This window comes from Aotus nancymaae, unplaced genomic scaffold (genome assembly GCF_030222135.1).
Source record: "Aotus nancymaae isolate 86718 unplaced genomic scaffold, 86718_ANA_hifiasm-v0.15.2.pri h1tg000098l, whole genome shotgun sequence".
NCBI lineage: Eukaryota > Metazoa > Chordata > Mammalia > Primates > Aotidae > Aotus > Aotus nancymaae.
Genome location: NW_026988513.1, coordinates 2167330 through 2282500, shown reverse-complemented (window position 1 = coordinate 2282500; position 115171 = coordinate 2167330). Strand labels below are relative to the sequence as shown.

At 43.8% G+C, this 115171-nt stretch overlaps 1 protein-coding gene and 1 long non-coding RNA gene across 15 annotated transcripts; one reads left to right on the top strand and one right to left on the bottom strand.

The window, feature by feature from the left end:
* Nucleotides 1-41052: 41052 nt before the first annotated feature.
* Nucleotides 41053-55700, bottom strand: LOC135271922 (uncharacterized). 7 transcript variants are annotated; one of them, XR_010340045.1, is made up of 4 exons: nucleotides 55624-55700; nucleotides 52854-52996; nucleotides 44963-52083; nucleotides 41053-44186 (listed from the first exon to the last, which is right to left on the bottom strand). It is a non-coding gene; the product is annotated as an uncharacterized LOC135271922 (long non-coding RNA). The 7 variants fall into 7 exon arrangements; XR_010340044.1 differs by having other exon boundaries at nucleotides 41053-45188; nucleotides 45321-52083; XR_010340048.1 differs by having other exon boundaries at nucleotides 41053-46188; nucleotides 46544-52083.
* Nucleotides 55549-114095, top strand: DUSP22 (dual specificity phosphatase 22). 8 transcript variants are annotated; one of them, XM_021676168.2, is made up of 9 exons: nucleotides 55550-55655; nucleotides 68726-68759; nucleotides 76129-76211; nucleotides 98369-98418; nucleotides 108692-108766; nucleotides 110931-111102; nucleotides 111596-111668; nucleotides 113188-113328; nucleotides 113628-114095. In XM_021676168.2, exons 1-8 carry the CDS (start codon nucleotides 55635-55637, stop codon nucleotides 113286-113288), a joined length of 609 nt encoding a protein of 202 aa, XP_021531843.1. In that variant the 5' UTR covers nucleotides 55550-55634; the 3' UTR covers nucleotides 113289-113328; nucleotides 113628-114095. The 8 variants fall into 8 exon arrangements, with proteins under 8 accessions (XP_021531841.1, XP_021531843.1, XP_021531844.1 ...); XM_021676169.2 differs by lacking the exon at nucleotides 113188-113328; XM_021676167.2 differs by having other exon boundaries at nucleotides 113188-114095.
* Nucleotides 114096-115171: the final 1076 nt, after the last annotated feature.

The window sequence follows — 115171 nt, the reverse complement described above, 5'->3', positions numbered from 1 at the left end:
GGCAGAGATGCAGTGATGCCTCTGCAAGGCGGGAGCACTGAGGATGGCCAGCCAGCATCACAAGCGAGGTGAGAGGATGACTCTGCCAGCGCCGTGGTCCGGGACTGCTGGCCTCCAGGACGTGGAACAATACCTGTCTGTCGCTTTAAGCACCCAGTGTGGCAGTTTGTTGAGGACAATCATGGGAAACAGATTCAGACACTGAAGCTCATGAAGCCACTCTGCCAATGGGCGGTTCAGCCAGGGCTCAAATGCAGGTCTTCCTGGTTCCAAAAGAATTGCGGGGCCCATCTCATCCCAGAGGACCAGGGAAGACACTTGATGGCAACACCGGCCCTTGCTATCCCAGCGAAGAGAACACAGAGGGGCGGAGGGAGGAGAGAGCCTAGGAGAGCACCCTTCCTTTTCCAAGCTTTGCAGCTGTGCAGGCTGCCTGGCCCAAAGCAATCATTATCACATAGCATAACCACAGCTCCATTGTACAGCCAAGAAACATGCATCTTAGGAATACAGAGTAAGCGAGACAAGGCTTAATAATAATACTAGTGATAATAGTAAGATCAGAATAACCCTTCCATGTGTGCTTTGCAAACATCTTTTTTTTTTTTTTTTGAGACAGAGTCTCACTCTATTGCCCAGGCTGGAGTGCAGTGGGGCAATCTTGGCTCACTGCAACCTCCGCCTCCCAGGTTCAAGCAATTCTCTGCCTCAGCCTCCTGAGTAGCTAGGATTACAGTCGGCCGCCACCATGCCTGGATAATTCTTTTGTACTTTTAGTAGAAACGGGGTTTCACCATTTTGGCCAGGCTGGTCCTTGAACTCCTGACCTCGTGATCCACCTGCCTTGGGCTCCCAAAGTGCTGGGATTACAGGTGTGAGCCACAGCACCTGGGCGTTTTTTTTTTTTTTTTTTTTTTTTTAGGAAGAGGCTTGCTCTGTCACCCAGGCTGGAGTGAAGTGGCGTGATCTCAGCTCACTGCAACCTCCGCCTTCTGGGTTCAAGCAGTTCTTCTGCCTCAGCTTCCCAACTAGCTGGGATTACAGGCACACACCACCATGCCTGGCTAATTTTGGTATTTTTTGGAGAGATAGTATTTCACCATATTGGCCAGGCTGGTCTTGAACTCCTGACCTTGTGATCTGCCCACCTCGGCCTTCCAAAGTGCTGGGGTTACAGGAGTGAGCCACCATGCCCGGCCTCCAACATTATCTTGATTTAAGAGTTGTTGCTTTGGCTGGGTGTGGTGGCTCACGCCTGTAATCCCAGAATTTTGGGAGGCTGAGGTGGGAGGATCACAAGGTCAGGAGTTCAAGACCACCCTGGCCAATATGGTGAAACCCCATCTCTACAAAAAATACAAAAATTAGCCAGGTGTGGTGGTGGGTGCCTATAATAGTCCCAGCTACTCGGGAGGCTGAGGCAGGAGAATTGCTTGAACCCAGGAGGCAGAGGTTGCCGTAAACCAAGATTGTGCCACTGCACTCCAGCCTGGGCCACAGAGCAAGACTCCGTCTCAGAGTTGTCACTTTTTGAGACAGTCACAGCGAATGTCACTGAGCCTGAGCAAATTCTGCTCCTTGCCAGGCTTTCTCATATGCAGAGCCTGAGGCTTAAGGCTAAGGGACTTTCCAAAAGACGCACAGCAGAGGAGTGGGGATCTGGATGCTGACCTATAGGACTGACTCCATACCTCGTGCTGTCTTAACAGAAAGTCTTGGGAAGGGCTGAGCTCGGGATATGAGCTTTACCGTGTGCAATAAATAGGTCACTGCTGGGCCGGTTCGGCTGAGGTCTCACCATCACCTTTGGAGAAGATGCTTTTATTCTTTCTGACTTTTGACCGAGGAATCTTTATTAACTACTGTGATCAGGAGAAAGAGCCTGTGACAAATTCGAGGGTTGCCTAGGGGGCTTCTAGGTTGCAGGGGCAGAGAGATGCGTAGAGACTGAGGGAAGCAAAGGAGCATGGGGGTGAAGATGGCGCCTCCGCCTCTGCTGGTAAACAAGAGCAGCCCCTCCACAACAGCCTCCCTTCCAGATGCCTGGGGTTTGCTGCTTGGAACCAAGTGCCCTAGTCATCTCCTCTCCCCTGCCCTTCCTGTTTCTCTGAAGCTGAAGCCACATCCCTAGATGATGCCTGGATGGAAGCAGGTGAGAGGGGAAGGCGCCTTGGGTGAAGGAAGCTTGTGAGATGAAAGACGCCTCCTGAGGGGCTGGCAATCCTGAGGGCGATCTTTAGCCTTTGCCAAGGTCAGTGAGCTGTACTCAAACCCCTCCTCAGAAACCCGTGACCTCTTCATAAGAAGGCTCTATTTCATTCCCATGCCCCCAATCCCTTCCTCAGTGAGCCCAGATAGACCTAGAATTGTGAGTCAGGATTTCTTCCAGAAGGATAAAAGTTTTGATGAGTCAAGTACCTATTTTCCCAATCAAAATGAAAAGAGAGAAAGGAAGGGAAGGGAAGGGGAAGTGGGAAGGAAGGAGGAATGAAGGAGGAGAGAAGGAAGGAAGGAGGGAGGGAGGGAGAGGGGAGGAAGAAAAAGGAAAGCAGGGAGGGGAGGGAGGGAAAGGAAAAAGTTGTGGAAACTTCCTAGGATGAGCCGACTTTCCGCTAGCTGTCCTGCCCCTTCTCCCTCTCCCTCTCCCGTCCGTGATCTCTCTCTCTCTCTCTCTCTCTCTGTCACTCTGGATTTTCTTCTTGTGCTCTTCCCCCCTCTCTCTTTCATGCTCTTTCTCTCTCTCTTGTTCTTGCTCTCTCTCCCTCTTTTTCTCTCTCCACCTCATTTTCCACTGTTTCATATACCGTGAAGCAGAACAGAAACTTATCTTGAAAAGACTCATCCAGGACCAGGTGTCGCCCACACACTGATGACTGTGGGGAGTGGGTGGTTAATCCTTTCACAGAGAGAAACGTCTCTCTGGGGACAGCAGAGAGAGAAGAGGTGGAATTCTTTACTCACAGAGACTGACAAGATAACATTAGAGAATTGCAGTCTAGAAGGCCAAGCAGGAAAAAGAAACATGGGAAGAACATCCCCATAGCATATTCCACAGCCTGTGTCCTTCCCAACTCTACTCTCTTCTCTCCATTACCCCGGAACCTCATGTCTAGGAGGAGTTTTATCTGGGCCAGTAATGGAGAAAAAGAGGTTCTAAAAACAACTTACAATCAAGTAGGAGTTTCGTATTTCTGACCTCAAATCTGTATGGACAGTAACTGGAACCTTCTTGATATTCACTAAGTGAAATTGATTTCTTCCCGAGTGCCCATTTCACCTGTTGGCAGAAGCTTGTTTTCAGCCACATCAGGGCCTCCAGCTCTCCCAACACAGGACTGTGCTGACTCACAGGCCAGATTGCTGTGTCCATAGCCTCCACCACATGGCCATGGCCATGTGTCCATGGCCTCCCTCTCTTGCTGGAGCCATGCTGGGTACCCAGAAACCTCATGCTCTGTCTTGGCCCATCTTCCCAAATATACTATGTCCATTTTTTATCTCCTGGGAATTTCTTTACCCTGTGGCCATCCCCGCATTACTACTGTACCTCGAGCCCCCTGGGGCTTCAGGGAAAGTCTGCTAACAACAGAAAACACGGCAGCCCTGAGCCCGTGTCGCTCTGTTGTATTTATTTATTTATTTTGTTGCATTTTAGGTTTCGGGGTACATGTGACCGTGTCGCTTTCTGATCCTGACGGAGAAGGAATGCTCCTTAGTTGCTGCAGCCTATTTGACTCTTGTCTGGTTTCACGTGACTTCAGGACCCTGAAAAATCAAGCAAAAGCCACGCTCTTGGCCCAGAACAAAAGTGAAATGCCATTTTTGCCCGTAATAGTAATGAACACAACGTACACCCCTGTGGCCCCTGTTGGGCATGCTGTGGGACCGTGGATTTTCTCAGTCACTGACGGGAGAAAGGGGACTGGTAAATCAGCCGTTGTTGTAGGTGACTTGGTGATAGGTATCAAAAATATCAAAACTTTTGAACACTTATTACTTCTGCTTGGAAGAACTATAATCCTGTGCAAAAAATGGCATATGCACCTAAAATGTATGTAGATAATATTTATTTAAGTATTGCTTAAATATTAGTTAATAATTCAACACAATCTGAAAGTCCCTAAATAGGGGATTGGCTAAATATATTAGGGTACTTCATGCGGTGGAGGAACCACGCAGCCATGAAAGTTTGCTGTACATGATATTTAACCCTATTTTAAAAATCAGTGATATATTGTTAAATGCAGAATACAATTTCTTTTTTGAGATCAAGTCTCAATCTATTGCCAGGTCAGAGTGCAGTAGAGCAATCTCAGTTCACTGCAACCTCTGCCTCCCGGTTCAAGTGATTCCCCTGTCTCAGCCTCCCAAGTAGCTGGGACTACAGGCATGTGCCACAGCTCCTGGCTAATTTTTTTTTATTTAATTTTAGTAGAGATGGGTTTTCACCATATTGGCCAGGATGGTCTTGAACTCCTGACCTTGTGATCCACCCACCTCGGCCTCCTAAAGTGCTGGGATTACAGGCGTGAGCCACCATGCCCAGCCTATTCTCTTGTTTTCATCAAGCCCAGTAGAAAACAGCACAGTGTTAAGCCTTCATGACTAATGCAAACTCAAAGAATAATACTTCACAGAAATGAAAAACCACTTGTGTTCCACACCTGCCCAGGCTGGTAATGAGACAGATGTTTTGTTTGTAAACTGAAACTTAAAGATTATACCTCCTGCTGAATTCAAAACGAGTTCACAAAAAAAAAAAAAACCTTCCAAAACAAACAAAAAATTCCACCGTGTCACGTGTGTTGTAAATTCACTTCCTTGCTGACTGTCCCACCCCTCCCCTTTGTTCTTCCTATAAAATATATCACTGGGCCCACAACCACATGAGCCAAACAGATCTCCATGATCACTGGCAACATTGAAATCCAAGAACACAGAAACTGTTGAAGCCTGAGACCAAATCTGGGAAGGGAGAAATGAAAAGAACAAGAAAATCATCCTGCAAAGACTTGAGCATATGCAGAAGTGGGATGTTAAAACAATATCCATACGATGAAGAATCTTGAAGAGAAAATTGTAGTTAGGCAGCTTCTTAGTAAGGGGAGAGGGAGTTCTTATATACATATATATATATTTTTTTTTTTTTCTTTTTTCTTTTTTTTTTTGAGACGGAGTCTTGCTCTGTCACCAGGCTGGAGTGCAGTGGTGCAATCTCGGCTCACTGCAACCTCTGCCTCCTGGGTTCAAGCAACTCTTCCGCCTCAGCCCCCCGAGTAGCTGGGACCACAGGTGTGTGCCACCAAGCCTGGCTAATTTTTATATATATATATATTTTTTAGTAGAGACGGGGTTTCACTGCATTGGCCAGGATGGTCTCGATCTCTTGACCTCGTGATCTGCTCACCTTGGCCTCCCAAAGTGCTGGGATTACAGGCGTGAGCCACCCCACCGGGCCAGGAGTTCTTGTATATTGTATTAACCCTCTCATTTTATAATGAGAAAACGGAAACTCAGAGAAATGAAGTAGTCCAGGCTGAAAGATGAAACAACTAGTTTAAATATTTTACTACTGCACTGATAAAATGACAAATGTAATTGAGATGGGATTAATTATTATATAGTCATGATTGCTATATATATTTTTCTTCTGATTGTAAAAGAAAGAAAGATTAAGCATTTCTGAGGCTTCTAAATGCAGCCTGGGCCTCAGGTACCATGCCTCCTGTGCCGGACGGCAAAGTCAGCTCACATCAGAACCAGACAAGCTGTAGGCAGATCCTGCCTCTTCATGGCATCCTGAGTCTCCAGAACCTCTGTTTCCTTCTCTCTAGAATGAGGATTGCCCAAGGCTGCTGTGAGAACATGCAGAGATCACGTATTTAAAAGAGAGCATCCCCTCATCCCTCCCTCACCTCCCTCCTTTTCCTGGGAGACTGATCTGCAGCATTTCTTGTCTACACAAACTCCTGGATTTGCTCCTTCTGAAATTAGAGACAAGCCACTGGTTAAGGGCACAGCCATCAGCAAGATCAGTTTTCCTCCTCCTCGGCTAACTTCTCTCTGTCTCTGTACAGCAGTCCCTCTGCTCTGGTCAACATGTGCACAGCAGCACTGAAATGCTCTCTGGTGACCGCCACTCCACTCCAAATAACCTGACAGTGTCTCCACTGCTGCACACACACAAGCTACTGCCCAGCTGGAATGACTCACCTTGGGCATCTTTTAAAATACGCACTAAAGAAAAGTGCTCTTCCATCCCTGAGAGATGCAGGAGGACTGTATATTTCAGCTAATGGTAACTCAACCAAGACTGATGCATCCTGTAGTATCTGGGACCTGCTTACTCATTTGTCAGGAAAAATTGTGAAGGATTTTGAAATGTGAAAGAAAATGTGAGTGATGTCTGTAAATCTATATATCTACAGTTGACTCTTGAACACATCGTTTTGAACTATGCAGTTCCACTTATATATGGATTTTTTTCAGTGCAAGTTACCCTGACTGTGCCCGCCTCTCTTGCCTTCTCTTTCACCTCCTAGACCTCTTGCGCCTCTGCTACTCCTGAGACAGCAAGACCAACTCCTCCTCTTCCTTCTTCTCTTCAGCCTACTCAATGTGAAGATGATGAGGATGAAGACCTTTAGGATAATCCACTTCCACTGAATGAATAGTAAATGTATTTTTTCTCTTCCTTATGATTTTCTTAATAATATTTTCTCTTCTCCAGCTTACTTTTTAGTAAGAATATAGTGTATAATACATATAGCATAAAAAATATTTTTAATCAACTGTTTGTGTTGTTGGTAAGGTTTCCAGTCAACAGTAGGGTATTAGCAAAGTTTTGAGGGATGCTGGATTTTACCAAACATTTAAAGAAAAAGTAATACTGGCCGGGCATGGTGGCTCACACCTGTAATCCCAGCACTTTGGGAGGCCAAGCCAGGCAGATCACAAGGTCAAGAGACGGAGACCACCCTGGCCAACATGGTGAAACCCCATCTCTATTAAAAATATAAAAATTAGTTGAGTGTGGTGTCACACGCCTGTAGTTCCAGCTACTTGGGAGGCTGAGGCAGGAGAATCACGTGAATCCGGGAGGAGGAGGTTGCAGTGAGCCGAGATTGTGCCACTGCACTCCAGCTTGGCAACAGAGTGAGACTGTCTCAAAAAAACAAAAAAAGAAAGAAAATAAAAAAGAAAAAGTAATACCAATCCTACCCAAACTATTTTGAAAAATACAAGAGGAGGGAATGCTTCCAAAATCATTCTACGAGGTCAATATTACCCTGATAACAAAACCAAAGACACCTCAAAAAAAAAAAAAGAAAGAAAACTGCAGGCCAATATCCCTGATAAGCATCGATGCAAAAACCCTTAACAAAATATTAGCAAACTGAATTGAACAACACATTGAGAGGATCATTTGTCATGATCATATGGGGTTTACTCCAGGGATGCAAAGATTATTCAACATACACAAATCAATCAATATGATCCCTCATATCAACAGAAAGGAGGACAAAAATCATTTGATCATTTTGTCTGATGCTGACAGAGTATTTGATAAAATTCAACATCCTTTCTCAGACAAAAAGCCCTCAAAAAAATGGGTACAGGAGGAACATATCTCAACACAATAAAAGCCATATATGACAGATACATGGCTAGTATCATGCCAAATGGGGGAAAACTGAAAGCCTTTCCTCTAAGATCTGGAACATGACAAGGATGCCCACTTTCATCACTGTTATTCAACACAGTACTGGACATCTTAGTTAGAACAATCAGACAAGAGAATGAAATAAAGGGCATCCAGATTGGAAAGGAAGAAGTCAAATTATCCTTGCTTGCAGATGATAGTATCTTATATTTGGAAAAACCTGAAACCTTCACCATAAAACTATTAGAATTAAGCAAATTCAGTAAAGTTGCAGGATACAAAATCAACATACAAAAATTAGTAGCATCTCTCTATGCCAACAGTGAACAATCTGGAAAATAAATCAAGATAGTAATCTCATTTACAATAGCTACAAATAAAATAAAATACAAAGAAATGAACTTAACCAAAGAGGTAAAAGATTACTGCAATGAAAACTATCACACGTTGATGAAGTAAACTGATGAGGCCACAAAACAATGGAAATATATTCCATGTTCATGGATTGGATGAATTAAATTGTTAAAATGTCCATATTGCCTAAAGAAATCTACAGATTTGATGTAATACCTATCAAAATACCAATTACATTCTTCACAAAAATAGAAAAACCAATTATAAAATTTACATGGAATCACAAAAGACCCAGAGTAGCCAAAGCTATCCTAAGCAAAAAGAACAAAACTGGAGGAACCACATTAACTAACTTCAAATTACACTACAAAGCTATAGGAACCAAAACAGCATGGTACTGGCATAAAAACAGACATATAGACCAACAGAGCAGAATAGAAAACACAGAAACAAATCCACACATCTACAGTGAACTCATTTTCAACAAAGTTGCCAAGAACATACATTGGGGAGAGGATAGTCTCTTCAATAAATGGTGCTGGGAAAACTGGATATCCATATGCAGAAGAGTGAATCTATACCCCATCTCTTGCCATATGGAAAAACCAAACTGAATTAAAGACTTAAATCTAAGGTTTCAAACTATGAAACTACTAAAAGAAAACACTGAGGAAACTCTCCAGGGCATGGGTCTGGACAAAGATTTCTTGAGTAATACCCCCCAAGCCCAGGCCATCAAAGCAAAAATGGACAAAGAAGATCACATCAAGTTAAAAAGCTTTTGCACAGCAAAGGAAACAATCAACAAAGTGAAGAGACAACCCACAGAATGGGAGAAAATATTTGAATCTATCCATCTGAGAAGGGATTAATAACCAGAATATATAAGGAGCTCAAACAACTCTACAGGAAAAAAATCTAATAATCTAATTTTTAAAATGGGCAAAAATCCGAATAGACGCGTTTCAAAAGAAGACATTGAAATGGCAAACAGGTATACAAAAAGGTCCTCAGCGTCACTGATCGTCAGATAAATGCAGATCAAAACTACAAGGAGATATTATCTCACCCCAGTTAGAATAGCTTATATCCAAAAGACAGGTAAAAATGAATGTTGTTGAGGATGTGGAGAAAAAAGAACCCTCATACACTGTTGGTAGGAATGTAAATTAGAACAAGCCCTATTGAGAACCATCCAAAGGTTCCTCAAAAAACTAATCATAGAGCTACCACAGGATCCAGCAATCCAATCCCACTGCTAGATATATGCCCAAAAGAAAGGAAATCACTATACTGAGGAGATGTCTGTACTCCCATGTTTATTTCAGCATTATTCACAATAGCCAAGATTTGGAAGCAACACAAAATCAAACACTGCATGTTCTTACTCATAGACGGGTGTTGAACAATGGGAACACATGGACACAGGGAGGGGAGTACTATACACTGGGGTCTGTTGGGGGGAGTGGGGGAGGACAGTGGGGGGTGGGGAGTTGGGGAGAGATAGCATGGGGAGAAATGCCACATATAGTGAAGGGGAGGAAGGCAGCAAATCACACTGCCATGTATGCACCTATGCAACAATCTTGCATGTTTTTCACATGTACCCCAAAACCTAAAATGCAATAAAAAAAAAAAAAAGAAAATGTGGTGCATATACACAGTGGAGTACTATTCAGCCGTAAAAAAGAATGAGATCCTGCAATTTGCAACAATGTGGATAATACTGGAGGTCAAAGGTTAAGTGAAATAAGCCAGGCACAGAAAGACAAAGTTTGTATATTCTCACTTATTTGTGACAACCAAAACAATTGAACTCACGGAGATAGAGAGTAGAAGGATGGTTCCCAGAGGCTGGGAAGGGTAGTGGGGGTGAGGGGAGTAGGAGGGATGGTTAATGGGCACAAAAATATAGTTAGAATAAATAAGATCTAGTTATTGGTAGCACAACAGGATGACTATAGTCAACAATAACTTATTGTACATTTTAAAATAATGAAAAGATTATAATTGGATTGTTTGTAACACAAAGATATGATACATGCTTGAGGAGATAGATGCCCTATTTACCCTGACGTTATACATTGTATGTTTGTATCAAAATATCTCATGCACTCCATAAATACAGACACCTATTATGTACCCAGAAAAATTAAACATTATACAAACAAAACAAAATATTTCAAGGGAGTCAGAAGGTATAGGCAGATTTTTCACTGCACAGGGATCTGCACCCTGACACTTGCATTACCCCAGGATCAACTGTACGTCCATATCGGTACATCTTGTCCCCTGACTCTATCCCCACTACTCTTCTACAATTCCATACGTTGTAAAAAATGGATAATGATGCAAGTTACTCTTGTTCATATAAATGCAAATTAATTATGTCCTTATTTGGATGAGCTTGACCATTGCTCTCTGGGAGAGCAGTTTTATGGCTTTATAAATTCATTTCATGATTCCTAATTCCATGCCTATAAACGTCTGGTTCTCAGAATTCTCCATTGAACCCATTGGAACATTTTAGAGGTTCCTTCATTTAATTAATAAGTGAAATAACATCTTTGACATGTATTCATTTTATATTTGCATGAGAGTCCGCAAATCACCCTTTAACACATTTCATCACTATTCTTGAGTTCATGCTTCCCTCCTTCATAAAGTTACATCACCTTCTGACATGAAGCAAAGTCTGAAACGAGGTCTGCAAATCACAGGCTCATGATGGGCCCAGACTCTCTGGCAAAAAAGAAAGGACATCAAATAAGATAGATGTCATAAAGTGAATACCTTCATTATGAGCAGTCTGGAAACCCAGTCTTGGTCATGGTTTGAATATACATCAGATGTATATACTCCCCTTACATAAATTTTACAGCTGTGTAGGTGTGTTAGGTTGAACCATATGAAATTGCTCTTCTATAGGTTAAAGTGTTCAATATCAGCAAATCCACATGGTTTGACCTAATAGATATGTGTGCGTTTATGACACTCACATGCATGTGTATGTACAGATACACACAGCGCACATTCACGCAGAATAAACCTACATGATGAGTGAAAGTTCTGGGGTAATTTAGAGGTAAGTAGAAACTCATGTTTCTTGGTGTATGTGTTTCTGTTCCTTTAAATTCTAATTTCTGGAATTTTATGTGAAATGAGGAGAGGAGTCTGTGCTGTATTGTGGGAAGCTTATGAGGCCAAGAATTAGGGCCCTACAGTCTAAGTTGCTCTAAGGCGTACTCATCCCTTTAGTGGACATTCCCTTAGTACATTTTTTAAATTATTATTATTATGAAGGGTTTTACAGTGTCTCATCTGTTTTTTCCTGAGGATCCAGAATGGATGGAGATTAGGTCGAGCTGAAGCTTAAAATTATCTGTTTTCCTTTTGTTTGGTTTCTTTAAGTTTTGAAGAAAAACATTTCCTGATACACCCTTTTTTTCCTAATTGGCCTCTTTCTACCAAACTAAGAGAGCAGAAAACACAAAATGTGACTGGGATTCCATTTGGCAGGAATCCGGAGATGCTGAGTTTGGCACTCCACATTTTGCAGAACACATCATCCTGACTCACAAACCTACACTCTCCCATGTCCATCATGGTGAAGGTGTCACCATGATGCTAATGACTCACACGTACCAGCGGAGGGTGACACTACATGTGCTCATGGAACCACTCGTGCTTGGTTTTCTAATTATGGGAAAGACTGGTGTTGAGTCATCTTCAGGTTCTCACCTTCTCCTCTGCAATGTGCGTGACCTTCAAGCACAGACCCCAGCCATCAGAAATATGTCAGCCCGCCTGGCCAATATCGTGAAACCCCGACTCTACTAAAAACACAAAAATTAGCTGGGCATGGTGGCGGCTGCCTAGAGTCCCAGCTACTCAGGAGACTGAGGCAGAAGAATTGCTTGAACCTGGGAGGCGGAGGTTGCAGTGAGCTGAGATCACACCACGGCACTCCAACCTGGGCGACAGAGCAAGACTCTGTCACAAAAAAAAAAAAAAAAGAAAAAGAAAAAGAAAGAAGGAAATAGGTCAGCCCATAAAATCTGTCTGCTGCGGAGAAAGGGATGAGCAGGAATTACCATGTCTTGGCATGGGTTGTAGTTGGTGAAGTTTACTGCTGGGTACAGAGGAACCTGAATTTTCTCCACTCGTTAGTAGTAAGTAAAACATGCTTCTTAATGGAGAGTGACTGCTGTGGAGACATAGAGAAATACAGAAAATATATGGAACAGGGTGAGGGAGAGACAAAAAAGAAATGAAACTCACTTTTTTACACAATAGCTTTCTAGGGGTATAATTCATACCATAAAATCACTCTTTTAAAGTGCGAAATTCAGTGGTTTTTAATACACTTGAAGTGTTGTGTAACCATTATGACTATGTGATTTAGAACATCATCACCCCTCAAAAAGAAAAATCCCACACCAATTAGCAGTTACTCCCTATTTTGTCTTCCTCCCAGCCCCTGGCAATCACTAGTTTAGTTTCTGGCTCTGTGGATTTTCCTGTTTCAGACGTTTCACATCCATGATCCGACACAGCATGTGGCCTTTTGTGCCTGGCTTCTGTCACGTCACATTTTCGAGGTCTTTGGGGGTCATCAGGGTTGTGCCATGGATAAGAGCGCCATTTGCTTTTGTGGCTAATATTCTCTTGCATGGATAGGCCCGCATTTTGTTTAGTCATTCATCAGTTGATAGACATTTGGTTGGTTTCTAATCTTTGGCTATTAGAAAAGTTTGCTGCTCCTATGAACATTCATGTACAAGGGCATTGTAGATTTATGGTTTGATTTTTCTAGGGTGTACACCCAGGAGTAGAATTTTTAGGTCATGTGAGAACTCTGCTTAATATGGTGACTAACTGACAAACTTTTCCAAAGTGGATACACCATTTTACATTCCCATGGTAAACTAAGAGGGTTCCAGTTTTTCTGCATCCTTGCCAATACTTACTTTTATTTTTTTGAGATGGAGTCTCACTCTATTGCCCAAGCTGGAGTGCAGTGGCATGATCTCGGCTCACTGCAACCTCTGCATCCCAGGTTCAAGAGATTTTCCTGCCTCAGCCTCCTACAGGCACACAACACCATGCCTGGCTAATTTTTGTATTTTAGTCGAGACGGGGTTTCATGATATTGGCCGGGCTGGTCTCCAACTCCTGATCTCAGGTGATCTGCCTGCCTTGGCCTCCCAAAGTACTGAGATTACAGGCGTGAGCCACCGCACCCGGCCAATACTTACTATTATTTCTCTAATTATAACCCACCTCATGGGTGTGAAGTGATATCTCATTGTGGTTTTGATTTTCATTTCCCTAATGGCGGATAATTTTTAAGCATCTTTTCATATTCTTATTGTCCATTTATGTATCTTCCTTACAGAAATGTCCATTCAGAGCTTTTGTGCATTTTTTTAAAAAATAGATTTTCTTTTTATTATTGAGTTGTAGAGGTTCTGTACTTATTCTAGAAGCAAGTTCCTTCTATTCTAAATATATCAAATTTGCAAATTTTTTCCCATTTTGTCGGTTGTTTTTTTCACTTAATGGCGTCTTGGGCAGAAAACCTTTCAAATTTTGATCAAGTCCAGTTGATCTAATTTTTTCTTTTGCCACTTGTGCTTTGTTATTTTATCTAGGAAGACTTTACCTAACTCAAGGATATTAAAAGGTACTCTTATTCCTTCTTCTAAGAGTGTACAGTTACCATTTTTTTGCTTTTATATTTTTAGACGGAGTCTTACTCTGTCACCAGGCTGGAGTGCAGTGGTACAATCGCACTCACTGCAACCTCCGCCTCCCAAGTTCAAGTGCTTCTCCTGCCTCAGCCTCCCGAGTAGCTGGGACTACAGGCACACGCCACCACTCCCGGCTAATTTTTTGTATTTTAGTAGAGACGGGGTTTCACCATGGCCAGGATGATCTTGATCTTTTGACCTCGGATCCGCCCGCATAGGCCTCCCGTGAGCCGCCACGCCCAGCCCACATTAAGGTTTATGACTCATATGGGTTTAATTTTTGTGTATGTAAGAAAGGAGTCCGACTTTATTTTTTTGCATGTTGATATTCAGTTTTCCCAGCACCATTTATTAAAAAGATCTAAAGAGAGGAGGGTGATACTGGACCCTCTCATAAAACCACCCCACTTGATTTTCTAATTTAAAATTAAATCTATGAGTCTAATAATTTCCTAATTTAATTTTTAAAAATATTTTAATTTTTAATTTTGTGGGTACATAGTAGGTGTACGTATTTATGGAGTACATGAGACATTTTGATACAGGCATGCAATGTATAACAAACCCATCAGGGTAAATAGGGCATCCATCTCCTAACAAGTATTTGTCATAGCTTTGTGTTACAAACAATCCAACTACAATCTGTTAGTTATTTTAAAATGTACAATAAATTACTGTTGTAGTCACCCTGTTGTGATGACAAATACTAGAACTTATTCACTCTAACACACACACACACAAACACACACACACACATATTATATATATATATATATATATATATATATATTTTTTTTTTTTTTTTTTTCTAGATGGAGTTTCGCTGTGTCACCCAGGCTGGAGTGCAGTGGTTTGATCTTGGCTCACTGCAACCTCACCTCCTGGGTTCAAGCAATTCTCCTGCCTCAGACTCCCAAGTAGCTAGGACTACAGACACACACCACCATGCCTGGCTAATTTTTGTATTTTTAGCAGAGACGGGGTTTCACCATGTTGGTCCGGTTGGTTTCAAACTCCTGACCTCAAGTGATCCACCTGCCTTGGCCTCCCAAAGTGCTGGGATTGCAGGCATGAGCCACCGCACCCGGCCATTCTAAGTATATTTTTGTACCCATTAATGATCCTTCTACCCTTCCCACCCCAACCGCTACTACCTTCTAGGGACCATCGTTCTATTCTGAGTCTCCATGAATTCAATTGTTTTAATTTTTAACTTTCACAAATGAGTGAGAACGTGCATAGTTTGTCAGTCAGTTCCTGGCTAATTTCAGTTAACATAATGACCTCCAGTCCCATCCACATTGTAGGATCTAATTCTTTTCTACGGCTGAATAGTACTTTATTGTGCATGTGTACCACATACTCTTCATCCATTCATCCAGTGATGGACACTGCGGTTGCTTCCAGATCTCAGCTATTGTGAAGAGCGCTGCAGTAAACACGGGAGTGCTGTCATCTCTTCAGCGTAGTGATTTCTTTTCTTTTGCGTATATACCTAGCAGTGGGATTGCTGGATTCTGAGGTAGCTCTATTTGTCAAAATCGATTGGCCACGAACATAAGGATTTATTTCTGGACTCTCAATTCTGTGCTGCTGATGTACACGTCTGGCTAGTACCACACTGTCCTGCTCACTGTCACTTTGTAGGAAGCTTTAAAATCAGGAAGCGTGAGCTTTCCAACTTCGTTTTTATTTTTTGAGATTGTTCTGGTTATTCTTGGTGGCTTGCGTTTCCATATGAGTTGTATAATAAGCTTGCCAGTTTCTGCCCAAAAAGTCAGCTGGGCTAATGATAGGGATTATAATGAATCTGTAGATCAATTCGGGGAGTGGTACCATCTTAAGTAGCGAGTATTCCAATCTACGCTCGTGAGATGTCTTTCCATTAATTTAGGTCCTCTGTAATTCTTCCAATGGAGTTTTGTACTGTAGTTTTCATTGTAGAAGTCTTGAATTTTTTTGGTAAAATATATCCTTAAGATATTTTATTCTCTTTGATACTATTATAAATGGAACTATTTTCTTACTTTTATTTTCAAATTGTTCATTGCTAGTGTATAGAAACAGCTGACTTTTGTATATTGATCTTATACCCTGCAACCTTCATGAACTCACCTTGTAGTCCTAACAGTTTATTTTGTGGCTTGCTTAGAATTTTTAATATTAGATCATGTCACCTACAAAGAGAGAGAGTTTTACTTCTTTCTTTCCCATCTGATGTCTTTCACTTCTCTTTCTTGTCTAATTGTCCTGGCTTGACCCTCCACTACAATGCTGAGTAGAAGTGGTGAGAGTGGCCTTTCTTGCCTTGACCTTAGGGTGAAAACATTCCGTCTTTTACCACATACGTGATGTTAGGTGTAGATGGTTGTAGTTTCCCTTGATCAGGTGGAGGAAGTTCCCTTCTATTCTTGGTTTTTGTGTGTTTGTATTATGAAACATTGTTACATTTTGTAAAACGCTTTTTTCTCCATCTCTTCAGATGACCACTTGGTTTGATTGTTATGCTGTTAATACAGGGCATTACACTGATCGGTTTTTCAAAGTTAAAGCATCCGTATGTTCCTTGGATGAACCTCACTGGATTCAGCTTGTGTTTTGTTGAGGACGTTTGTATTTATATTTATAAGGGATATTGGTTTGTACTTTTCTCATGGTATCTTTGGTTTTGATATCTAGGTAATACTGGTGATGTAGAATAGGGTGAAAAGTGCTTCCTCCTCTTCTCTTTTTAAGAGTTTATGAGATATTGGTGCCAATTCTACATTTGAGAGAATTCACCAATAAAGCCATGTGAGTCTGAGCCTTTTGGTAGTTAGTTTTTTTAGTTACTAATTAAATCTCCTTACCTGGTACATGTCTATTCGAATTTTTTTTTACTCTTCTCTCAGTTTCAATAGTTTGTGTCTGGTACACACATGTTAAAAATGTTAATTTGAAATTTCTCTCCATCCCTGTCATCTACCTGCCCTCTTTATTACTTGGATTCATCTCCTTGACAGCAACTCGAGGAAAAGCAAGAAGGCAAAAATATCATCTGTTTACATGTGACAGATTCCTTTGGATTTCGCTCCCCCATGGGTTCCTTTGATATATTTGGTCTCCTAGCCCCTCCTCTTTAAAACTTCTCAACTCCAGAAAAACACAAAAGAAAAACACTAAGGGGGAGAAAGAGAAAGATTGCTCTAGTGAGATTTGAGTCCATTTTGCAATGTCACATGGATAAAAAGTAGGCCTATCTAATGTCACAAATGGGCTCGACCCTTACAGCACGTCACTGCTAGCAAAGGTGTGATGATTCATAACTTCAGCAGAATTGAGAACATGAAATTCTACAGTGCCTTCCTTCTTAGAACTGTTGAAAGGAAATGTTATTTCTTCCCTGAAAGTTAATTGCAAATTTCTTTCCTTTCTTTCTGAATCAAATGTCACATCTATTGATAGACAACCACTTTCACACAGAACTAGGTAAATAAGCTTATGATTCTTTTATGAATTCCAGAGCGATTTGATAAAGAGAGGAGACAATCCATCGTTTGGTCCTTACAGCAGAGGTCTCAATTTTGTTGTTGTTAGAAGGAGATGAATAATTTTTTCCCTCAACATACTTAAAAGACAAAAACTAACCACCTTCAACCACAAAAATACTCTCTGAACTTGTGTTTAAGCTGCAGTGGAAAGAAATATTTTAGGGAAGTTAGCATTTTCCTAGTATTACCTCACCTTAGGATTTGAGTTTCATGAATGTGGCAGTGCCTTGTTATTTTTAGGGATTTGACAGCCTTTTCTGCAAGCCATGCCCTTGAACTCTCCCCTCATCTACGCCTGCAGTGTGATATTTTATGCGTCAAAAAGTTTGTTTCTGTAAGATTAAGCTGGCTTATCTTTATTCAGTCTAGGAGAATTTATTGCAAAGAAATAATCTAATAGTTGCCCACTGAAGGATTTCACTGCACCTGAACTTGTTCAAAATGCGTCTTATCCTTGTACCACTACTGGGCTGTGAAAGGAAGTCTCTCCACAGACTGGACTCTAGCTTGTGATTTTGCAATTAACTCTCTGTGGAAACTTGAGGTAATAATTTGATCTCAATTCTAGACTTTTTCATATCTTCTCATAAAAGCTGATATTCTTTTTCTCTATAAAAACAACACTTGATTACAGATAGGAATGTTTTTGAATGAGACTGTCAAGCATGGCCAGTCTTGCTCCGCTGGCATTGTGATGCCTGTATTGATTCTTTGCTCTATTTATTTACTTACAAATTTGTTATTTTGAAATAATTTGAGACTTATAGAAAAGTTGTAGAAATAGTACATAGGATCCTTACATTTCCTGTGCCCAGAATCGCCAGGCGTTAATATTTTACCAGATTTGCCTTCGCTAGATTAAAGTTTTTAATAAAGCAGTGATCTCTAAGAGGGATTATAGAACACAGATTCCCAGTTCCATCAAGGGGCAGGCAGTCAGCCAACTGAAATATAAGCTCTAAGGACGCAGGCTTTGTAGCTATTCAAAACTCATCTGTAACTTTCTTAGTCAATTTGTTCTTGTTTTCCCTGTAAGTTTCACATGCTTTTTAAACCTTGTTTCAGAAAGTCAAAGAAACATACCTTCTCATTCATTTAAACAACACTGAAAGACCTGAAAAAGCCTGTCCTTAATTATTTCATAACTGAAACTAAAACAAATTTTAGCATGTGAGTCTGATACTGTAAGCCATACGCAGGAAGCCCAAGGTCAATGTGAAGCGTCTTATTCTAGAATGGTAAGCCAGGCATTGTTTCTATTATTCTATAAATTACAGCTGACACACGTGTATGACAGCTTAACACAGGCACTAAACAGACGAAAGAGACTTTCAATTTCTACCTGACAGTGACAGATTATTTATCTCAACAGGTAAAATCATAATAAATCAAAAATCTTTGGAGTGCTATGAAATGTTTACTCTCTCATTGGAGAGGATATTATGTTGACGCCACAATGAGGCTTTGTTTTCCTTTTTTATTCATGAACCTCAGTTGCACAGAATCGGATGATTCATAATTCTTGTTTCACCACAAACTTTCTCCACTGGTCCATGCATGGCCCTTTTCTACTAATTTACTCATTTACTTATTTCTAATAATGTACAAAACACCCATGAACCTACCACCTAACACCACTGATCCATAAGCCAGGACTATGAATTTTTTTTTTCTTTTGAGACGGAGTCTCACTCTGTTGGCCAGGCTGGAGTGTAGAGGCATGATAGCTCACTGCTACCTCCGCCTTCTGGGCTCAAGCAATTCTCCTGCCTCAGCCTCCTAAGTAGCTGGAATTACAGGCCCCTGCCACCACACCCGGCTAATTTTTGTATTTTTAGTAAAGACAGGGTTTCACCATGCTGGCCAGGCTGGTCTTGAACTCCTGACCTCACGTGATCCGCCCGCCTCAGCCTCCCAAAGTGCTGGGATTACAGGCATGAGTCACCGCGCCCGGCCTGACTGTGACAATTTAAATCAGGTTTTTTGCTCCTTTGAGATCTTTTATCCCTGCTTCGCCCCACCTGCCTCACAGGCTGGTAGCTGTGTACCCTAAATCCTTGTCTATCGTTCCTTGCCTCCCTTTTTAACGTGGGGTTTTCACTTTGTGTCTCCTGATTTAACAAGCTGATTTATTTTGTTTTATTTTTAAGTCCTTCCCAGGTCCCACTCAGATATGCCTTTTACATCATTGTATTTGAGGGAATGGCTTGGCTCATCCATTTGGGGGAACTTAGTTCTTCATTTATTCGTATGACCAGCAAAGGCAGAGCACAATCCCGTCTCAAGGGACAATAAAACCAGGAAGTCCGTTTGTGGGCTGTCTCGCTTGCCTCATGCTGGTCTCTTCATGACACGCCAGCACTGGGCGGCTCCTCCTCCACGGGCTGGATCATGTCTGTGGCTGGCCAACCTCACGGTGAACAACACCAGGAGTTTCCTTTCTGAGAACTTTTCTGCATGATGGCTGAATTATGAACCTATATCAGGGAGGTTTTAAAATGGGAGGTTGACTTTGGGGGCTTTTTGCTTTCTTGAGGTCAATGAAAGTTGGTTCAGCGGGAAGGGGGCATCCCAGTATAGTGGAGAGGACATTGGATTTAGAACTGGAGACGTGAATTGTAGTTTCAGTTCTGCTGCAAGTAGCTGTGTGACCTTGAGCAAATGGTTTCTACCTCTCAGGACTCAGCTTCCTCTTCTGTAGTATACACATTTGAACCAAATGACTTCTTTTTCTCTTTCTCTCTCTCTTTCTCTCTCTCTCTTTCGTTCTTTTCTTGCTCTGTTGCCCATGTTTGTCCTTCCACCATGAGAATGGGATGCGAGAGCCACGCCTGGGAAGGTTTTATGTCCTTCAGCTCTGGTAGGGCCTGTGATCAGTGCTGGTTGGCTCATCTCTCTGTGCCTGGTGCTAAACCCACAGTGGATATTCAGAACCTCCATTCTGAATGAATGAACGCGTGAATACAATCTACCGAGTGATATTATAAGTAAAGAAAAACATACTGAGTGACCCCCACTCTTGGCTTTAAAAGGAAATTAAAAGAATAGGCAGGAGCTGTGGCTCATACCTGTAATCCCAGCACTTTGGGAGACTGAGGCAGGCAGATCACGAGGACCGGAGATCGAGACCATCCTGGCTAACATGGTGAAACCCCATCTCTACTAAAAATACAAAAAATTAGCCGGGCATGGTGGTGCGTGCCTGTAATCCCAGCTACTTGGGAGGCTGAAGCAGGAGAATGGCTTGAACCTGGGAGGCGGAGGTTGCAGTGAGCTGAGATCACACCACTGCACACTGCACTCCAGCCTGGGTGACAGAGCAAGACCCCATCTCAAAAAAAAAAAAAAAGAAAAAAGAAAAGAAAGAATATTAGTAGAAGAGAATAAGCCACGCCATTTTGAAACAGAGCTTCCTGGAGGGCGTGAAACTTGACACGTGACACTGCACATTCACAGTTTACAGCCCTGTGTTAGTATCGTGCAATAGAACACATGTGTTTTCCTGTGAGGTGTCAAACAAGTAGGAAGTGGCAATGGAATGACAGCTCTTTTGTGTGTTTAGTGACTTAGAAGTCTTTCTTAGAACTTTTCATGTCTGTTTCAAGATAGTGATATCAATAAGGAGCGACCAATGTGGACAGAGAGGCCTATTTGCATTCTCATAGCCATGGCCCTAAAATCCAAAGAAAGTTTCTAATGGCGAGTCATGGCATTTTAGAGCTAAACTGAGCCTGTCCTAGCCTCTCATTCTTTGCCCTAATTTTACAAAAGAGGTTCAACTACTTGCTTCAGGTAGAGACAGAGGGGACCCTCAGCTCAGTGTTTTGATGAATCTTGAGCTTCAGTTGTCACCAAAGCCATGTGTGGATGGCATCGAAAGCTGCACGTTCCTTCCGAGCTGAAGAGGAGCCCTGAGCGCAGACTCAGAAATGCGGACCATCCGTGGTCGGATATCTGCTGAGCGTCCATAATCTGGACAAGCCCACAGCAGAGCTTTGTGTATTTGCTGTTTTGTGGCTTCTACTGTGATGGTATTCTGACCTGAATCGTGCTAGAACACCTCACTCTCCCAGGTCTGGCTAACAAGTGCTGTGTCAAAGCTAGGATGCATGGGTCTGAGCCTTGCCAGCCCAGGGCCAGGGCCTCAAAGAGGTCACAGGTTTATACTGACATTGTCTGCCAGGCAGGCAGCATATGGAGACATAGTGGTGGGAGAGCTGTCTTTTTTGTTTTGTTTTGTTTTTTCTTTTTGAGACACAGACTATCTCTGTTCCCCAGGCTAGAGTGCAATGGCGTGATCTCGGCTCACCGCAACCTCTGCCTCCTGGTTTCGAGTGATTCTCCTGCCTCAGCCGCCCAAGTAGCTGGGGTTACAGGCACCGACCACCACCATGCCCAGCTAATTTTTGTGTTTTAGTAGAGACGGGATCTGTTTTGTGTTTTAGCAGAGATGGGGACCATATTGGCCAGGCTGGTCTCGAACTCTTGACCTCAGGTGATCCTCCACCTCAATCTCTTAAAGTGCTAGGATTACAGGCGTGAGCCACCGCGCCTGGGCGAGAGCTGTTGTATTTTATGTCAAATTGTATTTATTTGATATATGCCTCTATAAATTTGTTACATATTAATTTTAATATTAAATTATATTTAACATACATCATACACACGTTTGTGATAGTGTTATCCTTTCCATAGTTTATCTATTTCATATCTCATGGGGCCTTTTTAAGAAAAGGAATCTTTGACATTAAAAAAAAGTGAGCTGATCATGATCTTAAATCAATAAAATCAACAATCTGTAAATTTTAACTTAGATCTAAAATTCCTTGAAGAATAAAGTTCATAAGAAATTTCTCAGCATAACAATTCCACTCGTGTTATTGAAGAACAACATATACATTTACAAAGTCAACACATTCTCCTCTAAAAGACTAAATGTGTGCTAGAAAAAAATACTTCCTGGAGAAGCTGTTTCCTTTTTGAAATAATTTGATCTTTCTCTGACTGTCTTTGGTTGACTAATCATGAGAAATCTCCCCTTGATGTGGTAATTCTGACACTGTCTCCGTGGGGAAAAGGAAACTTCCAACTTCTCTTTAAGAGAAAGTCAGTGCCTCAAACAGATAATCACTTCCCTGGAAGAACATCTCCTCAGAAGTGGATTTTTTTAAGTTTAAAAAGTTAACTTTGTAATATTTAAAAATGGAAATTGCTGCTAGATTTGATACACTTACGCGGGAAGCCCAGTTATACCTTCATCACCATTCATTGGGCTGATTTCTTAGTTCAAGCCTCAGGTGGGAACGGGAAGTGCTAATAATTTGGCCTCCAGGAAGACCCCCACGCTGACCAGCACACATCCAAGTCCTCCGCTTCTCCAAAACTAATCCTGGCATACCTTGATTTCAGCCTTGCCAAAGCCCTGCAGAACTATTATGTAAGGTTATTGGCTAATCTTTGTTTGCTCACTTTTAAATGTCTTTGATGCCTAAGAAAGATCAAACCCAGTGTTGTTGGGGGTTGAGAAGGTAAATTTACCACACCTCTGCCAGTTACGGCTTTAGGACCAGGTACAGAAAGCAGATACAAGTCAGTGTATTCGCTTTATTTCTGGTAAGGCTGGCTTAAAAAATCTCCAGCTGGACCCAAGGTCCCAGTGGTCTTCCACTGAACTTACACAGGCCCGCCCACCCCCAGGCAGGACAGCTGTGGGCCTCCCCCTTCCGCAAGGGCTGCACCTGGCTCCTTGGGCTTACCCCATGGAGGGGAGGAGGGCAGGAGGGCAGGTGCATCCTGTGACCCCGCTGTTCTGAAAAATGATGAGAGAGAGAAAAAGCACAACAAGGGGAGGGGAGTGGTGAACCTTTACAGGGTGACCCCAACCCTTCAGAGCAGCAGAATTAGTCATCTCTACTGAAGAGCTAGAAACGGGTAAGGAGAAGGAAAAAGTTACTTCCAATGTCTGAATGGTCAGGCATTTCGTCTTCCCTGGCCGAGGCAGGAGCAGGTGGGGACAAGGAGGCCAAGTCTCCCTTTGGGTGGTCACTCCAGTGGGTCACTGCGAATGCTGCTGTGCACACTAGACTTTGCCGAGTGTAGCTTTGCCCATAAGCCATCAAACTTTGAAAGCCCAGAAAAGGTTTTGTTTGATTTTATTTTATAACTTCAATATGTATTTTAGATTCAAGATGTACATGTGCATGTTTGTTACATGGGATTATTGCACGATGCTGAGGCTTGGGGGTGTGAATGATCCCATCACCCAGGTAGTGAGCATAGTACCCAACTTAGCTTTTCAGCCTTGCCCCCTCCCTCTCTCCTGCTTCTAGGAGTCCTCGGTGTCTGTCATTCCCATCTTTATGTCCATGTGTACCCAATGCCCAGTGCTTAGTTCCCACTTATAAGTGAGAACATGAGGTATTTGATTTTCTATTCGTGCGTTAATTAATTCACTTAGGATAATGACCTCCAAACGCAAAGAACTTTTTTTTTTTTTGGTGTGGGCGGGTTAGAGGTAGGGTTGTGCTCTGTCGCTCACTACAGCCTTGACCTCCTGGGCTCAAGCAACCCTCTTGCCTCAGCCTCTTGAGTAGCTGAGACTACAGGTGCATGCTGCCATGCCTGCTTAAGTTTTTATTTTTTACTTTTGTAGTGACAGGGTCTTGCTATGTTGTCCAGGCTGGTGTCAAACTCTTGGCTTCAAATGGTCCTCCTGCCTCAGCCTCCCAAAGTACTGGGATTACAGATGTGAGTCATTGCACTTGGCCAAGTTCATTCTTTTTAATGGCTGCATAATATTCCATGAAGTATATGTACCACATTTTAAAAATTTGCTTCACAGTTGATGGGCATCATTTAAAACTTCAGTGATGAAGTTTTAAATGATGATTTGAAAACTCTGTGAAAGCTGTTACATCTCACCTCTTCAATAAACACTCTGTTCCCAGTACTGCCAGCATGGTCTCACCAACAGAGGCAATGAGCTGAGCTCCAGCCTCAGAGCAGACTAGGCACCAGCAAAGACGAACAGGACTGGGGACCCAGTACCCCTCTGTGGGCATGAGGGCAGGCCGTCGCTTCTTCCTCTCCCCTTCCCTTTCCGTGCTGCTGACACTGGTGCCTGTTTTGTTTTGGGAGTTTTTCCATGTTGCTTGTCCCTAACATCAAAATTACAAGCTAAGAAGCTGAAGACAGAAGACTTTCTTTCAAATTGGTGTTAGAATTCTTTCAACAGTTATTTATTGAGCACTTACCATATGCTATTCTAGTAGCTAGACATGCAGCACTAAACAAAATAGAATTTACATTCTGGTGGAAGAAAACCGTGGTGACTGAGTAATTAATCTTTGGAGAGAATTTCACGTATGTATACATTGACCTTTTCTGTGCTTCCACATAAATCAAGCTTGTCCAACCCATGGCCTGTGGGCCAAGTGTGGCCCAGGATGGCTTTGAATACGGCCCAACACAAACTTGTAAACTTTCTTAAAACATTATGAGATTTTAAAATCTTTTTGCAATTTTTTTTTTTAGCTCGTCAGCTATAATTAGTATTAGTGTGTTTCATGTGTGGTCCATGACAATCCTTATTCCAGTGTGGCCTAGGGAAGCCTAAAAATTGGACACCACTGCATAAATGAATATGTTAACAAGGCACGTTACAGTTAATTTGAGGATTCTTCATTGAGACAGTTCTTCAAGGGACAATTACTATAAGAAGGCATAGGTGACAAGTCACAGACACCAACAAGAGTTACACAGTGGATTTATTGACCATCTAGGCTGTGCGACAGACACTTTCATTGTAAGGCTTACTACATTTCAGGAAAAATATTACAACCACAGACTGATTGCTCTTTAATGGTCAAAAATAAACTCCAAACTCACATCTTGGTTTTGTTTTAACCAGGTAGCTAAAAAGCAAAAATGAAAGTTTAGACAAATATTATTGAGGTGAAAGATACATAACAGAAAATACACCGTTTTAACAATAAGTGTACAGTTCAGCAGCATTAATCACATTCATATTGTTGTGCAACCATCACCACTTGCCATTGCCAGGACTTTTTTCATCTTTCTGAACTGAAACTCTAACAAACAATAACTCCTCCTTCCCTCCGCATTAGAGCCGCTAACAAGGACCATTCTGCTTTCCGTCTCCATGAATTTGCCTGATCCAGGCACCCCACATAAGCGGAATTGTGTATTTGTCTTTTTGTGACGAGTTTATTTCACTTAGCATAATGTCTTCAAAGTTCATCCATATGTAGCATGTATCAGAATTGTATTCCTTTTTAAGGCCGAATGATATTCCACTGTATGCATATACCACATTTTGTTTATCCATTCATATACTGATAGACATGGGGTGTTTCCATCTTTTGGCTATTGAGAATAAATCTGCAATAAACACTAGATACAAGTAGCTGGGTCCCTGCTTTCAATTCTTGGGTTACATATGTAACAGTGGAATTGCTGGGTAATGTGGCAATTTTACACTTAAACTTTGAAGGAACCACCAAACCGTTTTCCCTAATGACTGCACCATTTTAAATACCTGCCATCAATGTACAAGTGCTTCAATTTCTCTACATTTGTAAACATTTATTTTGTAATATTTGTAAACATTTATTTTGTGGTTTTAAAATTATAGTCGTCCTAGTAGCTGTAAAGTGGTGTCTCACTGTGGTTTTGATTGGCATTTTTATAATGACTAATAATATTGAGATTAACGTGCTATTTGCAAATCTTCTTGGAGAAATGCCTATTCAGGTCCTTTTTGTTGTTGAGTGCTAAGAGTTATTTATATATTCTGAATATTAATCCCGTTTCAGACATATGGTTTGAAAATATTCTCTCCCATTCTGTAGTTGTCTTTTACTTTATTGATAATGTCCTTTGATATACAAAAATTTTGATGAAGCCTAATTTATCTACTCTTTCATTTCTTGTGCTTCTGGTATCCGGAGAATCTACTATTGAACTTGAGATTACAACGGCTTATTCTGATGTTATCTTCTAAGAGTTTTTTCTTAAGACTTTATTATTTTAGAGGAATTTTAGGTTCACAGCAAAATTAGGTGGACGATACAAAAATTTCCCATGTGCCTTTTATCCAAAGTATGCACAGCCTCTCCCATTATATTAAAATCACTCATGAGAGTGGTACATACAATTGATGAACCTATCCTGTCACAGCATAATCACTCAAGGTTCATAGTTTACCTTAGCATTCACCCTTTGCGTTGTATATGCTCCAGGTTTGAACAAATGTATTCATCATTGCAGTGTTATACAGGATCTTTTCACTGTCCTAAAAAAATCTTCTGCGTCTTCAAAACAAAGGTAAGTGTTTACAGCTACAGATTGACCTTTGAGCGTTGCTTTTGTTACGTTCATAAGTTTGGGCATGTAAGAGTTTAGCTTTTAATCATCTCAGAGTATTTGCTAATTTTCATTGTAATTACTTATTTGATCCATTGGTTGTTTAAAAGTATGTAATTTAATGTCCACATAATTGTGACTTTTCCATTTTTCCTTCTGCTCCTGGTCTCTAGCTTCATTTCACTGTGGCTGAAGGAGATACTTTGTATATTTTCTTTTAAAATTCGTTGAAACCTGTTTTGACTCAACATATGATCATAGAAAATGTTCCAGCAGCGTTTGAGAAGAATGTGTCTCCTGTTTACATTGCGTGGAGCGCTCTGTACATGTCGATTAGATCTAATTGTTTATTATGTCGTTCAAGTTTTCTATTTGTTTACGTATCTTTTGGCAAGTTGTTCTATTAAAAAAAGGGGGGCATTCAAATTTCCGACTATTCTTGAAGAACTCAATCTCTCTTCAATTCCATTACTTTACTTCATATATTTTGAGGCCCTGTTGTTTGATGCATATATGTTTATAATTGTTATGTCTTTCTAAATGAATTTATGCCTACACTTTTGCCAACACAAGTCTTGCTCTCAAACATTTTCATCTCTGCTAATGTTCTTGGTTCTTGAATTTTCATTATTATGAGTGCAATTGAGCATCTTTTCACATGATTAAAAGTCATTTTTTTCTTTTCCTATAAACTTTTTGCTCATAGCCTTAGCTCATTTTTTTAATTTTATAATTATTGTTACACATCACCATTATTTTGTTATTGTTATAATAACATAATTATGTTATCTTAATTTACTAGAAAAGTTACTCCTTAATTCCAATGTACTTTGTAAATATTAATCTCCTAATATGCCATTTGTTCCTTGACTTGTTCATAATAGCTCTGCCATGCAGAAATACTTGATTTTCATGTATTCGAATTTATAAAAATTTTCTGAGTTTTGTATAATAACCGAGGATTCTTCATTCAAAGGTTTTGAAACATTTTTCCTCAAATGATTTTAGCATGTTTCTTTTTTTTCATTTTTTTTACCTGTTATTAATTTCTTCAGAATGTATGCTGATACATAGTGTAAAGGAGGGATCTATATTTACTCACCTTTCTGGATGGCTTTCTAGTTATCCCAAACCACATGGTAACAAGTATATTCAATTAGCTTTGATATGATCTAATTGTGAAAACAATGTGTTGTTTCTGCTAAAGTCGGCTTCCACTCACCAGAGCATTTTCTAATGTAAGACAATGAAGCTGTGTTCCATATTTTGTTACCAAATCTGTCCTTAGTAGAAAAGACATCTAAGGATTCCTAGGTCAGCAAGGTAGATAATTTGTCAAAAGGTCAATATTCCTGTTTATTCCATTCTAACCTTTGGTTCCAGGTTAGGAAATGGGCTTGCTATAACCTGGACTCAATCTGCACTTCATTTCAATGATTGTGTCTTTATTTTTCCAGCTTTGAGTGGGCCTTGCCTTGAAAACCTGTTAGGTATCATTAGGTTTCGTTTTTTTTTTCTTTTTTCTTTTTTAATGAATGAGGAACGCATCCCATCATAATCTGCTGTGAGACCACCCCAAGATCAACCATCTGTTTACTGAGTTGTCTCTCTGAATGTTTTCTATTCCTATTATAATGCGCTACCCATCTAGAAGAAAATATTTATAAATCACATATCCGGTAAAGAACCTCTATCTGGCATATAAAGAACTCTTAAAGTTAAGGAAACAAACATCCCCATTGAAAATGGTAAGTGTTTACAGACATTTGAACAAAGATGATCGTATGAATGGCAAATAAGCACAGAAAAGATATTCAACATTATATGTCATTAGGGAATAAGACACCACTTGACACCTATTTAGGATATTTCATATTATGGATGCTGACCAAATGAAGTATTGGTGAGGATGCAGAACAGCTGGGACTCTCATTAATTACTAGAAGGAATATGAGTTAAACACAGTCAAATACAAACTTGCTATATGATCCAGGCATTCAACTTCTAGTTATTTGCCCAAGAGAAACAAAAGCATAAGATATGTGCAAAAATATTTATGGCAATTTTATGTGTAAATAAATTTACACATAAATTTGAAACTACTTAAATGTCCATTAACAGCTGCATGGATAAATAAATTGTAGTATATTCATACATCCAAAGGAGTATTTTCTGCTCAATGATAACAATGAATTAAGTATTAATACGTGCAGCAACATAAATAAATCTCAAAATAAGTATGCTGACTAAAAGCAAGCAAACAGAAAGAGTGAACAAAGTACATTATTCCATTTATATAAACTCCAGAAAATACAAACCACTCAAGAGTTGGTATTGAGTCAGCTGGGCACAGTGGCTCACGCCTGTAATCCCAGCACTTTGGGAGGACCAGACAGGTGGATCACTTGAGCTCTCCTGAGCTTGGTCTTGAGCTCTCCTGGTCTTCCAGACCAGCCTGGGTAACATGGTGAAATCCTGTTTCTATTAAAAATACCAAAAAGAATTAGCTGGGCATGGTGGCACATGCCTGTAATCTCATCTACTTGGATGGCTGAGGCAGGAGAATTGCTTGAACCCAGGAGGCAGTGGTTGCAGTGCCTGGAGACCGCACCACCATAGTCCAGCCTGGACAACAGGGCGAGATCCTATCTCAAAAAAAAAATGAATAAATAAGTTGGTACTGAGTCGATATGCAATGGGGGAACCACTGGAAGGTGTTGCCCATGGTGCTATGTTTTAGGGCTCTCTGGAATTAAATGTAAAACTGCATTCATGAAACTGTTATTTCTGAGGAAAAAATCTTTTTTTTTAAATTATACTTTAAGTTCTTATACTTTTTTTAAAAGTTATACTCTAAGGGGTACATGTGCAGATCGTCCAGGATTGTTACGTAGGTACACACATGCCATGATGGTTTGCTGCATCCATCCCCCCGTCATCTACATTAGGCATTTGTCTTCATGTTATCCCTCCCCAATCCCCCACCCGCTGCTATTCCTCCCATAAACGCCCCACTCCCCAACAGAGCCCAGTATGTAATGTTCCCCTCCCTGTGTCCATGTGTTCTCATTGTTCAACATCCACTTATGAGTTAGAACATGCGCTGTTGGATTTTCTGTTCTTGTGTCAGTTTGCTGAGAATGATGGTTTCCAGCTTTATCCATGTGCCTGCAAAGGATATGAAATCACCCTTGTTTTTATTGCGGCACAGTACTCCATGGTGTATATGTGCCGTATTTTCTTTATCCAGTCTATCATTGATGGGCATTTGGGTTGGTTCCAGGTCTTTGCTATTGTAAACAGTGCCGCAGTGAACATACATGTGCATGTGTCTTTATAATAGAACAATTTATAATCCTTTGGGTATATACCCAGTAATGGGATTGCTGGGTCAAATGATATTTCTATTTCTAGATCCTTGAGGAATCACCATGCTGTCTTCCACAATGGTTTCACTAATTTACACTCTCAGCAACAGTGTAGAAATGTTCCTATTTCTCCACATCCTCTCCAGCATCTGTTGTCTCCAGATTTTTTAATGATCACCATTCTAACTGGCGTGAGATGGTATCTCAATGTGGTTTTGATTTGAATTTCTCTAATAACCAGTGATGATGAGCTTTTCTTCATATGTTTGTTGGTGCATAAACGTCTTCTTTTGAAAAGTGTCTGTTCATATCCTTTGCCCACTTTTTGATGGGGTTGTTTGTTTTTTTATTGTAAATTTGTTCAAGTTCTTTGTAGATTCTGGATATTAACCCTTTGTCAGATGGGTAGATTGCAAAAATTTTGTCCCATTCTGTTGGTTACTGGTTTCTTTTGCTGTGCAGAAGCCCTTAAGTTTAATTAGATCCGATTTGTCTATTTTGGCTTTTGTTGCCCTTGCTTTTGGTGTTTTAGTCATGAAGTCCTTGCCTAGGCCTATGTCCTGAATGGTATTGCCATTCCTCCTTGGGAAAACTAGAATGAACTCTGTGTACTGGTGGTACTGTATCAGACTTGGAGACATCAGTATGAATTCAGGTTAGCCTAATGCAGATGGACAGATGTAGAATAATTATAGCCATGTGTGTGTACATGAGTTAGTATACAATTTACATCCTAGGTCTGCCTGTTGAGAGGACCTTGAGGCAATGAGCCCCCAGTAGCAATGAGCATACCCAGGGCCAAGGTCTTAATTTCTTTCTAATCATTCTTCAATAAAAGGAACCAGGGATCCTCGGAGAAATGACTGACTATGGGACTGACAGGGAAAATACAAGGTAGACCCAGAGTATCTCGTAGTGGCAGCAAGAAAAGAAGTACCAAGAGTCAAAGCAATCGGGGTGCGACCAAGGGACACAGGAGCCAGTTTGGAAGAGCTCCCAACTGCCAAAGCTGAAACCATTTCAACAAGAAAATAGAGAACATAGTATTGAATTATAACTAAAGTGTAAAATAAACATTGTGAGTCCATACTAATATAGATAAACTGCATAAACAAATAAATACGTAAGACAAATCTTTCGTATAAAAGGATTACAGATAATTATGTAATACCTTGCCCTCCAGAGGATGTCTTAGTCCTCCCTCCCCATGTCTGCCCCCTTTTGCATGTGGAGCTTTGCTGGATGGCTGCTTCTAAAGACTAGAGTACACCACATTTTGTTTCCCCATGTAGTCATCAATGTGCCTTTGGGTTATTTCTATTTTTGACTAATTTTGAATAATACTGCTATGAACATGGTTATAAAAATATCTATTTGTGTCCCAGCTTTCAGTTCTTTTGTGTATCTATGCAGAAGTAGAATTTCTGGATCATATGGTAACTCCACGCGTAATGTTTTGAGGAACGGCCAAGCTGTTTCCTACAGCGGCTGCGTCATTTTATATTCCCACCAGCAATGCGCAAGAATCCCCATTTCCCTGCCTCCTTGCCAACACTTGTTTTTGTTTTCTATTGCTTTTATATTTTTTACAATAGCCATCCTAATGAGTGGGAAGTAGTGTTTCATTGTGGTTTTCATGCGAAATTCTCTAATAATTAGTGATGTTGAACATCTTTTTATGTGCTTATCAGCCATCTGCATATCTTCTTTGGATAAGTATCTGTTCAAGTCTTTGGCTCATTTTGAAATTGGGTTGTGTGATTTTTGTTATTGTTCTTTCTATAGTCTGGGTACTAAACCCCATTAGATATGGGATTTGCAAATATTTTCTCTTATTAAATGGGTGGCCCTTTTAACTGTAATTTTAGTGTTTTTAGGCAAAAAAAAAAAAAGTTTTTAATTTTGATAGAGTACAATTTGTCTATTTTTCTCTTTTGTTGCCCATGATTTTGGTGTCATATCTAAGAAATATTTACCAAATCAAATGTCATGAAAACTTTCCCCTGTGTTTTCTTAATTTTATAGTTTCAGTTTTTATATTTAGGACTTTGATTCATTTGGAGTTAATTTTTGCATATGATGTTAGGTAAGAGTGTAACTTCTTCTTTTTTTTTTTTTTTTTAACATGGATTTTCAGGTTCCCAACACCATTTGTTGAAAAGATTTATTTTCCCCTTGAATGCTTTTGGCATCCATGATGAAAATCCTATGTCCATATGTGTCAGGGTTTGTTTCTGGGCTTTCTATTATACTCCAAGGGCCTATGTATCAGTTTTTATGTCACTACTTATTGATTACCTTAGCTTTGTAGTAAGTTTTGAAATCAGAAAGTGTGAGTGCTCCAACTTGATATTTCATTTTATGAGATTTTTGCTGGCTATTCAGGGTCCCTTAAGTTTTGTATGAATTTTCGGAGTTTTCTATTTCTCAACATAAAACAATGTTAGGATTTTGATAGAGATGTCATTCAATCTGTGGATCATCACTTGGGGGTAGTATTGATATCTTAACAGTATTAAGTCACAATCCATAAATATGGGATGTCTTTCCATTTATTTAGCCCTAATTTCTTTTCAACGAAATTTTATAGTTTTCAGTGCACACATCTTTCACCTCCTTGGTTAATTCCTAAGGATTTAATTTTTTTTAATGCTGTTATAAATGGAATTGTTTTTTAATACTCATTCTGAATTGCTCATTGTAAGTGTATAGAAAAGCAAATAATTTTCATGGTTGATTTTGCATTCTGCAACTTTGCTGAATTTTTTATATTAGTTGTGTGTGTGTATGTATGTGTGTATAATCTTTAAGGTTTTATATAAGATCATGTCATCTACAAATAGGAAGAATTTTACCTATTCCTTTCCAAATTAAATGCTTTTTATTTCTTTTTCTTGCCTGAGTTCTGTGGCTATGCTATGGACTAAGTGTGTCCTCCCCAGATGTATTTGTTGAGACCTAATCTGAATTGTGATGGTAATGAGAGATGTTGTTTAGCCATGAAAAAGGGTTAAACTTTGTCAGATGTTTTTTCTGCATCAATGGAAATTATTATGTGGGATTATTTCCTTTATTCTGTTAATGTCGTGTATTTCATGATTGATTGCCATATGTCGAAGCATGTTTGCTTTGCAGGACTAAATTTCATTTGCTTACTGTGTATGATCCTTGTAATATGGTGCTGAATTTGATTTGGCAGTATTTTATCGATGAGTCTTACATCGCTATATATAATGACTACTCATCTATAGTTTTCTTCTCACATTCTTGCCTGGTTTTGGTATCAGAGCAATGCTGTCCTCTGAATAAGCTAGGAAGTATTTCTTGCTCCTAAATTTTTTTTTAGAGTCAGAAAGGATTGATGTTTTTTCTCCTCTTAACATTTGGTAGAATCTGTCAGTAAAGCCATCTGGTCCTGGGCTTTTCTTTGATTGGAATTTTTTAATTTATGTATTTATTTTTAAGTTTTTTATTATTGATTCAATCTTCTCCCAAGTTATAGGTCTATTAAAATGTTTTATTTCTTTATGACTCAGTCTTGGTAGATTTTGCATCTCTAGAATTTTGGCCATTTTGTCTAGGTTGTCTAATTTATTGGTGTACAAGTGTTCACGGTACTCTCTTATAATTCTTCATATTTCTGAAAAATCGGTAGTAATGCGTCCACTTTCATTTCTGATTTTAGTCATCTGAGTGTCTCTTTTTCTCTTAGTCAATCTTGCTAAAGCTTTTGTCAATTTTGTGATCTTTTTGAAGAACCAACTTTTGGCTTCACTGAGTTTCTCTATTGTTTTTCTATTCTCTATTTCATTTTTCTCTGCTCTAATCTTTATGATTTCCTTCCTTCTGCTAGCTTTGGGGTTCGTTTGTTCTTCTTTCTCAAGTTCCTTAAAGTGTAAATTTAGGTTGTTGATTTGAGATCTTTCTTCTTTTTTAATGTAAGCAATTACAGCTTTAAATTTCCCTATTAGCAGTGTTTTCGCTGCATCCTATAAACTTGGATAAATGGTTTAAATTTTCACTTATCTATAAGTAATTTCTAATTTCCCTTGTGATATCTTCTTTAACCTGTTGATTGTTTAAGAACATGTTGTTTAATTACCATGTATTTGTGAATTTTTTAGTTTTCTATTATTGATTTCTAACTTTAACCTGTTATATTCAGAGAAGATACTTTTATAATATCAATATTTTTAAATATATAGACACTAGTTTCATAGCTTAACATCTGTTCTATCCTTGAGAATGTTCCATCTGCATTTGAGAAGAATGTATATTCTGTTTTTATAGGGTGAGACATTTTACGTATGTCTGTTGGATCCAGTTGGTTTATCATGTTCTTCAGGTCATCCTTTCTCTGCCTATTTTCTGGCTGATTGTTCTACTGATTATGGAAGTCTCCAACTCTCTCTTCTGTGCATTTTTGCTTCATGTATCTTATGGGTCTGTTATTAGGTGTGTAAATGTTTATGACTGTTATATCACCTTGCTGTATTGAAACTTTTATCACTATCTAACATTTTTCCTTGTCTCTTTTCAACTTTTTTTTTAATTGTCTATTTTGTGTAATATTTCTACCCCTTCCCCAGCTCTCTTTTGGTTACTATTTGCCTGAAATATTTTTTATCATTCTTTTACTTTCAACCTTTTTCTGTCTTTGGATCTAAAGTGAATTTCTTGTAGACAGCACATAGTTGAATTATTTTTAAAAATTCATTCATCAATCTCTGTCTTTTTGTTTTAGAATTTAATTATTTATATTTAAAATATTTACTAGTAAGGAGAAACTTACTTCTGCCATTTGCTATTTGCTTTCTATTTTGCCTTTTGTTTTCATCCTTTACATTACTGTCTTACTTTGTGTTTTGAGTTTTTGTAGTGAAACTTTTTTTTTTTAGACAGTCTTGCTGTGTCACCAGGCTGGAATGCAGTGGCATAATCTTGGCTTACTGCAATCTCTGACTCCCAAGTTCAAGTGATTCTCCTGCCTCAGCCTCCTACGTAGCTGAGATTACAAGTATGTGCCACCACACTCAGTAAATTTTTGTATTTTTTAGTAGAGACAGGTTTCACCATGTTGGCCAGGATGGTCTCCATCTCCTGACCTTGTGATCCACCTGCCTCAGCCTCCCAAAGTGCTGAGATTACAGGCATGAGCCACCGTGCTTGGCCTACTGAAACATTTTAATTGCTTTCTCATTTCTTTTGGTGTATATGTTATAGCTATTTTCTTTGTGGTTTCCATTGGAATTACATTTAACATCTCAAATTTAAAACGGTCTAATTTGAACTTATACTAGCTTATAGCTCTGTTTTCACCTTTTAGTTGTTGATGTCATAAATTGTACATGATCAAAACAATGACTAAAAATTGTTTCTCTATGTATTGTCTTTTAAATCATAGAAAATAAAAGGGGAGTTACAACACAAAATTACAGTTATATTAACTTTTATAACTGTCCATGTAAATCCTCTATTGGAGATCTTTATTTCTTCATATGGCTTTGAATTTCTGTCTAGCATCCTTTCAGGGCAGGTCTAGTAATAATGAACTTCCTCAGCTTTTGTTCATCTAGGAATGAGTTAATTTCACCATCATTTTTGAAACATTTTTGCCAAATATAGAATTCTTAGTCAACAGTTTCTTCTTACAGCACTTTGAATATACCAGTTCACTGCCTTCTGGCCTCCTTCACTGTTGATGAGAAATATGCTGATAATTCTTATTAAGAGTCCCTTGTAAGTAATGAGTCATTTCTCTCTTACTATTTTCAAGTTTCTTTGTTTTTAGTTCTCAACAGTTTAATTATAAAATGTCTTGATGTGAGTTTCTTTGAATTCCTCCTACTTGGAATTCACTGAGTTCATCTTGGATTTGTAGATTCATACCTTGCTTCTAATTTGATACATTTATAACCATTATGTATTTAAATCTCTTTCTCTCTTCTTCTTGAACTGACACAATGCACATGTTTGCCTGCTTGACAGTGTCCCACCATCCCTTAGACTCTGCTAACTTTTCTTTAGTCTTTTTCTGTTTCTCTGACTCATAATTTCCATTGTCCTATCTTCAAGTCTACTGATTCCTTCTTCTGGCTGCTCAAATCTTCTTTTGAAACTAAAGAGTTTCAAACATTCACTAAAGTGAATGTTATATTTGTTATTGTACTTTTCAACTCCAGAATTTGTTTTCTGTCTTTATTGATATTTCCATTTGTTCATACATGATTTTCATGAATTTGTCCATGTCTCCCTTTAGCTCTTAAAGCATCTTTAAAACAGCTGTTTTAAAGTCTTTGTGTAGTAAAGACCTCGTCTTTGACCTCTTTCTTTTATTTTGTTCCTGTTCTTTTATTTTGTTACTCTGAACAAGCAATTCTTTCCTGTTTCTTTGTATGCTTTGTGATTTTTGTTGTTGTTGTTGAAAACCAGACATTTGGATCTTATAATGTAGTAGCTTTGGAAATCAAATTCTCTGTTTACAAGCGTTTGCTGTTTAAAAAATATATACATATATATTTTTTCTTTTAAAAAAGATATATATATTATATAGTTTAAATATATATATGTGTGTGTGTATATATATATATTCTATGCTGGAGATCAGCCTCAGATGTAAACTTAAGGGTACCTCAGGTCTTCTGAGTCTGTATCTCTCCCTAGATATGCATACTGACTTTCTAAATTTCCTCATATAAGCAATTTCTTTTAAGTAATCCTTAAATCTCAGCCAAGCCTCCTTCTGGAAGCTAGATAACTTCAAATAGACTCCAGAGTTCCAAAACTCATTCTCAGTCAGTCAGGTTCTAGCAGTACCATTGTTGTCTAAGCAGAGAGAACAATTCTTGGAGCTTCCTACTTGGCCATCTTCCTTGACATTACTCTATAGGTATTTAATTATATATATATATATATACGCACACACACACACACACACACACATATATACACACACACACACACATATATGGTATATGCAGGTATTACACACACATATATATACATATACATATATATATATGTATATATGCAATATGCCCACTCAGACTAAAGATGAGTCCTTAAAAGCAGAAAACAATGGAAAGAAGAGCGAGTCAGAGTGATGCAATGTGTGAAGGATTCAAGCCACCATTGTTTGAAGATGGTGAAAAGGGGCCATGAGCCAAGGAATCCTGTGACCTCTGGCCTCAATTTACAGCCAACAAGAAAATATGGATCTATGTTCTACAGCTGCAAGGAAAGGAATTCTTCCAACAAATCATATGAGGAAGAAACATTCTCTTCCCCCAATCTCCAGAAAGGAATGAGTGTTCTGAAACCTTGAGTTTAGTCCAGCAAAACCCCTGTCTGACTTCTTTTTTATTTTTTGAGACAAAGTCTCACTCTGTCACCTGGACTGGAGTGCAGTGGCGCAATCTCGCCTCACTGCAACCTCTACCTCTGGGTTCAAGTGATTCTTCTGCCTCAGCCTCCCAAGTAGCTGGGATTACAGGTGTATGCCACTATGCAAGGCTAATTTTTGTATTTTCAGTAGAGATGGGGTTTCACGACTTTTGGCCAGGCTGTTCTCAAACTCCTGACCTCAGGTGATACACCTGCCTTGGTCTCCCAAAGTCCTGGAATTACAGGTGTGAGCCACTGCACCCAGCCCCTGTCTGACTTCTGACAGATGTTACAATTACAGAAATATAAGCTAATAAATTTCTGTTGTTTTAAGCCACTAAAATTGTGATAATTTGTTACAGCAGCAATAGAAAACTAATACATGCATCTTGTATTATTCCGGTAAATTCAATTTCTTTCTGCTAGAACCAAAATAATCTTTGGTTATTTAAGAAGTTAAGACTAAACCCATATATTCTCTGAGTTAGAAAGGAAATGTGTTTTCCTAAAAGCTGTGATGTGTACCTAGATGTGCTCAGTGTTATCTTTCTCTTGTTAGTCCATGCTCTAAGAAGACAAAGACATCTCTACACTGCTATTGATTGTTCTTCAGAATTAGATTTGAAGTTTTGTTTTGTGTTTGTTGTTGCTGTTGCTTCTTCCTAATTTGGATAAACTCAGCCAAGCAAAGACAAATAATTAGCAGATGTTCTTCTTTCAGCAGAATTAGAATCATAGCAGTTAAGAAATATAAGTATATGAAATAAAAACGAAAGGTTCTAACTTGTGAGTCTATTAATCAGCTTAATCTATGGATACTTTAATGATACTATTAAAATTAAAACAACTTTATTATTTATTTTAAAAATAATGATTAGGATTTTGGGTAGGGTTGTTCTGTGATTATCGCTAATGGAATACAACATAGTAAATGAGTGTGCATAAAAAATATGGAGGGACTTTATATAGTAGAGTAGTAGTTAAGTGCTTCTCCTCTGAAGTCACATACCTGGGTGAAAATACCACTCCTTCCACTTACTTAGCACATAATATTGAGGGCTTACCCTCTCTTTACTTCAGTTTTTGATCCATTAAAATGAAGATGAATATAGTATCTGTTCTATATAACTGTAAGTATCAAATAAGTTAATATATTTAGATTACTTAGATGAGTTCTGGCCCATAGAAGATGCTTAATAAATTCTATTATCACCATCATAAAAATAATTATTATCCAATAAACACGAAGAATATTTAAAGTGAATATTTCAAGTATTTTCAACGGGCTGATTCATTATTCTGAATTGTCCAGATTATTTTATTTTACCTTTAGATATCAAGTAATGTTGTAAACCAGTTGATTTCTCATTGGTTAGGATGCTTTTAGCTGCAACATAAAACTCAACTAAATGTGACTTAAAACATAAGGATATTTATTCTTTTTTTTTTTTTTTTTTTGAGACGGAGTTTCGCTCTTGTTACCCAGACTGGAGTGCAATGGCGCGATCTCGGCTCACCGCAACCTCCGCCTCCTGGGTTCAAGCAATTCTCCTGCCTCAGCCTCCCGAGTAGCTGGGACTACAGGCGTGCGCCATCATGCCCGGCTAATTTTTGTATTTTTTAGTAGAGACGGGGTTTCACCTTGTTGACCAGGATGGTCTCGATCTCTTGACCTCGTGATCCACCCGCCTCGGCCTCCCAAAGTGCTGGGATTATAGGCGTGAGCCACCGCGCCCGGCAGGATATTTATTCTTTCCCTAACAATTATAGTTCCTTTGTCTTTCCATATAAATTTTAGAACAAGCTTACTGATTTCTACAAATAATCCTTCAGGGATTATCACTGGGATAGCACTGAATCCATAGATCACCTTTGGGGAAAACTAGCACTTTAGAAATATTGAATATTGAGTCTTTCAATCCATGAACATGGCATAAATGGCATACATCCATTTATTTAGATCTTGGATTTCTCATCTCAGTGCTTTGTTATTTTCAAGCATACAGACTTTATACATACTTTATTAGGTTTATATCTAAGTATTTTCTGTTTATTGGTACAATTGTAAATAATAGTTTTTTATTTCAATTATTACCTTTTTATTGTTATTATATAATAAAACTACTGATTTTTTAATATTGACCTTGTATCCTGTGGCCTTATTAAATTCATTGACTAGTTTTAGCCATTTTTGTGTATTATTTGAGATTTTCTTTCTTTTTTTTTTTATTGCATTTTAGGTTTTGGGATTCATGTGAAGAACATGCAAGATTGTTGCATAGGTACACACATGGCAGTGTGATTTGCTGCCTTCCTCCCCTTCACCTATATCTGGCATTTCTCCCCATGCTATCTCTCCCCAACTCCCCACCCCCCCGTCCCTCCCCTATTTCCCCCCAACAGACCCCAGTGTGTAGTGCTCCCCTCCCTGTGTCCATGTGTTCTCATTGTTCAACACCCTCCTATGAGCGTTTCTATGTAGGTAATCATGTCATATGCAAATAGAGATAGTTTTATCTCTTTCTCTTTCTTTCAACGCATATTATTTTCCCCACACCACTTCAGAGTTTTGGCTAGGATCTCCAATATGAGGTTGAATAGGGTTAGTGAAAGTGGCATCCTTGTCTTGTTCCTGATCATAAGGGGAAAATATTTAGTTTTTCACCATTAAGTGTGATGTTAGCAGATTTTTGGTAGATGTTTACTTTGAGGCAGTTCCCTCATATTCCTGGTTTACTGAGAGTTTTTATCAAAATGGATTTTGGATATTTTCAAATGTTTTTTCTGAATCTCAAATGATAATTTATTTTCTTTAGTCTATTGATACGGTAAATTACATTGTTTAATTTTCTAATATTTGAACCAGCATTGCATTCATGGAATAAATTCAACTTGGTCATGATTTATTATACTTTTATATATCATTTATTTGACTTGCTAATCTTTTGTTGAGGATTTTTGCACCTATATTCGTGATGGGAATTGGCCTGTAGCGTTCTCTTTTTGTATTGTTTTCATCTGGTTTTGGTGCGAATGCAATGCTAAAGTCACAGACTTAATTGATAAGCGTTCTCTCTCAATTATCTGAAAGCTTTGAAAAGGAATAAAATTTTGATACGTGTGTGAACCTTGAAAACATTATGCTAAATGAAAGAAAATTATTATGCTAAGTTTGTGTAAGATTCGTACTATTTCTTTCTTAAATGTTTGATAAATTTGCCAGTGAAGCTATCTGAGCTTGGGGAGTTTTATGGATTCTTTTAAAATTTTTATTTTAAAAATTGTAAAACATATATATAATATAAAATTTATCATTTTAACTATTTTATTTTTAGTTTTTTTTTTTTTGAGATGGAGTCTCACTTTGTCGCCCAGGCTGGAGTGCGGTGGCATGATCTCAGCTCCACCTCCTGGGTTTAAGCGATTCTCCTGTCTCAGCTTCTCAAGTAGCTGGGATTACAGGCGCCCACCACCATGCCTGGCTAATTTTTGTATTTTTAGTAGAGACAGGGTTTCACCATGTTGGCCAGGCTGGTCTAAGTCCTGACCTCAAATGATCCACCCACCTCAGCCTCCCAAAGTGCTGGGATTACAGGTGTGAGCCACTCCACTTGGCCCATTTTAACTATTTTTAAGTGTCCAATTCTTTGGCATCAAGTACATTCACAATACGTTCAACCATAACCACCATCCATTTCTATAACTTTTTATCACCCCAAATAATTCCTCACTTTTACCTCCCCAAGCCCTGGGTAACCTCTATTTTACGTCTGTCTCTATGAGTTTGACAACTCTTAGAACCTCTTGGATAATTACGTGGAATTATACAATAATTATCCTCTTGTTCTAGCTTACTTTACTTAGCATAATGTTTTCTAGAGTCTTTCAAGTATTAGAACTTCGTTACTTTTTAAAGCTGATTAATATGCCATTGTATGTATAAGCCATGTATTGTCTATCCATTCATCTGTTGATAGACATTTGGGTTGCCTCCGTCTTTTTCTCCCATGAACTTTGGCCTGCAGTATCTTTTTTAGTTCTTGCCTTCAATTTGCTTGTGATATACTGAGGTATATAGTATCTATCACTGGAAATGGTCATGACTCTTCTTCTGGGTAGTTTATTTGGGAACTTAACTCAACCTGGGCAGGGGTTGAGTTGAACTGGGCTCTGTTGCTCTGGTTCCCTTCAGTGCATCACGGGGCTTTGGGGATCTCTGCTGTTTCATTGTCAAACAGGTTGTGAAACAGGCTGCTCAGGTCCTGGAGAGTTTTCCTCAATGTTCCTGCTCCATCCTCAGCTTTGGCCTCCTCAGTGCTCCTGCACCACAGACATTTTCTCTCTCTATGCTCTTGACAGTTCCCAGCGATAGGCTGCCGCTGCTGCTTACTTGCTATGAACAATCCTTGTGGTAGAAGCAGAAATCTTTGTGTCCTGGTCCAGCCTCAGCCTCAGCCTGAGGCAGGCCCTGCGTGTCTGGGACTTCAGGGTTGGGCTGTCCCCTCCTTCCCTTGGAGCTGAATTCTCCTGCATATCTTTGGCAGAGCTTTTGTGCCTAGGGTCACCAGATGCCCATTTAAATTTAAATTGCATGTAAACAATGAAGAGTTTGTTAACATCACTATGTCCTAAATATTGGAATATACTTAAACTAAAAGTTATTTCTTGTTCTATGAAATTCAAATTTAACTGTATTTTAATTTGCTCAATCTGGTAACCCTAGATGTTTGGTATTTTCTACCCTCCCCCACTAGTAGGAGGCCCATTAGGGCTCTGGGGCCAGGATTATTTTATTTTCTTCCCCAAAGGTTACAGGATTTCTTTAAAAAATTCTTCCTCAGACGTGTATGCATGTTGACCTGTGCCCTGGGGCTGAATGTTTCCTGTTCCTGTTCTATTGAATTAAGGTTTTAGTTCCACAGACGAGGGGGTCTGGATGGGACTCACGATTGTCCTGCAGTGACAGCACTTTCCCAATCCATGTCTGCACCACCATGAGGCCCTTTCTAATGCTTCAACCACAGTCCTGAAATCTCGCTCATGGGAATCTCGTGGAAGCCTGTCGAGAAGAGCCTGGAGGGGCTCTCATGAGGATCTGGTGGAAGTCTGTGGGGAGATCCTGGAAGTGGCTCTCATGAGGATCTGGTGGAAGTCTGTGGGGAGATCCTGGAAGTGGCTCTCATGAGGATCTGGTGGAAGTCTGTGGGGAGATCCTGGAAGTGGCTCTCATGAGGATCTGGTGGAAGTCTGTGGGGAGATCCTGGAAGTGGCTCTCATGAGGATCTGGTGGAAGTCTGTGGGGAGATCCTGGAAGTGGCTCTTTCTCATACTAGCTCATTCTTGGCCTCTGGAAATCTGTCTCTAAGGTTTATCGTCTTACTAGGTGTATCTTCTTATCTACTTGTATGGTAGCTGGGGTTCTGTTTCTCCCATTTACCACTGGTGGACAAATGCACAGATCCTTTCTATCCTTGGAAAGAATTGTCTTTCCTTGGATTTGGAACGATTTGGTTACCCTCTGACCTCAGGTCTTTGATGGGCTCAGGAAAAGTTATAATTCTATGATATATCTAGTTTTTACTTGTTAGAGTAGGGGCAATACTCCTGCCTTGCTGTGTATTTTCAACTCCTCATCTTTCTTTATGAGTGGAAATCTCAATAAAGTCATAATAAAACAGAGCTTTAAATGTGTGCATTAGAATCTTCTTTAATTGGCCTTGCAAAGCACATTAGTTTCCTCTGTTATAATAAATAATATAGTGCCTTATCTTTATTATTCTCTAAATATATATTAGGGACATTATTTGATCAACAGTGTAACTGCATGGATGTTATTGCAAGGAACTTTCAGGAGGACGGAGAGTCATCTCTCGATGAGGTTGTCTCTCTTTCATACTATTTCATTCCTAAGGCTATCTGCTGAGCACAGTTGGGGTTGTCAGAACTACCAAACTACTGGAAATGAGGTGCATGATAAAATAAATTATTTCAAATTAAGATCTCAGAAAACCATCTTTGAGGTTATTATTTAGCGTACATTGACATTTAAAAATTACCTTTACAATTCAGGACATTGCCTAATTCACTTCCTCAATATCTGTTGCCTATTTAAGCTGACATATTTGAAACGATAGATTAGAAAGAGGTCTACTGCATGACATGTATAATTCACTCTGCCAGTCAAATTTACGAGTTGTTGCCTTCATCTGGCCTTTACGCCTAACATTACTTTGCACTCTGACAGCAGGACTGGAATGGGATCCAGAAGTAGCCGTCATTGTCATATGGGTGTTCAGGTGGGAGCCTTGGTATCCAGCACGTCTGCACTGATGTTGCACTCAGCACTCCATTCTCTTTAGCACCTTCTGTTTCAGTTTTGTGACTCCACTGTCAGCTTTTCCTGGAAGACTGTCTTACACATCTTTCACTCTTACCTGTTTATCTTCCAATGCTTATTTAAGTACTTTTTGCAAAATTAGAACTCAGCCTTTTCTTTAAAAAAAAAATTTTTTTTTTAGATGGAGTCTCCGTCTGTCGCTAGGCTGGAGTATAGTCGTGCGATCTGGGCTCACTGCAACCTCCACCTCCTCGGTTTAAGCGATTCTCCTGCCTCAGCCTCTCGAGTAGCTTGCATTACAGGCATGCACCACCACATCCAGCTAATTTTTGTATTTTTAGTAGAGTCAGGGTTTCACCATGTTGGCCAGGATGATCTCGATCTCTTGACCTTGTGAACTGCCCACCTCAGCCTCTGAAAGTACCGGGATTACAGGCGTGAGCCACCGGGCCTGGCCTATTTTAAAATTATTAAAATAACATGCTTATAGCGATGACCTGCTCATGGTGGCATATGCTTTCACTGCTACCAAAGGTGGGACAAATCATCATTTTTAGAGCAATCAAAATATTGTGACTGTGCTGTAAGATACTTAACAAAATTTAAGTTGTTGTTGGGCTTGCTGTGTTTTCTCATGGAACTTGGCTCTGTCTTTTCTGCTTGGGTAACCCAGAGGCACGTGAAACTCACATGTCCAGGCAGCAATCATTTTCCCACTGAACAGTTTCCTCCTCCTCTGCTCCCAGCCTTTGGGAAAGGCACCAGCATCCGTGAAGTTACCCAAGCCAGGAACCCAGAGTCAGCCTTTGCTTCTTCCTCCTCCCCATTTCCCAAATCCAGTGAGTTTCAAGTCCTGCACAGCTCCCAGTTTGTAGCTTCTCCCACCAGCACCCTTCACTTCCCCCTTCCCCACGGCCCGTCTTTGGTAAGGGCCCTCATTGGTTTTCACCTGGCTTTGTGCAAAGGTCTTCTAACCGATCTCCCTGCCTTCAGTCTTACTTGCTAGAATATGACATCCTCTAAAATTGCCCTCAACATGCTCAACCTAAAATCTGAATCCCTGGAAGGCTTCCCAAGCTCCCTGGGAGGAGTGTCAGCTTCTGGCGAGGCAGGAGAGGATGTTCTGTATCTGGCCCTGCCTCCCTTACCCTGGCTTCCCGCCTCTCCCCTGCTGCACTCTTGAGACCCACCTTGGTGCACCACCTCGGGTCCCCAGAGGTGCCCATGTCTCTCGCCAGCATATCTTTGCTTCTGCAGCACCCTGTCCCAGAACTGCCCTTCACCCAGGCGTCCTCCTCTGTCTGAGGGCTTTTTCCTTATGGGATATGGCCTGGACTTGTGGCTCTGGGGCCAGGCAGGCCCGAGTGGATACTGGCTTAGCCACTGGCTCAGCCTCCCTGAGCCTAATGTTCTTATCTGTAAAAATGAGAACATAATACCAACCTTCCAGTATTTCTAGGAGGAATCAGAAATAGGAATCAAAATCAGTATGTGATAAAAACGACAAAGATACCTCATGGTATCTCATATTAACTCATATTAACTCACTTGTTATTCCAGACTCCGTTCGCGATTCGCCTCCTCCATAGAGCCTGTCTTGATTTCTCAATACCTGTCTGGATGCCTTTGCTGATTATTTTTTTCCCCTGGCTGTTCATGTTCCCCCTCTCTTTGCCTCACAGGTGTCCTGGGACATTGGTGCACATGGAACGCATCGGTTGGATTCCTTTGCTGGCTTCCAGGTGGGTTCAGCATTTGGATAAGATTGAGAAGGGCCAGGATGTTTCTTCCCCATGCCATCCATGATCAAGCTGTATTTCTGGGAGGGGGTGCGTCTCTCCCTGAATTAGTCTGCTGGAGCTGCTATGATGAAACACTACAGACTTGGTGGTGGTTATTTACTCACAGTGTGTGAGGCTGGAGGTTGGAAGTTGAAGATGCAGGTGTGGGCAGAGTGCGTTTCCTCTGAGGCCTCCCTCCTTGCCCCATTCTCCCTGTGTCCTCACATGAGCTTCCCTGTGTGTCTCTGTGTCCCCATCACCTCTTCTCGTAAGGACATTAGTCAGATTGGATCCAGGCCACCCTGATGGTCTCTTTTTACCTGACTAACCTTTTTCAAGGACTGATCTCCAAATATACTCACTTTCTGAGGTGCTGGGAGTCAGGACTTTATAAAAATTTAGGGGATGGGGACCCAACTCAGCCCTAGTGCTCCCCACCTACTCTGCAGGTGGCCCCTCAGCTGTGGTTCCAGTGGCCACTGGGCTCCAACCAGGCTGTTCTTCCTCTACCCCTTCAGGCCTATGATGGTCGCAGCTTCCCACTGTCGGGTCTCCACACCCAGGGCTCCTCTGGGTTCTCTTCACCCTGCCATGCTGTTCATGAAGTGATTCCTCACTGAAGGTGCTTCAGCTGTCTGCAGAGCAGGTGCCAGGTGTTTGGTTCAGTGCCATCACTGACGATGCTCCCTGGCACCACTCTCCCCAGCACTCTCTCCAACCTCCCGAGCACTGAGTGTGGACTGGTAAGCAGCTCCTGGGGATCTCCTGCTCCCACCTCTTCCCCTACAGTCCTGCCCCACTTCTTCTCATGATGCTCAGAGAGACATGGGAAGCAAGGCATCTTCACTCGGCCTCAACCTACCTTCAAATTCTCCTGCTCCCGCCGTGCCCATGACCACTGCCTCCCGCTTTCCAGAACATCTCCCAACTCGTCTTTGTGTGGCTGCTCACATCCCTCCTCCCACCAGAAGCTGTGGTCACTCTCCTTACCTCCTGTTGGAATTGTACTCAGCCTTCCAGGGGAGATGCTCAAAATATCACGACACCATGGGTACTGACCAGACACAAAGCAGCTTGGAGCAGGAGTGGGGTTTAAAGTCCTGAAGTCTCCCAGGTTATGCCTGTTGGACAGGGGAAAAGTAGGGGGAGCCCCAGAGGAGGGGCCTTTGTAATGAGGGAATCTAGACAGCAAATATTTTCTGATTCTGTCGATCTGTGTGGCTATGAAAGATCACTTACTGCCTCAGTTGCTAAGTGGCTTAGACTAGAATCTGATGATCTTCAAGGGCCTTTCAAGCTCTACAATTTGATTTTCTTCAATACATGTTAAATTTGATTTGCTGATTTAGCTCATTACCAACCATCTATCTCTTGAGGCTGGGTTTTCCTCAAGAAGAAAAGGTTTCCCTTCATAGGCAAAAAGTTTCCCAAACCTGTATTCGTAGAATTCTGCCACTTTTAAGAATCTGTAGCCTTTCTGAATTCAAAGGCTTTTCTCAGAAATGGTACTTGTGAGAATATAAAGGGAGAAGGGAACGGGGTGGGGACAGTGAAAGGTAGAAATTCATCAAATCAGTTGTGGCTTGGAAGCAGGAGCACAGTCACATGGCCCTGATCACCAGGTGGTATCGGGCACTTGTATCACTGCCTACATATGGCCCCTTTGGAAGTGCTATTTCATAAACCAAGAGCTCCAGAACTGACCAAGACACGCCAATCTTAAATTCTCTGCCCCAGATAACCAAAGTTGTTCAGCTGGAAACACATATGTGTAGGTATGTTTGAAAGAACTTCACAGAAGCACAGAAAGGTGAGGATGCCTGTTTCACAGAAAGGAAGAGCCAGCGGAGGCAGCTCCAAGCATGCCTTCCTCTAAGCTCCCAAAGCAAGTTTTACAAACGCAGAGTGTACCTTATGACACGGAAATCATTTACAAGTGGGTCCCTCTTTCCCATGGACTTACAAAGAAACACTGAGTTAAGAGTGGGGCAGGTTTTTATTTCTGTATCCCCAGTTACTAGCACAATGCCTAGAACATAGGAGGTTTTCAATAAATGTTGGCTGAATGAATTAAAAAGGCCCATTAATGCTTGGAGATAGAGAATGTGTGCGGGGCTTGTGAAAACCGGTTACCTGGAGAGTCACCTGGGCTAGTGCCAGTATGGAGGAGAAGACTTATGAGAGGGAATTAAAAATGATTATCAACACACTGATGCATCCAACATCTCCATTTTATGAAAATCTAACAACTTTTAGGAGGCTGTCCATATCCTTTTAAATAAATACTGTTTGAAGCATTGTGACTGCCTCAATTAAATGTTACAAGAAAAAGTTATTAGACTCTCATAGTTACTGTTAGATGTTTTCCAGGGAAAATATTCAAATAGAACCTGATACCTTTTTGACTTGTTTTAGAAAAAGATCAAAATGTGTTTTTCTCCATAAAGAAATATTGACGTTGACTTTTCCTCAGCCAATATTTCCCTTCTGGAAAGCATCAGTTGCCCGGTCCAAGCCTTGAGTAGAAATTCGTTCCTGCCATGTGTTCCAAGCAACTGAGCGTGCCTGGCCCTGCCCAGCAATGCGAGACAGCTGCCCTCCTTCAACACCTCACACGGGAATTCTTTGTACATATACGGGATGGTGCTTAAATGCTCATTGTCTTTTTCTCATTAAAGCTAAAGTATATTTCACCAAAATATACCACAGTTGTAGGGTAACAAGCTATCCCAGATTTCTCACCATTAAAGGGGTTCCTGGGACACAGAACTTTCAGTTTCAAAATCAGGAAAATCCTGGGCAAACCAGGACAAGGTATTCACCCTACAGCATAGAGACTTTTATACCAAATCGAAGAACTAAATTATGCCCCCTTTTACTGTGGTGATTAAACATTTTAGAAATAAGAAATTCTACCAAGTTAAATAGAAAGTAACTGATATAACTAAAACCATCTATCACTTTAAGAGAACAGAACAAGAAGGCCCAGGGATGATTAATGTTAAGTCTGTGAAACAGTTGCACTTAATCCACAGCCAGAAGAGAGCATGTTCTGTTTCCAAGGAGTTTTTCTGCTGAGCACTTGATTAGACGTCTTACTTCCACTGCCCTGTGATACTCAGATATATAATGCTACCAATTAGAATCAACACATACACTAATCTGAAGTTCTAGAGTTGCTATTACTAAAATAATAATAATAATAATAATAATAATAATAATAATACCTTTACACCAAAAAGAAGCTTCATAGCACGGCGTGAGTAAAAGGCTTACAATGCTGAGAGCTTCCTGCTTCTTTGGCTTGGTGGTTATCAATGCAACAAAAATAGTGAAAATTTAAAAGCAAAAGTTTATCTTAAATTGTACACATTTTAAAAAGCACTACAGTAAGAAAAGATGTCCACATATCTCTCTGTCTTCTAAATCAGCTATCCCTCTGCCCACCCACTGCACCTGCCCACGTGTTAAGCTGCCCTGTAACCCTCAACAAGCAGGAGGGGAACTGCCATTTAAAGGTGACAACATTTTCTGTCTGTAGAAATAAAGATCTCATCTCACCTTTAAGACAGACTGTGCCTCTGCTTGGGAAATATTACCATCATGGACACTTTAATTACATTAGAGGTAGGATAAGTACTGCTTTGTATTTTGGGGACGGAGGACAGATAAACTGTTGTCACTTAAGCCAAATACAAATGTGTTTAGATTGAGACATTGTTCCAGCCTGTTCAGTAATGTGAACTGTGCACTGATGAAACAGGGCGAGCTTAGCCCCAGACTTTTCTGCCCCACTGTTTTTTGCAAGGGGCATATGACTGATGAGAACGAAATCTATCCCGACCTTGTGTGACGAGGCTGCGATTGCTGAGCCTCTTCCCAGCAGCTGGCCTCATGGTAGCTGTTGCTCGCACGGGCACGCTAGCTCACACCTGTGATCCTAGTACTTTGGGAGGTTGAGGTGAGTGGGTGGCCTGAGCTCAGGAGTTCCAGACCAGCCTGGGCAACATGGAAAAATCCCATCTCTACTAAAAATACAAAAAATTAGCAGGGAGTGTTGGCATGTGCCTGTAATCCCAGCTACTGGGGATACAGAGGCACAAGAATCACTTGAACCCAAGAGACAGAGGTTGCAGTGAGCCAAGATCACACCACTTCACTCCAGGCTGGGGGACAGAGTAAGACTCTGTCTTTAAAAAAAAAAAAAAAAAAAAAACCATAGGTCAAACTTCACTTGAAGGTCGATGGTGTTCTCATAGGTAAACATGGTATCCTGGTACCAGGTTGTTGCTTCAGATGCGAATGTCTCATCTGGGCAAGGACAGCTCTTCTCCTGCAGACCAAATGGTGTTTGTTTAAAGAAAAAAAAAAGCAAGTTCTCTCTGTTGTAAAGAATAAAGAAAAAGATCCTGGGTCCATCATCTAGCCTGAGGAACCCTTGATATGTGATGATTTTCTCAGAATTCACAGGGTTTTCTTGATGAATAACTAATCAAAAGAATGAAAAATATTAACACATGTAAACCCCAATGGAGAGCTCATAACGACAGTGTGATATCATGTCATATGAAACGGACTTCCCCTCTCACGGTAAGTGACATTTCTCATGGGACATTCCATTCTCTCAGGAAACCCCCTGCTCCCTGCAGCCCCCTACCCAGACATTATTTTAGTGTCTTCACATCCAGTTCAATTTCAGTTTTGCATGAAAGAGTGAATAACAAAAAGCAAAGAAAACCAGTGCAAAGCTCTGCACTAGAGAAGAGGTCACCAGTACCACTCAGCAGGCAGGCAGGAGCATCTTTAAGGAGGGCCGCCTTAGCCCAGTCAGTTCTTTGAGATGCGGCTTCCCTTGCCATCCTCCCTTCTGTCTTCACTTCTGGGCTGCCCCCTGGCCCCTGCAGGCATTTGAAAAAGCAGAAATGTGCCTCAGAGCAGGTGGCTGATGGGGCAGTGCAGTAAGCGCAGATGGTTGGGATCCTCTGTGCAGGGACACTTTGTGGCCATTTCCTGCTGTCCACAGGACTGCAGCCCACATGGTCATTTCGAATAGGATTTTAAGAGAGTTGGAGACCTCAGAAAGAGTACCACATACAAGGCAGGTGGTAAGAGCTTCTGGGCATGTCTCCTCATGCCCAGGTGAGTTAGCCTGAGAAAGCAATGGCCAAGCTCTGGCTTACAGGAGTCCTGTCGACACTGATGAAAATGATGATGATTCCCCTGAGATTAAAAAGGCGTTCGTGGTTCAGATTTTGTCAGTTGTTTTGGGCTGGAGTCATGAACCATAAAATGTTGTGTTTGTTTTGTTTCGTTTTTAAACTATGAAAAGTTTGAAGGGCCTAGTTTGTTGTCCCAGGTAGACCTCCTTTGTAGAGGCAGGGAAGTACATGGGCCAAGTCAGACCATTCCACACACAGAAAATAACCACAAGCAATTTCCATGATGGCCGTGCATAAGTCAGGCATGGTCTGTTAACCAAAGATCAAAGAACACCACGATGCCAAGAGGCAGAACCACAGAGAGGACTGTGCTCTGCCAAGTACGGCTGTGGCTGCAGACCAAGGGGTGGAGTACAGCAATACATGGAAGCATTATGTGCAAAGATGCTCTCCTGCCTCTCTCCTCTCTCTCTCTCTCCTCTCTCTTTCTTTCTCTCTCCCTCTCTGTCTTCTCTCTCTCTTTCTCTCCTCTCTCTGTTGAGTATGTCCTATATCTGTTTCAAAACCAAAAGACAACAGGACTTTGGTTACTCCTAGAGAGCCATGTCAAATGGAAACTACATTGCTCAAAAAAAAAAAAAAAAGATGGGGGATGCAGCATTGACGGCGTCTCGGCATACAAAAGGATGGGTTATTTGTGATCCTCACGCCTGGACAAATTCAGATTCAACAACCTCCCAGATGTGTTTCTTTCCTAAATTGACAAACATCTACATGGTTCCCCACAGACTAGGAACCACCTTAAGATTGATTAACAACTGGCCCCTGCCCTTAGGCAGCTATCATCTGGGGGAAAACAACAGTTGTCCTGAGAATACACAGGCATACTTGTTAGGATAATAACAATGTGACCTCCAAATTTTAGGAACTAGGGCTCTGTCTTATTTCCCCTTTGCTTGATACTGTTTTATAACCTGCCTGATAACTTCATTCCTGCAAACCTCTGCCAACCCTCCCAGGAACTCTGTCCACAGACTTCTGTTGTCTTCCAGCTAAATGCCTGACAGCATTTTCCCTCTACCTGCTCCCAGATTCTCTGCCCCCCTGCTCACTTACCTGGATATCCGTTCCTCTTGCTGTTCTTCCCTGACCCCACACTCTCCAGATATCTGTGCTGAGATCTGAGCTCCCCAAATCTCTTAAGCAAAAGGAGGAAACCATGTTCATAATCATTAGACTGCTTGCAAGGCTGGCAATTGTGGGCTTTGAAGGGTTGAGGTTGTACACCACAGGATCCATCCTCGTGGTCACGGTGCTCTGCATGGCTCTGGAACTCAGGTGTTCAATTGGGCGGCCTCTCTCTGGACAATGCTGGAGAAACAGAAAATGTTTTGTACTTTTGCTTCCTAAGTTCTAGGCTCCACCTTTTTTCTTCTTTCCACAATTCATTAGTTTCTAGCTTTCTTTTACTTTCAGTCATGCTTTGGCTAGATTGGCTCCTCATTTTAACTTCTTGTTCTTAATTTGTTCAGAATGAACAAGTGTGGCTTAAGAATTCTACAGAGAACTAACATGGTCTATTAGCGTACATTTAGCTGCTTATTGAGGAGGGGGGTTGGAGACATTTCTGATTGTCATGACTGAGAGGATCTTACTGGAATGTAATGAGCAGAAGTCAGGGATGCTTCTGAACATTCTGCCATGCACAGGACAGCCCTCTAAAACAAAGATTTATCTAGCCTCAAATGTGAGTTTTGCCGAGGCTGAGAAACCCTGGATTGCAATATGTTCAAGGGGCCAGTGAAGATTACATAATTACTTTTCCATTGGGCAGAGGTTAATCTCAATTCTCTGAAATTACCACTAACACCGATAATGATTTGGCTGACTCTAATGGTTGAGCTTCTGTTTGTGGGCTTTTCCACACCGCCACCTTAAAGTCATTCCTCACTAAATACACTGCTAACCAGATACCTTTAACCATGTGTAAGTATGGATCCGGCTAGCCTACACAATTTGTAGACCATTCCTTATTGTGCACACATGAAAGCTTCACTTGTTGCGTTGTTGCCCAAATTTGTGATGCTGGCAGTACTGAGAGGGGAAAATAGCAAGAAGAAAAATGGAAGTAAAAATCTTACACAGTGTGAAAATCCACTGGGCTTGTGATGCCTTATCATTTTTATGCATGAGATAAAGCACAAATGAATAGAGATGCTACTTTGGATGTGAAATATGCCAGCTTTGTTGAAGAGTTTCCTTTTCTCCTTTCCATAGTCAAGAGCTAGAGAGTAAAAGTTACAGAACTGTAAGACATGAACAATTGGTAATTATTATAATAAAGAGAGGTGGGGGTAGGTTCCAGGGTTAGGGTGGAGGACAGTACAGGGAGTCTTGTGGCAAACCCCTCAACCCCACAAAACCAGTAAGTTTTTTAAAAAAATCTGACTCTTCTGGCTTCTGGTGTTAATAGTCTCCTCTTTTCCCATTTAACCAAAAAGAAACATTTTGAGATTTTGATAGGAGCTCTGGGCATGTGGACCTTTTGGGACCATACTAAATGCTGATTTTGACTGTAAGGAGGAAGCCACGGCAGGTTCTGAGCTTAGGGAGAACTGTCAAGCAGATGGTCCAAGCTGGAGAAAGTATCTGTAACAAGAGCATGAATAAGAGAAGAAATATTCCAAGCAGATGACAGAAGAAAAAAATCGGCATGAATTTGTCATTTATGATCAAGTACCAGTTTATGAACTGGTTGTATTCTTAAATGTTCATCTGACTGTTGGATGAACAGCTGAAGGAGGGTAGAGGGCTGAAGAAGCAATTCACTGATTGCTGGAGAGAAGCTTCAAAAATTCACAGTTTAATGCTCTTGTTTTACAAAGGAAAAAAAAAAGCTAGCTTAAAAAAGTTGATCATCTTGCTCAAGACCTTAAGAATTAGAAACAGAGGCTGATAATTGGGATTCTCCAGGCAGTCCACTAACCATTCTGTGCTGTCTCTAAGGAGGAAGGTGGGAAAAACAGTTACACAATGGCAGTACGGAGCAGTTTGGGAAAGGGCAGGCTGTCCAAGTGACTGAGCCTTAGGCGGGAGAAGAGGAAGTAAAGGCGGTAAAGAAGGAACACTCTCCCGAAACAGGAGACAGAAAGGGCACTCTGGGTCTGGGTCCCGTTCGACCTGCAGAATACACACAAACACATATTGAGTGAGGAGTTTCTACATGTGGGGTTTTGATACCATTTGTTGCCCAGAAGAGATGGTGGACAAGGGGAGAAATGCAACAGATGGAGTCTGCAAGCTCTTTCCAAACGTTCACATTCCTCAGATCCTCACCCGTTTTCTCAGCCACAAGAAATTACTATTTGTCAAACATTTATAAAATCAGTATTTTGTACTAGATTCTGTCCCAGGTCACATGGCTATAGTATTGAATAAAACGACTTTTTTTTCTTTAATCTGAAAGTTGCTGGCTAGTGAGACAGATGAAAGGAAATACATATGACATTTTCCGATCAACAGTACAGAGTAAAATGATAGTGACTGGAGGGCCAACTTGGAATTTGGTGGTTAGGAAAAGCCTCTCAGGAGAGATGGCATTTGGGTTGAAACCTCAGAGGTAAGAGGCATCTATGCAGAGAGCTGGGGATCAAGGTGTCTGGATAGAGAGCACAGCCCAGTAAGCCTGACAGGTTCAAGGAACACACAGGAGAACAGCACGTCTACAACTCGCTTAGCAAGGAGAAGATAAAATGAGGTCAGCAGGGGTGAGCCAGGGCACATCAGATTGATGCATGTGCTAATTCACCAAATAGGTATTAAGCACCTACTATGTTCAGGACATTGTTAAGGATACAGAAATTAAACAGAAAACCACTTGCTCAAGGATTCTGTCCACTGAGAGAAACTTAAGAATTTGGTAAGGTAGACAGAATGCCCAAAACAATTTTGCTACATGTTAGAAAGTGATCCACTCCAGACAGAACCACAATGCCGACACTAAGGGGACATACGCCACCTAAGGTCGTGAGGTCTGAGGTCTGCGATGCAGCCATCTGCTCCCCCAGGGTCGGGAGGTCAGGCCTCCCCGGGGTGAGTCACGTAGCCCACCTCTCCCCACCGGGCGAACCTTCTCGGTCTTGGTGGATGGGGTAGGGCCGCAGGAAATCCCCCGGCCTAAATCTGTCGTGCTCAGAAAACCCAAGCAGGGGAGCCCCCAGAGACCAGGGCTCTGATTAGCACCTGATTCACGGAGGCAGCCAAGGCAGGGCAGCGACTGCTGGTAACTGGGCCCCGGAGTCGCCCCGGGGGAAAAGGCCAAAGGGGACCTGGGGACCCCCGACCTTGGAGCAGGCTCCGACACACCCCGCAGACGGCAGGTCAGGGCAGCGCCTGCGCGTCCGCCAGGCCCCGCCCCCCCGGCCCCGGGTGTCCCGGCGGGGCGGCTCGGACGGCGCATGCGCTCTGTGCTCCAGGGCTGGCCGCCGGGAAGCCGGAGCCGAACGCCTCCCCCGCCCGGGGGTAGCGAGCCGGGGTCCGCGGGGGCGGAGTGGGGCGCGGCCGCCGGGAACCTGACTACAAGTCCCAGAGTGCGGGCGGGCGGACCGAGGAGGAACGCGGGGCCTGCCCTCAGCGCGCACGGGGGCGGGGACCGGCCAGGCGGGACCATTTCCCGGCACAGGCTCCGGTGCCCTCGCCCTGCTCCCGCCGGGAAGTTCCGGGCCGCCGCACTGAAAGCCCTGCCTTCCACACCGGGTCCCTGGAGCGCCGCGGGGCGCCCGCCGGTCTCTGCCGCTGACCTGTTGACACTGCCAGCACTCAGCCCCTCCTCCCCGCCCGCCCCGCAGCTCCTCCTCCCCGTAGCGTGTCACAGGGAGCCTGCGACCGCACGGCCGGGGCGCCAGAGCTCGCCTTCAGCCACCATGGGGAATGGGATGAACAAGGTAACGTCTCTCCCTCCTTCGCGCTGGCTGTGCCTCCGCTCTTTATCCTCCTCTCCGGCAGGGGCCGGCCGCCGGTCCCAGCGGCCCCGCCTTCTCGCCGGCGTCGGCTACCCGGCCCCTCGAGCCTGGGTGTCCCTTCCCGCGGGGGGGACGGGCGCGGAGGGAGGGGCGGCGCGCCGGGGCGGCGTCTGCGGTGTCGCGGTGCCGAGGTGTTCCCGCCCCCACACCCGACTTCCGGGTAGGCAGCCCCCCGCCGCCAGCCTCGCCCTCTGGTGCGTTTTTGTGGCTGAAACAAGCCGTGCCCTTTAAAAGCGTTGACACTTGTTCTGCCGGGAGATCAGCTGAGCTCGGAATGGATGTGGTTTCTTCTTTTTTTCCCCTCCCTTCGCTCCCAAACTACGCTCTTGAAGCGTCACCCCCCACCTCATTAGTAAACGGGCGTAGATGGGTGTTCTCTGTAATTTCCTCTTCCTCCTCAGATTCTGCGTGTGTGCCTGGAAGCGCGGATAAGCTTTTCTTGTGGACAGAGAAGTTAGGAGTCCTGAGTGTTGCTAGACGAGTGGGAAGGAGAGAAAAGATTCCGAGTTGATTAGGTCATGTGACTTCTGCGACACGGGCAACCTGTTGCTGGCTGCTTGCGCTGGTGAGGCCTTCCAGAAAATCTGTGTCGCTCCACTCTGTCCCGTTTTTGGGCCCCAGCCTGTGGGTTCCTTGGTTTGCCTGCTCCTCACTTCCCAGGCGGTGGGACAGCCTTTCCTGTCCAAGGAAGTTGCTGGATTCCAGCTCTTGCCGCTGACAGTGGCTGGAGGGTATATTCCTGTCAACGACAGGGTTAAGCATTTTGGTGCTTGATACTTGGCTGGTTTCAAGGAAGGATTCACGAGACGTCACAAAGCCCTCAACAAGGACAGCTACCTTTTTACAGGTCTTTGAATGGTCCTGGATGCGTTGAGTCGTCTTTCTGCTTCTCTTTTTCATGGTGCTCCACTCACCCACATGTCCACCTCCTGTCAGCTTCCACACTGGGTGGGGATGGCGATGTGACTGTGTTGTTTGTCATGCCCCTCAGCACTGGGTCCGCAGTGGTTTGGGTCTTGGACCTGGAGTATTCCAAATGAGGACTCAGGGTAGGGAAGAGAAAATGCGGTGGGGGTCGGTGGGGGGAAAACGTGTCTAACTTCTCACATGCCCTGTCCTGGTTACTCAATTTATGAAAGCACTATTGTGTGTTTGGGGCCTGCATATCAGTTCTGAGGTATTTTGGTAAACAGAATTGTATTCACTTTTTTTTTTTTTTTTTTTTTTGGCGAGTGATCAAGTTTGGAAACAGACTCTCTCTCTCTTGGATAAATACTCGTATTATGTTCCCATGAGCACTGGAATCCATCAGCACCACGAGCCTTCTGCTTTTTAGATTAAAACAGAACAATAAAGATGGTCATCGTAAGTTTTTGGGCTCCATTTTGCCTTCCCGTTGATGATGGTGATGCCTCAGCTTTCCTTTGTTATTTCTACAGTTTTTCCCACTTGAGCTGTTCATTCTTCACAGTTTTCAGCATTTAATTTCAAATATTTGTGTAATACAATTCAAAAAATATATTTAGGAATACAGATGTTTGCCTAAGGGATCAACATTATTTTCATGCTTTTCAACAAAAGCAGTAATATTCATATCATACTTTTTTACCTTTCGAAATGAGTAATAAATTTCCTGATTATTTTATTATCTTGTATTGTGAATAGAGACTCTATCCACAGTGTATAAATGAAGAAGTAAGCCAGGTGCAGTGGATCACGCCTGTAATCCTAGCACTTTGGGAGGCAGATGCTGGCGGATCACGAGGTCAGGAGTTCAAGACAAGCCTGGCCAAGGTGGTGAAACCCCGTCTCTACTAAAAATACAAAAATTAGCTCGGTGTGGTGGCATGAGCCTGTAGTCCCAGCTACTAGGGAGGCTGAGGCAGAAGAATCACTTGAACTGGGAGGTGGAGGTTGCAGTGAGCTGAAATCAGGCCACGGCACTCCAAACTGGTTAACAGAGCGAGACTCTGTCTCGGAAAAAAAAAAAAATATACATAAAAATAAAAATAAATGAAGAAATGTATGTATAGAGAGATTTAGACACTTGACTGCTTCAACACATACTTATGATGTACATACTGTAAGCAGGTGGTGTGCTAGTGGGTGGAAAGGGAGGAAGAGGGAGTGCAGTGAGAAATGACTCAAAGATCCTTCACAGGACCTTCAGTATAGACCAGTACTTGTCCAGCACTAATATGATGTAAGCCACATATGTAATTAAAATGTTCCAGTAGCCACATTAAAAGATAAGCAGGTGAAATTAATTTTAATATATTTTATTTAACTGAATATATTAAAAATATTATTTCAATATGTAACCAATATATAAAATTATTTGTGGAAGATTTCATGTTTTTTACTATGTCTTTGTGAAAGGAAAAATCTCAGGACACCCAGATCGCTTATATCTTCAAAGCCTAGCATGTATTTTATGCCTAAATCTCATCTCATTTTGGACTAGTCACATTTGAAGGACTCGATAGTCACTGTGGCTCATGGCTGCTGTGTTGCACAACACAGGGTGTGTATGTGTGTGGGAGTGTGAGAGAGAAAACAAAGGCAAGGTAGGGAGGAGTAGAGGCTCCAGAGGAGAAAATAGGCAATTTTGGAAAAGTGGGGAAAGCCGAAGATGGGATGAAAGTGACCTTGAAGGGGCATTCAGCCCAGGCAATGAATCCTGCCACAGTGGTTTAACGTGGGATCAGGAGGAATTACCCCAAATCACCAGGTGAATTAGTGGGAAAGTAGATTGATGGAGGCCAGTAACTAAGAACCTTAGCTAGAACTTTTCCATACATTACCGTGTGACTTGGAACAAGGCTTCATATTTTTCCCAACTGTAAAAATATAATGGTTGATTTGCAGAATCCGGGGAAGGTACTAACCCTAGAAACGCTTCTCTAAGAACATTTATAAATATGTGCAGTGCCTTTGGAACTAACATAACTTGAAATGTGTGTGCCCTGAGGTTACTGGGACAAGATTAGTTTCAGACCTCATACGGATTGGTCATTTTTGGCAAAAGAACGTTTCTGGTCTAGACAGTGCAGGCTCCATTCTGACTGCTTTGGGACAGCAGTTTTATTATTTCACATTCCCATGGTGGCTTTTTTTTGTCAGTACATTCCGGTCTCCTGGATGGCAGAATATTGTGCCCATTTCAGTTAGGTATACACAGCAGATTATATAGAAGATAGAAGGGAAGAAGGCTTTTATATTCTAGAAAATTAAAGATGAGAAAATGAAGGTAGGACTAGGTACGGTGGCTCACACCTATAGTCACAGCACTTTGGGAGGTTGAGGAAGGCAGACTGCTTGAGTACAGGACTTTAAGACCAGACTGGGCAACATGACAAAACCCAGTCTCTGCCAAAAATACACACACACAAATATTAGCCAAGTGTGTGGTGGCATGCTCTGTAGTCCCAGATACTTGGGAGGCTGAGGTGGGAGAATCATCTCAGCCTGGAAAGACTAGGCTGCAGCGAGTTGTGATTGTGCCACTGCATTCCAGCCTGAGTGACAGAATGAGACCTTATTTCCAAAAAAAAAAGCAACACCGCAATTGTGAACCCTTTTTTTTTTTTTTTTTTTTCACTTTATAAAATCTCAGCTTCACGATAGCCTTATGAGGTCAGACGACCTGATCTTTGCTCAGATTGGAGAATGGAGATTTGGAGAGGTTAGGTAGCATAAGTAAGGTCCAGTGCTAGGAAGCGGGAAACTGGCTTTGGACCCCAGTCTCCATTGATTTTGAAGTTAGGAAAGGTCTTTGCTTAGAGCTGGGATGCTAGTTCTTCCAAGTCAATTTTACAGTTTCTAAAAACTAACTTGAAAAGCTCCTCATAGTTTCGATTACTTGTTAAATAGGCAAAATCACCTCCTCTCTTCCTTCATGTTTGACATTGATGAAGAAGGGAGTAAAAGGCAAGCGACTGAAACTATTTTTTCATTGTTTTTGTGTGTTTGTGTGCGCAGTTCCCAAACAGATGCCCCGCACTGGCCAAAATTACAGTTGCCGATGAGTTTATTGTGCGTTTGAGTACATCGCCACGTAGAGTAAGGCACAGCTCCATGAAGTAGATCCTGTTATTTTCATGCTTATTTCCTGATGTATACAGAGGTTAAGGGAACTGCCAGGGTCACCCAGCTGGTGAGTAGCAGAGCCTGGACTCAAAGCCACAGTCTGGCTCAGCCACAATGCAGAGTGCCTCATTGTGCTGCTAAGATATTAGTCTAGTAAATGTCTCTGGTAAGAGTAGGGTTAAACTAAACAGGCTGTTGGATGCAAATGTCGTGTTCCTGTGCAGCCTTTGAACACTCCTAGTTGACTCAAAGTTCTCTCAAGAGTCTGAACCCTCAAATCTTTTGGGGGAGAGCCTGTAAACAAAACTCCTATTCTCACTGTCTGTTATTAGTCTTCAGTACAATACCCCATTAACAACAAAACAAACGACTAATCTCTAGCCAAACACGTCAGAGAAGGCTGCCCCAAAAGCTTCTCATGTGTATTAAGTCTTTACCTTGATCCTCCTAAAAGTGAGCTGAAGCCGTGCCATTCTAGGGCAGGATATGTGGACCCCATATGGTTGACGTCTTGCCCTCCACTGACTGCCAGGGTTTATTTAGCTCATCAAGCATCCGGCCTGCCTGGTCTTGTGGCCTCTTCCTCCCTCCCTGCTCTGTGTCCTCTGAAAGCACCCTGCCTGGTGGGAATGGCTGCCATCCCCGTACTTCTCAGGAAGCCTCTCATGGTGCTGGGAGGCCTCACTTCAGTGGGTGCATCTTGTTTCTGTGGGGAGCCCACAGTTGTTAAGAGGGGCTGGTTAACAGAAAGCCTCATCTGGGGCACCTCCACCACTTCAGGGGTGTGGTCTCAAACAAATCACTTAAATGTTTCTAAGCTTCAGGATTTTTTCCTTCCTGGATTCATAGATGGATAGAACTAAAAGACCTTAGGTGGTTAGCTAATCCAGTCTCCTTACTGGCTCTAAAATGAGGGTAATGATACCTTCCCCAGTTACTACTTGAGTTATTAGGAGAAGCAAATGGGAATTTATTAGAACACATTTTTTCCCAAACTGTAAAGTGCAAATACAGTCTGTTTTGAGTCTTCTTGGATTTGTCCCATCAATGGTTCCAGTGATGACATCTGCCTTGGATGTGACTGACAGTTTGAGGATAGCTCTTTCTCTCTTAGGAAGATGAGGGAGTGTAGTTGGGAAAGGATTATAATTCAAGGGGAATATGTCCCCTCTAGGCATAGACCGGTGTTCCTCCAGGGCTGCACCTGCAGACATTTCAGGATAATTACTTGTTGTGAGACTGCCCTGTGGATTGTGAGAGGTTTTGAAACATCTCAGATCCTCACACGATGGTTGCCAGTAGCACCTCCTCCCAACCTGTGACTACCAAAAATGTCCCTGACATTGGCAGATATCCCCTGGGGAGTGAAATCATCCCCAGTGGAGAACCACTAGTTGAGGGTTCTTCCTCTCAGAATTTCCTGAGGCCGGTGTGATCTGAAACTGGAGAGTTATCCAAAGGGCTTACAGGGTTGAGCAACTGTTTTCACATGGGAAGGGGCTGGAAGGTCAGGCACCTTTTTGCTGCTAAATTCTTCTGTTTCCACCTGGCAGCAGGTGACTTGTCTGACTGCATAATCAAGTCATCCATCCATACACCTGTTCATCGCATTATATTATTGAACACCTGCTATTGTAAAGGCACTGTGTTATATCCTGTAGTGGGTTGTTTCATCCTGTAGATGAAAGACACGAAGACCCTGCCATGCAGATTAGGCTCAGGCAGCTTAGAGGGGAGCCTCCTGCAGGAAATGAACACTGAGCCACTGCTGCAGGACTGACAGATGGCTTACGTGCGGGTGGGCTCTGGTTCCCTGCCTCTACTACACCGCCCACCGAGTGCACTCTCTTTTCCCCTTTTAATACTACATTTTTATTTCATGTTGAAGAACAGATGTTAAAGACAGTGTTTGTTCTAAGGGCCCAGAAGAGTATTCTCATATTCTTTCCTTTTTACATGCAGACTGGTTAAGTCCATGGCCAAGTGGCATTTTAAAAGTCTTTGTGACATTTAACCCTTCAAGGAATCCACCAAAGTTTTCCCCTTCATGCCTGGCTTTGAAACCCAGAAAGTCCTTTCTGACCTAGAAAGAATTAATATTCCACCACCACCTCCATCCCACACGGCCTTGTGCAGCTGCTTGCTCAGGAATTTGCTTTTTAATGTCTGTTTGGGTGGGGTTCTTAGATTCCATGCATCCTGAAAGACTAAAATACGTGTTTAAAAAATAAACTCAAAATATTTTCTGCCTTAGAAGCAGTATTCTTTTGTGCTTAAGTGTGGTTTCCTGGCTGAGGATTTGTGTTTTTGCGTTTCTGTGAAGCCAGAGTTAGCACAGTGTAACACATGGCTGTGAAGGTCTCCATCAAGAGGAACCATCAAGCATGGAGAACCTTTAGGATGATTTCAGAGCATTTCTGCAGAAGGATTCTGCCTGTATTGTCTATGCCCAGCTAGTCTTGTAACAGAAAACAGGAATCTTTGACCTGTGGAATGACAGAGACCATCTCCCTCTGTGGCCTGTGCCATTTCATCACCGTTTATTCACAGGCTACCTCTTAGTGCGCGGTAGACTCTGAGCAGGTTTTAGGGACACATTAGGAGACAAGACAGATGCACCCCATGCTGCGAGATCAGTCCGAAAGTAATGAATAAAGCCGTTTAGCCACTGATAAATGTGGTGAAAAAAACAAGATGACCTGGAGGCGGTCATCTTGTAGGAGGCCACTCAGGTGAAGAGTGGGGGAACAGCGTCCCCAGCAAAGGGAAAGAACAGCTGTTTCAGAGGCCCAAAGATGATTAGTATCAATTCTGTGCTAATTCATTTAGCGTAGTAGGAATTCCAAGTTGCATTTACATCCTTTTTTTTCCAACTTGTCCTTGCTTTCTACCAGGTGGTAATGATTTCATTTTCTCTCTCTTCTTGCTTCTGGCTTGAGCTCAGCTCCTCCATGAGCTGACTGGTCATCCAGGTTGTCCCAGATGAACACCTTGTTTTTTCCAGGTCTCCTCTATAAATCATCTCTGCTGGAAAATTATTCCATTTTATTTCATGTTCTCTTTCGCTGTGCTCAGGGATTATCAGCAATAATAATATCATGAAAGTAGGTGGGTCAAACTTTTGGGGTTTCAAGTCCAAATTATGAAGCTGACTACTGTAGAAGTTGAAATATTCATGGGCCTTTATTTAGTCTCCTTGAAACCAGCCCTGCTTAATCTTGTTTGTAATTCTGTATGGAAGAGAATCATACTGTGGCTACAGAGAGGGATTGAGCAATATGCTTTCTATTTCCAGCCCTTGAAACTCTAGCTCAGTCTCCTGGTCTGAAACTTGAAGTTAAAGGTTGACTGACACAATTCATTCTTTCTTTTACATTACTTAAAAGTATTTAAACTGCGTGTAGAATACTCATTTTCAATTCCTTTTAGCAAGGTGCCCCCTCAGGTCAGATTTCCCATCCGTGCCAGTACGCTGCTGCAACTGTTGCTCGGGCGCTGCTCTGTCCGGCACCAGCCCCATCCCACAGGTGTGGCCGGGCACTGTTTCCCATGTGGAAACCCACCCAGGGCAGAAAGGGGCAGCGTTGCATCTCCCTGGCACAGCTTGCATCAGGTTTCATTCACTATCATTTTTTCTCTCTTGTTTCTTCTCACCCTATTCACATTGTCTGTTCGTTCATTCATTCATCAGAGAAGCATTTGCTTGAGTACCTACCCAAGGGAGAACTATTCAAGTTCAAAAATGTGTTTACAAAGAAGATGCAGGCAGCAGATAGAGATCGTAGACTGGAGGTCCATGGGCCCTGGTCAGCCCACAGATGGATTTTATTTGTCAACCACAGTATATTAGTTGTTTTAAAAATGTAATTGACAATATTTGAAAATTGGGCTGTTTCCCATAGAACAGCCTGGAATTTGGGGGCCCTGGCCTGCATCTCTGCATGGCCATGTTAGTTGATTGTACCGTGGGCACCTCCTTAGATGTGGGTGAGATTGGAGAATGCCTTCAGGCTTGGGTTGGGGCTGAAGACATTTGAGGGTCCACGTCTAGAAGGTCTTCCTTGCCAAGGTGGAGAATTTGAGTTTCATGCTGAAAGCTACATGGAGCCCTAAGATGAAGAGTCACATGATCCAACTTTGGACCTTGGGGCAGTCTGAGGAATCCTTTGGAAGGAGCAGTCAGTCTGGAGGTAGGGAGCTCACTAGGAAGCTATTGCAGGAATTCAGAGGGGAGGCGCTAAGAAGCTGAACCTGAAAAGTTCAAAGAGGAGCACTTGAATGGGAGAGCTGCTGCGCGGAAGTAAATGAGCAGCACGGAAGTCCAGAGAGGGCAGAGTCTACTGTTGGAGTGATCTCCGGGAGGTTCCTGGTTGAGCTGTTCCTAGCAGGGCAGGTAGGTCTCAGGACCAGAGGCAGGGCGGGAATAGACCTGCTGTGCCTGCGACTTGCCTCGAGGTCTGTGTCACTCTTTTGCATTTATGTATTTTTCTAGGTTGAAAGCCCACATCAGAGTCCTTGGTTGTAAGCAACAGCATCCAAATGTATTACCTTAGGTAGAACAGGGCAGATAGCCTAGAAGGCTGGAGAGCCAGATTCAGGGGCTACCTTGGCAGGAGCAGATGCTGTAACTTGTCAGCGAGAACATTTCTGGGGCTACCCCAAGATGCTGATGCTACAGCCAGTGGACACTGAATGTGCCACCAACCCTGCTGCCTCTGTTGCCAAAGAGGACACTCTAGACTGTCCCTGCAGCCAGTATGTAGACTTGTTACATGCAGGTCACACCCATGTAGCAGCAAAGGCCTCTATGAGTGGGGATCTAGCATTGGCAGCTTCTATACTAAGAGCTGGGCTCTGCTTCCCACCAAGACTTTCTGGGGCCAGGGCATCCCCAAACCTAGGAAAGGGTTTCAGAGACTGGAAAACCAATAAAATAAATGCCCATTGCAGGGTTTGCGATTTTCGAGCATACCCAAGGGATGAACAACCCCAAAAGTGGGAACCTCTTCTCTGTTTAGAAAGAGTATTTGGGGCAAAGAAAGTGATACTGCAAAGTGGGATGGCTAAGGGGTATTGAGAGAATGGGGATGACCTAGCTTGGCTGGGTATCAGAAAGCAGTTGGGGGAAATCCTTCAGAGGTAGGTTGGAGCCAGCCTGTGGAAGCCATGCTGAATATTTAGTTCCATGTTTGGACTTGATGTTTTAAGGAAAAGGGTTGCCACTGAACATTTTCACATAGAAAATCACCCAGAAAGAATGGCTTTAGAAAATTAATTTGGTAGGACAGAGAAATGAGTTCAGTGTTTACTATTGTAACCCCTGTGTGAATTGAGCTCTGGGCAAGGCTGAGGAGGGAGACTGTGAGGGGCGTTCCAGGGAGGAGGGGAGCTGGGAATTGAGAGAGAGGTGCCGCAGTGGTGGGAGCTCCAGGTTTTCCATTCAGGGTTACTGGGAGAAGGTGGCACCGTCGGGGGCAGGAGGATTTGACAACGAGGTGGGAAAACAGTGGTTTGCCTGAGACAGTCCTGCAGCGAGCCGGACTCCAGAGGGTGAATTTAGGAGTCATAAAATCATGGTTAGGCCGGCGTGGTGGCTCACGCCTGTAATCCCAGCACTTTGGGAGGCCAAGGCGGGTGGATCACGAGGTCAAGAGATCGAGACCATCCTGGTCCACATGGTGAAACCCCGTCTCTACTAAAAATACAAAAAATTAGCTGGGCATGGTGACGTGTGCCTGTAATCCCAGCTACTCAGGAGGCTGAGGCAGGAGAATTGCCTGAACCCAGGAGGCGGAGGTTGCGGTGAGCCGAGATCGTGCCATTGCACTCCAGCCTGGGTAACAAGAGCAAAACTCCGTCTCAAAAAAAAAAAAAAATCATGGTTGGTTCTATTAGAATGTAGAAATGATCTACTCTCATGCCCTCATTTAACTTTAAAGACAATATAAAATTATTAGTTTGTGTTTATTAGAGAAGGTAGTAGATATACAAAGAAAAAAAGCAAAAATGGCCCATAATCTGTTTTCCAAATGATCCCTCTTGATTAAAAAATTAAATTGGCGTAGTGCACACACAGGGCTAGAGCGTCAGGTGGCATAGGCAAGCTCAGAGAGAAACGCAGAAGCCCTCCTCCAGGACCCCGCCGTCCCCGTCACGGAGGTGAGCGTGATGACAAAGGCAGTTTGCTTGCACACGGCGGTACCTTTTCTGTTTTTCGTACCATTTTCAAGATATATTAAGTTAAAACACCTAAGATCATCTTATTCACAGCCCCACATGTCTTAGGCATCTTAGCAGTATTTCATTTCATGGCACCTAACCAGGAGTCTGGATAGTGGCCAGTGGCCACAGTGTTTGCTGTGCAGGACCAGTTCCTCCCACTGGCCCCCGCCTTCTCTCTACGTCTCTCCCACTGCCCCCAGTAGACGCACGGCCCTTTCTCCAGGCTGACCGTTCTGCTGTCTCCTACCTGTCTGTCCATTCCTCTTGCGCTGCAGGTCCCCTGAGTGTCACTGTCCCCTGGAAGCCCTCTGTGACCCCAGAGTGGTCAGGTCACCTCCACCTTCACTTTGTGAGCTGCTGCATGAGGGCAGAGCCCTGTCTCTCTACGTCAGGCCTGTACCCCGAGTGCCCAGCATGGTGCCTCAGGAAGTTTAGCCACTGTGATACATTCTCTGACTTTGGGCAGATAAACATGCTTATATTCTAGAAACATTTTGATCTAGAAAATTGCCCAGTGATTATAACTGTAGGGATATGGAGCCATTTGCAGTCACTGCTGTAAAAGAAAAGTGATTCTGACAGTTGCTTAAGCCAGCAAGGAAGACTCTATTCAAGATTATTGCAACGGGAAGACTCAACTCCAATACAGCAGGGGCCAGGGTAGATAGAAAGCCAAGGGCGGGGTGATGGAGCGGGTGGAATACCCCTCAGGGGAGCTGAATTAGACTTCAGAGAGGGAAGAAGAGGAGCGTGGTGGGGTCTCACGGGAGACCCCTGGACTTGCTCAAACTGGACTTGCTCGGCCAAAGACCGGGCCTTGTAGAGAAAAGGATTCAGAGGAGCCTGACTAAAGTTTGGTCAAGTCGGGGTCATTGCACCACTAGCCAAAAGAACCACGTGGCAATGATGCTTTTTAACGTCTACTGCCACGTCCTAATAAAGACAGGAGAGACCCCCGGGAATGAGAGACTACACACAGCAAAGCTCTGTGCAGCCAAGCTCTGCCAGAGAACGTCAGCGGGATCCACATCCAGGGCGAACTTGCATTGTTCCTGTGTTTTCAAACAGGATGATAAAGTATAGACTCACCCTTCCTCTCAGGAGAATCCTAAAGACCGATTACGTTTCCAGAAAGACCTGTCAAGTGTTTCAGCTCGTTGGCAGTGGATGTTGGCGTTTTCCTCTGAGACGTCATCTCACATGCTCCCTGACCTGCCTCCAGTTGGTGACTTCAGTCACGGACATAACTGAGCTCCGTCCCATGTGGCACTCTCCAAGCTAATTTTGTATCCTGACCACTCTGGGTATTGAGACACCCAGGGTGATCACAAAGCCCCGTGCCCAGGTCACTGCTGGGTTTTACCTGTTGTTCTGGGGTAATGATTAGCAGAACCTCTTTTCATTCTTGGGTGTGTCAGTTGGACAATACGTTACATGGCCCCTTGGCTGGTCATCCCTCTGCACAGAGGCTAACCCTGGGCCTAGCACTGCTGCCCTGACGTGAGCCACAGTAGATCCCCTGGAATGACTGGACATGAGCCGTTAGTTTTTAGTGAGGCAGCTGGTGGTCAGGAAGATGCTTGAAGAAATCAGCAGACATGAAGAACTGTACCACAGGCTCTTTTGACTTTCTCAGTGGGAGTGAAGGAAGATGGGGGGTCGCGGGGATGGGAGTGGCAGACAGGAGGGCGAAGGTAGGAAATCCAGGGATCTGTGGTGAAATGTCACCAAAATCAGCTGGTTGTATGTGCTTGGAAATCATGGCAGGTGATACAGTGAGCATATTTTAATGAGTGGTACAGTGTCCTTATTTAAATTTCAGAGTGTGTATGCAAAGTGCTGGCATGACAAGAATTTGCTTCCTATTTTACAAGTCATGGGGCGTGAAAGAAACCACCCCCATGCTGATCTGCTAAATCATTCCATATGGGGACTGGGGGTAGAGAAGAGGGCTTGCCCAGAAATCTGTATTTTTAACAGATTCTGGAGTTCTGATGGGAAGTTTGGTTTGAGAACCACTGCCTTGGAAGAAGTTGGATTTTGCAACAAATGTGTGTTCTTATTAACTTGCATCTGTTTGATGGTTAGATCATTCATTTAACAGCCCTTTATTGACTGTCATCCTGGCCCAGGGCTGGGGATGCAGCAGTGAGTGGCAGGATTCATTTGCTGCCCAAGGAGTTTTGCCTGACAGAAAGATGGGCCTTCACCTGGTCATGCCCTCACAATAGCATCGCTATACAGGGGACACAGAGGGCTGCCAGCACTGAGCTGGGGCCGACCCTGGACTCGGGGCTAAGGACAGGCCAAGGGTAAGGTGGGTGGGAGCGTAACCACCTGCAGTGGGCACCATGTATGCAGTGGCCTACTGCAGCAGAGTGCAGAGCTGCTGTGGGGGCAGGGGGCTTGGACCCTCAGAATGCTCATCAGCACTGCAGTGCTGTAGGTGAGGACAATGGGGTCGAAGCCAGGCCCTAACCTCAGCGAGTCCATGGGCACCAACCTGCAGCCATCCACAGGCCGCTGGGGATGTTGGGTCACCCACATATCTGTCAGGGAGGTGCTGTACTGGGGGTGGCACCTGGCCTGTGCAGGGACCCTGCTGCTGGCGGAGGCCCCCCTCTGCGACACCATCTACCTAGAGTCTGCTGGGCTCATGTCTGTGTCTGTCTCTCTTCTAGATCCTGCCCGGCCTGTACATCGGCAACTTCAAAGGTGAGTTCTTGCTTTGTTATTGTTGTGGTAAAAAACGCATAACATAAAATGTGTCATCTTTGCCATTTTAAAGCATATAGGTCAATGGCTTTAAGTAATTTGCATTGCCGTGCGGCCATCACCAACATCCTTCTGCAGGACTTCTCATGTTCCCAGACTGAAACTCTGTCCCCGTTAAACCCCAACTCTCCATTCCTCTCCTCCCAGCCCAGGCAGCCACCATTCTGCTTTCTGCCTCTATGAATCTGACGACTCTCGGAACCTCCTCTTAGTGGAATCATACAGTATTTGTGCTTTTGAGACTGGCTTATTTTACTGAGCACAGTGTCATCAGTTCATCCGTGTTGTTGCATGTGTCAGAATGGGCTTCCTTTTTAAAGCTGAATAATATTCCATTGTGTGCATAGGCCTCGTTTTTCTTCCATTTATTTGTTCGTGGACTCTTGGGCTGTTTCCACCAAAAACAGGTTCAGTTTTGAAAGATCAGCTTTCATGTGTGAGATTGACAGGCAGAGTGTAGACTCAGTCTACAGTCTGTTCTGGGAGTGGCCACCACTTGCACCCAAGCCCCTTGCTGGGTGCACCCCAACCCCTTGACCATCAGCTGATGGAGTGGTGTGAGGCTGTGCAGGCCCCAGCTCTGCCTTGGGTGCTCCTTTTAACTCTCCACATCCGTTGGGACATTATCATGAAAAGATGGTAGACAACAGGCACATTTAGCAATCACGTGACTTACAGTCTTCTGCCACTTTCATTTTTTAGTTACTGTTGACAAATTTTTAGAAGCCTGTTCTTTTTAAGTCACCTGGGAAACAAGAGTGACAATTTCATCTCTGGCAGATTCTTCTCATCTGGTGCTGCTTCTCTTCTCACACATATCCCTGCCGCTTGTTCAGTACTGATTGATTTGCTGTCAGCTGTTGACTCTGTTTTCACTCAGCCCTAAAGCACGGTGGTCACTGGGCTTGTCGGCTTCCAGGGAGGGGCCAAATCCCCCTACCATGTGACATTCTGAGTCTGTGTAAGTGAATCACTGAGATGAGGTGGGAACATAGAGATGAGAGGCCCTTAATAGGATGAAAGAGACCTGGGAAGCTTGCAGAGAAGTCCCCACTCCTGTTAGGTTGGACAGAGCCAGCCCATGTCATAGGCAGGTAATGCCCCTCCCTCCCTTAACAAGCCAGAACATGGCCACTCCTGTTGGTTTTCTGGATGTTGCTGAAATTTCTGAGTTTAGATTCAAATTGATTGTACAAGTAATCTTTATTATTTCTCTGCACTCTGTATAATGTTTATTTTCATACTCCCCCGTCTCCCCCAAGCTCACTAATTGGCCTCAAAGAGAATTGAGCACAGGGAGCTGACAGCTGCTAATTGCTACGAAAACTTGTTAAAAATAGTACTGGACTTGCTAAATTAGTAAGCTTTGTAGTTCTGAAAAAGCAGCAAACCCTTTGTGGTGGGTGGGCCAGGATACATTAATATAGCAAATGTCTTTAAGAGTTATTTTGTGAGTTATTAACTGTTCTCATGGGGAAAGGGAGTATCTTTTGAGAACAGAGTTTAGGATAAGTTCTTTGAAGTAGAATTGCTAGAGGAGAGGTTTGAAATTAAACATTTTAATAAATATTAACCAAATTTAATACTTCTGACAATGGTATGTGAGAGTTTTAGCCTTAATCATGAATGGTTGCCTTCTTTTGGAAGGGAAGCTAGCTTAGTTTTTTTTTTTTTTTTTCTTTTTGAGATGAAGTCTCACTCTGTTGCCCAGGCTGGAGTGCAGTGGTGCAATCTCGGCTCACTGCAACCTCCGCCTCCCGGGTTCAAGCAGTTCTCCTGCCTCAGCCTCCTGAGTAGCTGGGGTTACAGGTGCACCACCACGCCTGGCTAATTTTTGTATTTTTAGTAAAGAAGGGGTTTCACCATGTTGGTCAGGCTGGTCTCGAACTCCTGACCTCATGATCCGCCCACCTCAGCCTCCCAAAGTGCTGGGATCACAGGTGTAAGCTACCGCGCCCGACCGGAAGGACAGCTTTAAGGAAATATTTAAAACTCTTTTCATACTACAAGCTATACGTGTTTTCTAAATATTCAATGACATAGGACTCCTTCCATGTTCCGGGATCTCGTGCTTTGTGGTTTCATCTATGAGAGTGTTGTAAGCAGCCCACCACCTCTCCTTGTTCATGTGGTTGATGCTGTGCTATTTATTAAGTTGTTCTGATACTGGTATGAGGTTGTGTTTTATTCACTCTTTAGCCAAATATTTATTAAGCATTTTTCAGGTACAAGGTTTATCTAAAACAAAGGAATGAGAATACAGTGAATTGGCAAGCGGCTAAAAGGAGAGAAAGTATTTTTTCCCCATCGTGCTGTGAATTCACTTGTTCATTGCACAAGCTTCTTGGGAACACACAATGTGCTGAGAGTTGGATGTGGACCAGCATCCCTGTCCTCAGGTTATCAGGGTCCAGGAGCAGGTGCAGAACAGGAAGGGGCCTGCAGAGTGCTGTGCTCGGGCTAGTGTGTATCCTCAGATGAGCTACACATCTTGGGGTGTAGGCTGGGAAGATGACATCTGCCTCACAGGGCTGTAGTGGGGCTGACTCAGACAATGGGTGATGCCCTCAGTGGGCTCAGTGCTCAGTACCAGGTGCCCTGAGAAATGAGAACCCACACACTCACTGCTGCTGCCATGGGAGCCTGATAGATGCCAGGTCTGCAGTAGGCAGCTGGGTGGCATTAGCTGGCAAGGGTAGAAACCCAATGTGTAATGTGGCCTCTTTCTTTTTTCCTGGGAGGTGAATCCAGCTGTCATCTGTGCTCTGGCATGGCGTCTCATATAGTCATTCATCCTGCTCTTTTAAAATCACAAGTAATACGTCCCTCTTGTAACACAAGAACCAGTACAGAAAAGTAGAAAGAAACATGAACAGTCACTCCCTTCTTCTGTTCCTTCTCCTTCCTCCCCTCCCTACTCTTTCCCTTCCCATTTCCTCTCTTCCCTTCCCGCTTTCCTCCTCCTCCTCTCCCTCCCTTCCTTCCTTCTCCTCTTCCCTCCTTCTTTCCAGTGGGATCCCTTGCATGTCACTCTGCAACTTCCTTTGAAAAAAAGAAAAAACAAAAACTTTGTAATGAATCAACAAACAGTTTTGCAGCACCTGGTGATTTTTCCTCCTGGAGGAGAACCACAAAGAATCCCAGCTCTGGAGCCCGGTCTCTGGGTCTTCAATGCTTGGTGAGAGCTTCTCTGTTGAGGCTCTAGGGTGCAGCAGGCAGCCTTGCCCAAATGCCAGAAGGGAAGCCACAGAGAGCAGACCCTCCTGGGGCCGGAGGGTGGGTCTGTGGCTTCCTTACAGCTTGGCACCCCCAACAGTGGATGTCAGCTGACAGAGGAAGCCCACATTGTTTGAAGATGTCCACAAAATGCTAGAAAAATGGCAACACTCTTAGGTACTATGGGTATGTGGCTGGTGTGCATCGGAGATGATGTTCGCAGAATCGAGCTTGTGTTTTGTGTCTGCCAGTGAGACAGACGTTCCTGGTGGATCCCCAGTTGTTTGGACAAGGCCAGGCTAGTCAGAGGTGGTCTGCTGTCCCCTTACTGGGACAAGATAACCATGCTTAATAGGTCAGCATATGTCCACCCAGATTTTTTTCTTCCACATGAATTCTAACTGGTAACCTTCCTGTTGGTCTTATGAATTGCTAACCTGTTGCATTTGTGATTGCCAGTTGGGGAGGGGCCCACTGGCACCACACCAAAGGTTATTCCCTCTGGGGTGCACATGACCGTCTGGGGTTCTTATTAAAGTACAGGTTCTGATCCAGTAGACCTGGGGTGGAGTCAGCTCCAGGTGAGGCTATGCTGCTGCTTGGAGGATCCTGTGCTACGCACGGAAGGGCTAAGCTCTGCCCCTGTGGGTCTGTGCTCAGGAGGAGCTAGTTTGACATGTACAAGCTTGTGTCTGTGCCCATTGGGGAACTCCACCCTGAGCCTTACAGCTAGATTCCCAGCTCATTACCTCACTGCTCATGGTTGTAGTTTGCCTTCCAGGAAAATCAATAATACGAAGTCTGTAAGAATGAAAGTTCCAGTGTCATCACCCAGTAGGTTTGATTAAGCATTTTAGGCGCTCTCAGGTAAGCGGGCAGAGCTTGTGCCTTATGGGAAAGAATGCATCAGCGAATGTGGTGCTAGTGTGCAGTGAGGAAAAGGAGAAGCGCTGGCCCAGGGGTGCTTCCCTTTGCTTTGGAGTCCAGCCGTCTGTTGGCTGGTGGGTGACATCGAGTGGTCTTCTGTATTCAGAAATACATACTTTTTTTCCCCAGGCCACTTTAAAAAGATTCACTTTGTATTATAAAAGCTTATTTACTGGGTGAAGAAAATGTTCTAAAGTTATATATTCTGATGGTTGTGCAGTCCTGTGAACGTATGAAACCATTGAATTATATACTTGATCAAGGTCCATATTATGGTATGTGAATTATATCTCAATAAAGCTGTTGTAAAAGGAGAAAAGTAGATTGAAACAAATACTGATTGTTAAAATTCAAATGCTAGGTGGAGTGGGCGTCTGGAGGAGCCAGGTGGGAGAGTGAGATGAGCTGGCCCTGTCAGGCTGCCCCACCTCCTCCGGGTTCTGTGAATGCTGAAGCTCTGGCTTTGTCTCTTTTACTCCTTGTCTAAAATGTCCATGCTGGTGGTGATTGGTAAATCCCATTTTGGTATGAGTGTGGGGACAGGTTGCTTGTGGCTTCCTAAATGATTCTAGCTTCTACCTAATTAATTCTAAGCTAGCCTTGCTGGCACCCCAACTTGCGAGAGGTGGGGGAATTGAAGTGAGTCCTCATGTGCTTTGTTGGTGGCTCCCATCCATAGCAGGTGGCTTCGAGGTAACTATTTAGCTCAAGGGGGAGTGAGAGAAGACTGCTTACATTGTAGATGCGTTTCTGAGCCTGATAACTTAAAGGGCTCGTGTTCCTCATATAAAAAGGTTTTTTCTTTCTCACTTTGGGTCAAACAGTGAGCCAGTCAGAAATAAAATTAGGCAAAATACATGAAAGCAGTAGCCTTAAATTTGAAGCTCAAGAATTTGAATCTGGGAAAGCAATATCCTGGAATTTGAAGCCTGTAAGGTTGGAGCAATGAAGAGAGTCTTAAAATAAAACTGGTATTTTAATATTACTTAAAAAAAATTTTTTTTCCTGACATTGCTGAATATTTAGAAAAACATTTCTTGATTTCTGCTTCATCATCAAGGCTTGTTAGAAATGTAGATTCCTCAGCCCCAGGGTAGATAGGAACTAAGCTTGAGCTCTGAAATCCGCCTTTCTAACTAGCCTCTTGGTAGTTCATAGGGTGTTAAACTTTAGAGCCACTCGTGTAGAATACACACACACACACACACACACACACACGCACACACACTATAGAGAAGAAAAAAAAACACTTGTAATTCCATCTCTTAACGGGAGCTGTCTTTATACCCATCCCACCATGCTCCCTGCTGTGTGTTTGTCTCTGTGTTTTTATTTTTGTTTTTTGAGATGGAGTCTCATTCTCTCACCCAGGCTGGAGTGCAGTGACACAGTCTCGGCTCACTGCAACTTCCTGACCAACGTGGTGTCTCTGCGTTTTTGTATGTTGAATTTGTGTTGTATTTTAAGGTTTGGTACTTGCTTTACATTATGTCCTGAGCATTTTCCGATGTCATGAAATAATTCTCCAGAACCATGATAATTAAACATTTGACTTTCTTTTTTGTTTTGTTTGAGATGGAATCTTGCTCTGTTGCCCAGGCTGGAGTGCAGTGGGACAATCTTGGCTCACTGTAACCTCCGCCTCCTGGGTTCAAGTGATTCTCCTGCCTCAGCCTCTCAAGTAGCTGGGATTACAGGTGCGTGCCACCATGCCCAGCTAATTTTTGTGATTTTAGTAGAGACGGGGTTTTGCCATGTTGGCCAGGCTGGTCTCAAACTCCTGACCTCAGGTGATCCTCCAGCCTTGGCCTCCCAGAGTACTGGGATTATAGGCGTGAGCCACTGTGCCCAGCCTAAACATTTGCCTTTCAATCTATTTATCTTGTATCATTTTGAAAAGCTTGGCCAGGATGGGATGGGGCTGTCAGGGAGCAGACCTCCTCATTTCCTGCTGGCCCCATTTTGTAGATTAGCAGAAGGATTCCAATTTAGGGGATTACACCATTTGGTCTTCTTTTTGCAGGTAGGAAAATTGGAAGGGAATATAACTCTGTTATCTGCTTAGTTTCATATGGAGATAATTTAATAGCCAACTGATAGCTGATAGACAATTCTGTTTGGAATTTCCAGAAAGTTTCATTTTTTACTTGTGCTTTAAAGTGAATATAGATGATGTAAACCACAGTCCTGTCTGAATCTGTAACTGTCCCTGCTTTTGACATCTGGGGAAGGAAGTAATGGCCAGGTTTCTTTGTCTTTTAGAATTAGTGGGTCTTTTGTATTTAGCTTTTTAAGAATTCTAATTATTAAGAGGTCATTTAATTTTAAAAATATCTTAAATAGCACTAATGTTATGTGTCTCATGCAAAAAAACTGACCTAAGGTCATTTCTTACAAATGCTGACTACAAAATGGTCTCCTAAATTTACCTCCTTGATAATGTAATCCATGGACTCCATCAAGATTACATTTATTAATCTAAGTGCATTTCAAGTTCAAGATTAACACTTTTGTTGCCTAAGAGGAAAAATTTTGCCTAAGCTGAGGCAAAATTAGAGAGTTTATTTGGGCCACGCTTAAGGGCTGTAGCCTGAAACACACTTTCAAGTTGCCTTGGGGAGTGCTCTGGAGAATAAAATAAATGCTCAAGTTTTTTTTTTTTTTTTTGAAAAAAGACGAATCAGGAGAGTGGTGATTATAAAAAATTGTTCAGCAGGAATTCTCATTGGTTCATAGAAATAACATTGGTTAGTGACTGGCTATATGTTATTGAACTATGATATATGGCGTTTTATGGCTACTTGGCTTCACTCTAGGGACCACATAGCTGGTGGCTTCGAGGTAACTATTTAGCTTAAGGGGGAGTGAGAGGAGATTGCTGTTAAATTATAGAGGCCTTTCTGGGCCTGATAATTTAAAGGGGCTCTTGTTTGTCATATAAAGTGTTTTTCTTTCTCACTCTGGGTCAAAAGATGAGACAGTCAGAAATAAAGTTAGGGAAAACATATGAAAACGGTAGCCCTAAATTTCCTACATGTATGATCAGTTATGAAGTTTCAGGAAAGAAATATGCAAGTCATTTTGTGGGGGTTTTTTTCTGGCTAGACTTTAGGAGTAATTAACTTGCAAAGATATCAAAATGTACATCCCCTTTCTTCTATGACAGATGCCAGAGACGCGGAGCAATTGAGCAAGAACAAGGTGACACATATTCTGTCTGTCCACGATAGTGCCAGGCCCATGTTGGAGGTAAGAGAGCACCGTGGGGCGTGTGTGGGTGTCTTCATTTGTATTCTGTGGGAGTGCATATGACGTTAATGAAGGCAGCCATGTTCTCTCCAATGCCAGCGTACTCCCATGATCTCTGCGGTATTCCCATTGTGCTCAGGCCATATTCCTGTTAACGCGCTGTCCGTAGCGTGGCACAAGGGTGTGTGCTTGTTCTGATCACCCTTCTGCTGGCTTGCCACTTTGGCTTTCTTGGCTAAATGCCTAAGAATAAGCTGATGCTGCAATTCCCTCTGAATCTTAAGGACGTTTAAAACCCATTTTCATTTCTTTTAGAATTATCTCTGGTTTTAGAATCCAAAAAAATTCAGCCTGCTCATTTCCTGACTTTTTCCCACTTAGGCTCCAATAGCCACCATTGGCCTTCAGGAGTAAGAGAAAACGGAAGATCCGTCATCCCTGGAGGTTTCCCAGGGCCGCTCTAGTAGGAGACTTTCGGTGTAGAAGCTGTTGTGTTGTAGGTTTTCAGGGTAAACAGGGTGTGTCTGCTTGTGCACTAATTCCAAAAACATCTTTGAATTTACCCTAATGGACGGTTTGAGCTGTTGGCTAGAGGTAAAGTCTATTTACGTTTATTGGCCTTGACAGAGCCCAAGTTACCTCCCTTTAGAAAATAATGCTGTGTGGTTGTGATGTGTATGTGTTTTTCTATTTTAGGGTGGGGTGTTGGAAAGGGAGGGGTAGCTTGTTCTGAAAGAAATAATCCTGGTTCAAGCTGTTTTCATTTAGATTTATATTAGGCAAGAGTAGGTAATGTTTTTATTTTAAATATATCTATTTTCTTTAGCCATTAGGGCTGCCAGATTTTAGTTAGTATAAAGCAAGCTAAAACTGATGAGAATGTAGAGTAATAAATGATTCTACTAAACACGGTAGTACCAGAAAATCATAGGTGGTGAACAAACCTCAGTTAATTTCTCCAGATCGCCAAGCTCTTACTTCCTTGTATTGTTTAGCTCATAATATTTTTGCTAAGGTACTGTAATTTGTGTTCCAGCATGATTTTGTTGGAAATAACAACAACAAAACATTTTTTTGGAGCCCAACAGTTCCTTTGAAAATAGCCACTCCATTTTTTAATCTATCAACAATAGTTTTCATTTAAAATACAGCCAAGCTATGGCCAAGTGGTAAGTTAAACTGCAAACTGGTCATGATTGACTTCCTCTTAGATCACAAGATGAGGCTTGAGGTTTCCTTTATTTTAATACATTGCATAGATGCCCTCTCCACCCTCAGCCCCCAGGCCTGCCTCCCAGCTTTATATTCCATTTAATGGAACACATTATTGTGTGTGCACATGACCCTTAAATCTGCTCACCTTGCAACCCTCTGTGTAGATAGGAGATCTGCTGGTGTTAGAAATCAAAGAGCTGCAGCCCTTATCACTCAGGAAACCACAGGCTGGCGAGCAAAGCAGGTGGGGCTGTAACCCAAGTATAAAGAGCCCACTGATTGTGTAAAACCTCGGAGCTGTGAGCAAACTGTGTTGCCAGCAGAACACACTACACATGTTTTTTTATTCCATGTTTATCTGTCTGTAAGGACAAATTCTACCATTAAAAAGGCGGAAGGCGGGGAGAGAGAGAGAGAGAGAGGTGCTGCCCTTTTTTTTCACAGGGACGGCTTTTACTTGGAGACATCCTGTTGTCTCTGGGTGCTATTATTATCTTAGCTTCATATTAAGTACTTCCATGTGACTTTATATTTATTAAGTGTTATACCACTATTTTGTAGCATAATGTAGTTTAGTATTGCCCCGTTAGCATTTTGTTACTCTTTAACTTCACAAGTAATTCATGATATATTCTTATCTTAAAAATTAAAGCAATAGCCTCTGATTGCACAAGTGGGGAAAAGTGAGGCACCAAAAGTTAATTGAATTGGTGTGCCCACATTAAGTTATGGTCTTAGAAGTATCAAATCTTTCATTTAGCTGTCTGCCTGGGGCATAAAGGCAGTTTTTTGTCTTGAGTTTCAAATCCAGATCCAGAAGCTGTTTCCTCACGCAGCCTGAGATGAGTCAGGGACATGATGTATTTAGAGGCAGTGGGGAATTAATGGATGGGTTTGATGCTTCAGCAGCTCCATGTTCTGCCGGCCCTGATCCTGGGAGAGAAACCAGGCGGGGATGAAGGTGAGTGGGGAGACTGTTCAGGGTCAACCAAATGCAGTGAGCTGATCCCCCGGCTGGTGAGAACTCCTAAAGTGAGGGTGAAGGCATAAATAGTAGGAGAGGAGAGAGCTGGGCCTCCTTTATTTTCTGAGACCTTCAAAACCATATGTATTTATTGAATGGCCACTAGCTTCACTGGGCAGCCCCAGTCTAGGGCTTGGTAGGAAGTGGGAAGGTAGCTGCTATCTAAAATGGAAGGGTTTTAGTCCTACGACATCTGTGCAGGTGTTCTGAGAGCCCTACTGCTGTGTAGCTATGCACTGGGCACTACACTGTGGATACTTCTTTGGGTCATTTCCAACAAACCTCTCAATGAGTTTAAAGCTCTGGCATACTTAGTATCAATTACAAAGTGCTTTTAGAAACTCTAGGTCTGCCTTTCTTGTAATGGATGTGGTCATGCAAGTTAGAAAATGTAGCGCACTTTATTCCTCTCTGGAAGGTTCACGGTTGTGTTGTCGGAATAAAGTCTTGAAAGCCCTGTTGTGCAACATGTATCAGCCTTTGTGAGCCGGGAACCATTTTATGTGCTTGCTTATGTGATGTGCCTCCTACTGAGACCTCCCTGAAACATGTCCTGTGAAATTCAGGGGATCCAGATGGGATCCAGATAAGGAGGCCCCCATGGGAGCCTCCCGGGTGAGCACTCATCCAGAGGGTTGCTAGCACAGCAGCTGGGCTGTCCCACTTGGGAGAGAGGGGACAGTACCACCCTAGGCTCGTTGCTGGCTGGGGCTGCCTTCATACAGACTGCCACCTTTCAATCTTGTTTTACTTGTTTTGCTGTGAGAACCTGCCATTGGCAGAATGGAAGGTTGTACAGTTTTTGAGCCTGTTCTGTCCTCTCTGGGGGTAATGATCTGTAACCTGTCACAACTCCTGACCAATGACCATGCTACGAAATGCACCTACTATGAAAGATCTGACGAAGACAACTTTAGTCCTTATGCACTTACTGATTTTGCTTAGGAAGGAGCTAAGGAACTTGTGACTTGGTTGCTTTGGGTTGAATTAGATCTGACTCTATTATTTGGGTAGTGTTCACAGCATCCTGTACTCTTCCTAGCAGCCTGGCTGGAAGAAGAAAATAGAAGGTACTGTTCTCAGCCTTCAGAGGCTATGCCTTGTCTCTGGCCAGTGAGTGGCTGGGTGGTCTCTGATGAGTCTTGGGTGGATGAGACAAGATGTGTTTACCCACTGGACCTTACCCAGTGGGTAAGCCAAGGGAAAGAGGCCAATGTCTCCAATTACTACCTTGAGGTGGTCAGCCAAGGGAAAGAGGCCAATGTCTCCAATTACTACCTCTTTAGAAGAGTAGCTAAGGAGTAGACCTTCCAGAATGAAGATCTTAGAAATGGGGAACCTGGGGACCTTCAAGCTCTCTAGTCAGGCCTAAATTCACATCTGAGGTTCTGAAGAGCTCTGACCCATTTCTCTACCCCACTACTCGTTCTCTGAGAGAAATCCCAGCTAAACAGGGTCTAGAGATCAGCAAACCTGACTCCATCGAGTGGACAGAAACCTGGACATTGGGGAGACATGAAAGGGCTTGCCTGGGATCCCACGGCTGTCTGAGTAGCTTGATGGGAAGCTGGGACTCCTCTCCCAGATGGGGGATTTTCCCAGCAGGCCCCACTGCCTCAGTCCTCTCCTAGCACAGCTGATGTTCCTGATAGTCTTAGTGGTATTAGTAGAGCTTACCAGATCACCTTTGGAAAAGCTTGTGCTATTTGTGCTTGTACTAGCAATGTATGGAAGTGCCTTTCGCCCCATGCCGTCACCAGCACAGAGCGTTGTTCTTCTTTACTTTTAATAAGCAAGATTTTTGCTGTTATTTGCTGCAGATACCCTCTTCACACATCCCGTCCCTTTCCAGATGGTTCTTCACTTTGAAGACAAAGGGTTACTGATTTATTCATTTTTTGAGCTCCTACTATGTTCCAAGCCTTGGGACAGGTACTGCGGGTAACAGAAATGAGTTCGTTCCAAGATCTTCCCTGGCAGAGCCTTTAGTGTATGAACAAGATATGCATTGTAGCCGCGTTGTAAATATTAATGACGGTGAGAGAAGAGCTGTGGCTCAGAGCAGGTGGCAAATCTCATAGGAACAGAGCCTGTGGAAGCCCAGAGAATGAGATCGCTTTTCTGCCATTGAATCTGGAGGCATTTGACTGAGCCTTTGACGATGCCTAGCAATTCAGAAAATGTGGTTCGTGCCATTCCTGCTGGTAGAAAATGCCAGGACATGACTTCCTCTGAGAACTCTGAGTCCAGCAAGGTGGATGGTGTTATTTTGGGGCCTCTATGGCATAACCAGGCTGGGTGACTTCTCACATCATCTGTCAGCAAGTGGTAGGGCCAGGGCTGGAACCGAGGCCTTCTCACTACAGAGGCAAGGGTCTTCCTGCCAGCCATAGCCCTTCAAGACTACGCTTTTGGTGTCAAAACTTTGGAGCACATGATACTAGTACAGTGGTGGCAAATCATTGCCACATATATTAGTTTCAGTAGAAAGTACGCCCAGACCTGTTTTAGAGGAAAAAACAAAACCCTCCTTCGCCTGTTTCCATGCTTAGGACTTTGTCAGGGAGTTGCTTGCGTTTGCTCAAAAGTGTTTCCTTATTTGTGGGGATGGGTTGGAGCAGTGTCTTCAGCATCTACTGATGGCTCCAGGTTTGAGGGCTGGTGAAAACTCCTTTTGCAAAGACAGTGATTTTTCAAATCAGAAACCCGATATTATTTGTAGTTGCTGAGAAAATAATATTGAGCAATGAAAGGTTTCTCCCTTCCCCTGAAAAAAGAAACAGAACTCTTTCTAATGTAAAAATTTCGGTGTTTCATTTTTCATTCTGTGTATTTAACCAGAGCACCTGCAGGAAACAAAACTATTTCTCACTATTAACCAAAAAAAATGTTTTAAGAAGTATTCTCATGCCTTCACTAGGTTATAAAATGAAGAATCTTACCCTTTTTAAAATGACACATATTGTAAGATTATATTATAGGATCAAGTAGAGAAAAATGATTTATACTTGATTTTATGAGCTAGAGTTCAAGCTTGAGTATTTTCTGTTTTCAGTGTGAACCATTTATGGTATTTTTAAAAGAATGGGATATTTTCATATGTAGACATTTATTCTTGGTGATTATATTTCTTTTAACACTAAAGACATTTTTTTGAAGTGTTGGTGCCAAGACTTTAACTGTGTTAGTTCTGTTTGTAGTTGGCCTCTTCCTCTGGTTGTTATCTATATGGCTGTACTGCTGTCTTTATTTATCTGCTTATTGATGAGGAAACTCAGCAAGGTGAGACACCCAGTCTGCTTGGATGGCCCCATCCATTTTCCCTGGGTCTGTGCCCAGTGGCCACATGGCCCTGAGGCTGAGGGCTCCTGGAGGGATCCTGGTTTCCTGACACATGTTCCTCTGCTGATCCACCCCATTTCTCTTGAACAAAGGTTTTATTGGCTTCCCAAATGTAAAGCAAGCCAGAAGCAAGAGGATAAAGAGTGGTTAAAGTTGAAGAAGGCATGTGTGTATCCTCTATCCCTCTCTTCCCACCCTCTGTTGCCCACACAAATTCTCCCCTCCCTCTGAACTCAGCCCCAGCTCTCCTAACTCTCAGAGGGACACCATCAGGGCCCTCCAAGCTCAGGACTTCTGCCCCTTTTCTGTAATATCTTCAGTTCATACTCTCGGTTGGGCTATGAGTTATGTCGGCGCTGTCACTGTCTCTATAGGATAATAAGTGTCCATTTAACCTGTGCTTGATGACGTTAAGTATTCATGGCCCACGTCGGGCTCCCGAGCTGGCCTGCAAGCCCACACAGGCAGCTACCATGCTGGGGTTTCTCTGGTCCTCGCAGCACTCAGCTTGGATCCAGCTCATAGGCACCCCCTGCAGATGTGAAAGGCGAGATATGCACCTCTTTAGCCCCATTCCAAAGTGAGAAATCATGTCTTTGGTCACTTGTGGCTCATTAGGGGTGTGAAAGTAGAGTCAGGTCAAGAATGATTTATCATGAACAATTTGTGAAGCCAGAGGATCTGATTAGTGCAGTGCAGCCTCACTTATGTTGGCTGTCTGTGTAGTTACTCACTTGTTTGGTAAGCAGGGGCGCCTGTGGATGTCCTGTTCTACAGAGCTGCTGTGGCCTCTGGTTCAGAGTGATCCTTTCCTAAGTTATTACAACCAGTAATCCCCTGTGCAGCTCCTGCGGCTTTCTGATTGATCTCTAGAGAGCTACCTTTGGTTGGCATTAAAAGCTTGGCTCTACAGGAGGACCATGCATCCAAGACACAGTGACAGTCAATTAAAGGAGGATTTGCCATGGCCAAGCCCCATGCCAGGTTGGGGACGGAGCGGGTGGAAATGCTGTCACAGCCTTCATGGAGATTATTATCATTAGGAAGAGCTGAGAGGACATTCAGGGCACAGGGACTTGTGTTCTGGTTGTAAAGGGAGGTCCTCCTCCAGCAGTCACTGAGGCTGACATGTGGGCCGTCATCTCCAGCTCTAGGTTTTCACCAGGTGACCACAGCAGGCCTCAGATCTCAGGACCCCAGGGCCTCTCCTGTTCAGAACCTGCAAGTTTCAGCAGCTATAGGTTGCACTTCTCCAGGCACAAGGAGGACAAAGCCTCAAAGCCATGCAGCTCATACACACAGATGAGTACAGATGTTCAAGCGTGCAGCCATTCATGGCAGCCCTGTTTGTAATGACAAAAAATTGGAGCCAACCCACATATTCAGCAGAAGGGTAGTGGTCAGTGATGGTTCATCCATATTAAGGAATACTCAGGGCCGGGCGTGGTGGCTGACATCTGTAATTCCAGCACTTTGGGAGGCTGACGCGGGTGGATCACCTGAGGTCGGGAGTTTGAGACCAGCCTGACCAACATGGAGAAACCCTGTCTCTACTAAAAATACAAAATTGGCCAGGCGTGGTGGTACGTGCCTGTAATCCCAGCCGCTCGGGAGCCTGAGGCAGGAGAATCGCTTGAACCCAAGAGGCGGAGGTTGTGGTGAGCTGAGATCGCGCCATTGCTCTCTAGCCTGGGCAACAAGAGTGAAACTCCGTCTCATAAATAAATAAATAGGAATACTTGGCAGCAATTCAACAAGGAGAAGAAGATGTCTGTGTGTTCACAGGGTTAAGTCCATTGTTAAGAAAAAGAAACCAGTTATAGGATGATACCCATAATATAATCACATTTATGTAAAATTTAAAGTCAGCGGTGTATTTCTGTATTACATTTATATGCACGATAATGCACAGGTCAGGGTTTGAAAGGATCATGCCAGACTCCTCAAAATAGTTATTTCCTAGAGAAGCAGAATGCAAGGAGAGGGAGCAAGGATGATTTCCACGTTTTCCTCTATTTAAAAAAAAAATTCTTGAATTTATTTGTCACAATAAGATCATGTCCAAGTATCTATTCGAGTGAAAAGAGGGAGAGAAAGAAGGGAAGGGGGTCTTTGGGCCATGCTCTGGGTGTCCGGTAGTGACAGGCAGATTTCATTTGAATATTCAGACCTGGCTGGAAGGCGATCTGTGTTTGGCTGTACTGTGTTCATAGATTCATGTGTGATATGTGATGTCAGGCATGCTACATCCTGTCATCCACGGCCAATGGGTACAAAGCAAGTATGTCATCCACTTTATTTCAATCATCTTAATCTCCAGAGGAAGAAGATGGCCCAAGACACGTCCTTAATGGTCTAGACTTTATTTCCTATGTACTCTACTTCTACCTGATTGATTGGACATGGAATGAATCTGCGCTTTTTAGGACTCACAGATCCCCTGGGGATGCAGCTTGAAGAACTGGGCAGGATTTCCTATTTGCATTGGCCATTGTTTCTAGCATAGGTGAATTCAGTTATCTTACCGAAAAACACTGTGGCTGTGAAGTTGCTAGAAAGGTCCAGGTCTTTTGAAAACCAGTTGCTGGTTGACCTGGAATGGTTTTCAGATTGACAGTTATTTCCAGCACACCTCAGTTGTTTTCACCTCTCTAGGAAAACCTCTTTGAAGCTGCCCAGAATCAGTGGTACTTGCTGTACTAAAAGCTTGCAGCAGCTTTCATGTGTTGAGACAAATTTGTTTGAAGCCAACCCCAGATTTAAATAGATATGACTCAAATAGAAATGATTATCGCAGGGATCGAAAACTGTCTAGTAATCGCTCTTTCTCGAAGCAGGCTGTATCTAAGTTCCCTGTGTGGCAGTCAGGTGTGTGAAGGCGGCCCCTCCGCCTACTGGTCCTGCTGCCACAGACTCACTTGCAAATGGAGCCCTAGAGCTAGAACTTCTGCATAGCCAGACTCAGAGGGCTTGAGATCTTCCAGTACTTAACGAGTCTAGGGCAGAAACGGTTTTTTAAATTTCTAAATGGAAGAGCTCTTTTGGCCTGGCTTCCTAGAGGTACCCTGTCCTTCAGCTGGGGACCTTCTCTCTAGGGCTTATACTCACTGACCAGCCTCTCCTTACAACTGAAACGTTTTGCAGAACACTCTTCCTAGATTTCCCCTTTGTGTGAAGTCCTGGTGGCTGAACGTTTCCTCCTGACTGCTCTTTTTGAGCAAGTACTTGGCACAGGTGTATGGAGTACTGCATTCTTGGAGTAGGTTTCTTGGTTTGCATTTTACCCTGTCCTCGGTGAGGAATGTGTGAGGGGCAAGATCTGCCCCAATCTCCAAACCAAGGTCTTGGGAGAAGCATGTAGCATGTGGGCTCCTCCGTGTTCTGACAGAGTGTAGTGTGCACAGACGCCACTGCAACCAGGTTGACTATGGGTCCCAAAGCGCCTGTCCTACACGGCATGGGCTCTGTCAGTCCATGCGGGGGCTGCATGGCCATGGGCTGGGAGATTTGGGGAAGACTTTGTAAAGAGGGGGTGTTGAGGCAGCCTCGTAGGACTAGTGCCGTTTGACTCAGTGGGGAGGGAGGATGAGGGGTACGTCTTCTATCGGAGTAGTGCTTCAGGGCAGGTCAGGGATGGGGAGGTGAGCCCCACCTGATGATAGAGTGGAGAGGGTGGTCAGTACAGCAGGGTGAGGGTGGTGCTGTCTTCGGTTCTCCTTTTGGCTATGTCGGAAGTCATCATCCCTCCAGACTCAGCAAACACTTACTGAACACCTCCTTGTAGCAGGAACTGGGGATAAAATACAAAGAGAAGTGAGATGTGCTCCAGCATTAAGGAGAGACAGGCGTGTAAATCCTTAAAAATGCATACCAGAGGCGAGGGCCCTGGGCACTCAGGGGAAGCGGCTAACACTGGCAGACAGCAAGGCTTCACCAAGGCGAAAGTTTGGTGTGGTCCTAATGATAATAGAGATTTGCTAGGCAGTGACGGAGATGATAGTTGAGTTGGAGGTGGGATTGTGGGGAGAGAAAGCAGTACGTGCAGAGGCACAGGGTGCACTAAGGCATGGGCATGCAAGGGGAAGGTGTGTCCTGGCACTCTAGAGAGCTCACCAGGGTGGCCAGACTGGAAAAGCAGGCTCCGAGCAGATTAGCAAAGACATTGTTTGTTAAGCTGAGGAGTCTGAGCTTCATCCTGCAGTAAACAGAGATCCAGCAAAGATACATAACAAAGCCAGGTGACACATTCAGATTTCTTTTAGAGGATGTTGCCTCAAGGATGGAATGGAGTGAGGGAGGTGGGTACCCCAGAGACCCTCAGAAGCTCTGGAAGTAGTCCTGGTTAGAAGGGATGAGGGTCTGAACTGGGATGCTGGGGACTGGGTATTTTTTAGGAGTAAAGGAGTCAGATTTGATCTGAAAATCTTCCATAAAGTGACATAACAAGGTTGAAAATCAAAGAAGGGGGAAAGATTCTCTAGCAAGAATCAAGCAAAAGAAAGATGGCATAGCGATATTTTGTATGCGATAAAATGGAATTGAAGGCAAAAGAAAAAATAATTAGGGTAAAGAGGGGGGAAACTACATAAATAAAAGGAAAAATTCATCAAGAAGTTATAATAGCTGTAAACTCAGGCACCTCATCTGACAGCTTCCACATACAGACAGAAAGTCACTTCTCAGGCAGGGGAGTCAGGGATGCTTGAGAGTACAGCTAATTAGGCTGTCAGTACCCATGGCTGTGCCACCAGGCATGTGAGTGCTCCAGGAAGCAGAGCCTGGTAGAAGGAAGGGACCAAGCTCAGTCATGGGTGGAATGTTTGTGTGGCACTCACAGTGGATAGAAATACAGATCCAGGGCTCAAGAGAGAGGTCTAGGCTGGACATGAAGATTTGAGCATCAGAGTATCACAGTGTATGTAGGAAGCTAAGCCAGTGCTGTAGAATAAAACCATGCGAGAAAATGCTAGGAAGCATGACCAGGGGAAGATGGTGGGGCCATCCTCCAGCATCTTGCTTCTATATGGTATTATGTGACAGCATTCACAATCTGTGAACACATGGTCTCGTCAGCTGCCGCATGTATGTTGTGAGACAGACACATCTTTGTTACTCCTGTAACCCCTTGTGTGGGTTCTAGTTGGTCTCAGCTCTTCTGAGTACAGTCCTTGGGGTTTCCTGCAGGGGTGCCTCATGGCACACTGGCTCCAGTGTAGGGTTTGTGTTTTGCTTCCTTCAAGCTGAGATTCTGCAGCTTCTCAGTCGCAGACCCCAACCCGAGAAGACCCTCGTGTGTGGCTGTTTTAGGTGCTGTGGCTACTGGAAAGGGGAGACTAGGTGACATGAATAGCAAGTCTGGAGTGCTTTCAGAGGAGATGCAATTCTGTAAGGAGTTTGAAAGACAAGAGAGGCTTAGTTTGATGGAAACAACCAAGGAGACTATCCATGGAGAGCATCTGTGGAGGGAAGGGGTGTTTCTGGTTCTGGGTCAGGACGGCACCATGTGTGGCTGGCTGGCGAGCAGAAAGCCCAAGCATCCTGGTGGTGGTGATGGTGGTGTGAGAGGACATCTACTCCAGAGAGATCCCTTGGGTTTTGGCTGCTTGGTGGGGAGGGCCTTCGAGTCTGCAATCAGAAGTTTGAATGGGAAGTTAAAGTGGGTAGGTGGTTAGACTCAAAGCCAGGTTAAAGGGCTCTCTGGGCACCATTGTTGTTTTTAGCCATAAGAAAAATAATGATTTAAATATGCCCTAGTTTACCAAAGACTGGTTTAAGCAAATTCTGCTGTTTTCAGGTGCTCTGAATAATCATTGCCTGCTAAGCAATGCAGGTGGACCTTGCATCTGCCCACACCTGCAAGGGAAGTGATCAGACCTTATTTTAAAACTCTGAGAGTGAAGCAATAGCACCTAACTAGTTTCATCACCTTAGTACAGGCTGTGAACAAACTCTGTCCATGCTTTTAAAAATGTGTTCCCTTCCATGTGGCCAGACTCCCTGGGATGTTTTAAAGATGTGTGTGTGTATGTATCTCTCTCTCTGTCTCTGTCTCTGTTTCTGTCTCTCTCTCTCTCTCTCTCTCTCTCTCTGTGTGTGTGTGTGTGTGTGTGTGTGTGTGTGTGTGTGGTGGGCAGTGTCAAACCCTAGGTTTGAATTGAGAAATTATTTCTCTCCTTTCAGTTGTCACCACAACTAGTGCAAGCATCGGGTTTCAGCATTCATCACTGAGAGGAGGGCATTGCCAGCTAACTCTGGCCCTCTTTTTCCATGGGAAAGCAAATGAAATTCATGGTGGAAGTTCTAGGCATGGGAAGGAAGTAGGTGCATCTGAAATCTGAGTTAGAGTCTCTTTCTCTTGAGGTCCAACTTTTCCGTCTTAGATTTCCCCCCTTGTGGGGGTTAATCCACAAGGCCCTTGGCTCCTTCCATGAGAGGTACAGCCACTACCGGTGCAAGGAGAGGACGCGGGGGAAGTGGCCTGTAGGGCGTCCCTTTGCCATCTTAGAATGGCTGCAAAGCCACAGACTTCCCTGTCAATTTGTAACTCTAGGGCAGACAGAGCAGAGCTCAAACGTTGGCTGGAGACTTCAACTTTTGGAAACTATTTTTAAGCAGAGCAGTTCAAGGATCATTTTAGCTATACTGACCTGGGAGGAGGCAGAGCCTAGCTGGGGTAGAATAGTTACATATCAAATATATCTATTTTATGACATACCCTGTTCCAGGAGATCAGCCCCATAGCAGCCAAGTGGAAAAAGCAATTCCAAATCTCCTCTGAATGATTGTCGATGAGAGTAGATCTAGAATGCAATTAAGTTGCATTATGGAATGGCTCCACCCTATGCCCTAAAGAAAAAAAGATCTCATGGCTGGCAAAGGAGGATAACATTTCCTAGTGTTTCTGGTTTTTGGCTTTCTGGTTTTTAAAACTGTTCCTTTAAGCTGAGGTTTCCTGCCTTTCTGATGAGACCCTCTGTGGCTACCCCTACTTCAGCAGTGCGCTTGCAGCCGCGTGGCTTTGGCTGGCTGTTGCCAGGGCCGCCTACTCCAGTGAATGTCCTCTGGCCTCCTTGGTGACCGAGGCAGTCTTTCCCCTGTGATTCCCCATGTGGACTCTGACTGAGGTGACCTAGGGCTTGCTTCTGTGCCATGGTGGAAGAGGCTGTCAAATAAAAATTGCCCATCAGACTGCTAGCAGTGGCAGGCAGGGACAGGGTGGGGGGCTTGCGGAAGTGCCACCCCTTCCAGGGGAGGCCCTGGAGCACTGACCCGCTGGTCCTTAAGCAGAGCAAGGAACATGCCCTCCCACCCACACCTGCTACCGTGGACATCAGGCAGTGAGTGCTTCAGAGCACAGGAATGCAGCAAATGTCTAATATTCACTTACTCCCACTACAGAGGGGTGTCCCTCCTGGTGTTGAGGAGAAACAGAAGAGCTGCTGTTCTCACTTCTTCTATCCTTCCAACCCATGGACGTTCTTTCTGCCCTGAGCTCCTGTGGCCCTTACCACATCCAGCCTTTGCATGTCCTGAGCCTCAGCCCTGCCCATGCAGAACTGGCCAGCCCTGGAGGGCAGCACCCTGCTCTGGGTTAGTGTTTGCCTCTTCCTCAAAATGGCATCTAGAGTGTGATCCCAGAGGGAGGATGTGGTGTTCAGCTGGAGGGATCGTCCGTGCTGTTTAGAAAGGGCTTCCTAGATGCTGCAGATTGTGTCCAAGCCTGAAGACAAGTGGCAGTCTACAAAGCCCGTAACCCACCTGCAGCTGGTGGACCATTCTATCACCAGCGAGGGACTCCGAGAGCTCACTGGCTTAGCCAACTGCAAAAGAGGCACTACGTTCCCAGCAGTGCTAGGTGCCTCCCTGAGAAAGGAGCCATATTTGAGGCAGGCTGTCACGTCCTGCCGGGAAGGGGAGGCTGGCTCGGGAAGTTAGGTGCAGCACACAGCTTGAAGAGTAGTGTGGCCCTCCCCTTGCTGGGGCCTGGAGAGTCATGTGGCCTGGACTTCTGCAGTCTGGTGTGTGTAATGCTGCATCTGCTGGTAATTACACACATGGGATTGCCCTTGAGGGAGAGCCACTGTCAACAATCCTGTCAACTCCCATTTATTGAGCATCTACTGTGTTCTGGCACTGCACTTAGTATTTTTCACATGTTGCATTGACTTTCCTTGTTTAAAGTCCTGTGCTCAAGGGAAATCCTGTCCCTGTCTGCATCAGAGTAAAGAAAACTGAGCGCAACTGCAGATTAAGAGTGTTGCAATTCTAAGAAGGTAGTGTGCCGTATCAGATGTCATTTAACTGTAGAAGACCAATGGGACATGCGAAACAGCTGCCAGCCATCAGAATGACTTTGTGAAATGGGACTGTCCAGACCGGGTCTTGGCACGCTTTGTCTGTCGAGGCCCAGATAGTAAGTAGTTGGGCCTTTGGAGACTTCGGCCGCAGCTACTGTACCCTCCACCATGGGCACAGGTCTGCCCCCGTGAACATGGGCCCTAGTTCACCCACCCTGGGCTTTGCTGCTGGGCAACAGGAGCACTACTGAGAGGAACCTAAGAGCTTCTAGGAGCCCAGGCCAGGTCTGAAGCTTGGGGCTGGGTAGCCCCCAGTTTAATGCAGCCCCTAAAGTGCCTGGCATAGTTGCTTTGTCTTTGCCTATTATGGTTTTCCATGTGGGAGAGTGCACTCACCATGTCCAGCAGAGCCCCGTTTACAGCATGGAGGAGAATGAAGGTGAAGGCACTGGCCCGATAAGGCCCTGGCACTGGTGGCCTATGCTGGATGGTGACACCAGGGCTGCCTGCAGGTGCCGTAGCCAGCCTGGGAGCAGCGCTGTCAGGGCACATTGGGTAAAATTCTGAAATGGCACGTCCCTCCCCGTGCATTCTTTTCTTCACTTGGAACCGTTAACAGGAGTGAGGTGCCAGGAGACTGATAGCTGATGAGCATAGCCCGGGGTGTTTGAGGACTCTGGGGTCTATGAGAGAGACTGGCCCTTCACACAGCACCAGTCCTCGGTGCCAGGGCCATGTGCCCGTGTGCTGCTGGTGGTGTGGGTGCCCAGCACAGAGCCGAAGTTTGCTGAGGGGGAGGCCAAGGAGGGGAGGGAAGGTTTCATGAGAGCCTGGTGGGTGTGTCAGGAAGAATTTACTGAGAAGAGCCATACAGAAAGCCTGTTCCAGATAGAGAAACCACAGGGACTTGGCAGGATGGCCAGGGGCAGGAAAGCACAGAACATGTGGAGAGACTCACAGCAGCCCAGGGTCGCTGGAGTTTGGGGACCTGGGGGTGTAGGAGGGAGACATCGTGGATGTGAGGTCAGGAAGGGGTTGTGGACAGGTGCTGAAGCACTGTGGAAGTGGGTCTTCTCTACTTTGCAGAGAGGAGCCAACTGAATGTTTTTCAGCAGCTGAGATGTGTGATCAGATAATGCTTGTAAAAGATAAATTTTTCCCTAATGACATAGACAGAGAATGCTCCTAGAATATCTACTACTGATTCCTAAGCAGCAGCTTTCACTTATGGCAGTTTTTTGATATGGGTTGTTCAGGATTCACCTTCATTAAGTAATACCACGGAGTGCCTTGGTCTTGAGTGACTGCTGAAACTGGCCCAGTTTTCATGAGTCACAGTGTGTACATCAGCAAGTCCTGCAGCTGAACCGAAAGCACTGATAGGGCTTCAGTGGTGAGATGGAGCTACACTGAATCTCCCTCGCTGCCTTCCCATAACCCAGCCCCTGTGGCTGGAGGAAATCTGACATTCTCACTGTGCCCACTTTAGCTTTGCACTGAAATATCTTGAACAAAAATAAGCTTTTGAGTCCTCATCTGTTGATTTGACAAGTCAAGTGTATGTCTGTTTTTGACTAACCTGAAAGAAGCCAACAGGTGTTGGAGGTTTTTCATTTGCATGTTGTCTCACAGAATCAAACCAGAGGCTAAATCTTGTCTCTCCACTCTGACCTCCCACTCCTTCCCCGCCCCACCAGTACCACAGAGTTCTTGGAAGTTATTATTTGTAGTACTGTTTCCTAAATTTAGCTGATGCAAGAAGAATCAGTGGCAAATGGGAGCTTTAAGAAAATGCGTCTTCAGTTTGTATTCATGGACTTCAAACATGAATAATGCATCCTAACAAAAGGAGCGTCTGTATCTGCCGTGGCAGCTTTCTACAGTCATTTATTTGGGACTTTTGCTGTGATGCAAACAAAACAGCGAGGAGAGGTCTCATCTGCTTGACCTTGCCTATTTTATTTTGCGGTGTTGACTTCCTTCCAGCACTTAGTACGTAGACATGCATAAGTTCTTCCAGATATAATCTTTCTGGGAACGGGATTTTGAATTCTGCTTTTTCCCCTTTAACCTTACATAATTTCTGCAAATGTTATGGGCTGTGTGAAAAGTCATACCTGGAGGAGAAATAATCAAAATGTGTGTGCCAGGCACTGAGTTGGGCTTCCACACGTGAAAACAAGCATTTTCATATGCGTTCTGTGAAATAAAGACACCTTGCAAAGAGGAGACAGATCGTCAAACATGTAGTGTGCATCAAAAAGCAATTTCAAGTTCGTGATTGCCATCTTTTGGGTCTGCAATCTTCAAGAGTGTGGCCAGACTGTTTTCAGAGTTTGTTTGCTGTCAGGTTTATATGAAAGTGTAGTAGTGAGATTCATGGAGGTAGAAAGGAGAAAGGTGGTGGTCAGCGGGTGGGAGGAATGAGGAGTTATTACTTAATGGGCACAGAGTTTTACTTTAGGAAAATGAAAAAGTCCTGGAGGTGGGTGGTGGTGATAGTTGCACAACAGTGTGAACGTATTTAATGCCACTGAACCATACACCCTAAATGGTTACAACGGTAAATCTTTTTTCTTTTCTTTTTTTTTTTTTTTTTTTTGAGATGGAGTCTCACTGTGTCCCAGGCCGGAGTGCAGTGGTGCGATCTTGGCACACTGTAACCACTGCCTCCCAGGTTCAAGCCATTCTCTTGCCTCAGCCTCTCAAGTAGCTGGGATTTTATAGGTGCCCACTACCACACCTGGCTAATTTTTATGATTTTTTTAGTAGGGCTGGGGTTTCACCATGTTGGCCAGGCTAGTCTTGAACTCCTGACCTCGTGATCCACCCACCTTGGCCTCCCAAAGTGCTGGGATTACAGGTGTGAGCCACTGTGCCTGGCCTATGATGGTAAATCTTATGTGTATTTTTACCACAAAATAGTATAGAGAGGTTGTCTCCAATGGGAGAGTCTTCTGCTTTGTGTATTTCTCATAATAGTGTTATAAGCTGTGACCTTGCTTCTGATCAGGGGAGGAGTGGTTCAAATTTAAATTTGGCTTTTAATTCTCTTTTTCTTTTTTAGGGTCTGGCTTCTGGGAATGAGGTGGAAGTAACTCTTGAGAGGTCACTGGCTGGTTTCACTCAGTTGTTAATTGTGGTAGCGGGGCAACGTGAATACAGAGTGTGTGTGCAGGGCTATACAGGCTGGTTCAGCAGGGCACCTGACACCTCCCTCATGGGCCTCATGGTCAAAGAACAGACACCATTGCTGGAGGATGACCCCTCGTGGGCTGGCCCATGCTGTCACTGCTGCTACACGGGCTAAGATGAGGAATCGGGGCTTCTAGTCATCATATGCTTAATAGCAGCCAAAATACTTTTCCATTGCATGATTTCCTGATCCTGGCCCTCAGGAACTTGCTCTCCTCCTCCTCGTGTTTTGAACGGGCTCCTACAGGGATCCAGTTCAGTCCTGTAACTGGTTTCTGTTGGCTGTGCGAGGCAAGAGACATGGCTTCTAAAGGCTTATCTTCCTTGTGGAAAGTAGAATGTCAGCTGGGCTCTTCAGAAGACTCTCCTTCTTACAATGCCTCGGAAAGAAAAGAACAGTGAATGTTAGAAATCATACTTGAAACAAGCGAGAGTTTGATCTCTTTCTTTACCAGTCGTGAAATCAGAGCCTTGGCCCTGCTTTTCAGGTACCTGCCTCCGTATCGTTTTAAGTGTAATCTTTAGTTTCAGGCCCAAAGAAAGGTAAAAACCTCACTTTTGGTGGTTACCATACTTGTTGAAACAGAAAACTGAGAAGTGTTAGAACTTTTGAGAAGATAGACTTAGACAGCTCTAAGCTCTGGTTCAACAGGAGCCGCTGGAATACTTTCTGAACTTTCTTCTCCAAGGGACGTCTGTTGTTTCTTTCAGAAACTAAACATGAAAGCGTTACCAGAAAGCTTTCCTTCGCAGATCCCTCATCTCTCCTGCCTCTTTCCTGCATCTTCCTAATTTTTACACCACATGGTTTTATCCCAGTTGTTTTATACTAATTGTTTTATACGTGCTGCTTGGTGTTAGTAATACAATGTTCAGTGTACACATGGTCCCCTCAATACAGGTAGAGACTGTTCTTAATTCTTCCTGCTTTTCCTCTCTCTGGTGCTCACTTCATCATGTGAGGCCAATTATAATGCCATATGCAGTCAAAATAAATCAGCTGCTCTTTTTTTTGTCCTCATGGAAATCATGATGGTCTTGAAGCATACACAGAGCCCCTTTTTCTTAACTGAGCTTGTTTTTGTATTTCAGTGCACTCTAGATTGAAACGTCATAACTTGATATTTAATAGTCTCAAAACTTTAATGCTAATTAGCTTTCTACCAATCCAGTTTTTTTGGAACATCATGGAAAGTGCTGAATTTTTATTTATTTAGTGAGAATTTTATTGCAACAGGAAGATAACCCATTTTATCTTTACTTTTTCAAATATTAGAGGTAGTAGAAAGGGGTGAATACCTTAGAGCAAACACTATAGTAATGGAAACATCGCTGCTATTTTTATTACTTAATGTTTCAGATTGTTCTAGAATTTTTATGGCTTTTTTTTAACCTCCAAGTTTGTTCTACTTTCCATAATTTATCTAAATACATCCTATCTTTTATCTCCATTTCTATAAACTTCAACACCAGAGAGTGGTCCTGTCTTTAAGACCCATTCGGTGAAACATCTATTCCACACCACATTAAAACACTTGCAGAACTTAACTTCATTAGTACTAGGATACTTTTAAGTGGGCCCAGCTTTCTTGTGGCACTGGGGGACTCATACTTGCTTTCTGAATTAGTAAGTAACTGTCGTGAATTGTACACATGTGCAGGTATCTGAAGCTGTTTTAAGGTAACTCAAATTCTGTAGTCTGTGGCCTTTGTTAATGACTAAGCAAGATAAATAGATGTTCTTGGGTGGCGAGCAGCTGAACCTTCTTGACAGTTTTGACTCCTTCCTTGACTGCGTTTGCATATTCTTATTGTGGATCACACCGACTGGCTCTCAGCTGCGTCCTGTTCCAGTGGCCACAGGAGACACGCTGGTGTCCCTGGAGCCTGTGTGGGTGGCTTGCCGTTTGCGTGGCGTGGCCGAAGCCCACCTCTTGTCTCGTGGTCACCAGGACAAAGGATGGTGCTTTACAGTGTGTTTCTTTCCTTGCACTCCTCTCAGTGTGTCTTCATGGTCATTGTTCTCATCCTCTCTCTCGTCGCTCCGCTCTCAGTGAGTGCCTGCTGTATGCTGGGCACCCTTGCAGGGAAACGTGTTGTCATTCTGTCTCCCACAGAATATAATCTTGTCTTAGGTTTTGTATTTTTATCTGGTTTTATATTTTTTTCTGTCCTGCCTTAACAGCAAGGGGTCCCCAGATTGTGGTTGGGAGCCATTTTGTTTCTCTAAAAGACTCACAGATGGGAAACTGCAGCTGCCACACGCCTACCCCAGCGAATGTGGGCATGAGCCCGCATGGCTAAGAGCTGCCTTCTCATCTTGGGTGGTTCCCAGATGGAGAGAGAGCCTTTGCCATCCTCCTGTGGGTAGATTCTCATGCCCACCTGACAAGGTGCTCCTGCCTTATGGGACCAACCTGAGTTGTTATTTTTTGTGCCTCAGGCGCCACAAAAGGGAACACAACCACACATGGAGACTACCCGTAGGAAGCACAGTGCTGTCCAGTCCCATGCCTGGTACTTAATGGTGAATGCTGTCAGCCAACAAAGAGCTATTCAGCAGACCCTCTGTCCATTCTCTTCCTATCCTTCTTTTTTTTATTCTTTCCTCTCGCTATATAGACCAGGCTGATTTTAGATTCTGCTAGAATAAAGTGGCTGTCAGTCAACGTCTGTGACAGGTGAGCATTTCCATCTGGTCTTAGAAAGGGTTCACTAAAGCGCCCTTGCCAGATGGAAGTCGCTAACACTGAAGAGGGCACTGGAAGGGAAGGTGGGAACTTGAGACTCCTTCTGGTCCCTCTGGAGGTGCTGGTCTCCAGGGAGGGTGCAGGAAGTGTGTGGGAGGAAAGGATTTCACAAGCTTCTGGACTGATCCACTGCCAACTCTCACTTAAGAGTAAAAGGAAAGAAGTGAATGAGTCATTTCAATGGTGGCGGCAGGAAGTGATCAGTGTATGCGGATCTATACCAACAAGCTTGTTTGGCCTCCATGGAGGAAAGGACTGAAATTACTTTTAACAGTAATATTTCCTTTTCCATTTGCTTTCTCTTTAAGTCCCAGCTGTCATACCTTTCTGGGTTTGAAGACACTTTAGAGTTTCAGACAACTGCTCAGTGTTCCCAGCAGAGCACAGCCCACGGGCCCAGGAGAAATGAGGACAGAGACAGGCGGAGGCCACTGGGGATGACAAAGTGAAGGCGAAGGAGGGAGAAGCTGCTGCTTCACTTCCACCAGCAAATCCTAAATTAACCCTTGGCATGGTTGAAGCCCATTTGGTCTCAACTGAGATGTTCCCATGTGGATAAACAGTGGTAATAAAACTCATCTCCTTTAAGACCCAAAAGGGCTTTTATTGGAGAATGTAAAGATTGATTCAGAGCTGGAAACAAAATATACAGAAACTGCAGGGGAAAAAATGTTGATCTGACCCCTCATCATTGTAGGAGAGGGCAAGAGGGAATTCAATCACTTAGGTCTTAGTTGCAGTCAACAGATCCTTCTCTGAGTCAGTTTCAGCAGGAAACTGAGCTCTTACTGAGAGAGAGTTCAAAGCTCATGGTTCTCTCAGAATAGATGGAGAACAGGTTTTAGGCTGAAGTTCAGGAGTGATCCCCCAAAAAAACGGGCCCCAGGCTCAGCACCCACTTTGCCCTGAGCCAGCCCACACCTGCCCCACCTGCACCAGCAAAGTGCATGCGCTCTGCCCCACCCTGCACCCACGAAGCCCACGCACGCTTCCCAGATCCCACTCAGTACCTCCTGATCTGACTTCTGAGGGTGTATCCTTGGATCCATGAAGCCAGGTGGGGAGTCTGCGCTGTGGTCGCAAGGGAGGTTGGGACATGAAGTGTATCTATGCCTGTACTGGAAAAGTAGGACTCACAGTGTTAGGAACTATTAAAATGTGTAGGACGTGTGGAAGGATTAGGGGCAGCTACACATTTAGTTGTTCCTATTAGCAAGTACAGCACAGAAATTCCTAACAATAGGAGTTAACAAAAGTTTAAAAATGCAAAAATTATTTGTGAATAATTCTTGAAGATATGTTGCTTTGTAACTCCATCTTCTTGGGAACCTGAGGTTGTCTGTATCACTCTTCTACCTATCTGTCCTTTTATTCTCCAAGGCTGGTTCCTTTTCCAGTTTCTGAAGTGCTCCCCCAACCCCCAATATTGTCCATGACATGGTGGCAAGATTCTGTGAGATAAGGCAATTAGGAGAGGAAGAATTTAAAAATAATGTATCTAATTCTTCATCAAGCTATAATATCTTAGAAAGAGAATATCAGATTTTTATGTTTTGTGTTTTTTACTTGACAGACCTTTTGAAACATTCTTTCAGTCCCTCCAAAAGAGAAACAGCCAGTTTTTTAAAAATAAAACTCAAATTTAGCATGCCTGTTGTAGCATGGATTTACATAAACCTTTTCCTGAGTTTTATAGAGGAGTATATGAAGTTTATTTTTTCCAGATTGGGCCATTCTTTAAAAAAGAAAAAAGTATGTTTTTTTGATATACAAACTTTTATTGTCCTGAAGAGCAAGCAAAATAAAGCAAATTATCCCTAGGGTGTAAAGCTCATATTGGTGCATCAGTGAAATTGTAGCTGTCATGATACTAAAATTGATGGAGAAAGCTGTAATGTGTGACGTTATAGTTTTCACTCACTATGTTAAGGTTTTTACTAACAGTGCTTCCTTTTTGAACATTTAGAATCCTAAATGAAATACCTAAAAAAATTGGAATATATAACCTAGCATCCAAGATGCTGGTTTTAAAAGTAGTTGATGCTTACTGAAAAGTACTCAACTATTTCACTCTTGTGATATACCGTTTGCATTTTTCCTAAACCTACAAGCTGTTTGCAAACCAGAGCAGGATTATTTGTACGAATGGTCACTGAAAATAACCAGGAACTTTAATTAGTTTCTCTGTAGTTTCTTGGCAACAAAAGATGAGTGAAAAACTTCTCCTTTTTATTTTTTTTTATTTTTTGACCTGAGCAAATAGTTCCCTAAATGTTTTTCTCCACTGAATTTTATGTTTTTATTTTTATGTATTTACTTTTTATCATTCTGCAGGGAGTTAAATACCTGTGCATCCCAGCAGCGGATTCACCATCTCAAAACCTGTAAGTTTCTTTTTTCTGTATTATTGGAGAGCTTTTAAAAAATGAATACAGGATGGTTAAGTCAAAGAAGTAGAAGACTGTGAAGTCGTTGGAGTTCATGGGACCCTTGATGACCCTGCATGCCTGGGGCCCCAGGGAAGAGACTGCGAGCCTGCTGAAGTGGATGCTGGCCAGGCTGGGATGAGCTGTGGTGGGAGGCTCCCTGTGGTTGACTGGTCCTTCTGTTATGTGAAGAGACTCAAGGGATGTCCACAAGAATGGTCTGATTTTTAAGAAGGATACCTTAAACCTTTAGTATGCTCATCTTTTCTCTAGAAATAAAACCACAAGGGATTTGTTGGGTTTTGTCTTAAGCAGAGCTGTCCAGTAGAAATAGATAGTGAGCCACAAATGGGCAAAACAAATTTTTGAGGAGCCACATTTTAAAAAGCAAACGGAAAGAGGCAACATTAATTCTAATACTATATTTTACTTAATCCAGTGTATCTAAAATATTTTGATATGTACTCAATATAGAAAATTAATGAGCTAGTTTATGTCCTTCTTTCATACAAAGCCTGGGGACTCTGGTATACTGTTTTATACTCAGCACATCTCAGTTTGGACCAGCTGCGTTTCCAGGGCTTGAGAACCTCAGGAGGCCGGTGGCTGCCGTATGGGACAGCATGCTGCTAAACCCTGGCCGAGTTGAATGAATAGGTCATTCTGGCTTCGGAAAGTCCAGTCCTCTATTTCTTCACAGCCGAATAAACCTTTGATGTCATTTTTAACTCTGTTTGCACCTATAGAGATTCATAATTGCTCCCTTTTCCATATGGAAGAAGTCCTGTGGGGACCGATAGGATTAGGTTTCCGCAGGATAGAGGGCAGGGCTCTGGAGATCCATGGCAGCTACAGCGTTAGCAGTCACTCTTGCTTGCATAGAAGGGACCTGGAGATACCATGACGTGGAATAGATGACGGTTTTCCCGAAGCAGAGATTTGACTTGTGCAGGCAGAAAGGCTGGGGCTGGATGTAAAGTACTTAGCAGCCCATGCTGCTGAGTCTGGCCTCTGATTCTCAGGCTGGCCTCATGCTGTATGCCACAGGTCAGACACAGCAACCCTCCTAGAACTGCGTGTTACTGCATTTCGTAGGGAAGTTGTAGGCTGTGGTGGAGCTTGTGAATTTGGGAGTCCTCAGGCTTGTCTGGATTCAGCTTTTATGCCTCAAGCACTGGTGCACGCACACCCTACAGATCAGGAGTGAGATCGTGCGTCCTGATGTTCAGGATCGCAAGTGTCCCACCATTCTGGGAGTTTTAAACACTGGCTGTCAGCCGACCTTGAATCTTCACTGGGGCAGAGCAGAGAAATCATAGGTTATTCAATAATTATGTGAGATCTGTCTTTTTGGGGAAAAGAAAATAGGGCTGGAGTCAGATAAGTTGACATGTAAAAGTGAGGTGGTAGAGACTAGGAGGGGATGGGAGGTGGGAAGTTGGAGATAGTGTGTGCTACCTTGGGGCTGTGTTTTCACATGCACTCTTGCTGTTTCACAGAAAGGTGAACCTTTAAGATTGAGGATGGTGGAGGAGGGATTTCCTAGGAAAACAGAATAGCACTCTAGGCCTGGAAGGAGGAGAAGCAGCATTAGAGAACTTCCCTGGTTACTAGTCGTGTCAAGAAACAGAAGTGGTTGGAAGGCATAGTGCACACGGAAGGAAGTGAGCCACTGCCTTTCTCTGAAGACCACAGCAATCTTCTGCCTATGTTTTGGTGGCTATTTTTAGAGTGGTTGCTCTAGAGATTCTGACATGCTGTTGAACTTGTCAGTACCTGACTGGTAATTTGATTCTTTAGAAGAAAGACTCAGGTGTGACCCACTCTGGGCTCTGGACATGGGTTGTCAGCGCAGGTGGCCACCTGTCCTTGAGCTGTCCCCAGTGCGTCTCAGCTTTGCTAGGAGCTGAGTGCCATCTTTGTGACAGTGACCTTATTTAACCGTGGAATGGCCCATTGCACTATAGACAATTAAGCAGTCAACCTAGATGTTAGAAAATCTCAACTGTAAAACCAATTCCACCTACTTGGGGCAGGTGATTTTAACCCATCGACACTTCAGTTCTCTCATCTGGAAACGCCTGACCTAAGGGTTTTTGGAGGCAAGGTCATGTATGTGAAGGTGTTCTCTGTGAACTCTGGGCACTTTAAAAAATGAGTCTGCTTTTATTCAGTGTATATTAATGTATCTTGAGAGTTACAGAAAAGGTAGTTGCAATAACAAGTTTTGGTGCCCAGGAAGACTGCTTTAGTTCCTTGAGAGATGTGCTGACGTGGAAGGACAGGGGAGACCAAGATATGCCAGCTGCAGGCCTCATGGGTCAGTTCAGATCTTCTGTCAAAAAAAGCCCCATTACAGTCACCCCTGGTGCTGAAGGACTAGCCCATACTTTTTCTTTTTTAAATATGAATAGATTTAAGGGGTGCAGGTGCAATTTTGTTCCATGGCTATATTGCCTAATGGTGAAGTCTGGGCTTTTAGTGTGTCCATCACCCAAAGAGTGAACGTTGTACTCTTTAAGCAGTTTCTCATCCCCCTCCTCCCTCCTACCTGTCAATTTTAATTGGTTCTCTCCTGTCCCAAATATGTAAAGAGGTCCTGTTAAGTTTATGATTTGCCTTTGTAACTCTTTCTTTGTATCTGGATAACAAAGAGTTACCAAGGCGCAAACCATAAATGTAGGTAGACTTAGGGCGTAGGTAGATGTGGCACTGCCCCGTCTGGGGCCTGTGTGTGGAGGATGTGCCCCTGCTGCAATTTCCAGCAAAGCCCTACAGCAGTGAGACTTCTGTTTCAGCTGGAAAAGGAAGTCAGCACTGTAGTTCATGAAAAGGCGGAGAAAGGTGGACACTCTGCTGTTGGGAGTCATGCTCTTGTATGATTCTTTGGGGAAACGTTTATTTTTAATGCATTAGTAACAACAAGGCTTGTGAATAAGGCTTCGGCACACATATGGCTGACTGTAGATATTGCTTGCTGTACTGAAGTTACGTGGAAATGGTGGAGTTGACTTTGGAACTTTGAGTAACTCGGCTTGTTAAGAGACAGGCCATGAAATAGCTTGAGTTACTTTTTACCTGTTCCAAGTGTTCCACTGGAAGGCATAGCGTACTTTTTAGTGGTGAGCGTATTTTTACAATATAGTCAAATGGTTCGCCTCAGGTTGGCAGACAGAACACCTACCTCTCTCATGGTATTTATTAGGGGGTTTATTACTCACCAAATATCAGGTGCTGACAGTCAGCTTTTGCTTTCCAATGAATGAGGATGGTCAGGAGACAAATATTCTTAATTCTCTAGTTAGCAAAAGCAAAAGAAGTCCTTATCTGTCACTTGGAAAATGTGTTCTGTGTGACCTAAACAATTTGAAGTAGTAGCTCTTTTGCCACTGTAAAAATTCCTGATGCCTAAGAGTTTCTTCATTCAGTGATAAATTCTGGAAGACTGTGTTGTTTATTGTTTTAAACTTAAGTACAGATTTTAAAAATTAATGCCAGCCTTGATGTAATTTAGCACTTTATATCTTAAATTTCCCCCCACAAATCCCTGCACTAACAGGAATTCTGGGTAGTTATGTTTAGTAAGAGATTTGTGACCTTTGAGACTAGCTATTGTCTGTCATTTGACATCAGTGGCTGCAAAGTGCCCAGAAAGGTCCGTTTGCAGAGTCTTGGCCTTAATCCTCTCAAATCTCCCTCTCTGATCTTCCAGGAACTTAAAATGCAGAAACCTGGTTTGAGATAACATTAACATGTTAGAATTTCAGCTCAGTTCCCCAACCAGCTAACCTTGCCAAGTCAGGAAATGTAAAAGTTCAAGTTCTCAGAGTTGTAGTAACCCCACAGACCAGTTGTGGTATGTTTTGCATGATTTTGTCTTCCTTAGAGGCATCCTAGAGTTTGTATCAAATCACACGCTGCATGGTCCCCAGGTGGCCAGCATGGTACGGGTTAGTGAATTAAGGGCTTTGGAAATACTTGCTTGCTTTTGCTTTCTCTATGGGATTTCTTCAGCAAGTCATTTTAACCTCTCTTCTCTCATCTGTAAAATGCCTATCTCACAGGGTTTTCTGTGGTATTAGGTGAGATGATACAAGCGAAAGTGGTTTTTTTTGTTTGTTCATAAACACTAAGCATTTCTGAAAATAAGATTATATTTTCTGTCTATTCAAGTAAAGACTATTAATGTATTTTGAAATTGAGTGGTTAGATGTGTATTAACTTACATTTACTCATCTTGTTTTAATATATATTACACTGGCATTTTGTAGTTTGACATCATGAAGCAAGTAATTACAGATTTTTTTTTCTTTTACTGTGAAGTCCAAGGGCATTTGACCTCTGCCAGGCTATGGAGTCGGTAGGGTTGCATCATTGCAATAGCGCCTTTGTGACATTCACTGGTTTTAGAATCTAGCAGGTCTGTAAATTTATTGAGGTTTTTGTGGGGAGAAGCAGCATTAGCAATGCAGAGAGGCTGTATTGAAAACATTGGTAAAACGTCCTTGCCTTATTCTACCTCCCTATCTTTTTGTCTGTATTTTCTTTAACTGACACTTTCTGTACTTTCAACTCTCTTTTTCTCTCATTTACGGTTTTCTTCATTTTATTGTAAAGGAGCACTTTTGCAAGATTAGAGCTAGATGGGCCCTTGGACTACTGTGGCCCCACTTCTAGACAGTTCCTGAGGGCTCTGCCAGCCTCTAGTGACGATTTCCTGCTCAAGGAGAAAATGAGAGCCGAAAGTGCATTCAGTTTGTCATCGGACTGCATTTATTCAACTTTAAGAACTGTCCTCTAGTCTTAGACTGTGTCCTTCTTTTTTGTTGTTGAAGATGTTGTAGTAAGCGGTAGAGAAGCCTTTCTTTGTTTTAGTTTGCTTTTAAAAAGACCTTACCTGGCAAAATGAGAAGTACAATATAAGCATCCCCCAGTTCTATTTTTAATATTGACTGGGCATAAATATCAAAGTTGGGGACTCACTGATACAAATGTGGGCTGGTTTTGTGTATAATGCTGTGCACTGATAGAGCAGCTCCACCATATCTGGTGAGGAACGTTCTTCCCATTACCTCTAGGTTGGGAGGCTTCACCATCAGCCTTCCAGCTGGAAAGTATGCTGGGGCAGGGCCTGTGGGTGAGGGGCCCTGGGCAGATTCTGCCCCAAGAGGAAGCAGCTCTCTGATACGAAACCACCTTCCAGAGCCTGAATGCAGTTAGAATAGTCTACCCGTTTGCTATTAGAAAACAAACAAAAACATTTTTGCTAAGCAAAAGCATGTATTTACATATGTAATGTATAAATATATCTATATTTTATATATAAAGATGCTTACCTTTTTTGGGTTTGTTTCTCCTTTGCTTTCATTTATGCACACACACTTTTGTATCAGAAGGAAGGAGGAGTACCCTGTGTTCCTGTGGCCTTTGCTGTTACAGCCTGGTCTGATACCTTGACCTTTGGGGTAGGACCAGCTGCCATTCAGGGTACTCAGCCAGATTCCTGGGCTCCCACTCCAACAGGCAAAGTTCTTTTGAGCAGGACAGGACCATCTTAGATGCTACAGTGGGGACTGAGGCCTCCAAATCTTGCAGTCCTGGAGTGAAAAGTAGTTGTTCAGCCTCAAAAGTGAACACCATGCAGTGTGGTTTACAGGCTTACCCACCATCTTTTCTTAGACTCTCTGAAGGTCAGGAGATCCCATCTGAGCACTGGCTCTTGGCCTTTGATGCAGAAAGGAAGGGACCCAGGCAGAGGGCGATGGTCTGTGAGGAGAGAGGGGGACAGCTGGGAGTGTCTGGGCTGTTTGTGAGTCCCCTCTCCCTGGACGTGCCCCTGCTGCCCTAGGTGTGCTCCAAGGACTGAGGCCAGGAGCGGGCATGATAGCCCCAGGTGCTGTTTGGTAAGTTTCTAATGCAGGCGTGGTCCAGTCCGTGCTTCCTTGCGCATGTGTTTGCTGGCTCTCTGTGGACAGAGCCTATTCCACGCGGCTGTGTGTGGATGTAAAGGTGAACTGCCAACGAAACGGAGAGCAGGAACAGGGAACTTGCGTTCATTGAAACAGCTTGCGGTAGGATAGTGCCTAAGACTCGCGCTTCTGCTTCTAACTGCAGTTGAGCAATAGAAGGACCAGGGCCGTGGGTATTTCCCACTGTGGAGGAGGGAGTTTAATGACCAGAGTTGGGGCTTCTGTCATCAGCTTCCCTGGAAATAACACCCCTACACACAATCCCGCACCAAAGTAGTAGTGTGCTCGCCTGCCTCTGGGCTTTTCTTGGAAAAGGCATTTCTAGGAATAGCTCTCTGGCTTGGCTTTGTGCCAGATTGTCCATGAGTCAAGTTTCGCTGTGGAGCTCTGAGCGGCCGCCTCATTGGCATCCTTCGGGCTCCTGGGGTGGGGCTGCGAATGGCCCTGTCACAATGCCTGCACAGAGCTGTGCAGCCCCGAGCCCCAACCTTGTGATGGATAGGACCTGTGTCTTACAGGCTCTCCTGGATTTTACTCTTGCTACAGACAGACAGAGCTATGGGGTGTGGGGGTGCGGAGCAGGGTCACCTCTGTGACCTCCTCAGCTCCTTCACATGCCCACTCGGCTCCCTGGTTGTGGGTGGGTTTGGATGGTGCCAGGCTGAGCACACTCCCCCCTTTTATTTTGAGATGTGGCAAGTCTGACTCTTGAACCCAGGTTCAACTCCACAATATGTAAGATTGTGTCTGTGGTTGGGGACGTGCAGATGTCAAAGCCAGATATAAGAAGTGGTTCCCACTCCAAAGTTTCAGTGAAGAGATTCAGTTGTCATCTTTATAAGACCTTGATGAGCTTCACAGAACTGAATGTGACCCCAATCCTGTCTCCACTTAGAGGGGCACTGCTAACTTTCATGTCACTGTGTGGTCTTTGCAGTGTGTTCTGAGGTGCTCTGTGGTTTTTCATCTACTCAGGCGGTCGGCATTCATTTCTAGATTTGCTTTTGCTTTTCTGGCTGCTCTGCATGCAGACATGGCTCTTCTTGACCAGGAGACCCACACAGAACAGGCAAGAGCGGGCACTGCAGGCAGGTGCAGTGTCTTGGCACCCTTGGGGGCCAACAGCATGAACAGCTTGTGGGGCCAAGGAGGGTGCCGTCCAGCTGCACCCCTGTAGTCAGCCAGTCAGCACCCCCAGCTTGTGCAGTGGCCTGTCTGCTGTGTGCAGTGGCCTGCAGGAAGGGCAGGTCCCTGGTGTAAACCACCAAGCAGGTTGCAGACCAGCAATCTGGAGCCACTTCTGGGCCAGATGAGTTGACTCAAGGTTTTACAAATTGTTGAATTAGTTGCTGGTATCAGGTAGCTTGAATTTGGCCGTGAGTAGCAGAATACCGTATCTGACTGACATGGCATTCCAAGGGAGAGAGACACTTGGCAGCAGGTAGTGCAGCTCTGCGGATGGCACTCTCTCCCAGCTCCATGGCAGGAAGCCGGGGCAGAGCTAGTTCACTTTCCTCTCTTCAGGAAGGGAAAGCTTTTCCAGAAGTCCCTATCCGTGGCCTTGCCTTCACTTCAACATGGACAGAGCTGCGGGAAGAGGGGATGTCCTTCCCAAAAAAAAAGTGCAACTGACCAGGTCTTGCTACGGTTCCAGTACCTCCAGATGAGCAGACTTCCCTGCCAACTCCAGATGGCTAGTTCTGCTTAAGGGGTGGGGAGCTCCCAGCTGGGCTGCCCAGCTCCTTGCTGGGGACCAGACTCCTGCCCAACAGGTTGACCCTCGGTGCCCCACCCTGATGTGTACTTGGCTTCACGGCCTGGCTGTAATGGGCTTCTTCTCTGAAGTCTCCTTCAGCACTGATACCTTAGATTTCCTGATTAGAGCAAGAATCCTTTCTTGTCTACTGTATACCAAACCACCTTACGAGTTTACATCTGGGAGCAGTTATCCCTGGGAACATTAACAAAAGCAGATGTGCTAATTAGAGACATCAGGTGAGAGTCCAGAGTCCTTGATTTGGTCCCCTAGGGATCTGCACTGTGGTGACACTGCAGTTGTTGGCAGAACATGTGTGTGCATGTTTGTGGGTGCATGCGTGCACATGGACAATTGCTTCTGCTTCCTGGCTGTCCTCATCTCACTAAGCACCTACCGTGAGGCTGCTGAGTTTCTTCTGCTGTTGGGACCTGGGTGAATTTGTTAGACCGTGCCTGAATTTCTCATTCTTACTACATTCATGTGCCCCGGCATTCTGCTATTGGGACTGACGTCTTATTTGTCTCTGAATGTCTTAAGTTTATCAGAGTCCCTGGCAAATGGTCAGTACAATACTCAATCAGTGTTTAAAGAGAAGTCAGTTTAGTCCAAGGGCAACTTTTGCTGCTTTATAAGCCATTCGAAGGTAGAAGACATTGGAGAGGCACATGTGCTGTCTGTCGCCTAAGGTATCTGCACTTATCCCACAAACCAGTCCAGAATGAGGTCTGAGTGGCACAAGACACACAGGCTGGTTGGGAGCGCACCGAAGTGGGGCTTGAGCCCTGCCTGGCTTTGTGCCTCAGGGACTTGGCACAAGGCCATGCTAGTTGGCACTCCCTGAATGGTTAGGGGCTGAAGGAGTGACGAGAAAAGAGGGTGGTCTGAAAAGCTAAGAAGTTAGAAGAAGAAAGGATTAAGGCATACATCATCATTTAGAACTTACTTCTATTATTTTTATTTATTGAGACAGGGTCTCGCTCTGTTGCTCAGGCTGCAGTGCAGTGGCATGATCTCAGCTCACTGCAGCCTCGTTGTCCTGGGTTCAAGAGATCCTCCCACCTCAGCCTCCCAAATAGCCAGGACTACAGGACTACTAATTTTTTTTTTTTTTTTTTTTTTTTGCATTTTTTGCAGAGATAAGATTTTGACATTTTGCCAGCTGGTCTCAAATTCCTGAGCTCAAGTGATCTGCTCACCTCACCCTCCCCAAGTGCTAGAATTATAGGCATGTGCCATCGCCCAGCCCATTTAGAACTTCAGAATTTGCAGAGGCATATTGGCATGTATTAACCTCATCCACCCTGTGAGATACCAGCCCCACTTTATAACTGAGAAGATAAGTGGCTTTTCCTGGGCCACATTGTCCAGTAAGTGGCAGAGAGGGATTAGAGCCAGAATTTCATTTCTGCACAGCTCTCCACTGAGCTGCAGACAGGACTGTCAAAGTCCGGGGAGACCAGTCTGGGAGAATGCTTTTAAATTTTCCAGATTGACAGGAGTAAACTAGCTTTTAGGACTTGGAAAGCCCACACAACATGGACGCCTTCCTCACCTGCATCATGGTGACCTGCACCCTCCACAGCTGGTGTGAGGGTCCCTGTGTTCTGCTGGGGCATTGAGGGCCTCAGTTTGAACATGGGGGATTGTCCAGAACCTCCCCCAACCCCAGTCAGTGGTAACTGTGTGTTTCAGAGATTTCTTACAGAGAAACTCTAAAAATTCCAGACAACCCACAGCCTTCCTAGACCTCAGCATTGTAAATGATGGATTCCAAGGCTGAGACAGCTCCAGCCACAGACAGTGTGACCAGGTTTTGATGGTGTGGGACTAGGAGAGCTTTCAGTAAACCTCAGGAAGAAGAAATTCTGGTTTCTTTCTTTCTTTCTTTTTTCTTTTTTTGCTGTTTTGCCTAGGCTGGTGTGCAGTGGTGTGATCTCAGCTCACTGTAATCTCTGCCTCCCGGGTTCAAGTGATTCTCCTGTCTTAGCCTTCCTGGTAGCTGGGATTACAGGTGCCCACCACCACACACAGCTAATTTTTATATTTTTAGGAGAGAAGGGCTTTCACCTTGTTGGCCAGGGTGGTCTCAAACTCCTGACCTCAAGTGATCTACCTGCCTTGGCCTCCCAAGTTTCTGGGTTGACAGGCGTGAGCCACCACGCCGAGCCACGTGGTTTCTATTACACAGTGGATTATTTGACTATAGCAAATAAGAATGTGGCATATGTTTCAAGATAGCTACAAAAGAAGCTTTTGAAAGTTATCACTACAAAGTGCTAAATGTTTCAAGTGATGGATAAGGTAATTACCTTGATTTGATCATTATATTATACAAAGTATACATGCATTGAAGTGTCACACTGTAGTGTGTAAGTATGTATAGTTGTGTGTCAATTATACATAAAAATCAATTAACATTTTAAGAAAGAAGCCTCAGGTAGAATTTTCTTTTCATCATATATTGAGTAAAATAGAGAGATGTCATTTCTTTTTCTTCCCCCAGGACAAGACATTTCAAAGAAAGTATTAAGTTCATTCATGAGTGCCGACTCCGTGGCGAGAGCTGCCTTGTACACTGGTACGTGTGTCTCTTGCTTAATAGCGCTCCAGCATGCTCTTTGGCTTGGCCTCATATCAAGTGTTTTTCTGTGTGTGATTAATGGTTTCACCTCCTAATCATTTTCTGTAAACTCTAAATCTCAAATGCATGCACCATGTGTCCACCGCCGTGTGTTAGTCTCCCTTTCCTTCTATGGAAGGAGAACCTAACTGGTTTTGCTTTTTTTTTCATTTCCACTGCTGAGATTTCTGTACGGACCATGAAGGTCACTAGACAACAGAGACTTCCCTTTGCTGGCTTGTCTCCAGCATTTCATCAGAACAGCCTATTACAGATGACACAGATTCTGTAGGCTCAACCCTGAAACCTCAGCGACTTTTTGAAGACACTGTTGTTTTTTCTCCAGCAGACTTGATTGCAAGTACGGATTTTTAGTATTGCATTACTGTCAACACCAGAATGACCCAGTTTAGTGAAAGCTGTCCGCTTGCATTCTGCTATAATTTGTGTAGATACACACATACATACACACACACACACAGAGAGAGAGAAAAGAAAGCTACTATAACACACTTAAGCCAAGGATGATGCATCTGAAGCTCTTGGCGGGGTGCCTAGCACATAGAGAGTTCTCAGTGAAAGTGGGCTGGCATTTTTATTACCGCTCATAATCGTGCTAATAACATGGCTCATTTGCTCAGGGAACCAGTGGCCAACATTCTGGAGCCAGGGCTGTGTTGTCTAAATGCTGGCCGGACAGGTCCCCTCTCTGTCTTGAACAAAGTGCGATATTAATTAACTGAAAGCCTAATAATCTTTTGACATTCCCCAAAACAGTTACTCTTGCACTGTAAGCTCTTAAGGACTGTGAAGTGATAATTCCTGGGGAATATTGCTGCTAAGGTTGGTGGCGGCCCTGCTAGGACAGAGAGGACCCAATGCATGACATTTAGAGAAGCCATCTATAAAAAACCATAATGTGTTCTGAGGGCCAGTAACTCATGACAGGGGAGGATGCTGGATAGTTGTTTTTAGAATGGTGTCTGCAGTTTCATACAGTTCTTGAAATCATATGATTTTTCATCTCATTTTGTTAAACAGTAGAAAGTATAATAAATACAAAGGGTAGGATTTTAATGTTCATTTCTATTTGGCTTTCACATACCTTGGGGGGTTCAGTTGGAGCCAATTATAGGGGAATTCTGGAACTCCCACTCCTGGGCTGCTCCAGGCTCCTAGTGAATGTGGATCTCCAGGGTTGCAGCCCAAGAGGATCTGTCTTTTAAAATCTCTCCCAGTTTTCTAATATAAAACCCTAGTGAAGAGCCGCTACTTGAGAGTGGGGTTTTAAAATAATGATTTATATTTGAATATGTGTAGGCCCGATATTCTATGAATTAATATTTCGTACAGTTATATACATCTAAAGATAGGCTTTTCTAAAAGCAAGACGTTTGCTAAACTTCCCCATCTTAACCTGTTACTAGAACACTCAAGTCTGACGGAGCACAACCTTTCTGTGACCGCCTTCATTTGCATGTACATGTAAAATGGGCCCTCTCACTCAGCCCGCTCCAGGTAGCTCACCCTAACCGTTACTGCCTGCAGGGTGCCTTGCTCCCACCTGCAGACGCAGCGTGCCTGCTCTGTACTCTGCATATTTATGTCAAAAAGAGCATAAAAGTCAGATTGGGTAAGGGCTTCTGCATGTCATGGGCTTTAAAAATTATAGATCTAGCCCTGATATAGCTAAGAAAACTAGACTTTTAAGGAACATGAAGCATTCTAAACCAATGTAGGTTATAAATGGGTTTGTTGCGTAGGCCCCGGAAGCCTCAAGTTCCCATGGAGTACCTCAGTCATGTCGCTTGTCTGGGGAAATGGGAAAGACCGGAGGAGGGGCTTAGGACCAAGGGAGCATCTGGAGCCACAGCCCATAGAAAACCAATAAATGAAGCTCAACAGCAGAAGAAAGCCTGCGATTCTAGTGCCGGGAGGTAGAGGAAGCTGGTATGCTGAGTGCTGAGTGGGTTCCTGGTAGTGTGCTTACTGTCCACGTGTAATCCAAGGCAGGAAGACTTTGTAAACAAGGTCCTTAGACCCCCCAGCTCCACATGGATTGGGTGGTGGACCCGGGGATCTGAAACTGCTCTCACCCATGTGCTTCTCTTGCGCCCCACAGCCTGGCCGGGGTCTCCAGGAGCGTGACGCTGGTGATTGCGTACATCATGACCGTCACTGACTTTGGCTGGGAGGATGCCCTGCACACCGTGCGCGCTGGGAGATCCTGTGCCAACCCCAACGTGGGCTTCCAGAGACAGCTCCAGGATTTTGAGAAGCATGAGGTCCATCAGGTAAGCAATGCTTAGGAGACATCAGAGATGTAGGCAGGTGCCCTGGATGGTGGCCACAGTCTTTCCGTACATAGCCAGCATCGTGGCGTTTGGAGTTGAAAGGCCCACAGAAGACATCGGCTCCCAGGGTGCCCAACTGCACCTCCTCAGAAGTTGCCACGGATCCCTCGTGCATCTGCGGAAGCCACAGGCGCCTGCCCTTTGTCGTTTCCTTGTGCCTGGTACCCTCTACTAGCTTGTTTCTCTCCCTCTGGGTGAAGTCCCATTTCCTTGGTCTGGCCTGTCTTCCTGCCCTAGGCCAACACCTTGAAGGAGCAGTTGTGCCTCTGGCTTGACCGTGGCTGGGCAGCCCCAGAGCTCTGATTTCCCACTGCTGTTTGTTTCCCTGGCTACCTGCGGTGCCATCTCTGCGGTAATGTCACAGGTGCAAGTCTGCGTGGATGCAGGTGTGCACATGTGTGTGACGTTTCGGGTTTGTTTCCATCCTCTCCAGTATCGTCAGTGGCTGAAGGAAGAATATGGAGAGAGCCCTTTGCGAGATGCAGAAGAAGCCAAAAACATTCTGGGTAAATATAAGGAGCAAGGGCGCATGGAGCCCCAGCACGGCACCAGGCGGTGGAGCAGTTTTCCGGCACTGGCTCCGCTGACCTATGATAATTACACGACGGAGACCTAACACGAGGGACCTGCTGCCTGCCTTCCCACCGCTTGTCTTCAGTGCGCCCGGCTGGGTGGTGGTGCGGTGGTGCTGGCCGCCGAGGACAGGAAAGGGAGATAGCCAGGGCGAGGTGGGGCGCTCAGGGCTCCTTCCCAAGCAACACTGCCCGGCCCTGCTCCAGGCCCCTTCACCACGCCCACCCCTGCCCCGGCTGCACTCGAGCTTGCTGCCCTCGGGGATGTTGCCCAGCGGCTGTGCACTGCTCTGTGCACGTGAGTGTGAGTGCACACGTGTGTGCATGGGTGAGTGTAAGTGTATGGATGCATGTGTGTGCCCGTGTGGGGGTATGTGCACTTAAGTGTGTGCGTGTGAAAGTGTGTGTGTGCACATGAATGTGTGTGTGTGAACTCTTTGATGTTGCTGGAAGTCACAGAATTCATATTGCTGCCCAGGTTGGTGTGGCCACCTTTCCCTTTGTCCAAGACTCCACATAGAAGGCATTTGAGCTTGACCTCTGAAAAGCTACCTAGCAAAGAGCGGTCTGTGCCTGTGAGCAAACAATGAGAACTCAGGGGACAAGTGGCTAAAAGCATGGCCTCTCCCAGAACCCACCCAGGGTGGTGTGGCAGGGGCAGCAGGGCCCAGAGTCCTCTAGAGGGTGGGTGGCTCTGGGGCCCTCAAAAGCGTGAAGGACTGCCCTGAGCTGCTCCAGTGGGCCAGGCCTTTATACTGACTCAGCTTTAAGGGTAGTACTAGATTGCCTCAATCTCAGTGTGAATGCACCTGGGGTTCCCTAGCACCTTGAGTCAAGGCCGCTTTTCAGCCCATGGAGCCCTGAGTTCTACCTGGTGTTTGTTCTCTGGGACTGACTTCACTTGAGCTCTGTGGTCTGCAGGCTTACGTTAGCCTAAGTTGGGTGCACCGGGGCGCCCCTCCTCTCTGCTCCTGGCCAGTGTCACTGACTCTCAGCCTCTTGCTATGCTCACTTTGCGGGGGCCCCTTCTCAAGGTTTGCATGCACCTGTGGGAATTGGGAAGAAAGAGCATTTACTAGGCACTGTAGCAATTTGCATTTTAAAATGCCTGAGCATTTATTAAGCTTCTTGATATTCACTTGGGTTTGATAATTGATCTGAGCTACCTCATTGAATGTTTTTTTGGAAAGGTGTTTTTTTTGGTGTGCAAGTTAACTTTGCCTCACAGTCAAAAGTGTTCGGTCATCATTGCTTTTGAAACCAAAGGGAAGGCACCAATATCATTGAGCTATTTAAAGTTTCCACTTTGGGCTCCAATAATGCTTTCTGGTGGGTAAAATCCACATTCAGGCCACGAGAGCATCTGCAGTTTGCACTTTGGGGCTGCAGGCGTCCTGGGATGCTGTACACAGCTCAGTGCTCTAGCTCTTTATACTGACTCAAATTTCTTAAGCATGCAGAGCCACTCGAATGAAAAAACATACTCAACCTCTCCCTAAAGAGATGTTACAACCCAGTTTCTCCGAATTCCACCACAAAAGAGCCCCTGAATAAGAAGAGCCGTTTTCCCGTGCATATAGAGGGTGTGTCAAAGGTGAGCTTTTTGGGGATCAGGGAAAACAAAGTTGCTGGATTCCACGCACGTGCACAGGCGCCGGATATACGCCCAGAAAGGGGATGTAGCTGTAGAATCATCCATCCATCTACAGCTAAAACCATTTGCTGATAAAGTACACATTTTTCTGTAAATCAAAAATATGTTAACAGAAAAATTATTTAGGATATTAGCTTGAATGCTTAAATATGTGCACCTTTACAAACCTCTACAAGTATTCTTGTAGTTCTTAAAGTGTTGTTTTAATATTTGTTGCCAGTAATCTTCTTTCTTCACAGCTGCTCCGGGAATTCTGAAGTACTGGGCCTTTCTCAGAAGACTGTAATGTACCTGAAGTTTCTGAAATACTGCACACCCACAGAGTTTAGGCTGGTGCTGCCAAAAAGAAAAGCCACATAGAGTTTATTTTTAAGTATTCAGTAGTGATTTGTAAACTTGTTTTTCAAGCTGAATGTATACGTAGTCATGTTTATGTTGAGAACAAAGGATATTCTTTAGCAAGAGAAAATATTTTCCCCTTACCTCCACTGCTGTGGCGGTTTCTGTACCTCACTTTGATGCCTGCAAGGATCCCAGGAGCCTTGCCGCACTGCCCTGTGATGGCTTGGCGCTCGCGACTGCTTCCCGGGAACGCCACCCAAAGACAAGGCCGGTGTGGGTTTTATCTATGATTTGTGTTTGTGTTCTCTGTGGTGGAACTGACCGAAAGCTCTATGTTTTCATTAATAAAGGGTAACTTAGCCAAGTTTAATGCCATCGCAATGCATTCTTCCCCAGCCAGGAGACAGTCGCCATGCGCCCTTTTGCCGGTGAGGGATTCCAAGGCAAGATTGAAGCCTACTCCTGGTTTTATTTTAGAGGCCATTGTTTTCCTCCAGAAGGCACCGTAGCTGATGCTGCAAAAGGTGAATTCATGTCTCCAAGAAAGAAAAATAGGCCATCAGTGTGAGGTGAAAGAAATTTGGACATGAGAGTTAGTTATGTTTTGCCTGCACAGAGTGGGAGCTGCATATCTGGCACCTGGGATGATTGTGTTTACACAGGAGCATGCAGCCATCCACGCTGTGCACACCTGCTGCACGGCGCTGAATACAGTTACTCTGATTCCATAGTCAGCTTTTAACCTGAAGGAACATCACCTGACTTGAAGAGAAGTTTAAGTCAATTTGTAAAATTTTCCTTCTCTGATCTGGTGGGAAAAAAAGGAAATTTAATTCTACTAGGATAATTTTGGCTTGAACTAAAGGCAAGTGAATTCCTGAGCAGATCGACTGTAGGTGGCAGACTTGATGTAGGTTCTAATGCCTTGAAGCTCCCGACAGCGGCTTGGGAGCGGCTGGGGGCCACAGGAGAGGCAAGGATTGGTGAGGCACCTTGCCAGGTTCCCAGATGTCTGACTCCAGAGTTTGTAGCCTCTGCAGCAGTCCTGATGAGTGTGAGGGGACACTGATCGGTTTCAGGCAAAAGAAGCACCTCAGGTGTGACGATGCTTATCCTCACGCCCCACGCACACCTGGTATGGCAGAGGTAGCTCTGTCCCCGGTGCCTCTGAGTGTTTTCATGGGCCAGACCAACGAGCCCTGGATGTGTCTCCTGTGGGGCCCACTCAGGAGGCAGCAGCCAGGCCCCAGCACAGTCCCAGGAAGACTGTGTGTGTATCCTGGGGTATGAGGCAGTGGCCACAGCAGGGAAACAGATTTTCAGTCAACAGCCCCAGTCTGCAGGGTCACCCAACCTCTCAGCCATGTCACTTCCCACTACCGTGTCTTACTGCAGAATTATATCTGCCTAACACCCATTATCTCTTAATTGTGTGCTGCTG

What these genes read in the sequence shown, in the direction of transcription:
- DUSP22 (XM_021676166.2), top strand. Translation starts at nt 55,635, where the DNA reads ATGGGGAATGGGATGAACAAG. An exon ending in GTACATCGGCAACTTCAAAG is followed by an intron (nt 68,760 to 76,128) that starts GTGAGTTCTTGC and finishes CTTCTATGACAG; the next exon opens with ATGCCAGAGACGCGGAGCAA. An exon ending in GTGCCAGGCCCATGTTGGAG is followed by an intron (nt 76,212 to 98,368) that starts GTAAGAGAGCAC and finishes ATCATTCTGCAG; the next exon opens with GGAGTTAAATACCTGTGCAT.